Source organism: Dipodomys spectabilis, unplaced genomic scaffold, assembly GCF_019054845.1.
Source record: "Dipodomys spectabilis isolate Male_0828 unplaced genomic scaffold, ASM1905484v1 ptg000032l, whole genome shotgun sequence".
Classification (NCBI taxonomy): Eukaryota; Metazoa; Chordata; class Mammalia; order Rodentia; family Heteromyidae; genus Dipodomys; species Dipodomys spectabilis.
In genome coordinates this window covers 33,761,379-33,905,557 of record NW_024870709.1, presented here as the reverse complement: position 1 = coordinate 33,905,557, position 144,179 = coordinate 33,761,379, and the positions used below count along the sequence as shown (strand labels likewise).

Below are 144,179 nucleotides of genomic sequence, written 5' to 3'. Positions count from 1 at the left end.
GTGCCTGGTGCTAAACACCATCCAAGAAGTCATAGTCTTCCTCCAGAAACTTGTAGTCTACATGGAGGAAGAATTTGGTATAGAGTGCTGAGCTGCTTGTTGTCTATGTTGAAGAGGATTTGTAGTATTTGGGAGCTGCAAATTTTCCAAGTTGAGACATCATTTAAAAAAAAACAGAGAGGCTGTTAAAGGTAGCTAGCTCTCTGAGGGATGAGAAAGATAAGAATAAGCAAAGGCCATGTGAAAAATTACAAATGATTCCATCTGGCAGCAAAAAGAGGCCCTAGGCCCTAGACATGGGATAGGAAAGGAAGGAGCTTTGTTTCTGAAGGCTTCTTGCAGCTCTGCTTAGGTGACAATTGGCTTGATGGTGTGTGCACTTGTCACACAGCACATCTAGATCTTGCAGCCCTGGCCCTCACTTATGTGATGACTTCTTTCTCAGCTGCACTGCATTTCAACAAACACAGGCTTCCATTTGAATTAGTCTCTTCTTTGAGTGGGAGGGAATGGCTAGTTGGATGGATCTGGAGTCAAAGAATGGTTAACATTTAAGCAGTTCAGAGACGTTGGGTCAGAAACCAAAGGAGGTCAGGCAAAGAGATTTGTTTTTGTGAATGCTTAGGTCAGAACTAAATGGGGAGGCAGAAGGGTTCACCAAGAACTGGTTGTTTCCTGCAGATTCAAACTCCCAGGTCTGTGGTCTGATTATGTGATATCTGCTGACATTAGAAAAATGAAAAAGCTTAATTTGAATCAATACACAGAGAGCAGAGAGGGGATGACAGGCAATTAACTTGATTCCTATTTTTCTACCTAATTGTCTACTCATCAGCTGAGGAAGGGAGCGAGTTTCCATGACTACCTCCTGACACAAAGACTCAGTGCAGGTGATGCCAGTGTCAGCTCTGCTCCACAGCACACGCCACCAGCAGAGGCAAAGAATGAAAGTCCCAACCAAGCATGAGACCTGGGAACATTGATGCCACCACCCTCACCTCAGTCCACCACCTCAACTCCATCATCCTGCATTGAGTCCTGCTTTACTTAGAATCTTTTAACTATTGGGAAGAAAGGCTATAGATTTCTGAGGTTAGATGTGCCCCAGAGAAGAAGCTGGAATGAACCTAAGGTGGCTGTGACCCCTTTGTGGGAAAGTCAATGGTCAGGAAAGCAACCTTGATCAAGCAGTTTAACTTCTCTAAGCCTCCGTTTTCTTCATCTGGAAGATGAGGACCGGATGGCCTAGAGGTTTTTTTTTATTATTATTAAGTAAAAATCACACATTAGAAGTCTTTATCTGTTCCTGTGGGGTAACAAAATAGCTTATAAATAACAAAAATATCTCGCAGTTATGAAGGCTGGAGTCTGTCACTGAGGCAGCAGCCGCAGGTGTGCTATGTGGCAAGGGGCTGGCACTGCTTGGAAAATGCTATGGGTTACTGCATCCTTCAGATGGCACAGCTGCTTTGTCCTCACCAGGAAGAAGGGCAAAAGGAGAGCAAAGGTCTAGCAAGTTCGAAGGTCACTAATTCCCATACATAAAGGTCAAGCCCTTACGGCATGAGAATTAACTCCTAAAGACCTCAACTTTTAATGCTACTGATAGAGATTAAGTTTCAACATGAACTTTGCCAGGCACACAAATATTCAAACCATAGCAGAAGGGCTTTCTCAAATATAAAACCCCAGCAAACACAAGAGATCCCTCTTACCATTGGTCCTGTTTTTCCCTCCCACCTCTAGCTCCAAAGTAGCTGTTACTGTCATGCCTATCTGGTTCACAGCCCACCCAGAACCCTCTTTGTCATGTCCCTTGGGCACAGTCTTTTCAGCCTCCCTCAGGAAATCTGATTTTGTGTGTGTGTATGTCTTTTATTCCGTACAATGTACCTAGGATACTTGGCTGACTCTGTCATCTTCTTGTAATGTAAATGAATGACGCCAAATGAGACATCCTTTCCTGCTTCAACACCTATGGGTCCAAGTTAGCTATGATTTAACATCCAGGTTACACTTGCTAGCTGGTGTCTTATATTCTTCTCCAGGTCAATTAAGTGAATAGTATAAAATATCTATTTAAAAGGACCTGTTTTGTTCTTCATGACAAATACCCTTTCATTCCACCTCCTTCTGCCTAGAAGTACCTTAAACATGATGCACTAGTTTCCTAGGGCACCATAACAAGGTGCCACAGACTGAGAACTATGCTTTTTCTATCAAAGGGTCTTTTCTTGCTTCTTCCTCATTTCTGGTGGTTGTGGGCAATCCTCTGTGTTCCATAGCTTGTGGTAAGGGCACTGAAAATCTGCTGCCTCCATCTTTAAATGGCAGGCATGGTGTCTAAGTCCAAATTTTCTTCTTAGGAATCAGGGGTAGGGCCTTCCTTCTTCACATATAAGCTGAAGTTGATTCCATCTGGAAAGACTATCAACAGGATCACACTTGCTTGATCCAGGATTTAGGTCTTTATCTCTTTGAGAAACATAATTCAGCGCATAAAATATGGTGAGCGTGGTCTGGAAGACAAGACAATCTGGAATGTGAATGACTTGGAGGAAATACACAAAAGTTATATCATTCAGTATATAAGAGGTCAGATTCTAGCTTTGGTATAGAAAACCTTTTGGAACTCAACTTTATTATCAATAAAAGTGTCAAGTCTGGATTCCTAAGGCTATGATAAGGCAGGCTGGAATTAATTCTAGGATGTAAATTCTCTTCAAAGCCCTTAAAACCTGTAAATATGCTTTGTGATGAAGTCAAAAGTGTTCAAAAACAACCATTTGCTTCTCTGTATCTTAAAAAAAAATCAACAGAAAACTCATTGGGGTTGGGGGAAGGTAAGTGGAAGCACTATATATTTTTTCCTCTTTCATGCCATAAAACTCCAGACTGACTAATGGTGGAGGATGATGCTTTTCCCTTTAAGAAAAGTTGAATCTTATATTAGGTTTGAGCAGATTCCACATTAGAGACCCTTAAAAGCTTGTGATTTATCATAACCTATAATCATAGGATTTGAGAGTTGAAAAAGGGCTTTAGCTCAATCCTTCGGTCAAGGGAGAAATTCTCTCTTGAACATGTCTGCTTTGTGATCATCTAAGCACTTCCCAAGACATGTGACAAGTTGTTCTTTAGAAAATGTCTATCGCCATATGAGCCAAAATCTGTCTCCTCATAAAATTCACCTTTTAGTTTCTATTCTTCCCTTCCGTATAGAAACCTCTATTCCATCTTCCCCTTGACAGCTTTTATGGGATTAAGAAAGTTTTCGGTGTTTCAATTCCTTTATCTGGAGTCCAAGGAACATTTTCTTACACTGTCCTCTCTTGCTTGCTTTACTCTGACTGTAGCCATTTTATTGGTTTCTCTAAGACCTCAAACAGAACATAATCCTCTAAATGTTGCTTAATCAGTTCAGGGTGCCATAGATTCATTATTCCTCATGATTAGAAGACTCAACTTTTAATGACCCAACTCAAATTGCATTGACTTTTTAGGGCTCACATGGAAAACCTGCAAAAGAGATTTGCATACAGAATGGAGAGGTTTAATGGGCTGTGACTTAGGGATCAATACCTTTAGGAGAGTGGAGGAAGTACGAGTTCGAAAAAGTTGAACTGTGATTAAGTCATACAAGTTAGTTCTGGATGTGGGGGTGGGGCATTTACATCCTCAGCTAGTGACTGAATGAGTTATCTCTGGGGAGAAGGCAGGCTTTAGGCAAACAGGCTCTTCATTGTCAATGCTCTCACAACCGTGGGAACAAATTCCTCAATGAGATTGGGTGGAACGTCACAGTATCCACTATAGTTGACTTACCATGCCACTTGACTCTACTTTCTTCCTACAATAAATTCCAGAAACAGCTTCCTCAGGAATCTAGTTGTTCTCAGTTCCTGCAGAAGGCTAGTGAGATGGATGGTCTCCAGTCTCTGCCACCGTAGCTAATCTCAAAGTAATTCTTATATTTTCAGTAAAAAAAAAAAAAGTAATGAAATACTGATACATGCTACAATGTGGATGAACTTAAACATATTGAGCAATGAAAGCACTCAGATACACAAAGTCATATCTTGTTTGATTTAATTTATATGAAATATCCAGACTAGGTAAATCCATGAGGAGAAGATCTGGGTAGTTTCCATGGGTGTGAAGAAAGGAGGTTGGAGAGTAATTGTCAAAGCAATCCTAAGCCAAAAATAGTAATAATAATACAATGCTGAAGGTAACACAATATCTGACTTCAAACTATACTACAGAGTCATAGTAACAAAAACAGCGACATGGAGATCAACAGAATAGAAAACCCACAGAAAGATCCATATGGTTATAAGTAGCTGATTTTTGACAAGAGTTCCAAAAATATATCTTGAAGAAAAGAAAGCCAGCTGCTTGAATAAATAGTACTGGAAAAACTGGATATCTACATTTAAAAGATTGGAACTGGCCCCTGCCCTTGTACTAGAATCAATTCCAAGTGGATCAAAGACCTCAGTGTAAGATCTCAAACTTTGAAACTATCACAGGAAAGCTTAGGGAAAACCCTGGAAAATAGGCATAGGCCATAACTTCTTGAGTAGAACTCTAGAAAATCAAATCCGAACAAAGATTGACCAATGAAATTGCATCAAACTAAAATGGTCTGTACAGCAAAGAAAACAGTCACTAGAGTGAAAACGCAGCCCACAGGGTGGGAGGTGATCCTTGCCCACTTTACATCTGACAAGGGATTAATAACCAGAATATATAAGAAACCAAAGAAAACAAGACGTCAAAAGAACTACTAACCCAATTAATAAATGGGCAAATACATTAAACAATCCTTGAAGGAATTATAAGTATTAAATAACTATGGAAAGGAATGCTCAACATCCCAGGCCATAAAGGAAATGCAATATTTTCTTTCCCTCCTGTCAGAATGGCTGTCGTCAAAAACACGAACAACAAATGCTGACAAGGAAGCAGGGGAAAAGGAACCCGTAGGAATTCGTGGGAATGTAAATTAGACAATTACTCTGGAAAGACATCTAGATAAATGTACCTCAAAAAGTGATAAATAGAACTACCGGATGATCCACTGATACTACTGTGGGACACTTATCCAAATCAGGATGTATTAGTGGCATCTGTGTTCCATGTTCACTGCAGCACTATTCACAATAGCCAGGCTATGCAAACAGCCAAGATGAAAGGATAAAGACAACTTGGTACATCTATACAGTGGCGTATTATTCAGCCCTAAAGAATAATGAAATCACATCATTTGTAGGAAAATGGGTGGTACTGGAGATCATCATGTTAAGTGAAGTAATCCAGGTTCATAAGGCTTCATTTTCTCCAGAATGTGAAATGTCCCTCTCAAATTCTTTTCTTTCTTTCTTTTTTTCTGTTTGGATACTTGCCCTTGTAACTTTGAATGTCTTTATCATGATTGTGGCTTTTAATTTGGTCTGCAGTTCCTTAAAGATATTAGATATACTGTAGAACTAAGACTTTCAAAATTGCTTCCAGACATGTTCATTATCATAGGCCCCACACTCTGTTTTCTGATCTTTTCGAATATTTTCCAATCGTTCCTGTTACACCATATAGATATGAAGTTGTATTTAGACAGCTAAATATGGCTTCCAATACTGCCTCAAATTTTCTAAAACTCCAGGAGGAATGCAGACGTCTGGGGCTGTAAGGGAACACCTGCTGGTCCTGTTCTCATGAGCCCGCTTCCCTTCCCAACTCGGTCCTTCACTTTGAGAAGCACAGTCCAGCACACTGCAGTCCATCAGACCTCTGAAAAGGTCACTGAAGTGGTAAATCTCCAAATCTTCAGTGTCTGTTATCTCCTGTCCTTAATATGTGCGTCTAGGGAAGACCTCCAATACATTTTTTTTCTTGTTTATTTGGTCCAGTTAACACACATGATAGACATAAGGAGCCAATGAGAAATCCTGCAGATTCTATATTATGTGCACAGATGGGAGAAGATAGCCTTGAGGAAGATTGTAAATGTAAAACTTCTAGTTTTCCCAAGTGAGTGTGTTTCTGAACTTCCTAGTAAGGATGGAAACACAACAAACAAATGGTCCTCAGGCTGCATTCTTGAGGCTCTAGGAAAGACATTGTACCTGCCACAGCAGCTGCAATGAGGACTACTTCTTAATTGGCTAGGCAGCCATTCACTGTTGCCCCTGGGGACAAGGGAGGTTGTAGGGCCTGAATGCTGGCTGTATAGAGACCATCACCTCTGCATTGTTTAGATCATCAAGGGTCACTATAAACTCTGTCATCTCTCCATCTCCACCACTCCTGATTTTTTATTTATTTTCTTGGCTTGAGAATTTTTGGACGCTCCCACATGGCCTTCCCTACTATACTAGTTCTTGATTGGCAGATCAAGCAAGGAGCTATTGACATATGTTAGTAGAATTATTTTTGAGCAGTGAGGAAGTGGAGGAGAGCTGCAAATTACCAAATTCCAGGTTTTATCTCTCCCAGTATGGGCTCCCCACCACTTTTCCCTTAAATTTGCATAGGAATTCCTAAATCTTCTCCAATCTTTGATACTCAGACTGTCAGGACCATCTATCTCCTCTCTAATTGGGATAATATCAATAAACACCTTGTACACTAAGACACCCTCTAAGAGAAATACGATTTTCTCCATCTTGTTAAAACTACTTTTTGCACATTGGTGAAGACACAGTATTAATCATTGAAAAGGCAAGAACTACTTAACCTCTGTGAATGTGACACTTCTTACTCAAGAGCAAGTTGCTTCAAGGGAAGGTGGCTCAGTGGTAGAGTGCTTGCCTTGCATGCATGAGGCCCTGGGTTCGATTCCTCAGCACCACATAAGCAAAAAGAAAAAAGCCGGAAGTGGCACTGTGGCTCAAGTGGTAGCATGCTAGCCTTGAGCTGAAGAGCTGAGGGACAGCGCCCAGGCCCAGAGGGACAGCGCCCAGGCCCAGAGTTCAGGCCCCACGACCGGACCCAAAAAAAAAAAAAGTTTATGCTTCTTATTCTAAGTAAGGGAGTCTTTAGCACTTTTGGTAAAGCTCCATGAATTCCTGACTTTATCTTCTATTCAGTTCCTGAAGGTTCATACTAGTCTTTTGTGTTCAAGCTTATCTGTAATCCCCTCCTTCTACCTTTTGTTTTGGGCCTTTTCAAAACATGAGCTCTGCTGAGAACAACCTGTTCAACCCTTACAGTCTTTATCTTCCCCTTTTATCACTGGCATTATTCCCTCTTATATGATAACCAGGATTTTATTGTTTAAATCTCCTACTTCTCCCAAGTCCTATTCTTTTCTAAAGTCTCACATCACAGAATCACACCTGTGGTAAATATGCTTTTGAAGCGAACAGTTAATTTGTAATGCAAATAATTACTTCTTTATTTATCTCATTTTCGAGTAGGATTTTTCACATATCAAATTTTCATAAAGATAAATTGGGGGCAAATTATTTCACACCTTTCCCTGCTCTGTCACTCTCCTTCTCCCACTTTCTTCGGTTCTTTGTCACCTCTGTTGTCTCCTGCCTCCTTCAAAGATTGATACAAACCCCTTGAGTTTCTCTCCCCAAAATTTACTGAACTGAAATCTTTTCTGTCCATGTTGGGGAGAATCTTTGTTGTACCAAGCAAACCTATGTACCACCTGCCTCCAAAGAAATCCTTGACAGGACCAACTGAAGGAAGTCTTCTACAGAGGATGGGCTAATGGCTTGGAATTTCCAGTTCTTAACTGTCCTATTTCTTTCAGTTTTGATTAACATCACCATACATACATATATATATATATATATATATATATATATATATCTTTTTTATTGTGAAAATACTGTACAGAGGGGTTACAATTACATGGGCAAGGTAATGAGTACATTTCTTATCAAGCATTGTAGCCTCCTCTTTTGTTTCCCCTTCCCATCCCTTCATATCCTTCCCCGCCCCCTCATCCCCCCCCCCCAACCAAAGTTGTAAAGTTCGTTTTTCGACATAACAACTTGTACATCACATTGTTGCAATGGGTACTCCTGGTATCCCTGTTTTAACAATTTGTTTTTTCCCTTCCCCTCCACATATACCAACATCATATATAGTGAAAGCAAAGGTTATACCATGGGGGAGGACATACAAAGCAACAAAGACAAAATCTTATAAATATGTTAGAAATAATCGCATGAAAGATCTCTCTTTTTTTTTTTGTCAGTCGTGGAGCTTGAGCTCTAGGCCTGGGAGCTGTCCCTGAGCAATTCAGCTCAAGGCTCATGCTCTACCACTTGAGCCATAGTGCCACTTCTAGTTTTCTGGTGGGTTTTTTTTTTTTTTTGTGATTAAGTGATTACATAATTTCCCAAAGTTCACAGTATTGTGGGATAGTGATGCTCATTTAAAGTCACAAACTCATTCTAACTTTGCTGGAGCAAATTGTCTATCACGGTCTATAACATATAACGGTGTACACATATACACCATACATGTGATCAGCAGCATGGGGTTATTTAGTAGTGGTTTGACCAGATAACATCACCTTTTGTAGTTGACAAACTCTGAAGAGTAAATCTGCTTTTTCCTTAGTGTTCTCAGGAATAAATGAGGACAATGATTGCCTGTCCTATTGTACAAAATATTTGGGGGAAAATGTGTGAAATAATAGAAATTGGGAAGCATGATTCACATATACAAGGAGATATATATATATATGCTTAATCATAGATATGCTACCTGGAAATGTCAAGGGTAGCATTTTTGGTCATAAAGCTAGGCAGAAATGAATTGTACTTAGTGAGGATTTGGGGCCAGAATACTGATGCTTTTTTAAAAAATCAGGAATTGCTCTATCCTTCCCCATATCAGAAGAAAGAAAAGGTCGAGGAAGTGAGAATGTTTCAGGTGATGGCAAGGGTACTGTTCTCTCAATTAACTTATTTCACTTCTGAAAAGGTTGTAAAGACAAAAACTGTCTAGAAGACTGCAATGGAGGGAAGTAGACATAAGAGTAGGGCAGGCTCAGGGTTTACAAAGGAAGTTAAACTGAGGGAGTAAAGGTTCCATAAGGGAAGTTGTTTTACATGGACTGTAAATAGAAAGTAGAAAATGTTTTATTAAAATAAGTTAGCCAGGCACTAGTGGCTCACACCTGTAGTCCTAGATACTCAGGAAGCTGTGATCTAAGAATCACAGTTCAAAGCCAGCCCAAACAGACCTAAGACACACTTATCTCTAAATTAGCTAGCAAGAAAACCAGAAGTGGATCTGTGGTTCAAGTGATAGAGGGCCCTAACTTTGCATTAAAAAGGCCAAGGGAGAGTGAGAGACCCTGAGTTCAAGCCCCAGTACTTGCACAAAACTAATTAATTAGTCAATTAATTAATTAAAAATTATGCCTTCTAGGGATGTGGCTTAGTGGTAGAGTGCTTGCTTAGCATGCATGAAGCCTTGGGTTCGATTCCTCAGTACCACATATACAAAAAGCCAGAAGTAGCACTAGGGCTCAAGTGGTAGATTGCTAGCCTTGAGCAAAAGAAGCTCAGGGACACTGCCCAGGCCCTGAGTTCAAGTCCCAGGACTGGGAAAAACAAAACAAAAACTATGCCTTCTAAAAGAGAAAGATCCATTACAATATACTTGATACTGAAAAGAATTTAAGTACTTAGAATCTTGAATCCATCAAGAGAACAAAGGTTCCTAGTAATGCCATAATACCCTATATTTCACTTGCACCATCATTGCCACCTTCACTAGTTGATCAGGTTTAACCCCAAGGAATTGTCAGAGGCATTTCAAAGTTCTTCAATTATTTGTTAATTGATGAGCAATATCATAGAGATAGAAAATAGGACATGAGTTCTAATTTCTGTCAAAAAATAAATAGAAGAATTAAACACAGGAATTGGTTTTAATTGAGCTGCCCTACTGATTATATTATAATAATATAATATTATATTAACTCCTACACAGGAGATAGAGAATTAAGAGAGTGAGAACTTCATCCAACCAGCAGAAACACTAGGGTCTGCCCTCTGAGTGTGGACCATACAATTTTTTTAAGATGACTTCAATACTATTTATACTATTCAAAAATAGTATAAAATAGATCAAACACTCGTAATATTTTGAAGAATAATACCTGTACCTCACAGTTTTATCAAACATTACATTTTGTCATATTCATTTCAGATCAATTGGAAGGAAGGATACATTACCAATATATTTAAATTACCCCTCCCTATCATTTTTCTTCTTCCATGCTCCCAAGGAATCACTGACATGAAATGTTCCATAGTTTCATAATATTGTATGCTTTATTCATATGTAAGTCCCCATTGTAAGGTCTGCCCTGAGCCGTGTCGGCCCTGGCCGCTCCACCTCTTGTATAAGTCTTCGCCCTGTACCTGCATTACCTAGGTAACTGGTACACCTGGAAGCAGTCACCTCCCTCTCCTGCTGGGCCACATCCTGGGCTGCCCTTGGTTATGCCTCTCATCTGACTGTAGGAGGGTACTAGGTCCTGATGTCATATCAGATCCAGTGTGGCCACACCTCTTCCTGTCCCTGGCCCAGATAAGTCCTTTGACCATGCACTTCTCCACCATGCACAGCAGGGCAGCAGTTCAGTAAAACCAACTTCTCTTCCTGCCTAAATACTACTTTGTATTCTTTTATTAGCTACCTAATTAAATCTATTTAATTTACCTTAGACCCATATAACATTGAGTTTTAGGTTTTCAAAATGTATATTAAACACTATTTATTTTTTATTTTTGCCAGTCCTGGGACTTGAACTCAGGGCCTGAGCACTGTCCCTGAGCCTCCTTGTGCTCAATGCTAGCACTCTACCACTTGAGCCACAACTCCACTTCCAGCATTTTTGAGTAGTTTATTGTAGATAAGAATCTCAAGGGGACTTTTCTGCCTAGGCTGGCTTCAAGCCTCAATTATCAGATCTTAGCCTCCTGAATATCTAGGATTACAAGCTTAAACCACCAGCACCCAGCTGCTAAACACTATTTTTTTTTAACTTCCTTTTCCTTCCACCTAAATTGGTTCACATAGAAGACATACAAGAGAAATTACTGGGAAATGTTTATTCATCATTTTTTTTGGTAGATATTATCAAATTGTTCTCCACAGCATTTATACTTGCTTTGCCATCCTACTATTAAAAAGTCCCCATTTATCTGCACTCTTTCCAGTCTTTTAAGTTGTTAAGTACAGTTTCCAATGTATGATTATTCTACTTCCCTGCTTATGATGGCCATTCTTGTCAGCTTCATGGTGATGCATGGATTTAGTAGAAATAGTACTTTGGATTTGGATTTTTTATCTTTTCTAGTACTGGCAATGTGAAATACGCAATACAATACTCTCTTGAGATGAGGGGCAGCAGCTGTGAACTGCCTGTTCAGGCAGTTGTGCAATCCTGAGGATAAAAAAACAATTTCTACAGTGCATTGTGCCACTAAGCTAGGATGTTTGGTAAGCTAGGTGTACTGAATGCATTTTCAACTTAGAATATTTTCAACTCACATCTGTTGGAATATAGCCCATTGTAAATTGAGAAGCATCTGTACTTAATCTGGTGATCTATGGGCATGACTTATTTCTAGATATTTTATTCTTTGTATTGTCATTGTTGATATAAATGTCCTTTCTAATTGCCTATTACTGGTTTCCAAAAACTGATTAGCTTGCATCCAGCCATCTCCAATGACTCTTACTAACCTTGCACTTTGTAGATTCTCTTAGCTTTCCCACCATCTAGTCAAATGTGTTGGCTACTGGTAAAATATTTTGGAACTTGTTTGTAAATTTTGTTTGTTCTATTTTTTTTTTTTTTTGGGTCCGGTTGTGGGGCCTGAACTCTGGGCCTGGGCGCTGTCCCTCAGCTCTTCAGCTCAAGGCTAGTGCTCTACCACTTGAGCCACAGCGCCACTTCCGGCCCTTTTCTTATGTGGTGCTGAGGAATCGAACCCAGGGCCTTGAGCATGCAAGGCAAGTGCTCCACCACTGAGCCACCTTCCCAGCCCCTGTTTGTTCTATTCTTGTTCTTGCTTTATTGTATTGTCTAGGACATCCTGTAGTATGGAAGTGGCAATAAGAGCTTAGTAAAGTTTCATCATTGATTTACTTTTGGGAGGTTAAGAGTATTTCCTTTATTCCATGGGTTCTAAGAGCTTGTTTCTTTATGAATTAAAAGCCACTATACACATTCCTACCTCAAAATTTATATTCCCTACCAATATTCCATTAAATATCAGCATGGCTGGCTTCCTCACCTCCCTTCTTTGTTCTACTCAAATGTTACCTTCAAAAGGCAGACTTTAAAGTATCAACTCTCAATTCCTAATACTCTTCGAATATTTATCTTTAAATGAATATAATACATGAATGTTTATTAAGAGTGCTCTTTTTCTGTATCTAAATTAATCACATTTTCCCTTTCAATTCACTATTTTAATTAGTAGACTTTTGTTTCATAGAGTCAATTCATCTTAGCCAGAAATGAAGAGGGGAGGATGGGAGAGAGATAGAATTTTACTTAAGACGGTTAAATCTATGGTTTTGTTATCAAGGATATAGAAGCCCTAGTTCGATTCCTCAGTATCACATAAATAGAAAAGGCCAGAAGTGTTGCCATGGCTCAAGGGGTAGACTGCTAGCCTTAAGCTGAAGAGCTAAGGGACAGCACCCAGGCCCAGAGTTCAAGCACCACAGTTGGCAAACAAAGAAAAAAGTTAGGGATTATCTGCTTATTTAAGTACTTGGTAAAAACTAGGAATTGTAAGCATACCGCAGAAATTACTCAAATGCATGGAAATTGAACAGCACACTTCCTAAGTAATGCCTGGGTAGTGGAAGAGATCAAAGAAGAAATTAAAAATTCTTACAACTCAATGATAATGAAAACACATCACAAAGAAACTTGTGGGACACAGCAAAAGCAGTCCTGAGGGGCAAATTTATTGCCCTCAGTGCCCACATCAAGAAAATAGAGACAGACCAAGTAAATAATCTCATGTTGCAATTAAAACAGCTAGAAAAACATGAAAAAATGGAACCTAAACTTACTAGATGGAGCCAGACAACCAAACTAAGAGCAGAGATTAATGAAATAGAGAATTGGAGAATCATAGCCAAAATTAATCAAACAAAAAAGCTGGTTCTTTGAAAAAATAAACAAAATTAATGGACCATTGGCAAGATTAATTAAAAAAAGAAGAGAGGAAACCCATACTAACAGGATTAGGGATGCCACAGGAAAAATTACAACACAAACTCAAGATATCCAAACAATTTTAATGGACTACTTTCAAAAGTTATACTCTCTAAAGAAAGAAAACCTGGCAGAAATGGGTGAATTTTAGAGAAATACAAGTTGCCCAAACTGAGCAAAGAAGTAAATCAATTAAATAAGCCAATATCCTACAATGAGATACAGGAAGCAATCAGAAGTCTTCCAACAAAGAAAAGCCCAGGACCAGATGGATTCACAACAGAATTCTATAAGACCTTTAAAGAAGAACTAATACCCATACTCCTCCTCAAGCTCTTCAGAGAAACAGAGAAGGAGGGAGCTATCCTAAACTCATTCTACGATGCCAATATCACACTCCTCCCCAAATCAGGCAAAGACCCAACCAAAAAAAGAGAATTACAGGCCAATTTCCTTGATGAACACAGATGCAAAGATCCTTAACAGAATTCTAGCTAACAGAATCCAGAAACACATTAAAAAAAAATCATTTACTACGACCAGGTTGGCTTCATCCCAGAGATTCAGGGATGGTTTAACATATGTAAGTCAATAAATGTAATCCAACACATCAACAGAGCCAAGGTCAAGAATCACATGATTATCTCCAAAGATACAGAAAAGGCCTTTGATAAAATTCAACATTCATTCATGCTAAAAGCTCTGGAGAAAATAGGAATAGAGGAGCATTTCTTAAAACAATAAAAGCCATTTACGACAGACCAATAGCCAATCTTAGACTTAATGGGGAAAAGCCACAACCAATTCTCCTAAAATCAGGAACAAGGCAAGATGCCCACTGTCTCCACTCCTCTTCAACATAGTCCTAGAACCCTTAGCCAGGGCAATAAGGCAAGAAAAAGACATTAAAGGGATCCGCATAGGGAAAGAAGTTAAACTATATCTTTTTGCAGATGACGTGATACTATACCTTCACAATCCCAAAAACTCCATCCCCAAACTCTTAGAAATCATAAATCACCTTGGCAAAGTAGCAGGATACAAAATCAACCCACAAAAATCAGTCACCTTCCTGTACACTGACAATGTACAAGCAGAGAGGGAAATAAAGGAAGCAACCCCACTCACAATAACCTCCTAAAAAATAAAATATTTAGGAATTAACCTAACCAAAGATGTAAAAGAGCTATTTACTGAAAACTATAAAAAGTTAAAGAAAGAAATTACAGAAGACACCAGGAAATGGAAAGACCTGCCAAAAGTAATATACAAATTCAATGCAATTCCTATTAAAATCCCAATGATGTACATCTCTGAAATACAGAAAACAGTCCAAAAATTCATATGGAACAACAAAAGACCTAGAATAGCCAAAACAATTTTTGGGAATAAAGACAACATGGAAGGGATATCCATGCCGAACTTCAAACTCTACTATAGAGCCATGATAACAAAGACAGCATGGTACTGGCACAAAAACAGACCTGAAGACCAATGGAATAGAATAGAAGATCCAGAAATAAATCCACAGGCCTACAGTCAGCTGATATTTGACAAAGGAGCCAAAGACATACAATGGAAGAAACACAGCCTCTTCAACCACTGGTGCTGGGAAAACTGGGCAGCCACATGCAGAAAACTAAAAGTGGATCCCAGCCTATCACCATGCACCAACGTCAACTCAAAATGGATTAAAGACCTTAACATTAGACCTGAATCTCTGAAACTACTGCAGGACAGAGTAGGAGAGACACTTGAACTAATAGGCACAGGAAGGAACTTCCTGAACAGAGTCCCAGGGTCACAACAAATTGGAGAGAAACTCGACAAATGGGACTACCTTAAAATAAAAAGCTTCTGCACAGCTAAAGCTATCGCAACCAAGCTAGAAAGACAACCAACTAATTGGGAAAAAATATTTATCAGCAATATATCAGACAAGGGGTTAATATCCAGTATATACAGGGAACTCAAGAAACTAATCCCTCCCAAACCTAACAAACCAATTACTAAATGGGCAAGGGAACTAAAGACTCTCAGATGAAGAGATAAAAATGGCAAAGAAACACATGAGGAAATGTTCACCATACCTGGTTGTGAAGGAAATGCAAATAAAGACAACCCTGAGATACCACCTTACCCCAGTCAGAATGTCCCACATCCTCAAGTCAGCCAATGACAAATGCTGGAGGGGATGTGGAGAAAGAGGAACCCTATTACACTGCTGGTGGGAATGTACACTTATACAACCACTTTGGAAAGCAGTCTGGAGGATCCTCAGAAAGCTAAATATTGACCTTCCTTATGACCCAGTCATACCACTTCTAGGCATCTATCCTGAACAACAGGAACCAGTATACACCTCCATGTTTATTGCAGCACTGTTCACAATAGCCAGGATATGGAAACAACTCAGATGTCCCACCACAGATGAGTGGATCCAAATATTGTGGTATCTATACACAATGGAATATTACACAGCCATTAGAAATGACAAAATAATGGCATTTGCAGGGAAATGGATGGAGCTAGAAGAAATCATGTTGAGTGAGGTAAGCCAAGAGCAAAGACACAAACAGTACATCGTCTCCTTGACAAGTGGATGTTAAATCCAAAATGTTAGGTGATACGACAAAATTAACAGGACTTAAGAAACAAAGGACTTCCATTCATCTGGTTGAGCCACTACTAAATAACCCCATGCTGCTGATCACATGTATGGTATATATGTGTACACCGGAGGGGAACCAGGAAGACGACACAGAACTAGAGGGAATCAGGGAAAACATACAACAGCGGGACCCATTTGCTGCACTGGACATTGATCAAAATGAACTAAGCAACTCAATGGCAGCGATGGGAGGGAGGGAACGAATGGGAAAGAGGGAACAGCTGATGCTATGCAAAACAAAAGAAATGTACATATTACTTGATGTGGAAGAAATAACTATCACAAAGCTCATGGAACTCATAAATGTTATGGACTGTGATAGACAATTTGCTCCAGGAAAGTTAGAATGTGTTTGTGACTTTAACTGAGCATCACTATCCCACAATAGTGTGAAATCTGGGAAACTATGTAACCACTTAATCACAATAAAAAATTTGAAAAAAAAAAAAAAAGATGGGTAAACTTCACTAAACAGGTGTAGATGGTAGGAAAGCTAATTTAGGAAATTCTGTATTACAAGAGGGATACTCTAAATTCACAAACTATAAGTCAGAGTGGTCTGAAATAGTGTCTAGATGAAATTAGAAAGCCCTTTTCACTCTTCAAGGAATGGAATGTACAGGAAGGTTGTGTCTTTCCTTTGCCCTGGCATATGAGACTTGTGCTCACGAAGAATTCATAGGTCAGGTACTTGGTAATAAGGAATTCACTAACATTTATTTCAAGGGAATAAAATATTATGAAAACAAAACAAAATAAAAACTAGGAATTGTGTCTTAAGATAAAGGAGAATAGAAAAAGTGGTAAGGGTTGAGCATTTTATTCTAAAGGGACTTTAGCCTTTAACTAAGCAAAGAATGGCCTGCGTAAGGACTTGAAGAGATTTCTCCTGTGCAGAACTTGTCAGAGTTTCCAGAAAGGCTGATAAGTCAAGTATTTAAAGCTAGGCCTAACGAAACAAATTGTAAAGTTCATTTGGGGGGGGCAGAGGGGGAGCGGGGAGGATTGGGTGGGGGAGCAGGGCGAGGCTGGGAAGGGATGGGAAGGGGAAACAAAGGAGGAGGCAACAATGCTTGATAAGAAATGTACTCATTATCTTGCCCATGTAATTGTAACCCCTCTGTACAGTATTTTCACAATAAAATAAATAAATAAATAAAAAGCTAGGCATATTGTCTCATTATAAAGAATCAAAGTTCTGCTATTAAATATGGAAGCAAAGAAACACAGGTTGAATAAGCATCTAGCAATGTTCCTATAGTATTAGATATGCTTGAATGTTTGAATACTTCAAACTATCTTTCATGTCTCTTAACTGAAATTAATATACACATGTTTTGTGAATATACATATATTTTTCTAGGTTATATTTTGCATGAATTCCACAATATTGTCTTCAATTTAGTAGTCAGTCCTTAATTTTATGTAGCTTTGTGTTTTTTTATTGTTATGAGTTAAAGTGTGTATGTGTATATGTGTTTATGTGTATAAAATCATTAACCTCTATTATTTCAAAAAGCTATCTATTAGGAGATAGTATCTTTCAGAGATAATCAAGTCATTGAAGTAGAGTAATCTGAGCTGGCACCCTTACAAAAAGGGAAAAGCTGGAGACAGACAAAAACATAGAAAATGAGGATGAAAGCCAGATGCTGGTGGCTCACGCCTGTAATCCTAGCTACTCAGGATCATGGTTCAAAGCTAGCCTGGGGAAGGAAAGTCCAAGATACTCTTATCTCCAATAAACTATTCAGAAAACCAGAAGTGGCAGAGTGCTCACCTTGAGCTGAAGAGCTGACGGACAGCACCCAGGCCCAGAGTTCAAGCCCCATGACCGACAAAAATTAAAATAAATTAAAAAAGAAAATGCAGATGAAGACAGGCACTGGTGGCTCACACCTGTAATACTAGCTTCTCCGGAGGGTGAGATCTGAGGGTCACAGTTTGAAGCCAGTCCTGGTAGGAAAGTCTTTGAGACTCTAACCTTCAATTAACTACCTCCCCCCCCCCAACACACACACACACACACACACACACACACAAACAGAAGTAGAGCTATGGCTCAAGTGGTAGAGTGTTTGCCTTGATCAAAAAAGCTCAGGGACAGTACCCAGGCCCTAAGTTCAAGCTCCAAGATTGACATAAAAAGAATGAAAGAAGAAAGAAAGAAGAGAAAGAAAAAGGGAGAGAGGAAAGGAGGGAGGAAAGAAAGAAAGAAAGAAAGGAAGAAAGAAAGAAAGAAAGAAAGAAAGAAAGAAAGAAAGAAAGAAAGAAAGAAAGAAAGAAAGAAAGAAAGAAAGAAAGAAAGAAAGAAAGGTGAAAGAAGAAAGAAAGAAAGAAAGGTGAAAGAGAAGAAAGAAAGAAAGAAAGGTGAAAGAAAGAAAGAAAGATCAATGATGTGTCTACAAATAAAGGAACATCAAAGATTTTTAGCAAATCACCAGAAGCTAGGGGAGAGGCATGGAATACATTCCTTCTAACACCTTAATTGGAAATTAAGATTATTTTTTCCTCTTATTGTTTGGGCAACAGCTATTTATAGTTGGAACCTAGGATGAGGCCAGTAAACATTATTTATTAAGAGATAAATAATAAAATACTTCCAGTTTGCCAGCTCATGATCTTTTGTAAGTACTAAATTCTACTCTAATAGTATAAAAGCAGCCATACATGATATAAAAAGGAATGAATGTAGCTAGTCACACTGAAAGACTGAGATTTAATCAGAACATTACAGAAAACTTCCCCTCATACATTAAATCACCACATAAACAGGGCTCCAGTAAAATTATTGAGGATTATAGCTTAAAGGTTCAGTCTCCATTTAAGAAGGAATTCATGGGCTGGGAATGTGGCTTAGTGGTAGAGTACTTGCCTAGCATTCATGAAACCCTGGGTTTGATTCCTCAGTTCCACATAAACAAAAAAAGCTGGAAGTGGCACTGTGGCTCAAGTGGTAGAGTGCTAGCCTTGAGCAAAAGAAACTCAGGGACAGTGCCCAGGCCCTGCATTCAAGGCCCAGGATTGGCTTAAAAAAAAAAAAAGGAATTCAAAAGAAAACCAAAAGCAAAAGTGGGAAGAGGACACAATAAAGACCCAAGAGAAATTTGAAACCATCATCAGCTAATACTATAACAAATACTAAACAGCCCAGTGCCTGGCCAAATTAACATAAAACTTCACATTTAATGCCTACTTACCAGAGTTCTTCTTTACCAGATGATCATGTCCAACCTTTAACTAAAAGTTACAAAGCATTCATAAATGCCAGAAAACAAAACAAAACAGTAGTATCCATAGAGACAAAGTAAGTACTAGAACCAGACTTGATATATGACAGTTTGCAATTATCTAAGTTTACCATATGATAGGCTTGAATCGGGAAAGCGCCATGATATGCACGAATGGATAAATGTAATGTGACCCAAGATGGAAATTACAAGAAAGGATCTAAAAGGAAAGCTAGAATGTTCACAATAAAAAAAAAATAAAGAAAAGAAAAGCTAGAAACAAAAGCATCAAGAAATAGGTTTATCAGCAGGCTGGATAAGGCTAGGGAAAGAATAAGAAAAGTTGAACATATGTCAGTAGAAATTAACCAGACTATAATGCAAAAGGAAGAAGCTTTGAGAGAGAGAGCGAGAGCGAGAGCAAGCCAGGGCATCAGTAGCGCACACCTGTAAATCCTAGCTACTCAGGAGGCTGAGACCTAAGGATCATGGTTCAAAATCAGACCGGGCATGAAAGCCCATGAGACTTTTATCTTCAATTAACCACCAGAGGGAAAAAAAAAACTGGAAGTAGGTCTGTGACTGAAGTAGTCAAAAAGAGAGAGTGGGGGGAGGGAGAAAGAAAGGGAGAGGGAGAGGGGGAGAAAGGGACAAAATAATTAAGAACTTTGGTATATTTTTTTGGTCAGTCGTGGGGCTTGAACTCTGGGCCTGGGCACTGTTCCTCAGCTCTTCAGTTCAAGGTTAGCCCTCTACCACTTGAGCCACAGAGCCACTTCCAGCTGAGTCGAACCCAGGGCCTCTTGCATGTGAGGCAAGCACTCTACCACTGAGCCACCTTCCCAACCCAAAAACTTTCATATTCTTTTCAATAGATGTAACTAAGAGTAACAGAAATATTTGAAGGAAAAAAGAAAATAAAGCCAAAATGTTTGAAGCAACAATGGTCAAGAAATTTTAAAAATTAATGACAGAAACGAAGCTAGCAATCCAGAAAGTTCAGAGACCTCCAAGCAATATAAATATCTTTATTCATAGATATACAGATGTCTATGTTATATTTTATAAAATAAAATATAAAAACTATATCCAGGCATATATTCAAACTAAAGAAAAACAAAGATAAACAAAACGGAAACAAATCTCAAAAGACATCAGGACACACATATACACAGAAGCAAGGATGAGAATTACAGCAAACATCTCTTTAGAAGTCATGTAAACAAGAAGAGAATAAAATGAAGTTTTTAAAATGTTGAAATCAAACCATTCACCCTTATCTGAATTACATGTTCATGATAATATGCAACTTTTGAAATAAAAAGCAAAATAAATGAATCTGCGAATAGAGCTGATGGCTTAATCACACAGAGAGAAATAATTATCTCAAGTGATATTAAAAGCACAATAATTTGGCTGTGCATTCTAAGACATGCACACCTCTAACGATGAAGAATTAAAAAGAACCTGTAATCTGTTCTGAGACATTGTGTTGTAACTCATAATATTGGCCTTGTTTTCTGAACACTATTGTATATGTATCTCTGTGTATGGACAAAAAAATAGTAATTATGCTGATGTCACTAGGAACTAAAGTTTTCAGTTTTTAAAAAAGATACAAATTTAAAATTATAAAAATCATGTTAACCGGGTGCTGGTGGCTCATGCCTATAATCCTAGCTACTCAGGAGGCTGAGATCTAAGGATCACGGTTCAAAGCCAGTCAGGGGTAGGAAAGTCCATGAGACTATTATCACCAATTAACCACCAGAAAACCAGAAGTGGCACCATGGCTCAAGTGGTAGAGCACTAGCCTTGAGCTGAAGAGCTGAGGGACAACACCCAGACCCAGAGTTTGAGACCCACAACCAACAACAACAACAAAAAAATCATGTAAAAACCCTCAATTTAAATTTTATTTTGCCTTAAAATTGGTTAACTACATGTAGAAAACTAAAGCTAGATCCTTATATATCACCCTGCACCAGAATCAACTCCAAATGGATCAAAGACCTTGAACTCAAAGCAGACACTCTGAAAACATTACAGGATGGAATAGGAGAAACCCTAGGTCTCCTTGGCTCAGGACGAAATTTTCTGAATAGAGACCCGGAAACACAACACATCAAAGAAAGGTTGGACAAATGGGATTGCATAAGGTTGCAGAGCTTCTGCAGGGCAAATGACATAGCTAGCAAGATCAATAGAAAGCCCACGGATTGGGAGAAGATCTTTACTAGCCATACAACGGACAAGGGTCTCATATCTAAAATATACTTGGAACTCAAAAAATTAAACCACCCAACAACAAATCCTCAAAGAAACAACTGCCCAATAAGTAAGTGGGCGAAAGACTTAAAGAGAAGCTTCTCTGAAGAAGAAAGAAGGATGGCTAATAGACACATGAAGAAATGTTCAACATCCCTAGCCATGAAAGAAATGCAAATCAAAACAACATTGAGATATCACCTCACTCCAGTTAGAACAGCAAAAATCAAGAACTCTAACAACAACAGATGCTGGAGGGGATGTGGACAGAAAGGAACCTTACTTCATTGTTGGTGGGAATGTAAACTTGTTCAACCACTTTGGAAAGCAGTATGGAGGTTCCTCAAAAGACTTCACATAGAACTCCCCTATGACCCAGCAATCCCACTTTTGGGCATTTACCCTAATGTTTACAAAAAAGACCACACTAAAGCTACCAGCACAACTATGTTTATTGCAGCATTATTTACCATAGCTAAGATATGGAACCAACCCAGATGCCCCTCAGTAGATGAATGGATCAAGAAAATGTAGTATATATACACAATGGAATTCTATGCCTCCATCAGAAAGAATGACATTTCCCCATTTGTTAGGAAATGGAAAGGCTTGGAAAAAATTATATTAAGTGAAGTAAGCCAGGCCCAAAGAAACATAGGTCCCATGGTTTCCCTTATTTGCAATATCTAGTATAGGTATGAGTCAAGTGGAAAAAGTCAGATAATGTGATGTTAGGAAAATGAACCCTCAAATATGTATTTTAATGTTTTTGTTTCTTTCATGCATGTGTTTCTAACGCATTTATAAGATTATTTCTTTGTTGCTTTGTATGTCCCTCCCCCACAGTGTAACCCCCGCTTTCACTATATTTGATGTCAGTATAACATGTGGAGGAGATTGGGACAAACAAGTCGTTTAAGGATTCAGGTGGACCTGTTGCAACAATGAGAAGTACAAAATGTCATGTCAAAACCAGCTTTACAATGTCGGTGGGGGGGGGGAAGGATTGGGTGGGGGGGGGATGGGGGAGGCTGGGAAGGGATGTGAAGGGTAAACAAAGGAGGAGGCTGCAATGCTTGGTAAGAAATGTATGCATTATCCTGCCCATGTAATTGTAACCCCTCTGTACAGTATGTTCTCAAATAAAATAAAATAAAATTTAAAAAAAAATTTATTTTGCCTTCACAATACATTTCTTTTGTACAAGGGCATCTAGTTCTTAGCTCTTTCCACAGAAGCCTGAATCACTGACTCTATCCTCGAACTGAGACTATGAAAGCTACAATGCATTTCTCAAGAAGATTCAGAGTTTCTTGGAAAAAAAATAGTTGATTACAAACTGGAGCAGAAAATAAGACACTGAATATCTTTTTATTCCAGAAAGAAATCAACATCAACAACAAATAACATTAGGATTGTAATAAAAGGAATCCAAAGTCAATAAGCTGATTCTCTCATATTGGCCAAAGTTGAGATAATTTGAGGATTGAAAAGGAGAACTAGAATAGTTTTAAAAATACCAAACAAGGGGCACAGAAATGGAGTGACACAGGGTGAGTAAATGCAGCAGTGGTACTCACTAGACTCTAGGTTGAAAATGTACTATATAACTTGTTGATGAGAATGGGGGGGGGGGGGGGAACTGGGAGAAAGTGAGGGAAGGGATGACATTGTCCAAAAAGAAATATGACCATTACCTGACTTATGTAACTGTAACATCACCCTTATAGTAACAATAAAAAAACTAAACTAAAAAATACTAAACAAACTGGTGACTTGTGCCTATAAGCTACTCAGGAGGCTGAGATCTGAGGATCATAGTTCAAAGCCAGCCCAGCAAAGAAATCTGTGAGACTCTTATCTCAAATTAACTAGCAGAAAAGCCAGAAGTGGAGCTGTGGCTGAAGTAGTAGTTTTAGTCTTGAGAAAAAAAAACCTAGGGACAGTGCCCAGGCCAATTCAAGCAAGGCCCAAATCCAGCACACACACATAGACACACACACACACATATACCCAATCTACCAAATAGTGTAAAGCCCGGAAAATGGAGAGGACAGTGGTAGTGAAAGATCACAAGTTTAAGAGCAGCCTGGGCAGTTAGCAATACCCTAGCTGAAAAATAATAAAAACATAAGATCTTGGTGGTGGTGGTTGTGGTGGGAGGGGGAGGAGGAAATGGAAGGGGGCATGGCTCAAGCAGTATAGTACTTAACTAGATGCATGAAGCCATAGTTCAATCTTGAGTATCACATACTGTAAAATAAAATATCAACCCATATTAAATGCATTACAATACTTAAAACACCATTTTTTAAGCCAGCACTGGTGGCTCATGCTATAATCTTAGCTACTTAGAAGGCTAAGATCATAGGATTGAGTTTCAAAGCCAGCAAAAAAATCTTGAGACTCCATCTCCAATTAGCTAGCAAAATGCTAGACAGAAGGCATGGCTCAAGTGGTAGAGCACCAGCTTAGTAAGTTGATCACTTGAGACTGAGAGTTCTTTTGAAAGTCACTAACTACAATAAAAGAAGGCTTGTCCTATTCAGTTTAAACCTCAGTATAAACAAATGATTAAAGAAGTAATTTTTTTCTTCACAAAACTATCTCTGCTAATAAATTCAGAAAGAATAACATATCATATGGAACCCTATGGTAGACATTTCAGGCTACAATAATAGAATACCAAAGATTTAAGGCCTTAAATATTTATGTAAGTTCTAGAGGATTCCAGCAAGATCAAGAAGCCCCTAACTGTGCTTAGTGAAAGGCCCTCTTGCAGACATGCAGACAACTTCTTCCTGGCTTCATCTTCTCCTAGCAGAGATCAGAGATCATGCCCTCTTATTATAAAGCACTAATCCCATTGTGAGAGATCACCCTCCTGACCTCATCTAAAATCTGATCACTTTCTCAAATCTCCTCTTAATGCGGAGCTCCGTGGGAGCAATGCTGTAACGGAGACAAGATCGTGGAACTGAGGCTTGGGGCACTGGGGGACTTACAGCCTTCTGCTGGCAACAGATCCCAAGGCTCCATTCACCAAGGTTTTTAGTGATCTTGTGCAAAGAAATAAGGTACAAACATATTTTGTATACAAGTGGTAGATGACCTTCTTATTTGGGAAAGGAGAGCTAAACGTAAACTGCTTACAATTTGTATAAACCTAGGTCTGTCCTCAGGCCCTCACACAGTTTAGGGTGGAGTTAGCTCCCACCCAAGATAGAAGTGTGAGTTCCCTGTAAGCCAAGACTGATGTACCTTTCCCGGAAACTCTCAGTGTTCTTGTGAGTGCATTGGAAGAAGGTATTTCAAACTCCCAATCTTTTCCGGGCATGGGGGGGGGGGGGGGTAGGGGGTGTGTGTGTGTGTGTGTGTCTCACAGTTTGGATTTTCAGGCTCTCACAATTACGAAGAAAGATGGGTGATAAGTCATTTAATTGTGCATGAAGGTGGCATGAGGAATCTCAGTGAAGGCTGCTGGTCAAAAGGTGCTAGACGGACAAAGAAAAAGAAAGCAAGAGAGAAGATTATTCTGATCGAAGTATAATAAGGACATATCTGAAATACCATGGCGAAATCCCCTTTTTATATATATATATATAACTTATATGTAACTATATATAATTATAAAGTTGATAACTATACATATAATTAGATAAATAGACAGACAGACAGACAGACAGACAGACAGACAGACAGACAGAAAAATAGATAGATAGATAGATAGATAGATAGATAGATAGATAGATAGATAGATAGATAGATAGATAGATAGATAGATAGATAGATAGATAGATAGATAGATAGATAGATAGATAGAACGATAGAACAGGGCTTGCAGAAGGCGGCAGCGGCAGCTGGGAGCAGAGGCCAGGGCTGGGCATGGTGGTGCCCTCTGCACGGTGAGAGTCCAGCGGCCCGGACAAGGCGCCAGGGGCTCCAAAGCTCCCGGCCTTAGGCCCTTCACTTGGTGCGGCGGATGCCATGCTGTGCCACCCTTTGTATTCTCGCACGTGGTTCCACGGTCTACGCTGAAGATGGAGCACTGGTTCATGAGTTCTATGAGGAGACAATCATCACCGAGCATGGGCAGGAGTGGGTCAAGGGACATAAGAATCTGATTCCTCGGGTTGTCCTCCCTGGATCCTCCCCGCATCAGGTGGATTTTCCTGTGATCCCCTGTGAGGTGGGAGCCTGGGGGTGGCCCCAGCAAGTAACTCAAATGTGACTTCCAGCGAGGAATCCAGGCTGTGGCCCCAACCCTGAATAGACTCCAGTGGCCCCGAACCTTCAGCTGTGAGCAAGGCAAGTCCTTTGGTGTTAATCGGGCAATGGTTTGTTTGTGGGCAGGAGGTGGTCGGTGGCTTGTGAAGCTAATGGCAAAGTTTCCAGTCCACCCTCCCCCACTACCCCAACAAGAAGCATGGCCGTATGCAAGTCAATAATGCCTGGCTTGGACCTGGGAAGGTGGTTTAGTGGGAGAGTACTTGCCTTGCATGCATGAGGCCCTAGGTTCGATTCCTCAGCATCACATAAGCAGAAACAGCTGGAAGTGGTGCTGTGGCTCAAGTGGTAGAACACTAGCCTTGAGCTGAAGAGCTGAGGGACAGCACCCAGGCCCAGAGTTCAGGCCCCATGACCGACAGGGAAAAAAAGAAAAAAATATTTGTAGATCCTGAAAAAACAAAACAAAGCAAAACAAAAACAAAACCAGTAAAGCAGAACAGACTCTTGAGGGTAGGTATTAGTAGTAAGGGAGATAGTAAACAAAGAAGGCAAACGAAAATGATTATGGTTGAAGTAGTTTATTCTCATGTATGAAAATTATTCTCATGTGTGAAAATAGGACATTGAAATCTGTTGAAATTGTTTTAAGAAGGAACAAGGAGTGGTAAGTGGTAAGAAGGGGATAAGTTTGATTGAGATACATTGTATGCATGTATGGATAGAACGCCACGGTGAAACCCTCCCTTCACCAATTAATAAATGCTAAATTTTAAAGTAAAAACTAATATATGACAATTGTTTTATTTTAATATATTTAGCTTGCTATATAAAAATCATTGAAATTATTACTGAACTGGGAAGTTGAAGTAAAAATAATTGTTTTTCCTATTCTCTATTAGTGAGAATAGGAATATTCTACCTTACATTGTCAACATATCACAATTTAGACTAGCCACATTTCAAGTACTTGGTAGCTAAATACACAATATTCAAATAAGCCAATAGAAAAATTTATGAGTCTATATATACACAGACGTAGATGTACATGCATACACATACATTTATACACATATATGTATATGTACATATATAGATACATACATACACACATATATGCATATGTATATGTACATCAACTATATATGCATATATACATGTATACATATACATATATATAGGTGTTCACATGTATACACAGACCATGTTTAGGTATTGAAGTTCTTAAAGAAAGACCCTGGGCTTGAAGGTGTGGCTCAAGTGGTAGCTTGCCGCCTTGAGTAGAAAAACAAAGGCCTTATCTTTCAGAGATGCATACTGAAATACGTATGAGTGAAAGTATAAAATGTCTGAAATTTGTTTGAAAATAATCCAATAGTGGCAGTAGGAGGCTAGATAAGAATGTAGAAGACAGGAGATTGGCCATGAGCTGATTGGTTGGCACCAAGAAAATGGCATCACCTTACTGCTTAATGTTTCTGTCAAAGAACAGAGAGGGTTTTGTGCACTCAACCCACTGCAAATGACATAATGGAATTAGGATTAGCTGTTATTACTGTCAGTCACCTTTGGCCCCAAGAGAGGTTGTAACAATGGCCTGAATGTCTCCCCTGGCTTTGAAGCAGACACCCAACAGCGGGCACTATCTTTGCCATTCTGCATTACTCTTGCAGCTGAAAAAAATAAAATAAAATAGATCTAAATCTTCTCAATTTTGTGAGAAAAAGAAAGAAAAAGAAATCTTATCAGCTGTCAGGGAAGGCAACCACCCAAATGGAACAGGAATGTTCTGGAAGAGAAGTATGATGGTGATAACAGTAATCAAAATATGGCACTTTTAAAGCAAGGGTAAAACCCAGAGAGAAAAAGTAGAGCTACTATGGTCAGCGAACCATCCAGTAGGAAATATTTGTTTCCTCTTTGGGTAAATTTGGGAGCCTGGGTGTTATTTCATCAAAGGGACATTGCTCTCGTAGCCAGCACATTTTGAGTAACAGAATGAATGACAGAAGGATACTGGGAGACAACATGGCATTGTGGAAAGAAAACAGTCAAATCGGAGAGGAATTCTCAGGCCATTTTATTAGTGTCCTAAAATATATTCCTTCCTTGGTAAAACTGCACATCGTTTTTTTAAAACTACCAACTGATTATCCATATAACTATCATGGTACTTTGTAGTCCTACTAACAAAATCATTGCTGTGTTGTTTGTAATGAAATATTCATTTCCTCCACTGAGCGATGACTTCAGAATCAAAAACCCTGCCGTCTTCACCTGTGTCTCCACCATCAAGAAAGTGGGTCCTAATATGAGGCAATGTGTGTTTATAGAAAGAAGTCACTCACTCAACCAAGGTAACTGAGATGAACAGTGTCAAATGGCAACTTTTAAAACCTTTTTTATTATTATTTTTCTTCTTTGGCTGTAGTTGGCTTTGCTAGGCAAATAGTCTAGAATAGAGCCACAGCTCTAGCTTTTTTCGTTGTGATTGCACTGGTTATTTTGAGAGCGTGTCTTGCTTTTTACCCTGGCCCATACAAAAAGCCTATTTTATGCTTCTCACTGTAGCTAGGGAGACAAGTACATCGAGCCACCATACTCAGCTTCTGCTGAGGGGAGGTGGAGACCCTTGAACTTTTCTTGCCCAGACTAGCCATGAACTGTATTCCTTATGCTTTTGGATTCCTAAGTACTAGGATAACAAGCATGAGCTACCATGCCTGGCTTAAAATTTTTTTCACTTCCAAACGTGACGTGACTACTTAGCTAATATTTCGTTTTACTGACTTCAAAAATCACACCAAAAAACAAACAAAAATAACCCCAAAGAACCCAATAAGTTATTTTACATGCACTCTAACCCGCATACCTCTACCTTTGAAAACCATTTATTTACTCCATGTTATTTAACTCGACCATACCTTAGGATATATGGCTTTATGTTTGCTTTTCTTGGTTTTGTTTGGTGCTTGGCATTAAACTAAGGACCTTTCATATGCTACATGTATTCCACCACTGAGCCCAAGACATGGATTTAAGTGACTTTTTCTTACTTTCTAAAATATAGAGTGCACGTCCAATTCTATCCTATTAATAGTCAACTTAATGGGCTGCTCTTGAATTCCTTTCTTGAACTTTACTTCTAAATGTTGCTCCAAAAAGTATTGTAAAAAAGGTCTCTACTCTCATAACTATGTTTTAGACAACAGGATTAAATCATCTTTTTTAAAAAATGTTACAAGCTGAATGTGCTGGTGAAAGCGACAAGGGAGAAGAGGGCCAAGAGGAGCATGAGTTTGAGTCCAGCCTGAAGTATATAGCAAAAGACAAAAGCCCAACCTCCTCCAAAACAAAATTACATTAAAAGAACCACTGCATTGAGTCTGAAAACACACACGAGTAGGCTGGTAACGTTGGTTTTATATCCATCAGTGCATTACCCAGGCCCACAAGTACCAGTAAAGGAGAGGCAGATGAGGGTAGAAAAAAATAATCACACAGCCTGGGAGCTGGATATTCCTGAAACCAAAGGAATTACAAACAGGTATTTGCCTATTCTAGCCTTGCTACCTCAAATATAAAATAGAACTATTTATACTTTTGCAGGGAGGGGCTATAGATTTGGTAGAAACCTTAGAAGGAAGAAGAATGCTTATGGAGTTGTAGCACCAGGGGCAGAGTGCTTGGCAAGCATGAACAGGCCTGGGCTCAATCACTAGGACCAAAAAGAAAAAAAGAAAGAAAAAATCTCATATGAAATGAAGACTACGCAAACAGAATTAGTATGAGCTCATCCAGGTACCAGCTCAGAAGCAATGAGGACTGTAGTTCCATTCCTTAATAATGAATTGATAGTTAATGAACAATAAAAAACGATTCTTGTTTCTACAGATAGTGGCATCTGGTGACTTTTCTACTTCCTTCTATCTCTTAGGACAGCTCTTTTTTTTTTGGTTAGTCATGGGCTATACTGAGACCTGAGCCCTGTCCCCAAGCTCTTTAGCTAAGGTTAGCACTCTGCCACTTAGAGCTACATCTCCACTTTTAGTTTTCTGGTGGTTAATTAGAAATAAAAGTGTTATAGACTTTCCTTCCCAGGATGGCTTTGAATCAGAATCTTCAGATCTCAGCCTCCTGTGTAGTTAGGGTTACAGGTATGAACCACCAGCCCCCAGCAGGACAGCTCTTTTGTGATTGGGATATGATTTGACAGACTATATGAGCAAACTTAATGTAGAACATACATAATTTTAGATTCCAACTGTATGTAGAATATATGTAGTTTTAGAATGTGCAGCTGGTCTGTAAATTCCAAAGCAAGTATGCTCCATAAGGTATTTGTTATTCAATCCTAAGTATCTAGGGAATGCTTGACAGTCATAAGTGGGTACATTTTTCTTAACTAGATAAATAAATGAACATTAAGATGAAAAAGATGTATACAACTGAGCAACATCTTCTATGTCAAGATATTGGTAAATTCCTGATCAAGATGTTGATTTTTACATGTTGATTCACTGGAATAAATTCAAAGACTATATAAAAAAAGATACGATCCTAGAAGATGATCTTACTAAAGATCACTCCCATCTCCCAATAAAAATCTGACGACTCATAAAAATTATGAAGATATAATAATTGGAAGGGTAAAGTTAGGGAGAAGTTTATAAATAGCATAAAGTATTGGAAAGGACTTTGGGCTATAATATGCTTTTTCTGAGATGTACTGGAGACATCTTTTGCCAAATCCCATAATATCCAGACATAATAATGAGACCAATGAAAGGTTTGAAAATGTTTCTATGTCTGAAAATCACTTTTACCCCAGAAGATGGAAAGGCTTAGTGTCTGCCCAACTGTAACAGGTACATTAAAAGATGCTTTTGCTAAAAAAGCACTGACTCCTTACTTGGGTCCACAAATTAAGTGAAGGCAGGATTTTATCTTGCTTGGAATACCTACCTCCACTTTGAGTCTGTGTTCTTTGCACGGAGCCATTCTCTCGTCAAGTTAGCTTTATATCCAGGAAAGACAAGGCTGAAACTACCTCCGAGGAAAGGATCAACAGAGCCTCTCCAGACAGATCACCTCCCAAATGAGGACATTTGTTTTAATTCAACACTCTAAAGCAGGAACAGAATCTCCTGGGAATCAGATTACTCCCTGCAAATGATGAGGAAAGCAATAATGACAGTGATGTCTTCGCTGTCATTTCGCAAAACCAAAACTGAGATCATGAACAACCTGACCACACCTCGCATTAGGGCTGTTTAATAATTATGTATACTTTTCTCCCTCTAACCTTGCCTGCCTGCCTGCCTGCCTGCCTGCCTGCCTTCCTTCCTTCCTTCCTTCCTTCCTTCCTTCCTTCCTTCCTTCCTTCCTACCCTCCTTCCTTCCTTCCTTCCTTCCCTCCCACATTAGTTGTACTTGTGACATTTCCATATATGTACACAATATATTCCAACCAATATTTTCCCATCCCTCACTCTCCCTTACTAACCAACCCTTTCCCAACACAACTTCTACCAGCATCTATTTTCACAAGCTACCATATTTATATTTAACCATATTTATTCTTTACTCCCCATGTGAGCCTAACCCCATCCCACTGGTACTTCCCCTTATTCCTCTTTTCCTAAACTCCCAACTTCCTGTTGATCTGAAGCTCTCCTTGAAATCCTTTATGTCACATTCATATATTACAATGTGTTGCAAAATGATTCACATTCCAAGGCTTTATTTAAACCTAAAATTCATGTTTATGTTCTGAAGATGGACTAAAGTGCATATTCTGCCTCTTCCTAAAGTACACCCAGGCCACGTTATAAATCTTTCTCTATCCATCACTATTACTTTTTTTTTTTAATTTGGCATGTTGGGACAAATGGCTGAACCTAACATAGAACCTTGGAGTTGGGCTTGTGGCCTAAGACTAGTTTCAAAAGTGGAAACAATAATGCTTGGAAGGAATCTAATGTGTTAGGTTCAGCAGCTCCTTTAAAGTACCTGAGTTGTGTAGAAGCAAAAGAAGAGATAGGGATGTGCGTAAGGGCTGAGGCAGAGAAAGGCAACCTAGGCTCTCTAGCCTTGCCTGTCATTTCCAGGCAGACCTTGGGGATTAAGTCATACTATGGCTTTTGCCGTAGGAAAAGACACAGTTGGTCAGACGATCTGTAATACTCCTTCTGCCTGTAAAATCATATCCGACGTGTCACCAAAGAAGCCTCTTTCTGACAAGAAGGAAGACAAAGTTATTTTTTCCCCTGTCTAAAATTTAAATGTCCCTTTGTTTTGATTTTTATGTAAATGTATGAGTCTTTGACCAAAACAATATTAGCATCTCTAGGTCATTCCTAAACCCTTCTCCTCATTAAAATGCAGTGCTTGCCCATTTCTGGGTCTGAAAAGGGAAAGGAAACAGTAATTCACCAGTGCTACACCACCAGTCAGCACAGGGGCAGCTGTCAAGGAGCCTAGAGCTCACCCTTAGACAAGGATAAGGGAGCTCACAAGGAAGAATGGCTGAGCAGAGGCCTCTACCCACTCACTACTGGCCTTTATTTTCAAGAGCAGCAGATGCTCTGCATGAGAAAAACACAATTTAGGGAAGTCAGGGGAAAGTCTAGCTTCTGAGTCATGGCACTGAATTCAAATCTTGACTTCCTGCTTTGCATCCTTGAACAAGCCACTCAACCTCTGTGAGTCTTAGTTTCTCCTCTATAAACTGGAGAAGATATGAACCTCAGAGACTTGCCATGAACAAACAATAAAGTATATAATGTGTTCAAACACAGAAAGTATTTTTTAAAATGCCTCAAATGAAAAGAGAAATGGGACGAGCCATGTGTTGAAGTCTGAGTAGCGAAGGCATACTCCAGGCATCTGGAGAGAACACTGGTTACACATGCCCCTTTAAATATTTCAGAGGACAAGTATGCCGCAGGCTGGAAGAATCTTAGAGTTGAAGAGCTGAGAAATGTGTGTGAGAGAGTGCAAACACAAAGAATGTTGAGAAAATTTCCTTTCCAAAGAACAGAAGTCAGCTTGGAGGCACACAGAAATTAAGCCCTGGTTTCTAATACCGTGGTGTGTGTGTATGTGTGGAGGGCGGGTACTGGGGCTTGAACTCAGGGTCTGGGAACTGTCCCTTAGTTATTCACTTAAGGCTACCACTGTACCACTTGATCTATAGCTCCAGCTCCAGCTTTTCGGTGGTTAATTGAAGATAAGAGTCTTACAGACCTTCATACTAGATGGCTTCAAACGGTAAGCCTCAGATATCAGCCTCCTGAGTAGCTTGGATTACAGGCAGAACTACAAGCATCTGTCTGTTAATGTCTTTTTGAATAAAGAAAGCCTTCTTTTTCTAATCTGGAAAAAAAATCAGCCTCCTTGAAAAACAAGTTTTTATGTTTCTGTCTTAAGACAGGTCTTGCTATATATTCCAGGATGGCCTTAAACTCACAATCCTCCTGCCTCTACTTTATAAGTGTGGGAATTAGAGGCATGTACCACCACACTCAGCTAAAAAGCAAGTGTTTATGGAAGATTTGGTTGAGTTGGACACTAAAGAATGAGTAGGATTATGGTATGACCATTGGGGGGAAAATGAGTAAGCTTATGGCAATTAGTTGGTGTCAGATTGTGATAGGCCTAGAAATTCAAGTTTCCATGGTTTGGGGGAACCATTGGTGATTTAGAGTAAGGGAGTATCTTAATGGAGTTATTTATGAACACTTAGCTTTGCAGCCATGACTAGTAAAACAAGAGGAAGAGAATGGAGTTGGAAAGTTCAGGAAGGAAGGAAGAGCAGGGTAATAACTTTAGAGTCATTTCTTAATGGTATCTACTAAGTTAATTACCAAAATCTTATTGATTCTTACATTACCTTCAACCTATCTCTTCTGTGTATTACATTACTCATCCAGGGAACAATTTTTTTCCGGGCAGATTTGACTGGAAAACAGATGTCATTGACATGGACAAAGAAGTTGGAGAATGAGTTTGCTTATTTTTTTTGACATATTGGAATTGTGGTAATAGCAGAATGTTCTAGTAGAAAAGTAAAGTGGAGCTGGTTTATTTCAACATGACTGGAAGAGAATTTCTACAGAACAGTGTGGATTTGGAGAATCTAACCAAAATCAGATAAAGCACAGAAAAAAAATGGAATGTATTTTCTCACTCTCTTTTGATGTCTAATTACTATGTGGGAGCTGAGTATATTTGCATCATTTGTATTTCCTTCAGCTGGCAATATGAGGAACAATAAATGGTATTGTGATGGAAATGTTATTTAAGTTTGTTAAACTAAAATAAAAATAAATGAGTAGGGAGTGAAAAATGCTGGAAAACGTGGGTAAATATTTTAGCTTTGGGAGGATGTGATTTGAAAAACTTGTATCTATCATGTAATTGGATTTGGTGAAAGGATTTATGGCCAATATAAATGATGCTGGGAAAGTTCTAAGAAAATAGTTTTACTATTTGGAAGGGAAACAGGCCTTCAAAGGGGAGACCACCTTCTCATCCACCCATAAAATCTGGAAGACTCCACCCGACCACCGAGGTTGCAGACTAACCCTTGCCTGAGTTTCTTTGGAAAAGTGACCTGAAAATACTGGCCCTGTTTCTCCATTACTGGAGTACCCCTCTCCCCCTCACCTTTTGGGTTCTCTCCCTTGACTTTTATCTCTTCCTCTTATGCCTTTTTGATAGCAACTATAAAGCAATGGTTATGAAATGCCTATAAAACTTTTATTTGAAGCAGAGATGATTATGTGGTTTGGGAGGGAAGGAGAAAAGGACTAAATAAAAGGAAGTGACTCTAAGCTGTTAAAAGAAAGAGAAGATTGTTAATAGCAACATCTTGATTTTGTTAAAGAGACAAGCTAAAGCCATCCCAAGCAGGCAGGGAAGAAGGTGATAATAGGAGAATGTGTTTCATGGACAAAGGAGAGACAGCAGGGGACAGGAGCTCAAGGGGAGAGGCAAACATTAGGAAGAGGGTACAGAGAGACCACTAATCCCTCTGAATCACCAGTGGGCACATAGGGCCACGTGAACTCCTTGGCAACTTCAAGCTGGTCTCAAAGTGGATCAAGAGGAATGAGAACAAAAGAAAAGTTCACTCTGAGTTCCTTTTGTCAGAGCAAGGGAAATTGCTTTGAGGTCAGGACTAAAAGGTGGTAATGGCAGAAAGTAGAACCGACTTAAAGGGGAAAAAATAATAAATATAATAATGTCAGGTCACTGGGAGCTTGAGTAGCATAAAGTGAGGTAAAACCACCATTGTCAAGACAATCTGCATAGGTCCTGCCAAGTACTGCGGTGTAAATCACTTCAAAGCAGTACTCGGCTAGCTAAATTCCAAGGATAATGCTTTGACTAGTGTAAGAATATTTGCTCATTTAATAAATAGTAATTGGGGTCTCACTGTGCCTGCCAGGACTTAAAAGTCTTTAGTTTTCTCACTCAAGGCTGGCTGCAGTTGTACCACTTGAGCCATACCTCCACTTCTGGTTTTTTATTGGTTACTTGGAAATAAGGGTCTCATGGACTTTTCTGCATTGGCTGGCTTTGAACCATGATCCTCAGATCTCAGCTTCCTGAGTAGCTAGGATTACAGATGTGAGCCACTGGAACCTAATTCCAATCTATGGTATTTTAAGAAATGATTTTATATTAGCATACAACAGTTGTACAAGGGAGTTTTCAATACAAGATTCCATATATGCATATAATGTACCCTTCCATCTCACTCCATCTCTCCTTTATCCCCTTCCCCCCTTTTTCAAACAATTTCAGTTGGTTTCATTGTTCTATTTTCATACATGCATAGGAAGTGTTTCCATTATATTCACCCTCATTCACCCTCTCCATTTACTCTCTCACTCCCACTAATCACCCATGTGGTTTGTGAGAATCCTGATTTTCAGCTTCTCTTGAAAATACTGGAATAGTTAACAGCCTGGACCCACAAGAACTAATAAAAGTGGATAGTAGTTTTCCCATTTAGATGGAGCACTTGTTTTCCAGTGTGATGACCTCAACAGCTTACATTAGGGTGATCGCATAACTTGTCCAAAGGAAGGCCCACTTAAGAGGAAAATATGTGTGTATGGGTGGGGGGAGCATTAGTAATTATACCACAAGTATTAACCAGGATTGTTTTGAGCAATGAGGATATATAATTATCGTATCACACTGGACACTCAGCCCTAACTCCAGAAATGCTATGAAGAAAGAAAATGTGTACAATGTGGAAGAGGCATAAAGGTTGTAGGAAAGCAGACACTTAAAGAAGATCCAAGTGAATGCCAATGATACCAAACCTTAAGTTGAAAGCAGGGACTCACTAGGGGATGGTTCAGCATAGATGTCTGAACTTCTAGGCTCCCTGCCCTACACAGCACTGTCAGTTTTAATAAGCTGTAAGCCCTTAGCTACAAGCAAGACTAATCAAGCTTCAGAGCAGCCTGGTCCTAATCAGGAAGGCAGAGATAATCATTTAACAGTGAGGTCCACGTTGCCTCTACAGAAAAAGAATTCCCCTGACAGCTATTTTGCATTCTAGCCTAGTCCCTTTGATGGTTTTTGTTTGAATTTTTATTAAAATATTTTAATTATCCAGGTATTTGGTTTATAATTTGTGTGTGTGTATGTGTGTTTCTGTCCTGGTACTTGTACTCAAGGCTTATGTTCAAGGCTAGTGCTCTTGAGCCATAGCTCCACTTCTGGCTTTTTTGGTAGTTTGGAGAAAAGAGTCTCATAGACTTTCCTGTCAGTTCCAAGCAGGGATTCTCAATTCTCAGCCTCCCAAGTAGCTAGGATTACTGGCATGAGTTATTGGTACCTGGATGAGGCTTACAATTTTTTAAATTTGATAAGAGCCACATGCTTGCTAGGCAGGTACTTTCTACTGAGCCATGCTCCCAGTTAAAGTGTTTTAGAAAGACATTTTCTAAATGACATTTTGTTTTATGCCAGGGAATAAATCTATCTATCTCAAAACATATAGGAAACCTCAGACTCATTAATTACCTTAGTTCAAATTGAGTGAAGCCCTCAAGTTCTTTTAATATTTTAATACTATTCAAGGTGTGGTTAAGCTCAAATTAGGACAGGGAAGAGCAATGAGGGGGCATGAAATGGTAACTAAAGTTAGCCAGCAGGTTACTATGGGCTACACTGCCAGCACCAGCTATTCCTAATAGAATATTTTCCTCATTTCTGTCCTTGAGTCTCCCAGGCTCTTCAACATAGAAGTAAAAATAAGTAAGATTTTGGTTGTGTTTGAAGTTTTTATATATATGATATACACACACACACATATATTCCATGCTAGCTTCAAACTTACCAGCCTCAGTTTCCTGAGACCTAGGATTACAGATATGTATTCCCACACTTGGCCATAAGAATCTATTTAGTGTAATAATGTTTAATCATTGAGTTTTATTCAGATAAAGCTAGAATCTAGAGATGGACCCATAGAGAAACTACTCAACTTGTCTGAAATTTCTGGTAGAATCTCAAGCAACCAAAATCAATCTTCCTGAAACTTAGCTCACAAGGTAAGAGTAACATCAACATCTCACAGTCCTGCCGTATAGGTTATGAAGCTATGTATGCAAAGCACTTACTAAGTAATCAGCACTTTAGAAACATTCCAGAGTGTGGTTATTATTTTTATTCTGTACTAACAGGACCTTATGCCCATTAAACATAACTTAAAGAAACAGGTAATGTGACAAAAACCATTGAATAACATCACAACATAATGTAAGTAAATTAAAAATATTACTGAGTATCTTTAATTCTGCACTTAACATGAAAGATGTTTAAATGAGGAACACAGATGGAATATAGAAAAATTTTTTTTTCTTTTTTGTTGGTCATGGGGCTTGAACTCTGGGCCTGGGCTCTATCCCTCAGCTCTTCAGCTCAAGGTGAGTGCTCTACCACTTGAGCCACAGTGCCACTTCCAGAAAATTTTCCCAAGACAAATCTCTAGAATATTATTAAAACTATGGAAATTTAATATTTTGTTTAATAGGCTTATTGCCATTTACAGAAAGCAAGACACAATGAGTTCTTTTTAACTTAAAATGTTTATTGACTATTGTCTTTAATAGGTTTTCTGTGTTAAGAAAGAGAAAACTTTTTTCAAATGTGCTAATAAGAAAAAGATCAAGGAAACTGAACAATGCTGAACAGAATCTCTAGTGCCTTGGACATAAATAAAAGATAAGTTTTATAGAAATTCATAGATATTGCCTAGTACTTCACATCAATGGGCTGGCAATGAAGAATAGTAACATATGAACAAGTACAAAAACAATTCATTTCAAGACAGATCCATGAGAACAGAAATTCTACCTTCCACAAGTATCCTTTGCCACTCATGGAGAAGCTATACAACTGACAACATAGTTTTTCACATAATGGCTAGACACAATGTTCAGTAACACCCACTAAAATTTGAAAAACAGCAAAATATAAAACAGTATGAAAGAAATATATTTCCTATCTTTGTAAAAAGATACCTTGATTTTTGCTTTTAATTAAATAAAAGCTATATATATATATATAAATATACACGTGATCCTTATAAAAACTGACAAATACAGAAAGCACAAAGAAAATAAAAATTCCCTATATAACATCAAGAAAAATAGTATAACAAAAATCATAAAATCAGAGTGGACCCTAGAAGGATGCCCCTTGCCTTGGGATCTTCTGATGCCAATTTACCAACCATTTCTAAAACCAGTCTAACCTGCTTAGTTTTAGATATATCTACTGGTGCCTGTCTCCTGGTGCTACTGCATTATTATGATTAATTCAGGCCAGTAGTGTTAAAAAAAAAAAACAAACAAGAGTGACAAGTATGACTAAGATTCTAATCTACACTTTTTGGTTTTCAAGCAACTATAAGAATCTTAGAGGTTGATTTCATCCTAACTACAATACCTGTCCCATTTAGGAAGAAATCAGAATGAAGAGGTCACATAATTTACCCAGGCATCGAAGCTGATAAAAGTGACTAGAAGGACTGAAACTGATCTTGTAATTTCTTTCAGAGGTCTATCCAAGAAAACACTTGTGAATGAATCTCCACAAGTAATAGGGCTACAGTCATCATGTGGTTAGACTACAGTATTTATGAATGTGGAGGGCAGACCACATTGGATCCGAACAACCAGATAAAACAGCAAGACTAACTCTTGGTTTCCAACACTACTCTAGGAAGAAATGTCACAAACAGATCAAGCAGCCAAATGAAGCAGTGTGACCTCTGATACCTGATCACAGGAGTATGTTTGAGCCCTACCTACCAGAGAGGGGTATGTAAGGTTAAGTCACAGAAGTCCTTTCTGAGTGACGGCCCTGTCAGGGCAGCATGGAGGGTAAAAGGATCCACAAGAGCCTCCTGAGCATGAGGATTAAAACAAAGCAAACTTACAAATCAGTCAGATTCCTCCTCCAGTCAGTAGGAGTGTTGTCTACAAAGGTTATACTACTACACAATCATCTCCTTTGCTCCCATCTCAATGGTCTTGATTTAAAACATCATCATCCCTTTCAAGGGTGTGTCCGCACATCTAAAGCTTTTATTTTTGACTAAATGAATCTCTATCAACTAGAGAGAGCACCTAGAAATTTTCAAGGTTCATGATTCAATTCATTTTGACCAATATAGGCCATTTAAGTCTTTAGAAGACATCTCTTCACGCTCATGTCAGCAATTTGAAAATGTTCTTTAGTCCAGCTGATTTCATTCCCAAGTATAAATGGTTAAGATGAACACCATTTCTTCTTCATTTCTTCTGATGTTAATGGTACGAGCTCCGTGGGAGATTCGTATTTGCCAGATCTCAAGACGCTTGCCTATAGATGAGCTCTTTCAACTGTGCCAGGTTACCACTTGTTAGTGCTTCTCGGATAGAGCAGAAAAATGCAAAGTAGTGTTCAAAGTTGTGCATCATAAGCAGGACCCCTGCCAGGAGCTCATTGGTCACCAGCAGATGATGGATGTATGCACGAGTGTAATTCTTACAGCAGTAGCAAGAACACCCTCTTACCACTGAGTTGAAGTCTTCTTGATACCTGAGAAAGGAAACCACAATGGCAGTCCAAAAAGTAAAGGATATGTAAAATACACAGCCTGGACTACCTACTGTGCTGACAGATGTGCCAGGATATTATTAACTAGTGATTAATAATGTCCCTGGCAAACTTTCAGTGCTAGGCATCTATTGAAGATGGCAGTGTGGACAGACATTAACAAAGAACACAGTGGGTCAGGGAAACCGAGGAGTTATCCTCTGATGGATATATCTCCAAGCCTAGGAATCAGGAAATTCACTGGATCACTCATTCATATAGCATTATTAGACACAGTGCAAAGGCACATGTTGTTAGGAAATGCTGTTTTGACAAAGGATAGTTCTCTTTCACTACTATCAGAAGCAGCTCAACCTTTTATTTCCATAGATGTTGAAGGCTACAAGGTATTTTAACTTGTCTTAATCTCTGTATCGACTCTTAGAGACAGACATTTTTATTGTTATTTTACTGGTAAAGATTGCTGTGGGGATCTGGAGTCACTCAGCTTGGATTTGAGCCCTGACTCTGAACCCACATGGGCAAGTCACGTAACACCCACCTGCGCTTTAGTTTCTCCTCCATCAGCTAAAAGTACTAAGAGCTGACCTCACAGGGTTATTGTATGGATTCAATGGATAATATAGCAAAAGAGCTAGAACACTGGTGGGACATATATTCAATGCTATATTAGTGCCACCTTCCATCAGCTATTAAAAAGTGACTTCCTGGAGGCTGGTGGCTCACACCTGTAATCTTAGCTACTCATAAGGCTAAGATCTGAAGATGGCAGTTTGAAACCAGCCCCAGCAATAAGTACATGAGACTCTTATTCCAATTAACCAACAAAGTTCCAGAAATGAAGTGTGGCTCAAATGATAGAGTGCTAGCCTTGAGCAAAAAAGCTCAGGAACAAATACCAAGGACATAAATTGAAGCCCAGGACTAGCACCAAAAAAAAAAAAAAAAAGTCAATTTTCCACAATCACACTGTCAAAATTCAAATCGAGTCAAAATTCAAATCCAGAAAGTATATTTTTGTAGTAACCATTTATATTACTCTACCATTTTAAAAGCAGACAAGAATCTCCTTGGCTATTCCTCAAGAAGTTAAAAGTAGGCTGGGAATGTGGCTTAGTGGTAGAGTGCTTGCCTAGCATTTGTGAAGCCTTGGGTTCGATTCCTCAGTACCACATACACAGAAAAAACCAGAAGTAATGCTGTGGCCCAAATGGTAGAGTGCTGGTCTTGAGCAAAAGAAGGTCCTGAATTCAAGCCCTGGGCCCTGAATTCAAGTCCCAGGACTGGCACAAAAGGAAAAAAAAAAAGAAGTTAAAAGTAGAATATTATTTCAGACCTTCAGTCAAAAAGCCCCAAAGGAATATAAAAAGGAATTATTCTCAAGTCTGTACTTGATAACAACTAAACAGACATGAATAAGTGAGAACTTTGATATAAACCAACAAACACCAAACTCACTAGTACTGGGATTAGCACTTTTGATGAAAGATATCTTAGTTCATTTATTATGGAGGCAAGTACTTTTATTTAAGATTTAAAATGGACTGGACACTATGTTGAAAATTAACTATACAACTTATAGGTAAGATTGGGAGGGAAGCCGGGCGCTGGTGGCTCACGCCTGTAATCCTAGATACTCAGGAGGCTAAGATCTGAGGATCGAGGTTCAAAGCCAGCCCGGGCAGGAGAGACCGTGAGACTCTTATCTCCAATAAACCACCAGAAAACCGGAAGTGGCGCTGTAGCTCAAGTGGTAGAGCGCTCGCCTTGAGCTGAAGAGCTGAGGGACAGCGCCCAGGCCCAGAGTTCAAGCACCACGACCGACAAAAAAAAAAAAAAAAGATTGGGAGGGAAAAACTGGGAGAGAGCAAAGGAAGGGGTGATATTATCCAAAAGAAATGTACTCTTTACTTGATTTATATAACTTTTCTTGATTTATCTAACTCTGTACAACACGTTTATAATAACAAACACATTTGTAAAGAAAAATTTAAAATTGGCATATAATTAAAATTACTTAAGTTTCTTTCAATTTACAATCTTTGTTGTGCTTTCTTTATTGTGGTCTTTATTTTACTCTGTTATTGAAGTAATAAGAAGGAAGCTGGGCATGATGATACATATCTGTATCCCAGCTCCTTGGAGACTGGAGATTGGGAGAGTCACAGTTTGAAGTAAGCCTGAACAAAGTTAGCAAAACCCCATCTCAACAAAGAAGTTAGGCACTATGGTTCCTACCTGTGATACTATGGGTACAGGAGGCATGGGTAGGAGGATTTTGGTCAGAAGCCAAGTTGGCTTCTGCAAGAAACTATTGAAAAGAAACAAGTAAAGGCAAAAAGGGATGGGAGGATGGCTGAAGTGGTAGAGTACCTGTCTAGCTTAAAACCATAGTACTATCAAAAAATAAAAGAAATAATATAAATAATAATAAATAGTAAATAAAATAAAATAAATGAGTGTCTGGCCTTTGTTTTCTGACAGAACAAAATGCACAAATTCATCTGCAGGAAAAAATTTTCTAGAACCAAATACGAACAGACCTAAGTAATATCAAACTAAATATTTTATGAAGTCATAAACTGAGAAAGGAACAGTTACATAAACTTTTTAAAAACAGACTGAAATTAAAAAGTCAGAAATCAAAATCTGAACTTCATCAACTTTCTTACTTTTTTTCCTTCAGATTAATTTCAAATGATGTCATTTCTTGGTTGCAACCAGTTGTTTTAGCTTTCTTTACTTGATCCATGCACTTTATTTCTTCTTGTATCCCATTTTGTTGTAATACTGAAGGGAAAAAAAACAAAAAAAGTCTCTGAATGAAGGTCAGATAAGGAGTGGCCACTTTGACTCTATATTATTATTTCATGCCCTTTGACTATAATTCTACTCTTGAGAATTATTCTAAGAAAATCATACAAGAAAGAAAAAAAATGACAATATTCTTCTAGAAGGCCATAGACCTATCCATAACATCAAAGCAATTTGATATTCACCAACATCTCAGCTAATATGGTTACAAGTATATAACATATAATCTTACCATCAAAGAATGATTTTTTAAATCTAGTTTTGTTGGAAGTTATTCTTTTTCCTTATGACAATTCCTATTCCTTTACATGCAAGTCAATCTGAGGTTTGAAAAAGCCTATATTTCAAATAGACTGGAGTAGAACATGGTTTTAATTTATGCATTCTGTGGGGAGACTCTGGCCCTGAACAAAGCAGATTATGCAGAATTAAATGGGAAGCTGAGTTCTTGGAACTCTTGTTTTAAGGAGAAATATTCCTGCAACAGCAAACATCAGATAGTCCATAAAAAGCCACCTGCTTTGAACAGGGGCAAATAGAGAAGAGGTATTTTGGCCTAATAACAATAAGACAAATTGTTCTCAAAAGACAATTTTGTCAAGGCCAAAGGAAGAAGAGAACAGACATGAGCAATGAAGATAGAGATACTACAATTTGGTGCTATTTAGGACAATTGTTGGTAACTTATTTCTTTAACAATTCACTTATATAATTGGCAAAGGTCCTTAATTTACATTATATACACAGTATGATTAATAATACTTTGATTCAAATGTTCAAGCTATTTCAGTTTTCTTTTCTTTTCTGTCAGTCATGGGGCTTGAACTCGGCCTGGTCACTGTCCCTCAGTGCTTCAGCTCAAGGCTAGCACTCTATCACTTGACCCACAAAGCCACTTTGGGTTTTCTGGACTATCATGGAGTTTCATGGACTTTCCTGCCCAGACTGGTTTTGAACAGCAATCCTCAGATCTCAGCCTCCTGAGTAGTTAGGATTACAGGCGTAAGCCACCGGCGACTGGCTCAGTTTTCTTAATCACGAAGAAAGTTGGTTTTCTAGCCAGGATGGAACTTGTTCATTCCAGAGAACTCAGTATCAGGTTCTTTTTAGAGCTTTGCATATTCATGGTACTGAATGACTAAGTTACCTCTGTCCTGATAGAAATAATTTAGTTTGTAAATGAAGTCATGAAAATTTATAAAGCTTTAATGGGATGCCTATCCACACACATTATGTTCTGGTCTATCTAAAAGGACAAGAAAATTGACCTCCTAAATATAAGAACTTTGATCAGCCTGATTTATTTTGTTTCCGAGATAATCCAACTTAGATTAGTGGTTAAGTTGCTTTGTAAAAGTATGACATCTTCTGAATAAAATTTTAATCATTTGGGAATAAAAGAAACCTTTTAGGAAGTCTCAGGACTTCTTAACTTGAAGGTTGGCAACAGGCAGGGAAGAGTTGGATGAAAAGCAGGAAAAGAAAAAGTCAGAGGGGCCAGTGGGTCGGCGACACTCCCCTGAAGAACTCTTCAAGGGATTAAGACACTGCCAAGTGGGTGTTAGAATCCAAAACTGCATGTCTTGATTTAGGAATAACTAAACAATGTAAGAAAATGGCAGTGCTTCAAAGCAGTATTAGCAGAACAAAGTAGCTTTCACATCTCAGTGTGCAAAAAAAAAAAAAAGCAAAAAGCAACACAAGCATCAGAAGATGGTGAATCTCCCTATAATTTAATTGCATGGAGTTTGTAAAAAGCAGACAAGAATGCTTTTGTGAAAAAACAAATTAACTTTTACCAGGCAGTTCAAAGGTTTTTTCTCTCTCAGATTTCATATCAATTTACTCTGTAATATTCTTTTTCCAGGTTAACAGCTGAGGCCTTGTTTTTCCTCACTACAAAATCTCATCCTAGTATTGATGGTCTAAACATATAGTATCAAGTATCTAATTTGGGATATCAACATACCAGGAACTAGAGATAAGAAATAATAGAGTTTTAGAAAAGACTGTCTTTCATATTTCTCTCTTGTGACTTGGGCCAAAAATTAGTACAAAATGGAAGCAACTTAAGGATAAGACAGGTTAATTTCAAAAGACCTACTTGTCTCCTCAGGATTCAGCTGGTAATCAAAGCTGAAAGTCAAGGCACACCCTCTCTCCGTTACTTGATAAGGGAAAAAACTCTCAAATAAGTCCACTCCTCTTTCAATACACTCCAGCACCTCATCTGGCTGGCTAACCCCACAGATGAGTCTATAAAATAACAATAAAAACAGTGACATGAGACAATTCCAGCAATGAAATTAGAGCCTTTCCAGTCAAAAGGATATTTAGAAACAACAGTAATGAAAAACACCCAGGGCTGGGAATGTGGCTTAGTGGTAGAGTGCTTGCCTAGCATGCATGAAGCCCTGGGCTCAATTCCTCACTACCACATAAACAGAAAAAGCCAGAAGTGGCACTGTGGCTCAAGTGGGAGAGTGCTAATCTTGAGCAACAGAAGCTCGGGGACATTGCCTAGACCCTAATTTAAAGCCCCAGGCCTGGCAAAAAATAAACAACAACAACAAAAAACCACCAATCAACATTAGTAAGCAGCAAATAGTAAGTATGAGAGAACAAGGCTGATTCCTAGATCTACCATTTGTTTAATTGCTGTGCCACTCCAGGCAGGTTTCTTAAATTTGAATTATTGTTTCTCATTTGAAAAACAAGATCAATAATGCATACCTCCCCAAGAACCATTGTGAGGTGTTTTGTGGTAGGGAGAGGAAGTAAGATTGTTGTAGTTGGGACTGAACCAGGCATCATGTCTGCTAGGTGAACTGTTCTACCACTCAACCAACAATTCCAGCCCTGCTATTTTTATTTCACCTTTGAGATAGGGTGTCACTAGCTTTTTGTTACCCTCTAACTTGGCAATCTTATGCCTCCACCTCTGAGAAACTGGGATTATAGGAATATGTCACCATTCCTGGCTCACTGAGCACTGATGAGATTTTTAAGAAAGCACATAGTATAGCTGTGGACTCCAGAAAGAAGCTCAATAGGGTTGTTTACTTCTCGTTCTAACTAATTCTTTCCAAACACCTTTCCAGTCTTAGGATGAACTTTTAGCCTAATCTCTATACTACAATAAGTCTGTTTTTTGTTTTTTGGGGTTTTTTTTTTTTTAAATCAGTCATGGGGTTTGAACTCTGGGCCTTGGCGTTGTTCCTCAGATCTTCAGCTCAAGGCCAGTGCTCTACCACTTGAGCCACAGTGCCACTTCCGGTTTTATGGTGGTTTATTGGAGATAAGAGTCTCACGGACTTTCCTTGCGTAGGCTGGCTTTGAACCGCTATCCTCAGATCTCAGCCTCCTAAGTAGCTAGGACTACAGGCATGAGCCACCAACGCCCGGCTCAATAAGTCTGTTTTATTCAAATATTTATTACATGTTGTTTTGATCAAGCAGCCTGGTGATTAAATATAAAGATATATATATATATATATATATATCAATACATATATATATACACATTTTTTTTAATCAAAAGAAATTTCTAAAGCAAAACATTTAAATTCTTGTATTCACATTATATGGTTTAGCTGATGCAGAAAAGCTCTCAACCAAGTTTTGCTGCTAAAGCAAGATGTGAGAATGTAGTTGATGGAGGCTGGCTACTTGGCTGGAACTAGTTTTATTGTTTATTTTCTACCCATAGTCCCTTCTCATGATCTGGAAGAAAACTTACGTACTTTCTGATTTCTAAAATAAGTTACAAAAATAAAAAGCTTATATAATACTAAATAAGCAGAACCCTTAAATATATGCCAATTCTCCTGACTACAGTTTCAAGTCTTATAATGTTTTAGGACTTGTCTCCAACTGAAGCTGGCATTTCTTACACACTTACACAGAGAAAAACAACCCCAGCTTTCAAATTCAGTAACAGACATCTGTGAACACTGAGTGCAAAAAAAAAGTCCAGAAATGTCTAGAAAGCTCGTGCTGAGCTGTTCTCTGCATCAGAGTGAAATGAGCACAGGAGGAAAGGCAATGAGCACAAAATTAAAACTGGGGGAAGGGAAAGGCTAACTGTGATGGCAGAAATACCCTGATCTGGGGTCAGGGGAAGTGTGTACACAAGTGTGTCACACCTGTGTGTTACAATCACTGAGATGTTTCTGAGATTACATATACAATATACTGCCCTGTAGCCCTCAAGGAATACAAAGCAGTATCCCATAATCAAATGTTTCTGCAGGAAAAAGAAAACAAAAAAAGCACAAAAAGCACATTAAGTGGAATTCAAGACTATGAAAGGATGATGCACACCTATAATCTCAGCAGGTGGGAGGCTGAGGAAAGAGGATCACAAGTTTGAGGCAAGTCTGGTCTTCACATTGAGACCCTGTCTCAAAAATCAAACAAAAATACTACAGAATAATATATATATTTTAAAGAAATGATAAGCATCTTGGTGCTAGTAGCTAACATTTATAATCCTAGCCATTCAGGAGGCTGAGATCTGAGGATTAAGATTTGAACCTAAGCTGGGTGCCAGTAGCTCATGCTTGTAATCCTAGCTACTCAGGAGGCTGAGATCTGAAGCTCACAGTTCAAAGCCAGCCTGGGCAGGAAAGTCCATGAGACTCTTATCTCCAATAAACCACTAGAAAACTGGAAATGGTACCGTGGTTCGGTAGAGCACTGGCCTTGAGCTGAAGAGCTGAGGGACAGCACCCAGGACCACAGTTCAAGCCCCACGACCACCACCACCACCAACAACAACAAAAAAAGAAGATGTGAAGCTAGCTGAGGCTAGAATGAGAGGAAATAGTTTAACATTTGTCCTTATTTATGAGGATTATTCACATGGCAGTTACTCTAAGCTCTACATTCTGAAACAGGGGTAGGGAAGCCTTGACCGAAGTTTCCCTCATAAAAAAATTGGAAGAAAGTGAGGAAAGAGGTAACACTGTTCAAAAAGAAATGTACTTTTCACTTGACTTACATAACTGCCACCCCTCTGTACATTATCTTTACAATAAAAATGTTAAATAATCAAGAAATTTTTTAAAGAAATTTCCCTCATAGTCTGTAGTGACAGACAAAAAGGACATAATCAGAACATGAGAAGGCATGCCCGTTTCAACTCTCATCCTACAGTCGGCCAGCCAGCACTCCGTGCGGGGCCTATGAAGCTGCCCTACACTCTGATGGAACACTAGCCTGGGTTTGTCCTCTGGCAGCTCGGCAGTGACAGATGACAGCATGTGCAGTCTGGTCTCCAAGGTTCTTAGATTCCCTTGAAAGCCATCTAGAAGGAAACCTCCTACAGGGCGCTTGGCGGTCTCTCGTGCTGACCTCAGCCTCTCCTCCATCACATCTCCTCCTTCAATGACTCCAATGATCACACTTTTCTGAAGGACCTGAGGTTAAAAGAAAAAAAAAAAAAAGAACTGAAAGGTTCTTAAACCATTTTAAGTATCAAAGACCTTTGTTTGTAAGACCCTTACATGGAATTCCAATGGATGGAATAGATCTCAATGAAGTTGCTGATGAAGAAACATTCAAGGGGAGTAATACGGTTCCAAGGAACCACCAAACATGTAAGAAAAGAGTGAGGAAACATAGAGGCAATCAACATATGTTGACATATTCTAGATTAAGATTAGATAAATGTACTCTGTGGAAGAACAGAAAGAAAGGGACAAAGGAAGAGCCTTAGTCATTTTAGATGACTATTGAGAGCCATTTTTAGCTATCAGCAAATCTTTCAGCCACAGATAATTTTAGGAACTTATGAAACTTTATGGAACATTTTTCCATTTGGGAAAAAATATTATGCAATGACTAGAGCACATCTTCCTCAGAAGCAAACTCGATGGAACAAATAGCTAAACTTAAAAATATAAATACCAAGAATTTACTGGCACCAGTGGCTCACACTTGTAATCCTACCTTCGCAGGAGGTCGGGAGTCTAAGAATTGCAGTTCAAAGCCAGTTCGAGGTCAGCCAGAACAGGAAATTCCATGAGACTCTTATCTCCAATTAGCCACCAAAAAAACAAGAAGTGAAGCTGTAGCACAAATGGTAGAGCTCCAGCTTTGAGCCAAAAAAACTAAGGAATAGCCCACAGAGCCTAAATTCAAGCTCCAGTACTAATACAATATATATGTATGCATCTATCTATCTACAGAGATTGAGAGAGAGAAGCTCAAGTTTTAGAAGAATGTACTGAATATTTTTATCATCTTGGGGGTAAAGAAGGCTTTTCTAAGTAAGCTAAAGCCTATAGGAAATAACTGACATGTTTATGTATAAAACATTAAGCCTGTCTAGTTAAACATACAATAGTGAGGAATAGTTACCTATTCCTCCTATTTTGAGGAATAGGTAACTATCTATACCACAGAGTCAACAAATTCTCTAAGGAAACAATAGCCCCATAGAAAATAAAATTCAGAAAGATAAACGTAATCCCCTACATATATAGAACTAATTAGAAACAATAAGAAGTAATTTTTTCCCATGGCAATAACACAAAAATGTAGACAACACAGTGTAAGGGAAAGAATAAAAAAATAGTCATTATATACTCTGATAACCAGAAAGAATAAAAACCAGTTCAGCTTCTCAGAAGGGCAAGTAGGTAATACCAAAATATCAATGCTTTTATCTTTGAGTTCTAAAATTCCACTTCTAACAATCTCTCTTGTAAATATATTTTTTCACATGCATCAAGACATATTTACAAAAGTATGGAGAATAATGGGAACCAGAAACAATCACCAGTCAATAGAGTAAGACTTACATAATTTATGATACATTCATAATACGGTTCACTATACAGCTGTTTTAAAAAGGATGCAGCAGATATACTAATATATACACTGACAGAAAGTTTCAGGAGATTGTTAACAAAAAATAAGCAAATTGCTGAACATATGAACAGATTGGTGAATTATGGCATGCATATGTCTATGTATTAATTAGATGTAAGGAACTGCATAAAATAAGGTTTTCAAAGACAGGAACAAATCAAAAGTGGCTCTTGGGGAAACAGGGAGAGGTCTGGAGAAGAAATCTGGAATACTATGCAAAGGGAGTTTTGCAACTTAATTTGAGCAGGAGGACAGAATCAGACTATTCCACTAGAAAATACATTCTTACTGTGATGTGGATAAATTAAGGGCTAGTAGGGTTACGAATGGGATGAGAAAGAACTTTACCAATCCAGGTGAAAGAGGAGATGACCTGTTCAGCAGGCAGAAGTAACACAATTTGACCATTAAATTCCTGGGTAGAGAAAGAAGTTAATTCTAGGATGATTTCTGGTTCCTGTTTTGGAAGCCTAGGCAGATAGTGATAAGAATAAAGATGAAATAATCCTAGAAGAACAGTGGCAATAAGACAAGATGATTATTTTGTTGGGTACATTATTCTGAGGTATCAGTGGATGTACAAATGGTTATTTTAACTCAACCACTGAACAGATGAAACTTAAGTTATGAATATGTTTCACAGACTGTGCGGGGTAGAAGGGTAGATGCTTGCTTGGCAGGATGCCACCCCTTCCCTTTCCTGCTTCCACAGTAGACATGGCTAACAGATAACTCTCTTCCTGAGGTACCATGCATGGCTCCAAAAACCTTATATGAACCCATTTGCCCTTCCTGACCTAGGAAATATATACAGAAGAAAATGAATGCCAAACCCAGAACCTTGGGGAGCTTGAAGTGTATTCAAAATTTTTAAAAATCCAGGTCCTTTTCAGCAAAAGGCAAAGATGTATGTATGTAAAGCAAGTATTTACTAATGACCAATACAGCCCTCCTTGGGAAACTCCCTTCCATGAATATAAGGAGTCTGATCATACACACTACTGTCTAAAATGGAACAATGAGGAATAAAGGGGACACTAATAATAACCATAGCAAGACAGTAGTGTAAGCATAACCAATACAGAAAAGAATCCTAACATTTGAATAATACACAGAAGTAATCTGAAATAGTAAGATTGATGATAATATAAATAGGAAACTCTGGCCTTTCTAATAATCATCTTTGTCACATCTTCTATACTGAGTACTATTTATCCAAATACTACAAGTACTACAAAGATAATTACTGACTAAAAGCAACATACTACCTTGGTCCAGTCTTCAGGCTAGACTTCTAAGGAGTCTAACTGAGTTAGTCATAACTGAGTTCTATTTAGAATAACAACTTTCCTTTCAGTATTTCTTGGACATTAACTTTACCAGTCAAACCATGCTTTTATTGTAAAATAAAAACAGACTTCAAATGTAATGTGCTTTGCCATGATCAAAGCACACGATCACTGCTAGGGATCTGATCACTGCTCAGGATTGTTCACATAAATAATCTCAAATACTGAAATCCTCCCTTCTGATCCCTTGTTACTCCCTTACCTCCTCTGCTTTCTCCCAGTAAATGCCTCCTTTTCCAACTTCATTAACTCTGTTTTCAGGCTCCTTATTTACTGCTATAGTTATTCACTGGAGACTTACTATGTGTCAAGCCTTCTGCTATATATGGTAAGATACATACATGTAAAAATAGAGTTTAAGGAGACCATATTTTAACAGATAAATACATAAATTACTGCAATCTCACATGACTGTGGTTACAGTATAGCTTCATATAAATTAAAGGGATAACAAAGGATGAACACAACTTCCTGGAAGTGTTAGGGACCAGTTTCATACTTTGATGAATGAATTAAATGAACCTAATGAAAGGAAGATGGACAGAGAAAAAAAGAGGAATAGCTGTGAGGAATACCTATATAGAGGTGCCTCAGAATGGAACAGGCTAAGGTCTCAGAAACTACAGATAAAAGTCTAGAGTGTATGCCATAGGAAAAAGTAACCTACAAAGAGCTGAATAAATTGCTGGAGCCCAGTCCCACTCTAGGGATAAAGTGGAGAGTTATTAACTTCTCTCAGAAAAGTGGTAACAGGCTGACATCTGAGTTATACAACAATCTCTTGGAAAGCAGGTGTTAAGATGAATAGAAATGAGAATAGAGATCAATTCAAAGGTAGCAAAGATCAATCCAGAAATGATGAGGTCACGGCTTGGGTAGGGGGACTAAGAATGATAGGAGGAGGTTATTTTTGACATTCTTAGGATAAATGGATATTAAATGTACATAAGCAAACAGTCTTGAAAAGCTCAAATTCTTCAGCTAAGCAACCTGGTTGATGCTATGAACTGATCTAAACAAAGTACAGAAAAACAAAAGGAAGATAGGTCAAAGGAAAGAAGACAAAAGTCCAGTGATATAATCTAAAGTCCAAGAGTTAAGTAGGATGACATTGATTTTATGTATATATATGGATATATACATATATGTATATATATATGCGTGTGAGAATTATTTAGCAGTAAAAACTAAGGCGAGGCTACGTAAAGATTGTAATGAAAAGAGAGTCTAAGACAGCATCCTGGAGAAGAACAGTTCCTAGGGAATGCAAGAATAACTGGAGCATGAAGTAAGGAACAGAGAAGTAGGAGTGACAGAAAATGCAAATCATATATCTTGACCATGTAATTGTAACTCCTCTGTATAGTATTTCCACAATAAAAAAAATAATAATAAAATGCAAATCACAGACTGGAAGCGGGGTAAATTTCAAAAGAAAGGAGTGGTTGGGGGAGGGGAGTCAGCCTCACCTCTGACTCTTCCTGTAGCCGCAGACAGTTGTCCAGAAATAAAAGGGACCGGTCCACAGCTTTTCTAGCCCTTTTTATGGAAGCTGATTTTTCACAAGATGCCTCTCCATCTGAGAGGCACTGGAACCAGTCGGGTTGCAGGGCCTGCTGAATTTCCATAAACTTGGAAGCGGTCATTTCCACTCGTCCTCCGACACCCCAGACAGACACTGACTGCCATGGAGTGGGATGATGAGGAATCAGCAAGAGTAAAATGCAAATTTTTTTAAAAAAGGAATATAACAATAAAGTAATAATTCTTTATAACTGGAGAGATAGCATCAATTTCAATTCAATCTCTTAGAGTGTGAATAAAGTGTTAGACTGTATTTTGAATACTCTAGGGCCTAGGAGTCCATAGAGTCAATGATCATTTAGTCAACTTATGAATTAGCCTCCAAAGGATTCTATGTTAAGTTTTCTAGCACAACCTTCCCTTGTTCCCTAATCCATCTCCTCTAGCCCCAGGCCTATGCTTGCTGTTATGCCCATTCTCTTTCTTTGCTTGGCAAAATACTAGGCATTCTAAGTTTAAAATCTTCTCCAGACTTTACTGGACATAATCGACAGTTCTCTTTGCTAAGCTTAGGGTAGTTCATACTTCTGGCTTTAATAGCAAAGATAGCACTTATCATACTTGGTATATTTGTATAGCTAGAGCATCCCAATTAATGTCTACATCGCCAAAGCAGCTACTGCTCCATACTGCTACTGCATTTAATAAGTGGTTACTAAGTTGAAGTAGATACAAAATTATGAGCAAAGACATTGATCCAGTAGCTCATAAGGATGTCCATACTTAATATTGGATCGTTATTAGTCTTCCTCTATACCATCTCTGTTCTTAGAGATCACTAAGTATATAGATGGAGGGGAAATATACAGTCTTCCTTGTCTGTAAAGCATAAGAATACTGTTTAAATGAAAGGAATCTTTTCCTTCTTACAAATAGAGTAGATAACTGGGACCTAAATACTTTTGGGGGGATTCAATTCACAAATAAAAAGAAAAATAACTGAAAATAACATATGTAGGTAATTAATAAATATGTAGACATCAATAAATTGAGCGCAGAAGATGTGACTGCATTCATCAAGCATCAACATCTTCTGTATCGGGCTGGGAAGGTGGCTCAGTGGTAGAGCGCTTGCCTTGCATGCATGAGGCCATGGGTTCGATTCCTCAGCACCACATAAGCTGGAAGTGGCGCTGTGGCTCAAGTGGTAGAGTGCTAGCCTTGAGCTGAAGAGCTGAGGGACAGTGCCCAAGCCCAGAGTTCAGGCCCCACAACCGGACCCACCCCCCAAAAAAAATAAAAAAAGAAACAACATCTCCTGTATCTGACACCGTCCTCAGGGACCGTAGCTACAGGGCTACCTCTCAGATGAAAACTCAATGACATCTTTTGGACATCTTCCTTTACTAGCTAAAACCTCTGGCTGCAGATAGTTTGTTTCAAATTCTATTCTACCCAGCAAGCAGTATTCTCTTTAGGTTCTACTATATATAGTCGTACATGTGATAACCTTCATCAGCAACTTTCTCCATGGACCTTGAAATTGTTCAAACTGCAAATAAAGCACCGCACCCAAAGACAATTGTTTTCTCCCCTCGTAGCAATTTCTTTTCTTGGTATGTATGTGACCCTTCAGAGTGTTTTTGCAGCAATAAAAATGTTGAGGGTATACTCCTCATCTCAGCTCACCTTTGAGCAGCCCTGCTCCCTTGTCCCATAGTACCCTACCAAGATAACAGCAACAACAATAATAATAGAAGGTATAAAGAAATCATCCCAGACAGAGGAAAGGTAGCATTTGAGGCACAGTAAACTAAACTCCTAGGACAAAAACTGCAGTATTGGAGGACCTTATTGGAACTCAAGAACACACCTTGTTTGTCACATAACCAGATGGGCAGGGGCTGACTGGATCGTGCAGAGAGCAGTATAAAAGCGACTCTGGCATGCCTGTATAAACACAAAGGAGATCTTGAAAGTGCTTCCATCAATTACATTTGTTTTAACATGGAACAACTTTATAGTGTCTACATGAAAAAAAAGCCAGGCTATTGGCTACAGTAAGAAATTGCTACCTGATTTTGGATATATAGGAGGTCAATGAAGAAGTACGAAAGACTACTATGAAAGCTATTAATTTAAAAGAGCTAAGTAGTAGGAAGATGAAATGATAAGAGTCAACTAAGTAATTCCAGTAACACTAAATCTCATTAATAATATTCTTGTGTCCCTAGGTGCAGAATTATAGGGAAACTGTACACTACTGCAAATGGGTCTCGTTCTTAGTATGTTCCATTAACTCAAAATGATAGTTTCTTATGTTCTTTAGTGAAAAAGACAATGGCTTTATTTTTAAAAATCCACAGAAATGATTAGCAAAGCATTAAGGGTTTAAGTCATATGATACTCCACATTTTTCATAAAAAACAAATCAAGTTAAAAACCTCTGCAGTTCTCCATCTTATTTTTCACCATTTCAATTATGGCAATTATCTCTAAAAAAACCTCTCTTAGCTATGTTCACTTATGTATATGCTTGTATAAAGTTTGTGAAAGACAAAACAGGGCTGGAAAGGTGGCTCAGTGGTAGTGTGCTTGCCTTGCATGCATGAGGCCGTGGGTTCGATTCCTCAGCACAACATAAGCAGAAAAGACTGGAAGTGGTGCTGTGGCTCTAGTGGTAGAGCGCTAGCCCTGAGCTGAAGAGCTGAGGGATAGTGCTCAGGCCCAGACAACCAACCAAAAAAAAAGAAAAAACACAAATTCCTGCATTGAACCAACAAGTCATCATGTGGCTTCCTCCAGAAGCACAAGGGTGAAAAACAAAGGAAAATAGGATCTTCATTTACTTGCATGAGATCTAAATATTATAGTAAAGCTCTAGGAGAAAGTGGTTCACAGAAGAACTGGCCCACTAGCCCTTACTCAGATTTACCTTGAAAGAAATGGCACATACATCTATATAAACAATCTACTGCCATAACAAAAGATAAAACATATCAAAATGGCTGCATATAAAACCTTCTTTAAACATAGGTCCCATGGTTTCCCTTATTTGCAATATCTAGTATAGGTATGAGTCAAGCGGAAAAAGTCAGATAATGTGATGTTAGGAAAACGAACCCTCAAATATGTATTTTAATGTTTTTGTTTCTTTCATGCATGTGTTTCTAACGCATTTATAAGATTATTTCTTTGTTGCTTTGTATGTCCCTCCCCCACAGTGTAACCCCCGCTTTCACTATATTTGATGTCAGTATAACATGTGGAGGAGACGGGGACAAACAAGTCGTTTAAGGATTCAGGTGGACCTGTTGCAACAATGAGAAGTACAAAATGTCATGTCAAAACCAGCTTTACAATGTTGGTGTGTGGGGGGGGTATGAATGGGTGGGGGGGAGGCTGGGAAGGGAGGTGAAGGGTAAACAAAGGAGGAGGCTGCAATGCTTGGTAAGAAATGTATGCATTATCCTGCCCATGTAATTGTAACCCCTCTGTACAGTATGTTCTCAAATAAAATAAAATAAAATTAAAAAAAAAAAATAAAACCTTCTTTAAATTGAAGACTGAATGAGATGAGACACTCCAGATCTGATATATGTCCATGGCAAGATCTCCTATCAGGTCTGTTTTCAGTGACTGGAGTATCTGCCCACATTTGTTTACCAATACTCTGCTCCTACTCTTGACCTGGTCAACACCTGATCTTCCTTGACCCAGCTAATATGTTCATAAATCCTTTCTTTATCCTGACCCCCTCCCACATATACTCAGAGAGGTTATGTGCTCCTCTCCATGGACTACCATGATTCACATACACATCTCTAATCCTGCAAAGTAGTCTCCACATTCTCACTAGATTGCCTGTCCGTCTTTATCCCAGCTGGGCTCTAGATCCACAAGAACTGCAACTGTTTACTATTCAACTTTCAGCCCCCAACATCTGGTTCTTAGATGTACAAAAGATATTCATTAAAACACCAAACAAATGTGTGACATTGATAAATCAGCAGCATTCTTAAACTCTACATTATCAAATCATAAGGTACAAACAAATCATTTTTACCTATAAAGTTTCCAACTCCTTTCTTATATTCTGCCAAGACTTCATAATGTTCTGCTCTGTAAGTGAAAACAGGAAAAAACACAACATAACAACAAATCTTTCCTTAAGATACTATGAAAAACATCTAAAGCCCTGTGCTACTCATCCACGACAGTAACTGTAAATTTGACCAATAAACTACATTATTCAACAGTTCCAATGAACTAGTCTAAGTTAGTCAAAATTCAGCTCTTTGGTTTGCAAAAGGAGTTTCTTTAAGAAGAGAATATAGTAAGGATTGACTGCTTCAGAATATTTGGATTCTCTTCTCTTGCCCCTTTAAAAACCAGTTATCAACACAGTAGAGTTATCTGATCAAACACCAGGCTCTTCAATTCATATAAAGTCAGTTATGTATTACACAAAATGACTTCACTCTATTCATTCTACTTCTGTAGAGCAATACTAGTAAGGGCAGAGGCAGGAAAAAAAAATGCTTTGAGGATGGTATGTAAGGATAGTCCTTACCAAGCATTCCCTGCCCCCAGGGAATGGTAGCAACCAAGACAGTATGGGAGGAAGAGTAAAATAACACTAACATATAGGTCTGACCCATGGTTCTAGGTTAAGAACCAAATGGTATGCAATATCTTATATCTCTCTTCTGATTTTGGCCTGAAATTGACAAATTGTGAACAAAGAATTCTTTCTCATTGTTGCACCCAACATCAATGCCAACGTCAGCACTTGCATACTGGGTTCCACACTTACAGAGATGACAGTGTGAGCTGAGCCATGGCCGGAACCCCATGGATATTGTTCAGTGTATGATGTGTCAGGTGCGGGGCAGAGCCAGTCCTGGTATACAAAAGGCATCCTGGAATGTCCACGCTGCAGTTGCCTGCTTTGCCCAGGTTTTGAATTTTCCCAAGACGACACCCATTAACGACCTTGGTAAGATTCAGCTTCATACTTAGGGAATCTTCTAGGTTCTGATAAGAAGAATAAAATTTAGTCATGAGATTTTTGTCTGAAGTAAATGGAAGTAAATGGAAGGATGGTAGTGGAATGACGAATCATGAAAGGAATTCCAGAAAGCCACGGTCACTCTAAACTTTGACATAGTATAAAGGGTCACAGTGAGTGCTTAAACCATACTAATTACTGATTTGAACCATTTTTTAGTTTTTCCATTTTGAGAAAATATTAAGCAACCTAGCATTTTTTCCTAATTGTTCAGTAAAGAAAACAGACTCTGCTGAGCACAGGTGGCTTTTACCTATAATCCTAGCTACTCAGGAGGCTGAGACACAGAGGATAGCAGTTAAAAGTTTAGCTCAGGAAAAAATGGTCCATGAAACTCAATTTCCAATTAACCAGTAAAATGCCAGGATAGAGGCATGGTTCCAGAGAAAACATCAGGTGTGAGTAAGCAAAGTACATGAAGGTTTGGGGCACTGAGATCAAGCCCTGGATCAGCAAAAACCAGGAAAGTCCCTAAAACAATATTCTGGTTCATATTAAAGTTTATAAACATAAGGACTGACTGTGGTAGTTTATACCTGTCTCCCAGCTATTTAGGAGGTGGAGATAAGGAGGAACATGGTTTGAGAGCAGTCTGGGCAAAAAAGTTGGCAAGACCCCCCACTTCAAACAACAATTTGGGGATGGTGGTATATGCCTATGATCTCAGCACCCAAGGCTGCATAAGTAGGATAATCACAATGACTCTGGACGCCAGCAAAAATTTGAGACCTGGGGCTGGGAAGGTGGCTCAGTGGTAAGAGTGCTTGCCTTGCATGCATTAGGCTCTGGGTTTGATTCCTTAGCACCACATAAGCAGAAAAAGCCGGAAGTGGTGCTGTGGCTCAAATGACAGAGTACTAGCCTTGAGCTGAAGAGCTGAGGGACAGTGCCCAGGCCCAGAGTTCAGGCCCCAAGACCGGCAAAAAAAAAAAAAAAAAAAATCGAGACCTTACCAGAAAAGTAACTAAAGCTCATGCCTATAAATCTAGCTACTCAAGCGGTGGAGATCTGGAGGATATTGGTACAAAGCCTGTAAGAAAAGTTGCAAGACTCCATATCCAAAATGATAATCAAAAGCAGGTCTGTAGACGACATAAAGTGTCAGCTAAGCAAGCAAAAGGCTGACTTCAAACCCTAGTACTGTGTTACCCCCACAAACACCTCCCACCTCCCCTCTGCAAGAGTAAAAAGGGCATGGCTAGCAAGGACATGAGGCTCTGAGTTCAAATCCCACATCAAATAAAACACTATAAACTATAGGAATATACATTAAAGAGTATTTTTAAATCATAAGCAGAAATTATCTACAAGGTTGAATAATACTCCAACTTATTTTCACATGATGTCTACGTGGAACATACATAATTTTTCACTACCTTTGTAATTGGGAAAGCCAAGTCTCTATTTTAAAGAGGGCAAAACGTACTCTAACTTTCGTAGATAAAAAAGTCGGGTAGGAAACTCAGAAACGATGATCAGTTATTTGGATGAGAGGCTGCTAAATAATTAGATCCCGGGTTACACCTATAAGATGCATTATAGAACTTGACAAGCAATCGTGATAAATCTTTCAAAATGTCACTGGAGACACCAACATTTTAGAAATACTTTCTAGTTCCCTAAGCAAGGACTATACTGTCTGGAATTCCTGTCAATTGGGTCAGACTATAATTATTACAGCTTATCGGAGACAGTCCATCTTTGGATCTCGTCCTCTTTATGCATTACTTTGGATTTATCTTTGCTCCTTGAGCCATTCTCCCGAGCCTTGGACTTTGGTAAGAGCCGCTCTCAGAGATTCGAGATGGGCCCACCTTCTCCATTACCCTGGGTCGCTCAGAAAAAACTTGTACATGAACTTGGGACTTTGAAAAAAGGTGGCCCTCTTCACTCAGAAGTGTCGCCAATGCTCACACGATGCGGAAGAAGTTGGACTCACACGCCAGGAAACCCCCCAAAGGCAAGAAGAGACGGAGAGCAAAACAGTGCAACACAATCGGGAGCAGTGGGTGCGATGCCACTCGCCCATCCCTAGGAGCTCCACACCAGAGGGGGAGAAAGGAGGGGACTTACCCGCCAACTTCCCAATTCTTTTGGCTTTTCCGAACCCCAAAACAACTCCTCACAGTCCACTAACACGTGTCAGGTCAGCGGAATTGTCGCCCAGCTAAACCACCGCCTCCGGGACAGAACCAATTAGGGAGTACTACGTCATCACTAGGCGCTAGAAAGAATCCAAGGTCCTATCCGGGCAAGACTAAGGAGGGCCGCTGTTGCCGTGGTAACTGGGAGAACGCGCGCCGCCTGCGCAAAGCCTCTTGGGAGATGTGGTTCGGTGGCGTCAGACACCTGCCGTCTCTGTAGGTTGAAGAACTACAACTCCCAGTGCTCCTGCAAAGAACTCCGGCCGAGGAGCCGCGGTGGTGGCAAGTTCCGCCGAGATCCGGGCCTGAACCTAGAAAATGCTGTTGGCGCCCCAGGAAAGGTACACCTCAAAGAAGAAGATGGAGCTGAGTCGCTGGAAGCGGCTCACAAGGCCTTTCAATCCCAAGGTGATCCCAGATCGGAGCTTTGGGGGGCAGAGACTGGCACCCGACGCTGCCCAGCCCGAAGCCAGCCGCGGGCCCTCCGGTGCTTCCTCCCTCTTCCCCCAGGGGCATCCTTACCTGGCCTTGACTGCCCCAATTCTACATTGCTTCCAGGAAAGTGATGTCAGGACTTCTATTGTAAGAGCCGGGTACCCCGCGGCTTTGGTGGGCAGCGTTATGGAAGAATGGCTTATCTTTTCAAACCAAGAGGTGTGCAGTGCCCATCAGCACCAATGTTAGGAAACTTCTCCCATATCTATTTGCCTGCCTGTCTGCCTAATTTGTCCGATCTGTCTGTCTCTGTCTCTGTCTCTCTCGTAAATCTGAGATCACTAATATTTAGAGTGAGATAAGTGCATTGAATGTTCTACCTATATCCCAACTCCATCACTTTACATATTTACATATTTTAAGTACTTACATATTTAATATGAACTCATGGATCCCCGTGGATATTGAATATATCACTGCTTGATTCCTATGGGAATGTTTAAATTCTACCAACATTCAAAAATAGATCCCCTTTCTATCTGTTACCTCTTTGGTTACACTTAACTCCTGAAGACAAAAAAGAAAAAGCCACTAATAACCCAATTTTAACTGAAGCATACGTAAGTGACATGCAGAATCACAGTCACATGGTGTGAGTACCTTTTTACAAGTAAAAATGAATGAGAGTACTAAAATGGGAGAGGCTTCTTTGTTTTGTTTTCCCCTCCTCTTTCATTTCCAGTGCAGTTTCACCACCTGTTAACACCCTTCAGTTACACTTTCCTAAAACAACAAAAATTTTATAGGTTTGTGGCCCTTTGTGAGGACCTCAGGCAAGTATGCTTGTGGCTTGTCCTAAATATAGCAACTAAGTGCACAGAACTTATTCCACTTAGTGAATACCTTGTCCCAGATACTAGAGGGTACAGACTAGAACATTGTGGAGACTTGGAAACTGCGGAAGTTTCTACCAAAGTATCAATTACATAACAGATGGGATCCAAATATCTTTGAATATAGATTTGATGATAAAATGTTTTTTTTGGGGGGGGTCCGGTCGTGGGGCTTGAACTCTGGGCCTGGGTGCTGTCCCTTAGCTCTTCAGCTCAAGCAAGGCTAGCGCTCTACCACTTGAGCCACAGCACCACTTCCGGCTTTTTTTCTTTTTGCTTATGTGGTTCTGGGGAATCGAACCCGGGGCCTCATGCATGCAAGGCAAGCATTCTTCCACTGAGCCACCTTCCCAGCCCAGATAAAATATTTTTTAATGTTGGATAATTTCTTAGGATTCCAAAAAGAGTGAGCTTTTTTTTCTTTTTGTAAATAGTGCTAATTGTTATCTTTAGAAGTTTTTTTTTAGAAAGCAAAACCAGATAGCTCCTTAAAGGTCAGTAGTGTTTTAAAAGGATCAGTTCACTCTTTGTTGCAGTGTCAAACTATTCATTGGTACAGCTGTACTAATCAGTAGGGTCCTTTGAGGCTGAAGTGTTAGGAAAGTGAAAGAGTATTATTTTTTTTCCCATCTCTATGTGTCAGTATACAAATTTAGATCTCTCCTGATTTAAAAACCCATCTCAATATTTAGCAAAGCAAATACCTCCATTTGTTAAGTGATTAAGTAGAGAGAATTTCTGCAAGCTTTTGAGAGTTTTAGAGGGTAGAAAAAAAAGTCATCCTAATTGTCTGATTTTTTTAGTTCAATTAATAGCTGACTGATCTGGGTGGAAATTAATTTGTTTTCTACCTCATTTTCTTTTGGTACTGTCCCAATATTTGGTTCTTGTGCACCAAACCATATCTACAATATGGCTAAAACAGGAAAGCCTGTGGCTATAGTCTAATCCTGAAAAGAGGGAAAAGAGGAATACACCTTTCTCTATGCAGGAAATTACCGGATAGCATGGCTTGTTTGGGATTCTTTTTTTTTTCCCCCCCAATCATCGGGCTTGAACTCTGGGCCTGGGCACTGTCCCCTAGCTCTTCGGCCAAGGCAAGTGCTCTACCACTTGATCCATAGCACCACTTCTGGTTTTCTGAGTAGTTTATTGGAGATAAACTACTTTTCTTGCTGGGGCTGGCTTTGACCCTTGATCCTCAGATCTCACTCTCCTAAGTAGTTAGGATTACAAGTGTGAGCCTTCAGTGCCCGGCTTTTGGGTTTTTATGAAGAGTTTTCTGTCTAGCATTTTAAAAACTTTTTATTTATTTATTTATTTGGTTGGTCATGGGGCCTGAACTCTGGGTTTGGGCACTGTCCCTCAGCTCTTCAGCTCAAGTTAGCACCCTACCAGTTGAGCCACAGTGCCACTTCTGGCTTTTTCTGCTTATGTGATACTGAGGAATCGAACCCAGGGCCTCATGCAAGGCAAGCACTCTACCACTGAGGCACCTTCCCAGCCCTCTAGCACTTTTAAATCGTGAGCTTTAAATAAAACACTGATGCCTGGGCCCTACTCCAGATCAATTAAAGTACAATTTCAGGTAAGCTTAGACATAAAATAGAAACAATGTCCAAGAGAAAGCTTTGTTTCTTCCTATACTGTGATTTCTGTGTTCTTTTATTGCAAATCAGTGCTGAACTTCCTTATGAAATGGTCTTAGGACAGAATAAAGAATAATTTTCCCCTGCATGCATTAATCAGAAGGATAGATTAAATGGCAAAGTTTAGGAAGATGATGCTATATATTAATATTGTGTATATATTTTCTGCAGCCTGCTTTTGACCCTGACAATGTGGAACACTGGATGAAGGTAAGGGTATTTCAAAATTAAGATAGAAAGGAAAATCAGAGTCAGGCTGATGGATGAAAAAGAAGTGCTGGCAGCTCTCCAATACACTTTGCAGTTTTTATCGCCATGAGATTATGTATGTTGCCTCAATGTTACACTTGTTAATATTTTTTCATTGTTTTGTTGGTTTTCCTCAAATCATTTAATATGAATGAAGAAAAAAACAAGTGTGTAGATCCATTATTTTCAATGCTATGAGTCTTACATGAGGAGCATTAAAGTATCAGGGAAGCAGTCAGTGGATAAAAGAGTGGTGGTCTTCTTCAGATGCTAGAAAGACTGTACTATACTTACTCTGATACAAAGACCAGTGAGAAAAAGATATATGTGCATCACAAGAATTGTCTAATGTCTACAGAAATCCAAAACTGGAGTGAGCATTTTCTGTCACTGGCAGTATTCAAATGGACTATTAAACACCTTTTAGCACTAAGCTAATAATATATTTGAGCATTCCAGAGGTGTTTGGGCTAGGTAAACTCTGAGATCTCTTTCAGTCCTGAAATGTATATTTTTCAGTCCAGATATGTTAAAAGTGCCTTTAAACCTCTTCTAGAGCATGCTCTTGGGTGTCAATTTTGTAACCTGTTATAGTCAGTTCATTCATTGCATAGTTCCAAGTCATGCAACATTTTCCTAAGAAAATATCCTTCTACCTAAGGAAAGATATATTATTATTACTTATCTAAATTGGCAAGCATTATAATTACTGTAAAAGCTAGGTCTAATATAGTAATTTTTAGACAATTATTCATTTGTATGGCGTGTGTGTGTGTGTGTGTGTATGTGTGTGTGTGTATGTGTGTGTGTGTGTGTGTTTGTGTGTGCTTGAACTCATGGTGAACTCATGGGCCTGGGCACTGTCTCTGAGATTTATTTTGCTCAAGACTAGTGCTCTACCACTTGAGCCATAGCTCCATTTTCGTGGTGTGTGTGTGTGTGTGTGTGTGTGTGTGTGTGTGTGTGTGTGTGTGTATGTTTGGTGGGTTTCTTTTTTTTAAGTGGTTGATTTGAGATAAGTGTCTCAGAGACTTTCTTGCCCAGGCTGGCTTTGAACCTCAAATCTCAGCTTCCTAAGCACATATGAGCCCCCAGCACCTGGCTCCATTTGTCTGTTATTTATTAAGTGTGTACTAAGTACTAGCACGCTAATATTTAGGACACTAGAGATAAAAGCAGGACACAGGGAGAGTACAGTCCTCTCCCTTCAAGAGTTTATAGTTTATAGTTCAGTGGGGCATAAATAATTTATTGAAAGCTGATAAAATTAAAGATAGAATGGAAGCATGTGTAGGCAACATTAATGTAGACAAGGCCAAAGAAGGCCTCTAGGATAGTACAGAAGGCCTGACTCAGAAGACAACCAAAATAGATCCACATGACATACGCTGGTCTTGAGAAGAGTACTCAATATGCAGTAATTCCAGGTTGGTCAGTACTGTTAAGTATCATACTGGGGCCCTGTGGAGCTATAGTAACTAGCAGTGGGCTAAGTTACTATAGATTTGAAGAGTTCACAGAAACAGGAAGATAAAATTCTGCTCTGTCTTGTCTATACTACTTTCTTCTAGCTACTTGACTCAGACATTTATCATTCCTTTTTTAAAAATTTTTCTAAAGCTCCTTCAGTGGCTTTATCTTCATTACGCTCTCAAATCTCCCATCTTGAAAAAAATCAATTAGTTCTGATTTGACCCTGATGTTCTTTCTAATTGCTGAATGATTTTATTTTCTTATCTAATGTCTTCAGACATGTAATCTGGACCTTACTATTCTCTGTTGCCTACAATTATTTTTCTTCAGTTTTTATTTAGTTCATTCAACCCCCAGTACCACCCCCACAAAGCATCTATTACCTTTCGGTTTCCGTTCCATAGAAACTGTTGTTTTAAATGACTCCCTGACTGAATCTTTTTCTTCTATAAACCTTCTCCATTTTCTTTTTTTGCGGCTCTGTTTTCGCGGCTCTGCTTCGCCTACTATCTCTCTGTTCTCTTCTCCATCTTCTTTCAGGATTTTGTTTCCTAATATATCCCAACTCTGGGTGTACTCTAAACAATGAGAACCTTGGGCCAGATCCCTTCAAGTCCACTCAGCTATTCTTTGAAAAAAGGCTAAGAGGATGGTGCATGGAAAGGAAAATTGAGAAGGGCTGTCTTCAATAAAGGACCTAGCTGAAGTAGGTAATCATCATTTTTCATGGTACCAAAAATTGCTCATTTAGATTGATTCAGGCTTGAGGTTTTTATTTTGAAAGGAACAGGAATTTGAGAATGATGTAAGATAGCAGCTAGACATCCACACTGAGTGGGAACAGAGGGGAGTCCTCTACAAGATTCATAGATTCAGAAGACAAAATAGCGCATAGTGACTGTAAGACTTTGTTAAGTCCAACATTAGTGATGCAGAGTAAGGATTGAAACAAGGAGATGGATACAAAGTGGATGTTGGAATGGGAGCAATAGAGTTTAAATTGAGGGATGAAAAACGTCTGCCATATCATCCAGGTGACTTGTCAGTGGATTCCTAAAGTGAAATTGAAGGGAAGGCTGTTGGATTAGGATTAAGGAAACTGAGGCTGAGACCTTACAGAATCATCCTCAGGGATGTTGAAATCCCTTAGAATCAGGCACATGCTTGGCTGGTACTGATCACAACAGTTCATGATGTAAATTTGCTTCATCTTGATTTGAGAGACCAATTCATCTTGTTCCTGCATAGTCTGCTTCTTGATTAAACTTTGTAAACATTCTGTCAACTCTATACTCTATACATGAGCTTAGGGTGATTCTGTGTATCATTAGATGAAACTAAATTCCAGATGGGCATTTAAGGTCTTCCATTAGTCAACCTATATGAAATAGTATTAATGCCCTGTGTGACTCCTCCTCCCAGGCCAATCTCCTCTATCAAATAGATGCTTCCTTTCTTTGTATACATGCTGATTTCTCAGTCTAGAGAACCTGTCTTTTCCTAGAGGGAAGTTCTCATCCTTCCCTACAGCTCAGCTTGAGATCCCTTTCATTGAACGATCCTCCTTACCTACCTTAACCACTTAATCCCGTCCTATTTCCCTTGGAGTTCTTTGGCATCTGTATATACATTTATTCATGAAGCATTAAGCACTTGGTTTTTTTAACTTATGTGAATATATTCACCTGAGAGTATGAGAAGAAATATTTTGTATCTCTTGGTCTTGAGGAAATGGTCACTTTTGTGGCCTCTGTTTCTGCTGTCTGTGGTGATATGAGCAGCACATATCAGATCATAAGGATTGCACAATAGTTCCTTTACAAATTAGATTCTTGTATGTAATATTGTTACTGAATAATGAACTTTGGAAAGTGATTGGTTCTTTCTAAGTCAGTCTCACTTGCCTTAGAACTAATTGTACTTGAGTTGCTTATAGCTCACATGGCAATAAGCAACTAAAAACACATTCTGTGTGTGTGTGTGTGTGTGTGTGTGTGTGTGTGTGTGTGTGTGTGTCCCAGTCCATCTTGGGGCTTGAACTCGGGGCCTGGGCACTATCCTGGGATATTTTTGCCTTGAGCAAAGCCACAGTTCTACTTTTAGCTTTTTCTTCTACCTGGGCTGGCTTCAAACCACGATCCTCAGATCTCATCCTCTTGAGTAGCTAGGATTACAGGTGTGAGTCACCAGTGCCAGGCTAAAATACACTTTTTAAGAACAAATTTTCAGTCCTGTTGGGGAAGTAGGAATAGGCGAGCAGAGACTCCTGGGTGCTGGGCAGGTAGTGGTGATGCTGAACGGAGGCCCTGCCTGGATTTTACTCCACTGAGCTCATGGAAGACTCACACTATTTGCAGAGCCAGCTTGTGTGCTCTGACTGCGGCTGCATGGTCACCGAGGGGACCCTAACCACTACCTATACCGATAAGTGCAACCTCCGAGAAATAACATATTCTCAAAGCACCAGGAAAAATGAGCAAATTAGTCTCAGCCAACAACAAGGTCTTCGCCGAGTGAGAGACCTTTGTCCAGTCCTTTAGATACCACCAACGTTTGAGGACACAGCAACTGCCTATTACCAAAAGGCATACAGGCACTCTGGCATCTGTGCTGCTGGGCTGCAGAAAAAGGAAGTGTTGGTGGGCTGCTGTGTTTTAATCACCTCCTGGCAGCATGACTGGCCCCTTACCATGAGAACCATTTGCACCCTGATATATGCAGACCTGAATATGTTTTCTGGCACCTACATGCAGATAGTGGAGCTTCTGAGGTTAAATGTGCCATCTCTGTGCTTGGCAGACTTGGTGAAGACGTACTGCAGCAGCTTCATCTATGCCAGCCAAGTATGTGGAAGACAAAGACAAGATGCTGCCTCGAACACTGCAGCTGGGAGAGCTGGCCAATGAAACATGGCTGGTGACCGGTTGGCATCCTTTGCCTGTCATCACTGCAGCTGCTTTTCTAGCATGGCAGTCTCTGCAGCCTTCACATCGGCTAACGTGTTCCCTTGCCCCATTTTGTAAACTGGCAAATGTGGGCCTGCCCTACCCTGCTGCCTCCCGCTTGCAGGAACTGCTGGCCGTGCTGCTGCAGATGGCTGAGCAGCTGGCCTGGTTGCAGATTCTGAAACTTGACAAGCAATCTGTGGTTAAGCACATTGATGACCTTCTCCAACACCCGCACCTGCTAATCCGCATGGCCTTTCGAGATGGGACAGCAGAAGTGGAGTCCCAGGAGGAGCTTCAGGGACAAGGGCAAGAACAGGAAGAAGTGGGGGACAATTCCTTAGATGTGCCCAAAGGGAAGCAACCCGCCAGTCCTGCCCTTCTCCTCCCACCCTGCATGTTGAAGCCCCCAAAACGGATCCATAGCACATCCACTGTCTCCACAGTGACTGGAGATGAAAACATTTCTGATAGTGAGATAGAACAATACTTGCAGACCCCTCAGGAAGTAAGGGACTTTCAGAGAGCTCAAGCTGCTAGCTAGGCTGCCATGGGTATCCTTCACACTCCTTGATGCTCTCCAGTTGGGGGTACTTTGTCTTGTTCTGAGCAGCATGATAATAGGCCTGTCATGGCACAGGAAGTAAGTGTATGTGGCCTTGAATATTGTCTTGTTTGAAGGAACCAAGGGGGTCCAGTCAGCTGGTCCTGAGGTCCTGGAGTAGGAGCTAGGAGGAGCAAGTTACAAATGTTTCCCATTCTGTGGGGTGGCTTTTCCCCTAAAACTCTTACGGAAAATGCCAGACTCTCTCCTACCTCAGTTTGAATTCTTCACTGATCTTGTGCAACAGCTGGTATTCCCAGTGGTACCAACCTTCAGAGAAGTAGTAGCTGGGGAAATCTTGACTCTGTGTCCATACTAGGCACCACATGTGTAGTGTTAAAAGATCCTCTATCTCATTAAGAAATGACTGTGGGGGCTGGGAAGTTGGCTCAGTGGTAGAGCGCTTGCCTTGCTTGCCTGAGGCCCTGGGTTCGATTCCTTAGCACCACATAGCAAAAAGAAAAAACCTGGAAGTGGCGCTGTGACTCAAGTGGTAAAGCGCTAGCCTTGAGCTGAAGAGCTGAGGGACAGCGCCCAGGCCCAGAGTTCAGGACCCACGACCAGACCCCCCGCCCCCAAAAAAAAAATGACACTGGGTGGATTGCAGCTATAACTCAAAGAGAGCTTTGCAAAACTTTATTAAAAGAAGAGGCATCTTCTAGAAAACATTCTATTGTATAAAACACAAGCTTAAAAAAAAAAAAGAACAAATTTTACTTTCCCTTTTCCCTTAATGACCATGACCAGGCTGGAACTGGCCTTCAATTAGGACTTGATGAAAGAATAAAATGTTGACACAGTTACTGTAATACATTTTGAAAGTAGAGTCAGCAGATTTCCTAACATGTGGAAGAAGGGAAGATGGGAGAAAGGGAGAAAGAAGAAAGGGGGAAAGAAAGAGAACAACTTACGATTGAGAAAAAAGACCACAGGTTTCCTTCTGAAGGATTAAAACAAAGGCACTACCTAATTTGCAGGACTAGGGGCTCTGATCATATGAGAAAACAAGTTTATGGGGAGGAAGAATGCCAGAGGCTTAGTTGTAGTTAAGTGTTTTCTGTATTAAGCTGATAAATCAAAATTCCAAGATCATTTCCCCCACCTTCACAATTCCCTTTTCCTATCTTGTGGATTTGGTTATGTTATTTCTAAATTCTCGTGGTTGCATGAGGACATTCTGAATGACTACTTGGACAGTGATTGCTTATTTAAATTATTATTGAAACTGTACTTAGCTAATATATGATGGGAGGTTCCTCTTAGGAGTAGTAATTTGAGAAATTGTTATTCACTCTCTGATTCATTAAGTTATCTAAAACTTAAATAACTTAATCATAAACATTGTGAAAAACATGTTATAACTTAGTGAAATATCATAATTAATTTGGTACTACCTGTGAAAGTAAAAAATAATTTGGTGTTGAGTTCCCTCAAAACATGAGAAAAATGAAAAGAAAATGAAAGAAGCTTAGTAGTTGGTCAAAAGTCAGATTATTGAGGGCTGGGAAGGTAGCTCAGCGGTAGAGTTGCATGCCTTGCAAGCATGAGGCCCTGGGTTCGATTCCTCAGCACCACATAAACAGAAAAAAAGCCAGAAGTGGCGCTGTGGCTCCAGTGGTAGAGCGCTAGCCTTGAGCTGAAGAGCTGAGGGACAGCACCCAGGCCCAGAGTTCAGGCCCCATGACCGGACCCAAAAAAAAAAAAAAAAAAAGTCAGATTATTGAATAGGAAAACACCCTGTAATCCTCACCAAGGTTGTTTTTTTTTTTTTTTTTTATCATCTTAATGATTTTTTTCTCTCCTACTAAAGAGAGTGAAGAAAGCCTCAGAGTTTGCAATTTCAAATGCATTTTGTGCCAGAAATTCTGATTTACCAGGAAGGTTTTGGAGCCAAATGATGGATTTGGAAACATCTGAGCAAATAAAGGAGTATGATGAAGTCTATACAGAAGGTAAGGGGATTTTTTCCTGTGATGTTAGCTGTTCTTAAGGCATAGTTCATAGTGCATTTCAGAGTATAGAATAGAAACTTTTCTTATTTTTCTTGTTTTTAATTTTTGCCACTTTCTACATTTCCTGAACCTAAAGACCTACCTACATCTAGAGGCTGTAGTAGTAGTTAACTGATAGAGGTTGTATGATATATGTCTTTAGCACATGTGGTGGCATGTTAATTTGATCTGATATTATGCTGATAATGTGACCTTTTATTTGTTAGGAAGAGACTCCAAAACTAGATTATTTCTACCTCACCCACAAACCTCTAGTTCATTGCTTTAGAATTCAGTATTTTAGTTACTGGTTATCTGAGGAACTATACCATTTAGAGAGTCAAAGGATCTAGAAGAACCAGCCAAGAAGACGATGAAGGAGAAAGTACTGAGGGAATCACAGTAGGATATTCTGCAAGCCAGCTCCTATTTGGATTATTTACATTGCTGACAATTTTGTTTGTTTCGTCATTTATTCAACACATTTTTACTTAGTTCTTACTGTATACTATTTACTATTTTATGAACTGGAGGTACTGGATATGCACAGCAGTCAAGGCCCTTTCATGGAATATGCATTCTAGGTGGAGTATAAAGAAAATGAAAAACAAATAGTCGCGAATCATTCAAGTTTAGATCTGAATAGCAAGAATTCGGCTGAGCAGTGATTGAGGAAAGAGCTCTCAGGGGGAAAGGGGACATCAGACCTTATGTATGGAAAAACTTGCTCTCCGTGAAGAACCGAAGGAAGATCCTGGAGGCTGCCACTTCACAGCAGACATAAGCTGGAGGGAGTCAACAGGAGATGTATCACATAGGGTATTATAAGAATCAGAATATAGATTTTAGAAGTACAACAGGACATTAAAAACTATATATGTATATATACATATATATATGTATATATGAAGATTGGCTTATGGGGAGAAAATAAGAGGAAAAAGGAACCAATTGGAGGCTATTGCAGTGGTCTAGATGAGCAGTGCTGGCACTTGGTCTCAGGTAGTTAGTTAGGTGGTGGTGGTCCTGGAGATAAACAAAGGGCATTAATGCCCTGAATATAAATATTTCCCATTTTCCTCCCTGCCAACAGGATGTGTATCCCTAGAAGTTCAAAAGGTGTTGTTTTTTTTTTTAATGTTTACTTACCCCCATTTCTTAGGCTTTCTGGATCATGAACCTCTCTATCCTGAAATAACCTATTTCAAGATACATCCTGAAAAACTAGTGACCCACACAGGATGTACTATATGGACAGTTTATGGTTTTCATTCACTTTTTCTGCTCTCATCAACTACGTTAATACTCTGCCATAACTTATGAGGAACATTCTTTGATGTACGTCATGTAGCCTGTACATCTGTTCTCTGACCCATCTGAAAGGGTTATTATAGTTTAACCTCCAAAAGAAATTTCCTTTCTTTGTTCTTTTTTTTTAAATTTAATTTAATTTTATTTGTGAACATACTGTACAGAGGGGTTACAATTACATGGGCAGGCCAGGCGCTGGTGGCTCACGCCTGTAATCCTAGCTACTCAGGAGGCTGAGATCTGAGGATCTGGGTTCAAAGCCAGCCCGGGCAGGAGAGACCATGAGACTCCTATCTCAAATAAACCACCAGAAAACCGGAAGTGGCGCTGTAGCTCAAGTGGTAGAGCGCTCGCCTTGAGCTGAAGAGCTGAGGGACAGTGCCCAGGCCCAGAGTTCAAGCCCCACGACCGACCAAAAAAAAAAACAATTACATGGGCAGGATAATGCATACATTTCTTACCAAGCATTGCAGCCTCCTCCTTTGTTTACCCTTCACCTCCCTTCCCAACCTCCCCCCTCCCAATCCCAATCCCAATCCCAATCCTTCCCCCCAATCTCAATCCCCCCCCCCCCCAACCGACGTTGTAAAGTTCGTTTTGGACATGACAACTTGTACTTCTCATTGTTGCAACAGGTCCACCTGTATCCTTAAACGACTTGTTTTTATAGTCAGACTACTTCATAGTAAAACCTTACTTATTAGTGAATGACAATTACTAACCAAAGTATTTTATTATACACCTAAATGTTTTAATTACTGTATATAAGATTTGTTAAATAATTAACTTCCCCCTTTCTCTACCTTCCTCTGCAAGCCAGTAGTATTTGTTGCTAGGGTATTTGTAGTACTTAGTTCTCCTACAGTAGTCATCCCTTATTCCTAGGAGATATTTTCAAAGACAAACCCTCCAGTAGGTGCCTGAAACCATAGATCGTATAAAACCCTATATAGACTTTTTCATACTTACATACCTATGATTAAGTTTAATTTATAAATGTGGCACAATCTAAGTGATTAACATTTAAAAAATAGAACAGTTATACCTATATTCTATAATAAAAATGTATGTGCATGTGGTCTCTTTCTCTGAAAATGTTTTACAGTACTATACTCATCTTCTTTTAATAATGTGGGATGATACAGTGCCCACATGAGATTGGAAGCAAGATGAACAACAGCATTAGGCTGCATTACCTAAGGGCCACTTGCACACAAGCACTGCAACATCATGATGGTCCATCTGATAAATAAGATGACAACTGGTGACTCACAGGCAGGTAGTGTGTCCAGTGAGGATACACTGAGATACAAAGGGATCATTCACATCCTAAGTGAGATGGAGCAGAAAAGCATAGGATTTTGTCATGCTGCTCAGAAGAGTGTACAATTTAAAACATGGGTTACTTTTGGAAATTTCCATTTAAGATATTTGGACCTCAGTTGACCACTGTAACAAATCACAGATGGGGGCAACTGTGACACTCTAATTTTGTTTTTCTTCTATTTTGACTATATTAAATGCTTTGTGGCATCAGTTAATATATAGAAAAACCCCATGCTCTAAGAGCTGCAATATAATGACATCAATAGTGATGAAGATAATTCTAAAATAGATATATCTCTTCTTTAAAATTACCATGCCCTACACATAAGAGCTATTTGGTAATGATAAAAAGAAAGATAATCCTCCATTTCAACTCTTACTATACTCTCCCTCCCTCATTCCTTTCCAGACACCTTGGCTTCATTGATATTATTCTAACAATCTAGTATTTGGAAACAATTTGCAGCCTTTGCATCTAGTTTCCCAGTTCGTGGCATAATATTTCTTGCTGTATTCAGATGGCTCTTTTTTTTTTTTTTTTTTTACCTTTTTTACTCTTTTGCTCAAAATTCTCAGGCTTCTTTGACCATCCAACTCAAAACACTCAGCCAGACATCAATGACTCACACCTATAATCCTAGCTAATCAGGAGGCTGAGATCTGAGGATTGCAGTAAGAAGCCAGCTGGGACAGGAAAGCCCATCAAACTCTTATCTCCAATTAATCACAGAAAAAGCCACAGAAATGGTGGTGTGGCTCAAGTGGTAGAGAGCTAGCCTTGAGTAAAAGGAGCTCAGGGACAGTGCCCAGGCCCAGAGTTCAAGCCCCAGGACTGGCAAAACAAAAAACAAAACAAAAAACCTACAACTCCAGCCACAATTTCCTGTGCTCCCTTTCTTTTTCTCTTCTTGGTTTTTCTTTTATTTATTTATTACCTGTCATCCCCAATAAGAACATAAGTATCACAGTGGTAAGGTTTACTTTTCTCATTTTGTTCACTGCTATTTTACTAGCATCTACAACAGTAGTTGACATGATAGATGCCCAAGTAGTATTGAATGAATGAAAGCTGTGAATAAAGAAAGGCTCTGAAATATTTGAAAGATTTTTTTTGTTTTATTGATAGCTCAGGAGATGGTCAGTAACTGGTTAGATACCAAACTTAAGCAAGAATTAGCAAGCGACGGAGAAGGAGATGCGGCACACACAATGTCCAGTATCACTCCTACGCCCGAAGCCAATGCCTATTTGAAATATGACAAGTTTGATGGTAAGACCCCATCTGATTTTTGTAAGTTTAAACATTTAATGAATATGCCTCAGAAGACTTTTAAATTGTTTTGAGTAGTAAATAATCATTGGACTTTGTTTTGCTTTATTAATGGCTTTAGTTTTCCTTTATGCTACATCCTCAGTAAATTCCTGATGTTTTATAATATTAAAGTATTCTACTATTGGTAACTTTTACTTCAATAATAGCAATTAAAAATACCTCTTGTCCAAATACCATTGGATGACCACTTTGGTAGAGACTACATTTAAGCATTCATAAATCATTTAAAAATTACAAAATGCTTTTTGTATCTTTATTAGTTTTCCCTTATAATGGAGGTAATTAGTTTTCTAAGTTTTTCCATTTTATGAAATCTGAATAGTTGAATAAGAGTCCCTCCAGTGCACTCCAGAGTCCGAAGTTTTTGTTTTCTGAATATAGGATGCAGCTTCACATGCATGAGTCAGATACCTTAGTGAGTCAATCTAATAGCAGTATTTCCCTTATTTTGGGACACTGCAGAATCTCCAGCTAAGGTAATCATGAAGTCATGAGCTCTGAAAGAAGAACCCCTTATTATCACCTGGTGTGATGTTCCCCTCTCACTCACCAAGGTAGAAATCTTTAATATGTAATTGGATCTCCGTCTGACACCTCCCAGGATAAGAGAGCCTGTGTTCTGGGAGGGCCCATGGAGCCATTGCAAGGCTCAAAGCTTTATAGAATTCCCTCATAGGAAAATTAGATTATTCCCCCTCATTACTGAGGGAAACTATTTGAAACTATTGTCTTTTTCTTTCAAAAGCAATCTTTATATTTTGTGTGAATGATAATCATATGTCTAAATGCTCATGTATTTCATGTTTCTAGACCAAATAGCATCAGTACTCTCAAGAATTCTTTATACCATATGGTTTCTGGATCTTATCCTGGTTTCTGCCTTCTGGATATTTTCTAATTTTTTAATATCATTATTAAAGTGGGGTATTTCAGTATTTTTATATTTGTCTAAAGTAACTTTATAGTGGGCTGGGAAGGTGGCTCAGTGGTAGAGAGTGCTTGCCTTGCATGCATGAGGCCCTGGGTTCGATTCCTCAGCACCACATAAGAAAAAAGAAAAAAGCCGGAAGTGGTGCTATGGCTCAATTGGTAGAGTGCTAGCCTTGAGCTGAAGAGCTGAGTGAGCTCAAGAGCTGAGGGACAGCGCCCAGGCCTAGAGTTGAGACCCCACAACCGGACCCCCCCTAAAGTAACTTTATAGAATATAATGAGCTACTACTTTCTCCCTATTCCCTTTTTAGAATATACTTTATATATGTATGTATGCATATGTACATACACACTTTGTACATATATACATATATGTGTATATGTTATATTATTTTATTTTGAGATAGAATCTCACTATGTACCCCAAGGTGGGTTCAAATTTAGTATCCTACTGCCTTGGTCCCTGAGTGCTAGGATTACAAGTATTTGGATACAATTCCCAATTTGTTATTCCTTTGATATTATGCGATTAGATCTACTTATATTCTTTTACTTAGATTGCCCATGTTCCTCTAATGTCATACCAAGCTTCAGTCACCTTATTCTGATAGAGATATTTATCTTAATGGTTAGAATGTCAAACACAGTATTATGGAACATTAAAAAAGATGTTTACATGGGGCTGGGAAGGTGGCTCAGTGGTAGAGTGCTTGCCTTGCATGCCTGAGGCCCTGGGTTTGATTCCTCAGCACCACATAAGCAAAAAGAAAAAAGCCAGAAGTGGCGCTGTGGCTCAAGTGATAGAGCACTAGCCTTGAGATGAAGAGCTGAGGGACAGTGCTCAGGCCCAGAGTTCAGTCTAGCAAAGGTGAGACTGAGTTCAAACCCTAGTTCTATCAAAAGAAATAAAAATTAACATGTAATTATATCAATAGACACAGAAGAAGCAAGACAAAGTCTAACAACTTGATAAAATCTCTCAGCAAACTAATAATGGTAAGAAAGGAAAATTCTTCCATTTGATAAAGCACACTCACATAAAACATAAAGAAAACAAATACCAAAATGATAATTTAAACCCATTTTGTCAAAAATTGATTAAGCATTAATAGATATAAGTGCTCTGTTTCAAACACACAGATTATGCAGAATGGATTAAAATATAATTATTATATATAGCATATGTATTTACTATTATAAATATTATTATAGTAAATATAATAGTCCACGCTATTTAAAAAAGCCATTAATTAGACCTAAGACATCATCTGAAAGCAAAACCATGGGAAAAAAAGATACACTGTAAGAATAGTAACCAAAAGAGCTAGAGAGGCTATACTGATACAGGAAAAAAATAGACGTTAAGGTAAGTAATTGTGTTCAGAGACAAATAGTAAAGTTTAAAATGATAATTTAAAAAACACCTTAAATCCATGAAGGAACATAACAAGTAAAGGAGTCCAAAATAGATGAATTTAAAGCTGACAAAATTGAGGGACAAAATAGGCAATCAGCAATAACAGGTAGAGACTTCAATACCCTACTACCATAATGTATAGAATAACAACAACAGAAGAAGGATGATATTCAGTACTAATCATTAGAGAAATTCAAATTAAAAAGATAGTAAGTTACCACCAAATATCCATTAAAATGGCTTAAATTTGAAAAACAAATTATGCCGTTCCTTGGTGAAGATGTGGAGGAACTGGAACACTTCCACATTGTTAATGGTAATGAAAAATTATACAGCTGTGACCAAAAGTTTGATAGATTCCTAATAAACATATATATTGCATTTAGTTTGCAAGCATTTTTCAAGCAGAAGAAAACTTATGTTCATACAAAGGCTTGTACATCAATGTTCATAACAGCTTTACTTTTAATAACCCAAATCTGGAAACACTCAAATATCCATGGACAAATTAATTATCAAATTGTGATATATCTATATAGTGGAATACCGTATTACTTAGCAGTAAAAAACAGTATACTATCAACATGTATAAAATTAGATAAATCTCCAAACTAGTTATGCTGAATAAAAGAAGCCAGATACTACCCCCTACAAAGAGCACATAATGTATGATTTGATCTAGACACTGCAAACTATAGTGACAGAAGCAAGTCTCTGCTTACTTGGAACAGTGCAGAGGGCCTGAAAGAGGAAGAGATTACAGCTTAGCATGGGAACACTTGGAGAATTGACAGATATAGGCTCATTATCTTGATTAGGGTGATGGTTTTATGGCATCCATATTTTAAATATATGTAATTTGTCATGTGTCAATTATACAGTTACACCACTATAAACATACTTTTAGCAGTAGAATTCTCAAGGTTGTAAAATCTTCTAGATTTGACTGTGGACTAGTCTTTCTCTTGGGTGAGAACAGTTCCTGATGAGTGGAGTTTTTTCCTCTTATTTGAAGATAGAGATGGCTACACTCATTCAATTGGCTTCCTTCAATATTGATCTCTTCATTGAACATACACAGCTTTTTATTTTCCTGATTTCTTATATAAATATGAAAATTATACTAAAATTAGCCTGGTTTTGTTTTTAATTCCCTTTCTTGTTGTTCTGTTACCTCCAGATCTATATGGCTATTTGGAGGAAGAAGAGGAAAGTACTACTGTTCAAAAATTTATAGACCATCTGCTCCATAAAGAAGTGGTGGATTCTGGGACACTGGAAGATCTTGGAATGAAGGAAAACCAAGACAAGAAGCAGCAGAAGGATCCTCGTCTTACCATGGAGATGAGACATAAGCAGGTGGGAGGGAAAAACAAAATTAAAATGGATAACAGGAAGCAGTCTTTGTGTAACACATTTAATAAGCTTAAATAAAGACTTAGGCTTTATTATGAAAAAGGATGCCATCTGTGGTTTGGTTAGGAAGAATAAAAATAAAATATAAGAACTTCAGAAGAAAAAAATAATTCCCATAAACTGAGGGTAGGAAACAATTTAAGAAATAAACAAAATTAGAATAATTGATTTTGACCAATAGAGCACTGAACTAAACTTTATTAGTTTCAGTGTGGCACTTCCTGTTATAAATACGCAGATTGCGTTTGCTTGAATTTGGTTTTTGAATTTGTGACATTAATATATTATCATGAATATTCTGGTGAATATTATAAGGATAATTCTTTTCTAGACAACTGAAATTCTCTCATTTTGCGATTATAATTTGAAAAGGAGGACAGATCTGAATTAAATCTAGTTCAGCTGTTTGAATTAGAAAGCCATGTGGGAACTTTCCTTTCTCCAAAGGGAATAGTAGGTAATAGGAGAAAAGAATATTTCAATCTTTTGTAAAGAAGCTTTAGGACTCAGAATGACAGTCTTTGCCATGTGTCCAGAACCTAAGACTGAACTAAAATATTAATATCTACACATGTGTATACTGTCTTTTTAGAATACTGAATTTCTTAGTGCCAAATTTGAAAAATTGTTAAACTAGTAGGTATGCCTTAGCAGCGCTGGGTATGTTAGAGAAATCAAAGTATTATCCTGGCTTGGTATTATATGAGGGAAGAAAGAGGTTCATTCAGATATATGGTAATTTTCTAATCACAGCTAGAGAGTAAGGTGAAAGTTAAATAGGGCTAAGTAGAAAGGAAAAGACTGTTTCTTAATTCATAGTTAGTCAAGCCCCTAAGGTATTACTGGGTTTGAAAAAAAAGTAAATGTGATATTCAGAAATACTGGCCCAGTTCATGTTTTTGGTTTTGAAATATAGTCTAGAAACACTGGCATATCGCACAGTAATAGAAATTAATAGAGCTGTGTTATTCCTTTAGGCAGTAAATCACTGTCTAGCCTTTACAATTTAGCCTACAAAAAATCTCTAATCCTTTCTTAAATTATAATTAGAGTGCAGAACCTAAATAAAGCAAGCAACCATGTACATATTGTACCATCTTATGGGTAGGAAATCATTTCTATATAAGAATATAGAAGTTGAGATCTGGCCCACCAGAGTCAGCTTTCCCATGATGAATATCACCAGACCGTTACACATCTTCAGCTTACTTTCTTTCTTTTTTTGGTGGGGTGCAGGGGGAGGGAGTCTGGTCATGGGGCCTGAACTCAGCCTGAGCACTGTCTGTCCCTCAGCTCTTCAGCTCAAGGCTAGCACTCTACCACTTGAGCCACAGCACCACTTCCGGCTTTTTTCTTTTTCACTTTTTAAAAAACAATTTTTAATTGTGAAAATACTGTACAGAGGGGGTTACAATTACATGGGCAAGATAATGAGTACATTTCTTATCAAGCATTGTAGCCTCCTCCTTTGTTTCCCCTTCCTATCCCGTCCTCTCCCTACCCCCCCACCCAGCCCTCCTCCCCCCCCCCACCAAAGTTGTAAAGTTCGTTTTCAACATAACGACTTGTTCTTCTCGTTGTTGAAATGGGTCCACCTGTATCCCTATTTAAATGATTTGTTTTTTCCCTTCCCCTCCACAAATTATAACAACATCAAATATAGTGAAAGCAGGGGTTATACTGTGGGGGAGGGACATACAAAGCAACAAAGAAATAATCTTATAAATGTGTTAGAAACAATCTCATGAAAGAAAAAAACCCAGATGCCCCTCTGTAGATGAATGGATCAAGAAAATGTGGTATGTATACACAATGAAATTCTATGCCGCCATCAGAAAGAATGACATTGCCCCATTTGTTAGGAAATGGAAAGACTTGGAAAAAATTATATTAAGTGAAGTAAACCAGGCCCAAAGAAACATAGGTCCCATGGTTTCCCTTATTTGCAATAACTAGTATATGTCTGAGTCAAGCAGAAAAGGTCAGATAAGTTGATGTTAGAGAAATGAACCCTAAGATATGTATTCAAATGGTTTTTTTCTTTCCGGCTTTTTTCCTTTTTGCTTATGTGGTGCTGAGGAATCGAACTCAGGGCCTCGTGCATGCAAGGCAAGCGCTCTACCACTGAGCCACCTTCCCAGCCCCAGCTTACTTTCTGAGAAGCTTTCTATTGGCCTGTACCTAGTAAACAAATGAATCATCTCCATTCTACCAAAAAAAGTATGGTTTCTGGCCATAATATTTCAAACTATTGTAAGCATTGTAAATTTCAAAATGTGTTCTAAGGTTTTGCATGTCCTTTCTGCTTGAAAGGTTGCATTTCATCCTTACTATATTCTAAGGTCAAAGAAAATCGTTTGAGACGTGAAAAGGAACTGGAGCGCCTAAGAACTGAAAGAGCCCTGAAAAAATCTGCTTTCTTGGAGGCTCAGTGTCTGGTGCAAGAAGAGAAGAGAAGGAAAGCTCTGAAGGCCAAGAAAGAGAAGGAGGAGATTCAAAAGGAGATGGTCAAGCTGCGGAGGGAGATACTTGACAGGAGACGCACTGTGGAAGAGGCATGGAAAATGTAAGCGAGCATGACGGTGGTGTAGAGTTTTGCCTGTTTAAGTAGTCATTTTGGAAATGCTGCAAAGTTTGTCAACTGCACAGACTTTGCAAGTAACAAAACATAAAAGAGAAACCACCCACTATTCTACCATCTTATTTTATTTTTCCATGTTTTCTCCTGGTCTTGGTCCCCTTACACACTTAATTAAAGCCATAATGTATATTTAATTTGTTATTCTTCTATAATTTATACACTCCTGAGGTCTGTATATTACAATAGTGAGTTGCTAAACAATAATTTATATAATGACTTCCTTCCCATACTGTTAAGAATTTAGGCCATGTTAGATTTTTTTTTTTAACCAACATAGTATTGCAATGAGTGTTCTTAAGCTTAGAGTTCTTTTATTTTTTTGTATTGTACTTTTAGGATAAATTGCTAGGAGTACAATTCTGAGTTAAATTGTATAGATTTTTTTTTTTGTCAGTCATGGGGCTTGAACTCAGAGCTTGGGTGATGTCCCAGAGCTTCTTTTGTGCTCAAGGTTTTAGCACACTACCACTTTGAGCTACAGCACCACTTCCTGTATAAATTTTTTTTAATTTTTTATTTATTTTTTGGTCAGTCGGGGGCTTGAACTCTGGGCTTGGGTGCTGTCCCTTAGCTCTTCAGCTCAAGGCTAGTGCTCTACTACTTGAGCCACGGCGCCACTTCATGCTTTTTTTGTTTATGGTGCTGAGGAATTGAACCCAGGGCCTCGTGCATAGGAAGCAAGCACTCTACCACTGAGCCACCTTCCCAGTTTTTAATATAACTCTTGAAATATTGCCAAATTGCTTTCAAAATGGTTGGTATCCTTGACAGCAGGCCAGCTTATCACACTCTTCTCAGTATCATTGAGTATCATCACTTTCAATATATTTAGTTTTTATAAGCACTGTATTGATTAGTTTCCATTTCTTTGCTGAACATGTTTTCTCATGCCTTCTGCATAGTTGGCAATTGTCTCTTGTCCTGTTGCTGCCTTATTTTCTGATCATCATATAGCAAGTTAACGTTGCCTTACTACCACTGATAAAAAGAATAGCTCATGTAAGAGGAAAACAAGTCATCCCCACCGTATTGTTCTCCCTCCTCATGTAGAAAATGAGCTTCATAAGTGAAATAACTAGTGTATTTATTCTGAGAAATAGCACTGATTCATGAATTGCCAAAGTCTTCGAACAAAGTGAGTAGAATGTCTGAATATTCAAACTGAGAGGCCAAAAAGACCCATAAGATAATCCTCCCACCCCTATCAGCCTACACAGCTTCTCCCCCCTGTGTTCTTGATTGCTCTCATTGTACCCAATTTAAAACAGCTCAGCAGTGGACGTGTGCTTCACTACTTCAAGTGCCAGACTCACGCCTCTTCCAGATGCCATTCCTTTCAAAAAGCAATCACCAATGTTTCAGTGAGTTCTTTCTAAGGTCAATCTTGCTCTTGCTTTTCAGATTGCTCCCCAGACCTGGAAAAACTAGGCTGACCTAAAATAAATTGTGAAAGCAAGTAACATTGGATGGTAGCAGGATGCTCTGTTCACTGCACTCAACAAATGTTCACTGACCAGTCGTTTCTTATAAAAGTTAAAATTTTACCCATGATTACAGTAAGACAGATAATATCTTCTATTTCCAGGAAGTTGAAATGACTTAAACTTTCCAAAAACAATTTGAAAATAAACAAGAGCCATAAAATTTTTTTTATCTTTTGACTAAGGGAATTCTGTCCTAGGAAAATTTCCCTGCCAAAAAATGATCAGCAATCCAGAGATTTGTACATAAAGATAATTAAATAATGTGTTAATAATATTAGGAAATCATTAACTAATGGTTATACAATTAAACAGAAGTGGCATGGTTATCAGATTTATTTCTGGGCGTACATGTACTGCCTTAGTTATGAACAACTATTACCTTCCTAAAAATATATCTTTTGTGATTTAAAAAAGTCAGCTCCATAATATTAGGACCATTTTTCTTTAATATACACTGTCAACTGCCTGTAGTCATACAATATTCTTATGGAAATAAGTAGTTTGGAAAAAGTTGGTAAAATTTGATGGTTGGTAGAGCTTTTTAACTTATTAGTAAGTTATCTTAAATCTACTTCACTGCATAGTTTTCAAGTATTTTCAAGATAAAGGAAAAAGAAAAGCTTTAAACTAGAGAATCCACCTTAACTGAATAAAACAGATTAACATCACCAATAGGAAGATGTAATTTGTATACTCCTGTATGAAAGATGAGAATGAATGAAACAATATCTGTTTTCTTATAGCCTCTCAGTTTTAATTTCCACCACTGCAAAAAGAGTAGGTGACTTGCCCAGGTTTTCCTAACTGGTTTGTGGCCAGAGCCTATATCTTGGCTCCCAACTAAATGCCATATTTTTACCACACCATTCATAGTGTGTACTTGACACACATAGCTCTGTAATTAACTGCACTCTTATAAGAAGACGGCAGCTCTAGGCTTCCTTGAATTGGTGAGGGGAGGAGAGATGTCCAACATGAGGAAGATTGGATAGCTGGGTAAGGCAGGATGACCAGAGAGATAGATGAGCAAGGAAATTATCAGGAGACTTTGATTATAGGACTAAAGGCTTTTTCTTTGTTGTCGCTGAATTCTACTTACTTTTCCTTTTCAGCTATTTTAGAATCATTCTGTGTTCTTTTTTCTTCTTACACAATAACACTTGATTCTTCTGATTTTTTTTGGTTCTATATACCTTATAAATGCCTTGTAAAAAATCCCATACTTTTTTTGTCCTTAAGGACCCCTTTTTCCCTTCTTTCCTAATAAAAACTTTATATTATGTCATTAAAGAAAACAATATTTAACTCTCAAATTTTGATCAGAATGTGGTTCAATATTAAACTTAATAAAAATCATTTTCTAAAATATGTAGGATGTTTTGTTTGTCAGAGTACTTAATAAAAATTGATTTCCTTTAATCTGTATTTTTTTTTTTTTGGTTGGTCGTGGGGCTTGAACTCTGGGCCTGGGCGCTGTCCCTCAGCTCTTCAGCTCAAGGCAAGTGCTCTACCACTTGAGTTACAGCACCACTTCCGGTTTTCTGTTGGTTTATTGGAGATAAAAGTTTCACGGACTTTCCTGCCCGGGCTAGCTTTGAGCCACGATCCTCAGATCTCAGCCTCCTAAGTAGCTAGGATTACAGGTGTGAGCCACCAGCGCCCAGCTTAATCTGTATTTTATAGAGTAATAAACTATGACTCCAAGAAAATAATCACTCTTCTGTGTAGTTTTAGAATCATATCTAAAAATGTGTGTTCTTTTTGAAATTTCAGTATATATTCCACTATAATAAGTTGTAATTACTCCTTGTTAAATCTATTATAACTATTTTTAAATTATTATTAATAGAGAGAAGAAAAATCAAGAAGAAAATTCTCCAGAAACAAGCATGTTTCAAAGTGTTCATGTAATTCTGGATAAAGAAGAAGTGGCAAAAGAAAGAAAAAGGAAACTGAAAGAACTGTTAATCCAAACATACAAGGAAAATCACCAGGTGGAGTAATAACATTTCTTTCTTTCAGCTTTCTTAAATGACAAGAAATGCCATCAGCCGTAGGCCAAAGTATACACTTGTTCTAAATTCAAAAGTTCCTCGTCCATAAGGGGAGAGAGAAAAAGAAAGAGGGTACATAATTGTGAAATAGAGTAGCAACTATGTATGAAGACAACATAGGAAATCCCAGTGATAGCGATTGATCAATTGGGAAATAGGGAGAGAGAATACAATAGAGAAGGTTATTCTGAGCAAAATATAATCTATGCATGTATGAAATACTATGGAGAAACCCCTTAGTGCAGTTAGTAGCAGGCACTGTTAGGAGAGTGGGAGTCAACAGGAGGAGTTGGATTAATAAGAAGGGTGAGGCCAGGCACTGATGGCTCAGGCCTAGCTACTCTGAAGATTGCAGTTCAAAGCCAGCCCGGGCAGGAAAGTGCAGGAGACTCTTTATCCAATTAACCACTGGAAAATGAGAAGTGGTGCTGTGGCTCTGAGTGGTAGAGCATTAGCCATAAGCAAAAGAGCTCAAGGACAGTGCTCAGGCCCTGAATTCAAGCCCCACGACTGACAAAAATAAAAAGGGGTGATAGAACAGTGAAAAATGTTGAGATTGTTTGAAGAGTGAGATGGGGGTAAGAAAGAGTGATAGAAGGAATGAAGTTGACCGAGATACATGTGTGCAAATGTCATCCTTATCTGACCCATCCCACAGAGCCTTGAGTCCCTTGTTCTGAGACTGTTCTCAAACAGTAGAAATCCTAAGTGAACTCCTGGGAAATTGGGGCATCAAGTTAGGACTCCTTTCTAAATTATCCTGTTAAGAATTGCATCTAACAACTAGGTAACTGGCAGTTTTTGAACACTTAGTTCTGCTTTGATAATCTGAAAGACAGTTGTGTCTGGGTTATTCAGCAGGTACATGTACTAGTTATTGGTGTGTTGGTGATAAATGAAACACTTAAGTCTGTACAGTTCTTTCTAGTGTCTGCCTTTAATTTACCCTTTATTCCTTTCACTTTTTAATGAAAATGACCATTGTTTTACCTTTATCTTTTTTATTGTACATTTTATTGTAAAAGTGATGTACAGAGGGGTTACAGCTATATAAGTCAGGTAATAAATACATTTTTTTTAAACAGGGTCATCCCCCTCCCTCATTTCTCTTACTTTTCCCCTCCCAACCTCCTTTTCCCCCCAGGTTGTAAACTTCATTTCCAACATAGTATCTAGTGAGTATCACCTGGCTATTTTTTTAATTGACAAATGACCATCCTCCTTGGGCTGTTTAAACAGTTTTCCAACAAAGGGCAACTGATAAAGTATTAATTTGGGCTTGTAACATTTCATATAAAATGAGTTACTTGACAGATTTGTAAATCAGATGTTTAGGTAAGAAAAAGTAAATAAGTGTATTTTCTGTCTCCCAGAACTACCTACCTCAGGATCTTAGGCATTACAGAAATTAGGTGAAGATTAGTAGAATAATATATGAAAGGATTTACATAGTGAGAGAAAAGACAATGCTAAGCAGGTATTGAAGGAGCTCCATAAGTTAGGGATAAACTTATAAAGGTCTTGGAAATCAATAACAGGAATTTGAATGTGATATGAATAACTAATATATGGTAGGAAAATAAAGTAGTTAAAGTGCTTTTTAAAAAGATAGAGAGCTGGAAGTGGCACTGTGGCTCAAGTGGTAGAGCACTAGCCTTGAGCTGAAGAGCTGAGGGACAGCGCCCAGGCCCAGAGTTCAGGCCCCATGACCAGACCAAAAAAAAAAAACAATAAAAAGATAGAGGAAGAAATGTAGTAAGAGGAAATGTTAAGAGATGGTATTAATGGTGACATTGATCAAGATGAACAAACTAACATGTTGTATTGAAACCCCTTTGTAAAAATACTAAAAGATAATAAAAAATAACAGAGCTGATATTAATATTTTGAGAAAGACTAGCAAAGACTCTTAATTTCTGCATCTTTCATGAGGTAAATGGAATTAGTGCATCCTCCTATAATAACTACAAAGATTTCTAAAAGAAATGGGTTTCTAGGGGACATCTTGAGATGGCAAAAGGAAAAATGCCATTATTTGTTGCTGAACCAATGAGAAATGAGTAAGACATGTGTTCCCTGAAGAATTCATCTGTATGATAAGAAACCATATATATTTTAGATAGAACTACTGGATATATATGTTGGACACATTCTGAACACATTACTTGTTTTTAAAAGAATGTGTCTGTATTTAAAAAAGAAAAATGACAGATTTTGAATAGATTATCTATACTTTGACACAGATTCTGCTTGATTTATAACTATACATTATTATTTTAAGCCTTTATTTTGAGATAATTTTTGGCATACTGAAAAGCTGCAAAAGTAGAGCAGAGAGTCCTTGAATATCCTTTCAGCATCTTTTTCCAATGTGAAAATCTTACATAAACATAGTATAATTATCAAAACTAGAAAATTACCATTAGTACAGTACTATTAGATACCATTAATTAAATTATAGGCCCTTTTAGAATAGCACCAGTTTTTTCCACTGATATTCTCTTTGTTTCAGGATTCAATTCATAATTCTATATTGCATTTCAACATTATGTTTCCTGAATCTCCTCCAGTATGTCACAGTTCCTCCATCTTCCCTTATCTTTTATCCCTTTAACAAGCTCTTGCTTGGTATTTTTTTTTTTAATTGTGAAAATACTGTACAGAGGGGTTACAATTACATGGGCAAGATGAGTACATTTCTTATCAAGCATTGTAGCCTCCTCCTTTGTTTCCCCTTCCCATCCCTTCCCATCCTCCCTCCGCCCTCCCCAATCCTCCTGCCTTCCTCCCCCTCCCCACCCCCCAGCTTGATATTTTCAAAGGAGAACTAGTTATATATTTTGTGGAATGTCCTTCATTTTTTTTTTTTTTTTACCATTGTCCCCTGCTTTGAATTTTTGCTGTTTTGAGTTTTTTGGGCCAGTCCTGGAGCTTGAATTCAGGGCCTGGGCACTGTGCTTAAGCCTCTTTTCTCAAGGCTAGCACTCTCCCACTGGAGCCACAGCACCACTTCCAGGTTTTTCTGTATATGTGGTACTGAGGGATTGAATCCAGGGCTTCACGCCTGCTAGGCAAGCCCTCTACCGCTAAGACACATTCCCAGCCCTGCCTTGAATTTTTATGGTATGAATACCTTAAGAAATGATACTGTGCCTTTCTGTATGTATTATATCAAGTAATGGCTAATCAAGTAATGGTTAAGATTGTGTCTGCTAGGTTTCTGTGTTCTAAGAATGATATTTTCCTTGTCTTGTGGGAGATACTATGAAACTTTGTAAATATTCATTTCTCCTTAGAAGCTCTTACACATTAGTTTCAGCATCCAGTGTGGGTTATGTCTACAGTTATTAACCTGGTATTTGTCTAATGTTTGTCTAATTTGATATTTACTTCATTTTTTTTCTAGATTTGCTCATTTAAATTCTTGTAGAAGAAAGAACGGTCTGTTCTACATACATTTGTTGTTATAATTATGTATTCATATGAGCTCACTGATATTTATTTTATCCTGCGGTTTATTATCTCATATTGTTGTTTACTTTGTTATTCAAATTGTTCAGCTTTGGCTATTGGGAAATATCGTCATCTGTTTTTGCTCTTTTAATGTGCTTCCATCCTTTTTTCAGCTTTCCCCTTCTTTGTGGCACCACAGAATACTCTAGGCTCATCTTGTATTTTCCCTGCTGTAGTCCTGAATCAGCCAATTCTACATCATGGTTCCTTTTATTAAGAAAGCACCTTGGAAAGCAAGATTAGTATGCTCACTGCTTCTGGGGTGTCATTATTTTAGTCTTTGCAGAAGACAGAGTTAGGAAATATATGTATGTCTACTAACCCAGGCATGCATACACATTCTGTTTTTCTATATGTATACATTACATACTTATTAAAATCCACGAGTTCCTGATCATACTTATAAGGTCAGTACAACATAGGACTGGGGGCACGTTACTCTCCCTTTCCTTATTTGGAACTTATCTTTGGAACCATCAGAATATATACTAAGCAACTGTGAATTCATAATGACGCATGCAGTGCTAACCCAGCACCACATGTTTCGGTTTAGCGCTTCCTTCTTGCCCAGCTACAACTTCTTTCTCTGATAAAGAGAAGCCTGGCTCTCAGGATCTACACTCTATTTACTTGTTAGTGAGTCCTAGCATACTATAAAAGGAGTTTCAAAACAACTAGTGCCTATTACTAGGGAAGCAGATACATTAACTACAACACCAATATTTGTATAATTATTTTTTGTTTTAGCTGAAACATTATTTTCCTGTTACTTTTTGTTTTAGCCAAATATTGTTAGTTCCTTTCTTTCCTTCCCTTTTCTGTGTGATAATGTTTTTCATTTGTATTATGGGTAATATATCTCTAATTCTGAGTTTGTACTTGGTTATAACTGAGACATGGTAAACATCCACCTACCAGGCTCCTCACACTTTTTCATAGACTTGGCTGAAGATAGGACAGTCCTCTGGCAAATCCCAGTATAGTAGGCAGGCCCATCTGGGCTCATTATGTTGGTCCCAGTGCACATTGCCATCCTGGTTCTAAAGACGTCTGAAGCTACCCTTGGGTAATGAAATCTGGATAGTCAGCATCCTGCATATGGCTGCAGGATGAAAGTGACTTGCTCTGAGTGGCTAGACAACTGGGAACTCTGTCTGCACCCTCAAAATGCTCCACTGGCCCAAGTCCAATGGAAATAAGCTGTGTTTGCAAGAATGTGTTTCTAGCTGTTCAGATTCCTTTAGTTCCTTATAATTCATTGTGATTTAATTCTGGATTTTATTTGTCCCACCAAACTCTTAGTGTCATTTGCACCATATAATTTAATAGGGGTCTTCCTGAGAGAAATGATATACACTCTTTCCAACACTCAAGTTCCGGTACAGCACAGTTAATGCCTCCTTCCTCCCCATTTCATCGGTAGGACTGTTCGTTATGTTTTGTTTTTGTGCAGAAACTTTCCACTTCCAGCCTATCCTATTTTCTCTTTGATCTTGCCATGAAATCTCTTGGGAAGATTCAGCCATCCATGTGTCATTGCTAATTAGCAGAAACAACAAGGGATTAACTATGAAATTCTTACGCTGTTTGGAAAGTGGCCTTCTTAATTCTCACTCTCTTCTGCAACACTTTTTTAAAAATATGATTAAAAACCCTATGATCTTTTCTGCTTGTGAAAGTCAGAGAGAACAGTGAACGATGGGATGACACTAACCTAAATCTTAATTCTCTGGGGAAATTTTAATCTGATATTTGGTTAGGTTTCCCTGTTGGAGCATAAGATAATAAAGGCCCATAGGAATCATCACTAATATTACACTTATGGCATAATATCTTCCAAAAATCCACCCCAAACTAAACCAACGAAACATGATGATGTGTGCAATTTTTCTGACAGGATGATGGAAACTATAGTTAAGTATCTCATTTATATATCATAGTTCTTTTCCAAGGACTTAGTGTTATCAGATCTGCCTACACAACACTGGAGCAAAACCATTTCTGAACTGACACATAGCAACCATCTTCTCAGCCGTGTCTTACTTATATTTGAGAAGAAAATGAAGGAAAAACCTTCAAATAAGACTTTATGCAAATAAACTGCAGAGAAAGAAATGCCAGGGGACATAATAATGAATATAGGAACTCTGCCCTCTAGATCTATTGCCACAGGCAATGTGTAGTATATATTTGAGGAAGTTTGAAGCATTGTTATAGATTACTTTCACATAGCCAACCCTGCTGAAATTTTCCAACTAAAATTTGCCTTTTATGAAAAATGTAGTACTGAGAATTGAGCCCAGAGCCTTCATTTGCTAAGCAAGTACTTGACCACTTGAACTCTGCATCTGGGCAATGTGTCCATATTGACAAGGAGGTTGTTTGTTTATTTTATTGCTCTTCCCTCCATTACCCTGTAAGCATCCTCACAGAGGAGCAGTAGAAACCAATTTACCAGAATCTCAGATAAAGTTTTTCTTTTCAGCGTGTTATAAGGCTTTTCTGATTCCAGGGGCTCCTATTCTTTAATATATATATTTAAATAGTGCTTAGATTGAACCTAAGACCATGTGCATATTCAGTAAACAGTCTACCACTGACCAAATGTGTGATTTTTTTTTTCAATCTTAAAAATAGGTACTGATAGCTGGGTGCCAGTTGCTCACTTAGGAGGCTGAGATCTGAGAATCATGGTTCAAAGCCACGGGAGAGAAAAATCCCCATGAGACTTTAAAAAAAAAATTTATTGTAAAGATACTGTACAGAGGGGTTATAGCAATATGAGTAAGGTAATGAGTACACTTCCTATTGCCCATGAGACTTTTTAGTTGCCACTTAACCACTCAAAAACTGGAAGTGCGGCTGTTGCTCAGAGTGGTAGAGTGCTAGCCTTGGGCACAAAGAGCTCAGGGACAGTGCCCAGGCTCCAAGTTCAAGCCCCACAATTGACAAAAAAAAAGGTACCAATTACATTTTGCTTTAGAGAGTTAAGAAAAGAGCCTTTGGCATAAATGAAATCCATTCTTTTAATTTTTACAAGTAAAATATCTTTTCCCCTAATGCTAGATAGGTGACTCAAGATAAATATTCTGAGATAAACTGTGTTCTTGGTAATCTGTGTGTCAGTGTATGAGTGGAGGGTGAAAAATCATGGGCAGCAAGTAGGAATTGGTGGAGAGTTACAAAACTGTCAAAGGGAAAGTAAAGCAAAGGGAGCAGTAGAGTAGGCCTGTGTTCTCTAAAGAACATGATGGCCTCCTCTCAATTGGTCCAGAATGTGTTTCATACGGTACTCTATTCTAACAGTAATCAAGTGATAAGCTGTATTAAGGCCATTCTTCTTTAAAAGAAGAAGCACAGACTTCAGCTGAGTAAGATTTTACATACAGCAAGACTAAGCAGTTCCTTCCTGAAAATCTGTTACTCTTAGAGTAAAGGAAAACAGCTATTAAATAAATACAACAGCATTGTTGTTTGAAACTTTTTAGCAGAATTAAGTAGAATTTACAAAACATAGTATGTTGCTGGTACATATGGACACATTTATGGGTAAAATGATACAGTGTCTGGAACTCATTTTAAAATACAACAGAAAGGAAAAAACAGTGCTGGGAGGAAGAATAGGACTGGCAAAATGCTGATAAGTTTTGAAGGAGGAAAATTTTAAATACAGAAGTTTCATCTAGTAGTGGTTATTACATTTTCAGCTTCTATCTAGGTTTATCCACGGGATCTAACAGCACATCTGGGTCTAGTGTAATCAGTTAGGGAGTATATTTGATTGGGGGTGGAGAGGTGCCATGATTTCTTCTCCCTCTTTGTCAGGGAAGGCATACTAGTAAAATAACAGGTGGAGGATGGATCATAGGATAGTTTCTTTCCATTGCAAAATTCAGGATTGATTGTTCCCACTGGGGACTGATCACTGTGGTAAAGATCATTCTCTTCCCAGGCACCAGGCTCTTTGTAACATCTGTGAAGTATTTTCTCTAGCTATAATAGTCTCCAAAAGGAAAAAAAAAATGAGATTGTAGACTGCTTCCTTTCCTAACAATGAGTTAGTTATCTGTCCTTTTTGAAACAGGAGCAATAGGAGTTTACTTGTGTGTGTGTGGAGGGGGGGGTGAGGGGCGTACATATGGGGAGTATAGTTTTTTCTTCCTGACATTTGAACCTTGGCCACCTCCCCTGGACCACTGGTTACACCACAGTTAGTTCCATTCAGCAAAAAATAAATCGTAAACTTGTTGACACTTTTGTCCTCTTTACAATCCATTGTTTATTTTTCCATGACAGAGAATTTTGATGCAATTATCACTGAGCTTTCTGACAAAAAGGAAATCGCTGAGGAATCTTGATGAGTTACCCACTTCATTAATCAGAACAAGCATCTCTAGTGACAGGGTTAGAATTACAATGAAGATTAGATAGCAAATTGCTGTTCCACCTAACGTCAATCATTTGCAGTGACAGCAATGTGATTACACTTCAGGGAAGAGCTTTTCTTGCCAACAGAACCAGGGCAACTCCAGTGCAGGTAATAAATTTAGCAGGGTGAGCTGTCATTTCTTCTCTTGCCTGGAATCCTTAAAAGCAAAATGATGTCTTTTGGAAGATTTTTGTGGGGAGGAAAGCATTCACTTTAAAACTTTTAAATTTTACATAGTAGTATTTTTTATTGTAGTTATATACTTAGGAGCAGTTCCCCTCCACAATGATTCCTTCTACTTCATTTACCTGTATCAAGCTCTAATTATCACTATAACTATGATAAAGACAGTAGAAGTTAGCAAAAGAATATGTGACTGAATTTGAAAATGTGTGAGGGGTAAAAACCTGATACAGAAACAGACGAAGTGGGAAAGAAATGGAAAGAGGTCAGATACCTGGCTAGTTAAAAACTTTTTAAGTTCTCCCAGCTTAAACATGGGGCATTACTCTTCCCTTCTAGTTATATGCTTTCTTTCCTTAAAAAAAATCATTTTAAGTGGTTGTATAATGGGGTTTCAATTCAACATTTCATAAGTGCATAAGCCCCCAGTTATGTTTGTAAACTTTTGTTTCAGAGAGGAATGAGTAAAGCATTATTCTAGTTCTAGAATGAGGCAGTGATCAGAAGAAACAGGCCTAGGAACATCAGGTAGCTGGGGGAGGGGAGAAGATAAAGAATAAATAGATCTTGTCATCTGTTCTAAATAAAAACAGAACTAGGACTCAAAGAATATTCCTTTCCAAAGCATTTACTTCCATTCACATTTATCAGGGATTCATGAGAACAGTGTTTGTTATAAATCAAGAATAACTATGCAGCTCTCCTTGAATCATACTTTATATTTTTATTTAAATTTTAATGAGACTACCTTTTTGAGCAGCAGAGAAAATTCAGTAGCCAATCAATCTCAAGAAGGCAGTTGCTCCATGAATCTCACTTTTCTGAGGTTAACGTCTGTGTAGCAAAACTAAATTATATATCTTTAAATCCAAAATCTGATTTTGGTCTCAAAACCTCGTTTGTTTTGTTTTATTTTCTTTTCCTCTCACCCTCCTCTCTTTTCTTCCTCCCTCCCTCCCTCCCTTTTTCCCTCCCTCCCTCCCTCCCTCTCTCTCTCCATCCCTCCCTCTCTCCTTTCCTTCCTTCCTTCCTTCCTTCCTTCCTTCCTTCCTTCCTTCCTTCCTTCCTTCCTTCCTTCCTTCCTTCCTTCCTTCCTTCCTTCCTTCCTTCCTTCCTTCCTCCTTTCCTTCCTTAATGGTACCAGCGATTTAACTCTGGATCTTACACATTATTCTACCAATTGACCAATGCCCTTAGCCTTTTTATTTTTTTATTTTTTTTTCTGTTTCTGAGATAGGGACAGGTGTAAGTCCAGGCTAATGCAATGGGGGAAATTGAGAACCTATCTCAAAAACAACCAGAGTAAAACAGAGCTGGAGATGTGGCTTTGGCAGTAAGCAGGGTGCCCTGCCTTGCAAGCTCAAATCTCTAAGTTCATAACTCAGTACTGGGGAGAGGGAGCAGGAAAGGGAAAAGAAAAGAAAAGACAAAGAGAAGAAAAGAAATTAAACAGCACATAGAAGTTGCTTTAAATTTTACAGATTTTGGAAATCCAAGGATATTACTGTATTATTGTCGAGTTCAATTAGTACAATTTCATCATTAGAATAACCTAGGAGTGAAAATTAAAGATAGCTATGTATAGACTATTTCACCAAATCAAGAAGTCTTTGTTAATGTATCTGGTAAATAGACTTAGGGAATTTTCTTCTCATACACGTTTATATAATTTTTAAAATGCAATGTAAAATAGATAAATAATAATATAAAAGTTATGTTCCTTTACTCTGACAGTTGTGTTTTTTGTTTGTTTGTTTGTTTTGTCAGTCATGGGGCTTGAACTCGGCCTGGGCGCTGTCCCTCAGCTCTTCAGCTCAAGGCGAGCACTCTACCACTTGAGCTACAGCGCCACTTCTGGTTTTCTAGTGGTTTACTGGAGTTAGGAGTTTCACGGTCTTTCCTGCCCGGGCTGGCTTTGAACCTCGATCCTTAGATCTCAGCCTCCTGAGTAGCTAGGATTACAGGCGTGAGCCACTGACACCCAGCAGCTGTGTGTTTTTTTGTGTGACTGAAGTCATATCCTCTATTCAGCATATCCTTCATCCTTCCCTTTCTTCCTCCCTCCTCCTCTTTTTTTCCCTTCCCTTTCTCTTCTTCCAGGGAATCTTAAGGTAAAGGTCTGCAAAATGTGCCTTCCTCAGAAATAACAGACAAGGAACAAGAATTAAAAAAAAAAACAAAAAAACTTTACCCTGGTTTTTCCCGATGAGAATTATAACAGTGTAGTTTCTCTAAACATGAAAGTAATAATTCTGGCCAAACAGTATATTTCTAAGAATTCTAGTATGTACTTCTTTATCTTAATGATCATTTTATTTCTTTATTCTCTAAAAAGTAGAGATTATATCTTAAAAATATTACTCAGAGGTTCTAAACTCAAGCACAGGGATGGATGTTTACTAAGTGTTGAAATAATGACAAATGTGTTTACAATGAAGGAAGCCACAAATAGGGCTGAGCCTGCCAAAGTCTTTGAAGTCACTTCTTGTGAGGTTATTCTCTATTTTAGTCTCCTCACACTCAGAATGATTCTTGGATTTGCCATTCTGCAGTCTTGTGGAAATGAGGAAGCCTGTGATTATAACATAATGTGAAGAATGCTTTTTTGACTAAAGAAAGCATGCGCTGCTCTGAGAATACACTTGAGTAGACACTTACATTTGGGAAGAAGGTTGGTGATAGGAATTCTTTTTGAGAGAGATGACTCTTGAAGTATTCAGAAAAGAAAGAGAAATGACAATAAAGACAGGAAAGTATGAAATAATGTGGTTGGCGTCAAGGCCAAGAGCTAAAAGTAAGTTAGTAGAAGAAAGCAATGTTCTGTAGAGACAGAAGATGTAAACAAGGACTAGGTTGCATTGATTTTTCTTGGTCTAGATACTACTCTAGGGATTCCCTCATGGTATAGATGTTGCTTAATTTGCATCTGCATGTGTTAGATAATTACAGGCCACCTGAGCATCTTGTGTCTAAACCTGCTGACATACTCTAATTGTTCTTTTAGGCTGCCTTCTCTGACTTAAGAACTCCCTGTTCTATCCTCCTGGGATCTCCAGGGATCACTCTTACAGGACATCAGTAGTATGAGTAACAGGAATTAATTAAATGGTTGCTATTTCAAGCTCCAAGACAACCTGGTAGGATAGGTCATGGTGGATGCAGGTCTTTGAAGTTTCTCAAGCCCCTTAATTCATATCTCACACCTTCCGGTAGGACTCATACCTCCAAATCAGAATTATGGATTTTAAGTTGTGAGTCTGAGAATGCCTCACTTGAATGACTTGACTTATCACCATCAGCGTAAAGGAATTGTGCTTTGTTCTCTCCCAGAGAGACCACACTTTCCAGACTTGTCATATCAAGTGTAAAGGGGGAATCAGAAAAGAAGACTCTTGATATTAGACATTAGAAACATGGGCTGTGATTAGTAGTGATTTTTCCAAATGTTTCCATTACAGTGTCAAAAACGATATTTCTCTGCCTGGCACAAGCTGATTCTTGATCATAGGATTCAGCTGGGGAAAGCGGGGACCCTATCTGACTGGAGGCTTCAACTGAGGGTGCTGCGAGCCTGGAGAGACCATACGAGGTCCCGAAAGTTGGATCGGGAGACACAAGCCTTGGAAAACCATCTTAGGGAAGAAAACAGGTACTGTTACTTATACCATAAAATTCTTCTAGAGTGTTTATCTAAGGCATCTTCCTCCAGACAGGCCCAGAAATAAACTCATCTTACCCACTATAAGATATGGTAATTACAGGTATTCTATGTTACATCTCAACTAGAAAATTTATATGAAAATGATCATTGAAAATTATAAGCAAACCAACATTTGGTTGAACTATACTAAAACACCTGATTTTCTTTCTTTAGAGGAAACAAACAGTAGGCTTCTTTAGTGTGTCATCATTACCCCGTGAACCATCTATCAATTCACAAGTGTGTTTGCTTTAGATGTCAGTAATTCTCATTGATAGAAATCATTGTCTTTACATAGAACGTTAATGAAGGAACAAAGGGAACGTCCATCCGGAAGGGCCAACCTGCCAGGAGTGATTCCTCCCATTCCCGTCTTCAGTTCCACACCTTATTTAGAAGTTTAGCCGGGCGCTGGTGGCTCACGCCTGTAATCCTAGCTACTCAGGAGGCTGAGATCTGAGGATCGAGGTTCAAAGCCAGCCCGGGCAGGAGAGACCGTGAGACTCCTATCTCCAATAAACCACCAGAAAACCGGAAGTGGCACTGTAGCTCAAGTGGTAGAGCGCTCGCCTTGAGCTGAAGAGCTGAGGGACAGCGCCCAGGCCCAGAGTTCAAGCCCCACAACCGCCAAAAAAAAAAGAAGTTTATGACACTTTTCTATCAATTCCCTCTTCTGTTTGTACTGTGTCAAGCCTAAGACAGAATTTGTCTTCAAATGAAACTGCGTTTCATCATCTTAAAATTAAATACTTTTTTTCTTCTCATTTCCAAGTTTATTTTTGTATTTTTCTTTCATTTTTGTTGCTTGTTTGTTTATTTTTGGTGGTGTTGGGGATTTAGTTCAGGGCCTCATATGTGCTAAGCACCTGTTTTATCACTAGGTTATACCTCCCCACCCCCCCCACCCCCTAGCCCTGGGCCATCAACTTTTGAATTCCAGAATCAATTTCTGATATAGAAAGAACTGTTTCTTTTTTGGTGGAGTGAGAATGGAATTCCTGCTTTGATGTGTAACTATTTCTCTACTGGCAATTCTGCCGTTTATTCCAAATGAAACATTGAATGAATGGTATGTGGAAGAGCCTGGTATCCCTTAGCAGTTTGCAGCCCTCTGACAGCATCAGGCACTGGAAAAGTTTCATAGGAGGGCACATGGCCCCTAGTCCTCACAGAACTCACAGTTGTTTGCAGAAAGCAAGATCTAGTAACAGTACAGGTATTGAGCAGTGTTATAAACTAAGGAATATCTTCCCTTTTGTTGCTGAGAAAATGACAGAATTAAGTGTGGCTGTAGAGTCTCTTTGAGTGTGAAAAGACTTCTTCATGAATATATCTTAAAAAATAATTAATTTACATAAAAATAAGTGAATCATGCCGGGTGCTGGTGGCTCATACCTGTAATCCTAGCTAATCAGGAGGCTCTGAGGATTGCGGTTCAAAGCCAACCCGGGCAGGAAAGACTGTGAGACTCTTATCTCCAATAAACCACTCAGAAAGTGATACTGTGGCTCAAGTGGTAGAGCGCTAGCCTTGAACTGAATTGCTCAGGGACAGTGCCCAGGCCCAGAGTTCAAGCCCCATGACCAAAAAAAAAAAGTGAATGAAAAGCAGATAAATTGGGAGTGTGTGTGTGTGTGTGTGGTTTGGTTTTTTGTTTTGTTTTGTTTTTCTGTCGGTCATGGGGCTTGAACTCTGGGCCTAGACGCTGTCCCTGAACTCTTCAGCTCAAAGCCAGCACTCTACCACTTGAGCCACAGCGCCACTTCCAGGTTTTTCTGCTTATGTGGTGCTAAGGAATTGAACCCAGGGCCTCATGCATGTAAGGCAAGCACTCTACCACTGAGCCACCTTCCCAGCCCTGTGTGTGTTTTTTTTTAAAGATGGATATCGGCTGGATACATAGCTCAAGTGGTAGAGTACCTGTCTAACAAGTGGGAGGTAGGGCCTTAATTCAAACCTCAATACCACCTAAAAAGAAAAGAAAGGAAGAAGCAAAGGGAAGGAAAGAGAGAGAAGGTAGGGAAGAAGGAAGGAAAGGAGGGAAGAAGGAAGGAAGAAGAGAAGGAAGGGAAGAAAGGAGGGACAAAAAATGGGTCTTGATCATAGAAAGATGGGTCTTGATCATCTCCAAGTAGAGATGGGGAGACTGCAGTAATGGCATAAAGTTAGCCATGTGAATTGCCTAGAGAACATCAAGCATGTGGTTATCAACTTCTGAAAGGTTTTAAATGTCAGGATAAGTAGTCTAGATATTCTTTGGTGATAAGTGAATACTTGAAGTTTTTTAAGCACAAATATGATCTAGTCAATTTAATTTTTTCAATGTCTCAGAACCTAGTTTTAAGCAAAACAAAAAACTGGGATGGTAGTTTACTGAGAATGAATGATGGGGAAGGTTGATTGGATGTAGAAGGTAAAATGGAGATGTTGTAAGGTGAGAGCATTGTGGGAAAGGGCACAAAGTAAGTAGAATTTGACATGTTAAAATTAAAAGTGGCCTGTGAGATTTACATGCTTGAAGAAGCTTGTAGAAGAAAAATCTGGAGACTAAATACTGAATGGGGACTTCACCATAACATGATATGCCAATTTTTTTAAGATCTCAGAACTTTCCATCTAGTATCTGTGAATTATTGCCAGGTGTCTGTTTTTAAATGTTCAGAATGGGTCCTAAGATGTTTAACTGCCATAGTTAGGAAATACTTAGCTGACAGTAACTTTTGCTACAAAGCTATAGGACAAAAAATATTATAAGGCAAGACATATCAAGGATCACCTGATCTAGCTCTTGATTTTACAACTGGTCAAAGGAAAGCCCAGAGGGAATAAGTGACTGCTAATCATAAAGTTTGAGCACCTAATCCAAACCAACTAGAGCGTTGTCTTTTTGATTCTGAGTCTGATGCTTTTTCCTTTACCACACTGTTCCTCTGATAAACAAATAGCATCTAGGTTGTGGTACCCAAGACACTCATATTTTTTAACTATATTGTAATGGATGAAAAATACGAACTGCAACATAGTTCCTCATCTGAGGAACTATGACATAAAGGAGCTACTCCACATAGACTTTCATTTGTGCTACTTTTCTCCACATCTTTAGCTCTCTGCACATTACACCTGATGCTATCAATTGTTTTGGGAAATTAATTTGGATGATTTTGTTCACAGACATTTGGAATATTAAACGTGGAGGCAAAAGTTCAGACTACCACAAGCAAAAACCAAGAAATGTCATAGGATTGAGTATCAGCAAGGCAGGGCCTTCTTTACTGTTCTGATCTGGGTGAATTTCAGTTCCTCCATAGGTACCAAATGTATGTCTGTTGATTAATGAATGAGCCAGAGAATGACTGATGAGCCCAGTTACTATTTTTCTTGTTATTTAACTTGACAGTTTTCAAGCATTCTACCTAGCGTGAACAGGGATTATAACAAATTATGAGTTGTAGAAATGTAGCTTTTACCAGCGTGACAAAACATGTGGTGATTCCATGGCCCATTGTCCATGTTGTTGAAATCATTTAACATTATGCCCATAGAGAAAAGTCTAATGTCTGCTTAAAAACTCTTAACAGGGTAGTTCTAATGTTAATATTCTTACTGTCATAAAATAACACAATAGCTGGGAAGGTGGCTCAGTGGTAGAGCGCTTGCCTTGCATGCCTGAGGCCCTGGGTTCGATTCCTCAGCACCACATAAGCAAAAAAGAAAAAAGCCGGAAGTGGCGCTGTGGCTCAAGTGATAGAGCGCTAGCCTTGAGCTGAAGAACTGAGGGACAGCACCCAGGCCCAGAGTTCAGGCCCCACGACCGGACCCTCTCCCCCCCCCCCCAAAAAAAGAATAAAATAATACAATAAAAATATTTAAAAGAAGGAAGAACTTATTATGTCTGCTATGCATATGTCAACCAAATCTTCATCCTTCAGCACTATACTTTCTTGATTTTTTTTTTTCCTCTAAGGTGCACTCTCTCTAATCCTTCCTCGTGCCCACTTTAGAGGGATTTGTTTTTCTATTCTTCCATGCTTCCTCTGAAAATGCAACAAATATATCTCTTATTATTATTCATAATTTAATACCATCTTTTTTTCATTGAGCTTGCTTATGGGCTCATCTCTACTCTAAGAGTTCATCCATTTTTTTCTTTAAAAAGTGTATCTTGCTTTCCCTAGTAGGAATTGTGGTCATTCTATTTTTACTCATCTCTTCTCTAAAAGTAGTTTTTATAACTAATGGGGCTGTTATAAAATTTCAATATAATAACAATATAATATCTTTTCTTTTCTTTTGGAGGGGTGGTTAGGATTGAACTCCTTAGAACCTTATTCTTCTTAAGCAAGTCTTCTACCATTTGAACCACATCCCCAGATCTTTTACTTTCAGTTTATTTTTTAGATAGGATCTCACATCAAGTTGAATCTACCTCTTGAGTAGCTGGGACTACAGGCATTTACCAACACACTGAATCATAATGCAGTTTCAACATTAGTGAAGATTTCTAAACCCTGAGTATTTATTTACTTAGATATGCAACAAAATTCTAGCACTGCACCTTTTGACATGGTAATATCACAGTGTTAACATTATCAAGTTTCTTTGACATGTTCAGTTTTGCAAGTTGACTTTAGATCTTTCTTTTCCTACTAGGGTTTGAGCTTCAGGGCTTTGTGTGCTTGGCAGGCAGGTACTCTGGCATTTGAGCCATACCTCCAGGCCCTGGTTCTAGATCTTCCATTCCTTCTTTCTGTCATTCTTTCTCTTTGAATTTATACCTGCCCTAGACAAACCTGGGAAGAAGCAGGGTTTGTTTTCAACATATTCTTTCAAACTTTCTTGAACCCTGCTTCCCTCATTTTCCAGTTCTTTCCTAGGAAGCACCTCCTCTCCTGAATGAAAATCTTGACCTTTCTTGCCTGGAACATGCTTTTGTTTTTTTCTCTCAAGCCTCTCACTCTCTAGTCCTATAATCCTCAGTTGTCAGGTAGTCTTCATTTCTAGCACTCCTGATTTTAGCTTTCTATGAGGCAATCATTTCTGGAGTGCCTCTGTTCATCATGTTCAATTGTCTTTCCCTCTGTGTTTACCTGGATACCCAGGTGAGTGGCCAGGAGCCACATGGCATCTGTAGCCTGACAGATTTATCAGAGAGGCAGGAGATCAGACTGGCCTCCCCTAGCTCACTTTAAAAATTCTTTAAGACAGAACTGTCTCCCTCTTTTCCCAGGAGACTACCTAGTGCACTATTGAATGCATTAGCTTACTCATTCCTATGCCTGCCAAACCTGCTCACCCCACATGCAGCTGTTCCTGTCACTGCAGATTTTATGTTTTACATCAGATCTCCGTGCTCAGTCAGATCACTGGTTATGTGGTTATTTATCATTTCCCGTTCCCTTTTTTAAAAAATTCAAGACATGTTTTAGGTATCTAGTAGTCATGTTGTGAGATAGAATTATTACTTTCTATTTGAATTTTGTTCTGTATTTCAGATTTTTTAAATTAGATTCAAAAAAATTTTGTAGGCTAGGTTTCTCATCGCCTTTTTTGTTTTGTTTTGTTTTTGCTTTATTTATTTATTTTGTTGTTTGTTTTTTTGGTAGTGGGGCTTGAAATCAGGGCCTGGGCGCTGTCCCTGGGCTCTTTTGCTCAAGGCTAGCACTCTACCACTTTGCACCACAGCACCACTTCCAGCTTTTGAGTAGCTAATTGGAGATAAGAGTTTCACAGGGATTTTTCCTCCTGGGCTGGCTTTGAACTGCAATCCTCAGATCTCAGTCTTCTGAGTAGCTAGAATTACAGGCATGAGCCACCAGTGCTAGGCTCTCATCACCATTTTTGAGGATGAATCTGCAGCTCAGAAACATTCAGCCACTCATCTAGTGTCCCAGACCTGGTTCATATTCCAACTTCTCAGATCTAGACTGTGCATCTCTCATTAAAGTGTCATTTGAAGTATTGATCCTGGACAGCAGAATTCATGCTTACATTCCTATGGAAACCTTTTAAGTCTGCAGAGACAGTCTTTTTGTACATGCAGTTATATAATTGTGATGATCCATTTATATACTTTTGCTGTTCTGATCTTTGCTTGTCAACATATTGGGATAGGATGTTTTCCATAAGGAAATTCTGCTCTTAATGTTATAGTAACTGGGTCTGAAGCTCCTTCTTTAGGCAAATTTATCCAAGTGAATTGTGTTTTAGTACATTTAGATTAGATTGCCCTCTTCACAAATATTTATGTTTTGTGTCATCTTTTTAAAAGTAAGAAGGAGGCATATATAAGAGACTGTCACTGCTAAAGCAAATCCCAACAGCGCAGGACGGGGCCAGCTTTATTTCTGGATCCTCAGCTTCTTTCTCCTACCCTTCCACCTCAGCCCACAAATAAGGATATATTCCCTACATTTCCAAACCTCCTGTATAAACTGTTTCGTAGAAGGTTCTAAGCACTGTAGTGAACATGCCTGCTTTATTCATTTCTTCCAACTTTCACTCTTGTTGTAGGTATAGAAATGTTTTTCTTTTTGGCGTTTTATAGAGTCCAAATAATCTCTCTGTAACTCAGAACTCCAGTGCTGCTTTTGGCTGTTCATGCTATAAAAACATGACATTAAAACACATCAGGTAAATTTGGTACTGCTCCTTCTTGAGCTGATAGATGAAAATGGAATTTCATGCTAATCAAACAGAGCAGCACACTAATTTACAAATTTACTTACTTGAGAAAAGTATCATAGTTTTTTTCATTTCTTTATTTCTAAACAGAACTTTTAAAATTTGGTCTTTCCTATCCTGCTACCTAATTTATTTTTATTCCTTCTAGAATTTTTATTTCAAGATGTCTCAGATACTTAATTTATTCTCACTAAATTAAAATATATGAGCATTTATTTTATTACAAAAACTTTTATTATGAAGACTATCAATCACAAAGTATTTATTGAGTTCAATGCATTAAGATCAATTAAATATAATGAAATATTTGAATAGCAGATGCCTTAACCTGTTTTCTCCTGTCCCATAATTCTGTGACTGGCTAATTTATAAACAATAGAAGTTGATTTGGTTCATGGTTCTGAAGGCTGGAAAGTCTAAGAACACAGTACCTGCATGTGCCGAGGGCCACTGTGCTATGCCATAATGTTGACAAATGGGCAACAAGCATACACAGACAGAACTGGGAAATCAGGGCAAACTTACCATTTTTATTGGGAATCACTCCCAAGATAACAGCATTAATCTATCTATTCATGAAAGGAGAGCCCTCTTGACCTAATTACTTTTTTTTTACATACTAGGCAAGCTAGAGCACACAGCTTCAGTTTCAGCTCCCTACTTACCTTTTACTTACTAATATTACAGTAGGGCTGAAATTTCGGTATTTATTTTGGAGGGTACTATTTATTTGGTGGCTATTTCTCAAGGAATTCAGACTAGATTGGAATGGAGATATCAGCATACATCTCTGATATTAAGGGTAAAAACTTGTAAAACTTATTTCAGCTATATGTATTTCTTGTTTCATCCCACATTAACTCACATCAAAGTCACAGTGTAACTTTGAAATGTGAATGGCAGTCAAAACAATTATGTAAGCATTAAGACCTTAATACTTCTGACTCACTGATCCAAGAATGTCAAGATTTTCTCAACCTGACCTCAATGATGCCCTGAGGAGAATGAGGCATTATATGTTTAACAGAAATGGATATTCAAATAGTGTTACAGAGAAAATGTGCCAGTCTCCTTCACAAGACACAGTCACAAGGGCAACTAATCCACAGTAGATTTAAAACCCCACACTGATCACCGGTACCACATAATACATTTCAAGCTGGAGGGGCTAATAACCATCCACAGGTAGGTAGATCTCTATGCTTGAATTCTCAACTGGCTGCCACAAGTCATCTGATGAAGATTCATGCTGGGAATGCAGCAATACCACTTCCCAGCCCACTCAGTTCAATCTCCTCATGTTTGTGAATTTTGCAGTAGTTAAAAAAAAAAAAAAGTAGATGATGATTGCATTCCATGAGAGCAAGGTCTCTTCAGACATTTATTCAGTTCATTTATTCAGGTTTGGTATATGATGCCTATTTAGTGATTCTTCCCTTGAACAAGTCTTTTTTTTTTTTTTTATAAGTTTTTTATTGTGAAAATACTGTACAAAGGGGTTACAGTTACATGAGCAGGGCAAGCATTGTTGCCTCCTCCTTTGTTTTTCCCCTACCATCCCTTCCCTCCCACTTCCACAACTATACTCCCCCCACCCACTACCCACCCTCCCGCCCCCCCCCCCCCCGCCTAAATTGTAAAGTTCGTTGTTCAACAGTGTCTTGTACATCTCTTTATTACAATGGGTCAACCTGTATCCCTATCTAAATATTTTGTTTTTTCCCTTCCCCTCCCCAAATTAAACCAACATCAAATACAGTGAAAACAGGGGTTATGCCATGGGGGAGGAACACACAAAGCAACAAAAAAATCACATGGTAACTTATAAATACGTTAGAAACAATAGCAAGAAAGAAAAAACCACTTGTGTTCCTATCTTGGGGTTCATTTTGCTTAACATCATCTTATAATCTGGTCATATGTACAAGCTACCAGCACAACTATGTTTATTGCAGCATTTTTTTTACCATAGCTAAGATATGGAACCAACCCAGATGCCCCTCAGTAGATGAATGGATCAAGAAAATGTGATATAATATATATATATGAATAGGAAATGGAAAGACTTGGAAAAAATTATATTAAGTGAAGTAAACCAGGCCCAGAAAAACATAGGTCCCATGGTTTCTCTTATTTGCAATAGCTAGTATATGTCTGGGACAAGCAGAAAAAGGTTTTGGGTGTTTTTCTTTTCCACAAGATCTACCCTCGGGATTTTTTTTCTTTGGAGCGGTCTTGGGGTTTTGAATACAGGGCCACTTCCAGTTTTCCAGTGGTGTATTGGAGATAAGAGTCTCACAGACTTTCCTGCCGGGGCTGGCTTTAAACCCCAGTCCTCAGATCTTAGCCTCCTGAGTAGCTAGGATGACAGGCGTGAGCCACCAGTGCCTGGCTAAACTTTTATTTCTTAGACATACTATATGAACATTTCTTTCCTCTGTTCATTTGTCTTTAAATAGTCATATAACTACTTTTTTTTCCCTACAAAAGCTCCAGAAACTATTTTATAGTAATAAAAAAACATTTCCTATGTCTTTGTGACATGATAGAACAGAACAGAGCAGTCACTCTTCTTAAAGGTAATGTCTGGACATACTGATGTTTTCTGTGAAGAGACTGTTTGCACTAGAATGTTTAAAGTGATTCCATTTAGTTGAGTATAAAAGGTAAGCGAAGTAGGAATGGATGGCTCACACCTGCAATCCTAGTTACTAAGGAAGCTAGATCTTAGGATCATGGTTTAAAGCCACTGGGGACGGATAGTGTATGAGAACCTTAAAAAGCCAAAAGTAGAGATGTGGCTGAAGTAGCAAGAAAGCTAAGGGATAGGGCCCAGGCCCTGAGTTCAAGTCCCAGTAGCAGAACAAAAAGAAAAGATAATCTGGAGTTAAGATGGAGCATTTCTGGAAAGACTTGAAAAAAATCATATTAAGTGAAGTTACCCAGTCCCAAAGAAATTTAGGTCCCATGGTTTCCCTTATTTTCAATAATTAGCATCCATATAGGATGAGCTGAAAGGCTCAAAATCCATGTACAAATGACCATTTAAGTTGATGCTAAGTGAAATGAACCCCAAGATATGGACACGAGAGGTCTGTCTTTATTGTTAGTGTTTTAAGTGTACCAGATGATTTTATTATTTTTGTTGTTGTTGTTGTTTCATTTGTATGTTCTTTCCCCTATGGCATATCCCCTGTTGTCACTGTACTGGATTTCGATATCCTGCATCTTGTATATACATATGTCTAATCTGGGGAGAGGAAGGGGAAAAAACAAAACTCTGAAACAAGGACACAGGATGACCCATTGCAACAGAGATACCTACTGGACAGTATATTGGAAATGAACTGTAAAACTTTGGGCAGCGAGGGGGGAGGAGGGATAGGACTGTGGGAGCTGGGGGAGGGAAGTGGACAACAAGGAAGGGAAGGGGTGAGGATCATCATTGCCTTACTCGTGTAACTGTAACCCCTCTATACAACATCTTAACAGTAAAATAAAAATTAAAAAATAAAATAAAAAAGGATGGAGCATTTCAAATATTCCTTGGTCTTGTGGCTCATTTATATTGCTTCTTTATTTTAATGGAATATTGCTTCTTTATTTTAATGAAAGAATCTTGTCGCTTAGAAAACAACAACTGGCCACTGAGTATAACCGGAAACAGGTTCTTCGACACTGCTTCGCAGAATGGCAGCACTGGCATGGTGCCCAGGTGGTGAAGAGGGAGTTGGCTCTTGCAAAGGAGGAAACTAGGAAAAAAATGGATGAGCTGCTGAAGGCAGCATCTCTAGGAAAACTCAGTACCAATGGGTTACCGGACATCCATCCACAGGAAGACGCAACAGCCATGGTGGGCTTGCAAGTAGGAAGTGGAGAGGTATATTGTTTTCCTTTTTTAGTTTTCCTGTACTTTCTAACCTGATATATGACAGCTGTGGTCAAATGGTTAGCTTTCAAGACAGTGTTTGTTTGTTTTTCAACTGAATCTTCTGTTTATAATCACATATCCACCTGAAATAGTTTGATATGAAGAGGGAATTTAAAACTACTAATAAAAGACTACTGTAGAAAGAGATACATAAAGCACTGTTTTTTTTTTTCAGAAATAGGAAACTTCCAAAACTTTTAATAATTCATGTATCAGCAAAGTTTGAGCAGTATATCTTGGGAGACAAAGCCTTATTACGAATATTCGTAAGAATTATTACCAAGTTCGATGAAAGAATGCTATCCTTTACCCTACCAATATGTGTATAGCATTGTATCTGGGCTTGAGTACTTTCCTAAAATAAGGTATTCTAATGAAATGCAAAAACACATAAAGTACTGTTTGTAGCTGATGAAGTCTTCATGTTTGATGTCCACATATTTCTAAATTAGTTTATGACTTATGATGGCAATTTGATTTTTTTATTTTCCTAGTCAAAAAAGTCATATGTACTAACTGTTGCAATTTGATAGAAGAAAATCACAGAGGAGAAAGAAAAATAATCCATAATTTCATCATCTGGAGTTAACCACTAATATCATGGAAGTATAACAAATCTAGTCTTTCTCTATGTTATGGTACTAGGGGGTTGAAGTCAGGGCCTTGAACTTGCCAGGAAAGTACTCTTAACTGTTAAGCCAAAACTCCAGCCTTTTTTTGTACTTTTTTTTTTTTTCCCAGGATAGGGTCTTTCTTTCTGCACATGTACACACATAGGCTGTGATCTTGTGATCCACCTCTTTTAGACCTCTTGTCATAGCTAGGATACTAGGAAAACAGCACCATGTCTAGCTCTCCATTGAGAAAGGATCTCTTCTACTTATTTTTGCCTGGAATGGTCTTAGCCATGATCACCCCAATCTCTGCCTCTAAAGTAGCTAGAATTACAGGTGTGAGCCATGGTGTCTCCCTTGTTTTTTATTTCTTAATATGGAAGTAATTATTTTTCTAATTAAAAAAATTAAATATGAGAATCTTCATGTTATTAAACTATACTTTAGCCATAGTAGTTCTCCACTGAACATGTAACTCAGAATTAGGCCTACAAAATAGGAATTTCTAGGTATGGGGGCACCTGAATTTTTAAATTTCTACAGTTGAACCTGAGTGCTACCTTCATGGACTACCATCTGTGTCATCATTTTGTAATGACTAGTGATATTTTATAATAAACTCTAAGCAAGAATTGGTTTAACTCACTTACTGCTAGAATTTAAGGTATTTCTTTTTTGTTATTCTTTTCAACAGTATTTCAGTAGGAGTAGCTAAAGTGTGTATCCATGATGCTTTTATTTAGGATGCTTTTAAAAATAGAATGCATGTTCAATTTTCTTCTTAATCTTGCTTCATTATTTGCATTTCCTTTATTACTAATGAAATTAAACATTTTTATATTTGATGTTTAAACATATGGATACATGTCATATAGAAAGATATAGAAATATACTAACTTGTCTAATCACATCCTTTGTACATTTTCCTTTTGGATTCATGTTCTTTTCTTATTCATAGGAGCTTTTTATATTTTAAGACTATTAATGCTTTAATTATTATATATACTGCAATCCTTTTATTTCCCTTTTGTCCCTTTTTTGGTTATGGCATTTGATATTGGGCATAGTTGTTAATTTTTATAACATTATACCGTGAGCTTTTTCCTTCCTGATGTTCTTTCCTTGTTTACAAAGACAGTAATTTGCCTTTCTAAACAAGATAAGTTGGAGACAACCTTATACACTCTGTTAAGTACTTAACTCAAATGTGCATTGGACACTAGAGGGTCCCAGCCTAGCTTTTTACCCTCATACTGCAAGCATGGGAACTGCTTTTAATTTAAGCTTAGTCTCTCAGTAAAGGGAGATCACAAGGATGCTATTGGGACTTAGGTAATGACATCTCAGTCTCTTCCCTTAGGCATTTTATGTACCTTTATGTCAGCCAGACAATTTTGACCCCATTAAGTCCTAGGATAGATTTTTATCTTAGAAATAACAGAATGGTACCTTTTCTGTATAAAGTTCCACTATTATTATTTTTAAGTGAAAAAGTCAGCAGAAAATATTTCTTACTGTGAAAAACAGAAAAAAGTACTGTGTGTATATTTAGACTAAAGGGGAAAAAATAAGCTTCCAAATATCAAATCAAAAACAAAAAAGAGTTTATCAAGAAAAGATAACATTGTAAAAAAAATTAAAATAGAGGCTACATAGGTTCCTAAGTAAATGGAATCTTTTTTTCAGAATGTGAACTATGAAAATTAATAGCTTTAGTTAGATGCTTATTAATTTTGCCTTATAGGAATTCATATACTAAAAACACACATGCCATAAAATGTTTGAAAATTACCAGTTAGCCCATACGTGATTTTCTCTAATTAGGCCAGGCTGTTCACTCCATTTCGATTGAGTACAATCTGTGCCATTAAGCTTTTCTTTCATTCTCTTATTTTTACTTTAGAAAGTTACCGTGATCCAAGAGAAACCTTGTTGCTGTACTCAAGGCTTTTTACATAGTCTTGCTGGGTTAATAACATGTCATTATGGTAAAGTTTAAAAGAGCCTAAAACATCTGCCCTGCTTGATGCTCTATTTCATAAGTGGGTGTTCCCCTGAATAAATGTCCACTGACATTTCTGAAATAAAAGGTTATTTTTAAAAGTCTTTTCCATTTCAGAGTTTCCACATGTCAAATCTCTCAACTAAGTTTATGGAAATTATGAGAAATAGTTTTTAGTACCTGCATATGACACCTTGTTCAAGCTAAAGCTTCTGATACTAAATAGCACCTAGTATTTTCCCTAGTATTCTGATACTAAATAGTTCCTAGTACTTTTCTCTTACTGCTAGCGCAGGTAGTAGAAATAGCAGCTAGTCAGTCCTTAAGTCATGAAATTAAATCATTCTAGAGGAGATTTTCGGTTTTTTATTGGTCATGTCCCTCAGCTCTTCAGCTCAAGGCTAGCGCTCTACCACTTGAGCCACAGTGCCACTTCTGGCTTTTTCTGCTTATGTGGTGCTGAGGAACCGAACTCAGGGCCTCATGCATGCAAGGCAAGCACTCTACCACTGAGCTACCTTTCCCAGCCCAGGAGATATTTTTTGACATCATGTTGGCCAGGATAAGTTTTGCCAATTACACTGCTATTTCCTTCCTTGCTGAATCAAGCTTGTAATCAGATTTGATACCTCAGTCTATTCAATGAAATTTTACACAATGAAGCTTCATTAAAAGTATTAAGCTATATGCTTTGCAAAATATTTACAGGTATTTGCCTCATAATCCTTCCTCACACTTCCTACATATAGTTCAAGAATTGCTAGTAACTAGATTTAAGCCAGGCTTTGATGCTGAAATGAATAATCTGCTGTACAGTATCAGAAGGCTTTAAAGAACAGAGCTTCTGGTGCTGGAGGCAAGACTCAGTTGGTAAAGCACTTGACTTTAAAGCACAGGACTTGAACTCATACCTGCCACTTTCATTCATCAATGTTCAAGTCCTGGTTTCAAGCCTTTAAAAAAAAACAACAACAGAGCTTCTGTTGATTTGTGTTTCAAGCATACTTCAGAAAGAATAAATCCTTTGGTACAAAAATTTCAAATTTTTTCAAAATTCAATCAATTCTTGCATATTAAAATATCTATAATATGTATCTGAAGTAATATGACCTAATTCATAAATTAACTGTCCAGACTAGATAGTCATAAGAGAACCTTTGATCAATGGTAGGCGTCTTGGCCCAAGACAGTTATTCTCACAGCTATAGCCATTTTTACACCCACTGCTAATGAGCATTCTAGGGGTGACTCACAGAGCCACAGCCAGCGGCCTCTGAGATATCCAATCCGGTAGCACAGTGCAACTAGCTGGGGTGCAGACAGTTATGCCATTGAACCAAACAAAGCTGACTAGACAAATGTCTAGTCAGTCTTCTTAATTACTTGAGTTATAAAGTGTTCTTTCTCTCTCAGGTCATTGCTGGATCCCCTTTGTGGGAAAAGCCACCTTGGGGAACCAGTGGATCTGTGTTGCACCCTCCCTTAGGAAGAACCACAAAGGATAATTTGCAGGATCCCTTTCAGAATGTCCCTGAGAATACCCTGGATATTCAGCAGCACAAGACCCGGGATGTTGAGATCCCTCAGTATCCTGGTGGTGGTGAGAAGCTTGGAACCAGCAGTAAGGGAGGAGAACCTGTTTGCGTGGAGCATTTCCGCAGCCGCCATGTCTACCAGCAGCAGCTGATTGAGAAACAAAAGAAGAAACTTCAGGAGCAGCAGAAAACCATTCTGGAGCTGAAGGAAAGCCAGCGGCTGGCAGAGGCTCGGTGGGCAGCTGAGCGAGGCGCAGCAGTCACGGATGCACAGAGCCGCCTTCTGTCAAATCCCAGAGTAGCAGAGGCACCCAAGGGAACCTGCCAAAAGCTTTTGAAGTATGTCTGTTGTGGCAAGTCACTCTTTGGGTATATTTTGTGGGCTTCTTTCCTTGGAAATAAAGAGGCTCCTGAACTTCTTTGCCCTGCTTCCTAACTCTATGATCTGAAACTAAGAAGCCTCAGAAGTTATGATTTGTTTATAACAAGGGTAAATAGATATGGGAAGCAAGTGACTGCCTGTAAAGAGCCAGTTACACAATTGGCATTTGGGTTGCATCTATTTGAGCTGTAACTATCCAGTAGAAGATGAAAAAAAAAAAAACTCTGCTTTCATTAGATTTCTGATTATTTTCAGTGCAGAGAAGCCAAGAAAGCCAACTCCCGGTCCACATGGAGTAGCCTCTGACATGGTTCATCTAGCCTGAGATTTTAGTTTATTTGAATAAGCCTAAACTTTTTTTTTGATTCTGCAATGAGTCCAAATTTCTGAAAAGTTATTTAAGATGGTTTCAGGGGTGCTTGAGATGAACACACAAAATAGGACAAGTGGTGGGATAAGAAATGGTTATACCTTTGATTAGAAACACTAGGACACTAGAGCACCTGATGTCCATTGTAGAATGAAGCATCATATGACCTTTCCATACTTCATTACACCAGTGTATAACTCAGGTATAATAATACATAGTTATCTCAGCAAGGAAGGATTAACAAACGCTCTTAAATGCTTGAATTCCTCAGGTAAAGGCTTTGAAAGATAATAATTGTTCATCTAAATTTTTTTCTCCCCCTTCTTTTCTTCCAGTTCATCTGTTACCTCTTCTAGGACTGAAGATTCTAGAAATGATTTACGAAATTCTCTTTCTGGACCTCCAAAAACCACAAAGCAGGCAATAGCACCCCATCCTATACTAAAAGGCACGACTTTCTTGATGGTAGTTTTGAATGGTGGTTGTCTTCTCTCCTAGCATAGAATACATCTGGGACTGAATCCTGGCAGTTTGTAGGTTTTTGATATTTAGCAGAACTTGATCAGGCTCTAAGATGAATAGACATGGGAGAAACAGAATGGCCAGAGAGCTCTGCTAAAAAAGAATACACAAACAATACAAATGAGCACACAGAATAGTTAAAGCTAAACACTGGTAAAGATCACCCATCAATATTCTTTTTTGTTAATGTTTAAATGTTGATCAGCTCAAATCAATCCAGGTTACTTTATCATTTTTATATTTTTAATATAAAATTTTATATTTTTAATATAAAATATTTAAGGGGGTGGGGTTATTGTTACATCTCCAGACATGTTTACACTCTTCCAATTAGTCTCCCCCCTCTATCACACTCCCTGCCCCTTCCTCCAAAAGATAGCATCTCCAAGTTTCCTTGTTCTGTCTTTATAGTACTGCAAATGATTCGTTTTGACAGTACTCAACCTTCTTTATGCTTGCTGCTAGCCCCCGCTCCCACTAGTACCTACATTATTTCCTTTTACAATGAGCTATACCTACATAGTAGGATTTTAATAATGAAATCTACAAGTGAGATATTTTCATTTGGTAACATGTTAATGCACATAGAAACCATGATTTTTAACCTGGAACAATCTATGTTAGGGGCATTCCTTAGAGCCTACCCAGTGAGTCTGTTAATACTTAGTGCAAGTCACGGTGCATGTTTGCAAATGGTGGCGGCACTTTGTACTGTGGTTTGTAAATTGGACTGTCTGCCTGTGGTAAGATTACTGACCTCACAAGAAGTAAGGACATCCTAAGAACACTGAGCCTGCAATCTGCTCTTGTCCACGAAGAGAACGGCGGTTTGCATCCACTCCGCTCGGGCAGCAGCTTATCTGCCTTTGCCTACTGCTAGTGCTGACCAGGAAATGCCCAGTTTGGTGCAATAAGTTTTTTAAAATTATTGTTTGACCTAGGAGTTAGCTCGTTTAGAATCCCGGTCTTATTTTTCAAGTAGCTTTTAATGATTTTTATCTAGAAAAGATGGAGAAAGGGCATCTTGCTGAGGCGCTGCTTCTCTGGGCTCTCATACTTTAATCCTCTAGTCTATTTCGGCCTCCTTAAGGACAGTCTCACTCTCACCATCTGTGGCACCACCACAGGCACTTAATATCTGTGAGAAATAGCACAGTGAGGCTTTTGTTTTTTAATTCTTAAAACTTAGGCTTAAAATCTCTTCTCTGCAACATGGCCCAAGGAACTGAAAGAAACTCTTGGCTGGCTTAGGTGAGCAGAACTTGATCCTTTTCCTACCCATGCCCCTCCTTTCTATAAAAGCTCTGACTGATTACAGAGTCATATTATCAGACCATCTTGCGCATTTGTTTCATTTGGATCGATATTTAATAGACTGTCAAGAACAGGAGTCTGACACTCAAATTTGTTCCAATGCCAGTTCTCAAATGCCTGGTAGACTTCCATTTCCTGCCCATCTGGATAGCCAGGTCTTAAAGCTCGATTAAAATGTATTCATCATGACCCCAAACTTTAGTTTGTTCTTGCATATACAGATGCATAGACAGTAACTTGAGAAAAAACAATGGGCTCATTTAAAATGGGATTTAAGGAAAATTTTGATTCTCAAAATCTCTTTTACAAGTGACTAAATTTTTTACCAGGGGTATAATTAAATTACAGTTTTAGTTTCTGAGTTTTATTCACTTCAAGGCCTATCACTTAGGCACATTATCTTATTTAAACCATTATTTACATTATTCTAAAGTAAATGCAAATAAACAAAAACATAATCTATAACTTGCTCATCATTGCTGAGGATGGCGAAATAGCTTGGATGAGGTCACAGGTCTTAACCTGCAGAGTGTATATAAGTTCCATATATTTAATTTCCTTCTGAGATAGTGAACACTCAATTTACAAGAAAACTCAAATGCTACCCCTAAATGCTACTGTGACATGGAAAGTTTCTCTTGCAATGTTCCTCATATTTTTGTCTATTAAAATTATGTTACTATTTTCTAGCCATGGAAGAGAGAGCAGTTCAACGTGCTGAACGTAGGAGGATCTTGGCAGAAAGGAAGAAAAAACAAGATGAAGAGAAATTGGTAATAAAATTCAAAATGCAAACTGAGGCAAGAAAAATGCATTGTCTGGAACTTAAAAAATGAAGCTTAGCTTGTTCAACCTCTTGTGGCAACAGAGTTAAACCAACTTTGAAGTAACTTTTGGCCTATTTACCTGAATTGTGTGTCAGTTTGAGGAAAATAGGGATCATTAGCATTGCGGAAAGGAAACGGGAAGATTCACACATGACTAAGGATACTGTTGTTGGTAGATGTTTATTTTACTTTTTGCCATTACTCATTCAACTTACTTGCTCATAGCTCTCTACCACCTCAGCCATGCCTCCAGCCTGGCTTTTAGCTGGAGCCAGCTTTTGTACCAGCCATTAAGTAAACAAGCCAAGCAAAATGCAAGGCTCTGCGTTCAAACCCTACTACTGGCACAAATAATTTTGCAGTGAGAGATTACTGGTCTTCATTCACAGACTCACCTCAAATAGAAAAAAAATTACATTTTCTTTAAGTAGTGTACAAAAGGGTTACCATTCAACAAATCACTTTATAAGTATAATGCATCAAATTTATGTCATCCCTTTGGGAGAATTTAAGTTACACAATTGCCATTGGTTGGGTTTTCTACTTTTAACCACAAAGTATAGGTTTATTCCAGAGACAAAGCAGGTGATTTGGTTGGTGCTTGACCTGCCTTAACACAGAAGATCTTTTTCCTATGAAAATGGAGGGTTCTGATTTTTCTGCATTACTGTCTCTGATCAGGCGCAGTTAAAGGCCCAAGAGGAAGAACGCCAGAAGAGGGAGGCAGAAGAGAAAGAAGCTCAGCTTGAGAGAAAACGAGAAGAGAAGAGACTAATGAAAAGGGTCAGTAGTCTTCAGCCAGTCACCTGTCTGTGAGGTCTGTGGCCCCATCCTCACCAGACAATGGTCGAGCCCTCCATATGTAAGCCTGTAAGGGACATTTCAGATTCAAATCATAACAAGTGCTGTAGTCGCTTTGGAATTTATTTTGCATATGGCATGAGGTATATGAAATTCATTTTTTTGTGTAGACAGCTAATATTCTTTAAAAATGACTTTTCTGTATTGAATTATTTTTACATACTTCTCACATATAGGTAGTCAAGGAGTTAGGGTTTAGCATGAACTTTGGGGAAACACATTTAGCTGTAATAGTACAAGAGTTTTACCTCAGCTGCCTTCAAGATTTTCTCTGGTTTTCAGTTTTTGAATATTGTCTACCTAGGTGTGGTTTGTAGGTTCATTGGCTTGTTTACCTTGTATAATAGACTGAACTTTCTTGGAGATGCAGTAATTTTGCCTTATTATTATTATTATTATTATTATTATTTTGTCAGTTGTGGGGCTTGAACTCTGGGCTTGGGCGCTATCCCTTCGCTCTTCAGGTCAAGGTGAGCTCTTTACCGCTTGAGCCACAGTGCCACTTCGGGTTTTCTAGTGGTTTTTATTGGAGATAAGAGTCTCACAGACTTTCCTGCCCGGGAAGGCTTTAAACTGCCATCCTCAGATCTCAGCCTCCTGAGTAGCTAGGATTACAGGCGTGAACCACTGGCGCCCGGCAAATTTGCCTTACTCACAGATTGACTGCATGTGGTTTTGACCAAGCAGAGTTAAAAAAATAAATGTAAAAAAGAAATTTCAAAGGCAAACCTTTTTAATTCCCAGGTGCAGATTCCACAGCTCAGTGGATGTGTAAAAGCGTTGTCAGTCCCACATTATCTTCAGCTGTGTTTAAACTCATTCAAAGCTTTTTCCTCAGTAGTGACCTACTTGGAACCATATATACACACTGAGGATACCAAGGGTCGACTTATGGCTATGTGTTTTGTTACTCATTTTGAAATATCTTTACCTACTATTTGTTCAAATATTTTCACCTGTCATTCACATTCTCTTGAGTTTCCAGTCATGCTGGTGTTAAATTATTTCCTACTGCTCCCCTAAATCTCAGATAGACTGTTGTGTTTCTTTCATTTCTTTTACTTTGAAACTAACATAATGTCCATTGTACTACTTCCAGGTTACTTTATTCTTTCTTTTGCTGCTTCATCTAGTGATAAGTACAATAAAAACCCTCTTCATTTTTATTAATATGTGCTTTTGATTTCTAGCCCTTTTTTTCTGTTGGTCATGGAGCTTGAACTCAGGGCTTGGGTGCTGTCCATGAACTTTTGTGCTGGAAGCTAGTGCTCTACCATTTTGAGCCACAGCTCCACTTCCAATTTGGTAGTGGTTAATTGGATATAAGAGTTTCATGAACTTTCCTGCCCAGGCTTGGCTTCGAACCACAATCCTCAGATCTGAACCTCCTGAATAGGTAGGATTACAGGTGTGAGCCACCAGTGCCTGGCTGGTTTCTAGCATTTTTATTTTTAATCTTATGAGTTTTTCTGTCTCTGCTAAAAAATTACATATTTGATGCTGAATGCTAGAGCCTGTGACATTATTGTCATACATTATGTAAAATTCTCTGATAGTTCCAACAACTCTATGTCATGTTCTGATGTCTTGTTCTCTGTCACATTCTGATGATTGCTTATCTTTTCAGAGTGTTTATTTCTTGTCTTTTGGTAGGTTATATCTGTTTTTTGTTGAAAGCCATTTTGCTTAGGACAGTTAGAAACTACAGTAAGTAGACCATTGGTGTGGAAATTTGTGTCAATCTAGCCAGGAACTTGGCTTTGTTTAGAGCTTATTGTTGCTATAGTTACTACTATTGAGGTCTGTTATTGCTATGAACACCAGAGACTTCACTTTCTTCTAGGTAACTTTGTTTCTATCTCCTTTTCGTTTTGGGTTTTCCCTTAATGCTGTTCCCCAGAGAGATTCTGTCTCTTACAATTCTGACACTGTAATCCACAGTTGTTGCTGGGGTTCATACAAGTGTGGTGATGGGTTCTAGATGAGGGAAGCATTCTGTGGTCTGATTACATTTCATTTTTTGCAGGGTATAGCAGTGGCCACTCAGCAGAATTTCTGTTCCTATACTCTGAGCAGAACTTTTTTTTTTTTTTTCCTATATTCTGATTTTTTTTTCTTTCAGCTGCAGTGAGTACCACCACTGTTTGATGTTTAAAAAAAACAAACCTCAACCCTTAGGTGAAATATGGGGGCTCTTAACTGGCAGAGTTCCCTATGTGTCCTCCCCCTCCCGGCCCAGTTTCAGGGTGGTAACCCCAGTGCAGACAGAGCCTTCCGTCTCTTAAGGGAGAATGATCTAGCAGTTGCTGCTATTCCTCTCACCGAGCCAGAAGATTCTAGAAAATTCCTCTCAATTCTCCTTGTTGTTTTTTGTGGGGGTCAGGTAGGGTTCCTGTAGGAAAAGCATGCAAGAGTGGGAACCACCTCCGTGACTGATCCTTCAGAGCCTCTCCCTGCTAGTAAGAGCCTCCTCAAAACAGCCTCACATCTCATCCTCGCAGCAAACTGGGGGTTGCAACTACTACTGTAAACATTTTATGGACAAGAAAACAGAAAATATGGTGACACTAATGAAATTCAACCAATTAAGGAATCCTGAACTGAGGAAAGAAATACATATTTGAAGAAACTACTGTGTTCAGAATACAAAATTCTGACTCAAGCAGAACTCTTGATTTTCTATTTTTCCAAAGAAGTAGAGTTTTTAGAAGTATTTTCCTTCACAATCCTTCCAAAATTGGTTTTCCTTTCAGAGCCTGGAACACTCACCATAGGTACTAAATTCTGGGAGGATAGTTACACGTAACCTAAGTGTGCATGAGATCAAGTTCTTATCCAAAAGGATAAAACTTTGGTTATCTAACCCTTTGGTCAGGGTTTGATTTTCGTTGGTAAGTTCATTCATATTTCAGTGGATACAGAAATTGTTCATTTCTTTCTTTGCTTTTCTCATTTAGCGATCACCTTCTTCCTACTCCTTGAGGTGTTTTCTTTTTCTTTTTTTCTATTCACCCAATCAACAAGTTTCTTGGGTGCATAGATGAAGATTACAAAGATAATTTTGGCTTCATGTTTAGAGAATGCAGATGTTTCATTTTCAAGAACTTGTATAGAAATAAGTACTTGGCATTGGAAAATGAATTATTTTCCCTGTGTTTTCTCTTTCCCATGAGTTCTCTTACATTCTTTTTTTTTTTTTTTTTGCCAGTCCTGGGGCTTAATCTCAGGGCCTTTTTCTGTTTATGTGGTATTGAAGAATCCAACCCAGGCCTTCATGCATGCTAGGGAAGCACTCTACCACTAAGCCACATTCCCAGCCCTCTCTCATTCTTTCTTGCAGAAGTTTTAAGCATTCTAGCTAGCTTGTCAAAACCAGCCAATTCACTACTGTTCTTTTCTTATTTATTTCTTGCCTCTGAACTTACTGTTCCTGTTCATTAAAGGCTACAGTATTGAGGATATTCATATAGACATTTAATGATGTTCACAGAGAGAAAAGAGAGAGCTAGCTAGCTTGATGATAGGTAGTTAGATAGGTAGGTAGGTAGGTAGACAGACAGACACAGACAGACAGACAGACAGACAGATAGATAGCTGTATTTCTAGGTTTTCTATAATAATGAAGAAAAATTCCTGATTGTTGTCTTCACTAGATATTTTACTTTTTAGTCAATTAAGAAATATATCATTTCTATGACCAGTACTGAGTAAACCCAAGGATTTACATACACATGATTCTTTTGTTAATGGCATTAACTTATATTGAAAAATGTCACATTTGTGCATTCAAATAGTAGGACAAACAGGAAAGGCAAATCAGAGCATTATGTTGACCAATTTGATGTTATTAAATTGATCATACAAAAAGGTTTTGAAAGGCTATATGAGGATGAAAATCTGGGGACACCTGTAAATCGGAACTTGTGTCCAGATACAATGGTTTCTCAAGGCATCTTGGAACTTTCTTGAGCTTCATCTCCGCAGAGGATTCAGACACCAAAGGTCTAGTAAATGCTGTTCCAAGATTCTGAAGGGACTTTCTACTGTCCAAAGTGGGAAGTGGAGCCCTCAGCGCATCTCTCTTTTCCACCTAAGACATTTGTAGTTCATCTCCTCATGAGCTTTCCATCTGGTTCAATTATGTTTCTTATTAATCTTTGAAATTTTACTCAGCTTTATACTACTTACAGGAAAGCTTTTCTTTTTCAGAGCCTCTTCTAGTCACCAGTCTGAGCCCTAATGTTCTGGTAATCTTGAGATTAGACCTGATTCTTATAGGGCTCAAAACCAGCCTTTCTTGATCTTCTTAGAAGAATCCATGTTCTAATGTTCCTGAGTGAGCTCTTTAAACATGGTTTCATAGTTACATGTTCAAATGAAATTCATTAGCTTTTTTGATCATGACATTTTTGCTTGATTATTTTTCCAGAAAGAACTAGAGAAACAGAAGAGAATTAAGAGGAATCAAGAATTGGAAGCAGTGGCTAAAGAACATTATAAAATAGTTTTGCTAAGAAATAAAGGTCTAGAGCCTTGGAAGAGATTGAGAATGCGAAGCCAGCAAAACCTTCAGGTGCACTCTTGTACTGTTCTCCCCTTCCCAATTTAGAAAATGGATTTTTCTCAGCAATATGAACTCCTAATCAGGCTTTGGGGACAAGGAGTTTGGTGATTTAAAACCTAGAAAGATAAATGTTTTGAGTATATGAATATTTCTTTGTTTTGGATAAGAATTTATTTTTTGTCTTCAAAAGACTTTTGTAAAACCTAAATTTGTTATTACTAGGAGGTCTTTTTAGGTAAGGTGAATAGAGCAATAGAATTTTAAATGTTTTGAGACACAGAAAACACTATAAAGCCTAGTAGTCAGGTTTCTGTTGAAATGAAGTTGCATAACAGACAATCTCCAAATACCAAGTTCAAGTATTTATTTCACACTCACATGTCTAGTCCAGTTATAAACTGGGTTTATATTGTCGTATTCTAGTTCCAGCAGCTACTCAGAGCTAACTCACCTAACAGTTGTTAAATGGACAAAAGATTTTAGAAACCCATATGAATCTTCCACAATGCAAATCACTGGACCAAGCTCAGAGCACTGAGGTAGGAAAGAGGTTCCATCTTCTACTCCATTGAGAGGTGCTGCAAAAGTGCATTGCAAAGAACATAAATATATAATTACGTTGAAGCGAACAGCAATCCACTCTACTACACAGAGATGAAAACAAATACTTAACAAAATACTTATCCAGCACACAGACCAGGACTTCAAGTAAATGATGAAGAAGTTCAAAGTGGATGAATGTGTTTTGGTTTCCTGATTGGGTATGCCACAGAATACCCCCATGGTGGTCATGTTGGCAGATAATTATGACGATCAAGAGATTTTTCTTGAATCCTGCACATTCACAGTCCTAGATGACTAGATAAGTCTTAGGAAAATAGGTGGGTGCCTGGAAAGTAGTAAATGAAGAGGGTTTTCCCCTGATTCTTGAAAAAAGTGTTACTTTAAAAAAGTAGCATAGATCTGTAAAGTCTGAGTTGTGTATTTATTTTGATAGCATTCTACTGAGCCTTTTTAAGTTGTCGGGACAGTAAATTATTCATGTTATTTTCTATCAGTGGTTTGTGGTTTATTGATAAAATCTAAATTTCAATGATGGTGACAGTTCTTTCTACAAACCCAATTGAAAATATTGGCATTTCCTCAATTAAACAGTGGTTAAGTACATAATAAAGAGAAGTCTGTTATGGAGTTACTGTCCAGTTTCCAAGAGAGCAAACCAAGAATGTTGCCAGCTACTCACTCCAAAACTCGGAGGAAGGGAGTGATGGCTTTGGAGGTTGTTTATTCCATTTCCATTACAAGCCAGTCGCTGCGGTCTTCAGGCAGTCAGCCTTGAAAGGTGTGTGGTGATGTGAGTCTGTAACTCTCCAGAGCATTGGGTCCTTAGCCAAAACTTTAGGACATAGATTGTATCTACCTTAGGACTATTCTTGTCTAGTAATTACCTAATTGTAGACGAGTGTCATTTGCCAAACGCATGCATAATTCCTTCAGTGATTTCATATATAATAAATAAACTGCTCTTTTGGAAAAAAAACATGTCCAGGTGGCAGAAGAACATCACTGTTTGGCTCTGCAGAGGAAATGCCTACTGACCTGGTTCTGGTATAGTCAGGAAAGCCAGGCGAAGAAGATAACCCAGGCTGACGAGTTTTATTTCCAGCTGTTGCTCAGGAGAGTCATCAGGAGCTGGCTACAGGTATGGCCACAGAGCAGAGCCCTTAACATACACTCCCCTGCTCAGTCTTCCAGAAGAAAACTGAATGGGCTCATGAATTCGTGGTCATTATGCTTTTTGAATTCAAATGAAGTCAAATGGATTTAAATGTGTCAAATCCATTTCTGTTAGCAAAAAAGTGCACGTCTCTTTCACATCAAGTGTATGTATACAAACTATAATGTGCCCTTACATCAAGTTGTTTTTATAACGACTTCTTATGTTTCATAGTACTCATGTGATTAGAAACCTACCCCTTCAGTCTTATTCCTGGTCTCTTCCTCTGGCTCTGTTATTTTTCTCATACATTACACAGAATGTTATGTTGGCTACCGTGTTGGCTTCTTTGTGTCTCTGGTGTTCTTCATTCCTTTCTTTTGTGTGTTTCTGTTTTAGTCTTCTCTTATTTGGGCTGTTTATTTTCTCTAACCTTTTGTCTTCTAATAGTATTTGTCTCATTTATATTCTGGTCCTTATCCCCAGTATGTCACTGAACTGGAGGACGAAATAAGAAAACTTAGTGTGAATTTCCTCCTGAGGAAGATTTTCAGGTCCTGGTTTACGATGGTGAGGGAAGCGAAGATCGATTCCCAGAACAAGCATGAGACTGCAGTAGCGCATTATGACAGGTAAGGTTCTGTTCTCGAAGGAAACACACAGACTTCCCAAATGCTCTGCAATATATTCTCCTTTTGGGATGTGTCTACAAAGATGAGGTCAGGCTTGGAGAGCAGGGCCTCACAAGGCAGGGCAGGAGTGCAGCGTCCCCACCCACCACTTGGCTGAGAGCAACAAAGAAAACACCCTGGGACTCCAGGGTCCCATTTGCAAATTGATGAGGAAGAAGCCTTGCTTCTCCATTTCACAGGGACTGTGGCAAGAGCGTGGAACTCATGAGCAAGAGTGCTATAGTCTTCACTATCATGCAGTTCCGTTTTAACATTATTGCGAAACATAATGCAAATACCGAAAAGCACATTGCCATTATATAAATATAGTTAAGTGAATTCCTATGAAGAAGACACTCTTATCACCATACCTGAGGTCATGGGGTAGAATTTGACTGACCCCAACTTCCAACCCCAAGTTCCTCCTCCAGGTAAACTGCTCCCGACTTGTACCTTGAACATTGCTTTGCCTTTCTTTTCACTTTTCCTTCCTATGCATGCAGCCTTCAGTGCTGACATTTAGTTTGGCCATGTTTTGAATATGATTTGTACTGAAACATACTGTATATTAATATTATATCTTATTTAACCCAAGCTCTTTGGGATATAAGTTGTCCACATAAACAAGGATATTTGTTTCTTTTTTCTTTTTGGCAATGTGGCATTGTTTCTTATTCACTCCCACAAGTTAATTTGGGTGTCATTAGCGATACATTCAGGTTCTGAGATGTCAGCACTATTGTGCTGTGTAGAAGCACCCCTTTTCTCGTTCCCTTTACATTCATTTTAATTGCTTTGTTTCCATTTCTGTGTGTGCTATGTGTATGCGTTTGCATATATATGCATTTTTGGTCTTTGAAATAATTTTCTTACTTTGTTACCTTAGGATGCTCACTCCTAACAAAAACTGCTCATCCTTGTTTAATTTTCAAGTACTGGAAATCAATGGGCTGAGAACAGATAAACAAGTTGATTATAATTTTGTTGGAATTAAAATAAATATTCAGTAAGTGAGGACTTGCCACTGAATAAAATGCTCAATATCCACATGACCCTGAACAAATCATCATTTTGAAACCTCTCTGTTCTTCTCCTAAAGAGTGAAGATAACAGTGGAACCTGTCTTTGGGGTTGTTGTGGAACATGACCAAAGTGAATGAATGAACTGTGTGGCCCATCAGAATAGCTACCACATTTTGAATTTAGTCACTGTGAATGTATCATTGTTAAGCATCCTTCTTACCTGTTTTTGTTTTGTGTCTCTGCCATTGTACCCAGGCTGAGATTCACTTGGGGCTTTCACACAAACCATGTCATCTGACCACAGTCACCAGGGATGGGGCAGATGCCATGATTTCTATTTTCAGGGAAAGAAACAAGATGTAGGCAGGTAGGCAAATTACCTCGTGTACAGGTAACTCATGCCAACTCCCTGGACTCCATCCCAGGTTTTCTCACTCCAAATCATCCTCCTCTTCATATATCAGTTAATTTTCCTAATTCACCATCTTTTATAATCTATTATAACCTAGTAGCGAGATAATAGAATCACTAAGAAATAAAGTCTCAGCCAGGATCTACTTTATAAAAAACATTTCTATGAGTTTATCTCTTCTCACTCAGTCGCTTGCTCATGTATTCCTGCCCTTAGGCCGCCTATTCTGTTCCTCAGACACTCAAAGCTCCTTTCAGCTTCAGGTATTTGCATGGCCTGATCCTTTACCTTCCAATTCTATTATATGTCACCTCCTACCTGACCAGCCCACTTCTATCACAGTCTACCCCTCCACTTTTCCTATTTCAGTAGAATAGAAGGGCCTAAAAGTAGAAGCTGGAAGAATGGAATGTGACTAGCAGAAAGAAGATATGACTAGCAGGCAAGAATTTAACAGGGGCAAGCACTGGGCATGAGCCCTTGAGAGTAAAACTAGAGGTTGCAAATGGTAGATTGATGGATAAAAATTGAAAGCAATGAAGCAGTTCTGTTCCTTGGAGGCTCTTACTAAAAGTAGTGTTCCCATCCACAGAAATCAACAGTATACAAAACATTAACTAAGGGCTGGGAAGGTGGCTCAGTGGTAGAGCGCTTGCCTTGCATGCCTGAGGCCCTGGGTTCGATTCCTCAGCACCACATAAGCAAAAAGAAAAAAGCTGGAAGTGGCGCTGTGGCTCAAGTGGTATAGTGCTAGCCTTGAGCTGAAGAGCTGAGAGATAGCGCCCAGGCCCAGAGTTCAGGCCCCACAACTGGATCCCCCCCGCAAAAAATAAAACATTAACTAATCAACAACCACAAAAATGGAGCACTGAAATATATTCCAGTGCTTTGTTAGCTAGTTAAGAGGCCATAACAATCCCATGTGAAAATAGATTTAACTACTTGGTGCTATTTGTTTTCTTTTTGTGGGAGACAGAATGCTGAGGTTTGAATTCAAGATTTTGTGCTTTGCTAGTGGGCTACGCTCCTGCTGAGACACACCTCCATCCCTTTTTTGCGTTGGATGTTTTTGAGAGAAGAGTCTTACCACAGTCCCCCCATTTATGTGTCTAAGGAAGTACATGATAATGACATACTTCCATATCCAGTTATTGGTCAAGAAGGGAGTCTCACAAACTTTTTCTCCTAGGCTAGCCTCAAACTCTGGTTCTCTTTATCTCAGCCCCCCCAAAAGGCTGTGATTACAGGGGTGAGCCATTAACGTCCAACTTTTCTTTCAACAACTTAATTCTGCTTATGTTCTCTCTCTCTCTCTCTCTCTCTCTCACACACACACACACACAGTGTACTACTTTGCCTACTCAAGATGTGCTCTCTTCTGGGAAAGTCTATCCTTTGTGTGACTGAAATATTTCATATCCTCCAAAAGCCCAGGACACTTCTCACTTTCAGCCCAGGGTGCACTTGTGTTTCTCTCCTCTGCTGTCCCTCCTCCCTGTACTGGAGCCCTTGTTCAGTTGAACTGCCTCCTTGAGAGACCACATGGCTCATCTCAACATCCCTAGTGTCCATGGAAGTGGGCACTTTGCTAAAGGCCATGGGGGCTTCCCTGAGACAGTAGAGCCCCCGACTTCCACAGGGTCCTCTCTAACGCCATGTTAGGGAATTTTTTTCTCCCTTGCAATTCCAGACCGGTTGTTGTTGTTGGAGTTTACAGCCAGCTTTTAAAATAGATCTAAGCCCTGGAGCCTCAATGCCTCCAACAGTCATGCTCAACTTGTGATTTTCCAGCATCTTTCCCTGGGGGCGGTGGCTGCCTCCATCCTTGAAAGAACCACGGGTTCTGATTTTAGGTATTGTTTGGAGCCCATGATCAGATCCACAGTGGAGTGTCTCACAGCTTGCATTATTATCTGCAGAGGGTATACTGCTCCAGTGTCACCGCCTCACCGAAGCCTTCCCTGACCACCCAGTCACAAGTATAAATAGCCTCCTCCTCTGTCATCCCCTTCCAGAACTTGGAATTCTGCATCCCATCTCTCACTGTCTGAATGTCTTGTGACTTCAAGACTTTGTACATTTTTTATTCACCTAAGAATTATTTTCAAAAAGTTTTAAATGTCTTCTAGCTGGGAAGTCAGCTCTTCCTTAGTACTTTACTTTTTCTCACCCAAACCCCCGTCCCTTTATTTTTAAAGGAACATTCTCAACAACACATTTCAGAAATGGAAAGAGTTCAGAAAATTTATGAAGGAGGAAAGAGTTAAAGAAGAAAGACGAACGCAGCTCCGCAGGAAGGTTGCTGAAATCCTTCCCGATTTCCAGATGCTGGCACCATCATAACAGGAGCTCGCACCAGCAGTCCAGTGCTCGGCCCTTGAATCAGATGGTTTTGGTGAGCCTTTAAATGGACCCTATTGCTCAGAATGGACGATCTTGATTGGTCCAGAATGAGCACCAATTGTTGTCTCCGTCCACATACCCACCTTCATACCTATATCTAGTCCTTTTTCTGAGGCACTTCTTGGACCAGAAGGTATATTGACAATTTATACTCCCTTCTCTGATTTCTCATAGCTTTCTAGTCATTCACTATATAGCATTTAGCACAGTGGGATCATGCAAAGGAATGTTCTAGAGCACTGCTGTTCAAATATGTCCTATATATTTTTAGTGAAGTAAACTTTAAAAAAGGACAAGTTTTGGGTCTTGCTTTGTGAAGGAAAGTATATCCTTATGGCTTCATGTGAATTCTGGGGAAGTGTAATTTTAAGTAGAATTAGCAGTGAGTACTAGTGCTGGTGGTCCATGTTCTCAAACCTCAATGGCAGTAACAAACACTGCCGGGCCATTCCTTTTGACCAGCTCTGATGGCAAAACACCTATCAAAAGCTACTCTAGACACTCTACTCAGGGCCAGCAGCTTGATTTCAGAGAAACTAGGGCACCAAAGACACTGTACCTTGCTAAGCATGGAGGAAATTCTGCAAGCTAATAATAACTCTTATCAAAGACAACTCAGCAACTCATTAAAATGTCCCTGTTCCCAACGACAACTTTTAAATAATCCACTTGATTTGTCTTGGAGTTCCCAACTCAGGTTGATCTAGATATTGAAATACTGACCTTGAATTCAAAGAGGTTTTTTTTATCCTTAAAATGCTAAAGACATTGTTACCTGCTAGGAAAATCATTTTTATTACAAAATGCAACAATTCAAATAGTCCACACACACATTGTATAAGAAACACCCTTTCTGCGCTGAGATAACTGCTTTTAAGTTGATAGAGGAAATTTGACTGGCAAAATTAAAATTCTGTGGTTCTTGAAGTGAATGTGCTTGATCCTGACTCGTACTTCCTAGAAGGGATTTTCCTTAGGTAAATACATCAGGGACCTAAATAAATGCCAGAAACTTTACATTTTCTTTCTTTGTTTCCCTTCAAGCATCAAACTAGAAATTGAATCTTGCACAGTCCATATTTCGAATGGGCCATCAAGGCAGCCAGTTTTTACCTACAAACGTGATAAAAGGAAATAATTTTGAAGCTCCCTCTCTCACTGAACTGGTGTGAAGCCATGGTGTGAAATGTGACTGCTGTCATAATGCTGGGAGAGGCAGAATCCTGATCTACAAAACCAGGAAAATAGCCACTAGGTGTAAGGCCAGGACCAGCTACACAGCCAAGCACGTCAGGGCAGGTAGGGGGCAGCACTGCTCTCAGGCGGCGTTTTCTTACAGCAAGAGATTTTAGAAGTGGCAACAAGAAACAATGCTTTTCCTTAAATAAAGCACTTTATTTTCCATTTAAACGGTTCAGTCACAGTACATTATTTTACACAAATGGCAGTAATTGGTAAAATCTCCATTTAAAAGGCCTTGTGTCTGAGGTGGTTAAGAGGCTGTGAATACAAGTATAAAAACAGTGCAAAATGTCTAGCCCACAGCCTCCAGCTTGGCTTCCGACACTGTCTGTAATGTTGCTGGGCCAGTTCAAATATTAAATGTGATATTAGGTAAACATTCCTGTGTTTCCTTTAATCCAACATCAGATCCAGAAATGGAATCAAATGAAGGGATACCACACCCCAACAACTTAACCATCAAATCACCTAAACCACGCAGATCACTAGCTGACCTCACCATAGTCTGACATGGAATCTTGCTAGCGGCCTCACCTGAAGAAATAACAGATTCAAGTCAAAACTAGCTCTCATTCTGCAGCTTTCCAACAGACTGGCTCTGATTTTAAAGCTTTGTCTTTTAAATATGAAAGTGTCTTTAAGGAGGCTAAGTCACAAGCCTTAACTTAGAGATGGTCAAAGCCTAGAAGAAACTGGTCTCTTGGAGCCATCCGGGTTTGGGCCTGCTGCTGCTCCTACAAGAAAACACTTTGTGCTAGCTTAAGTCTAGATAACTGTTAGCAAGGATTAAATTTAGCTTATGCTGAACAAAAAAAAACGTTTACTTCGATCACAGGCAACAATCCACAAGAACATACTGAATTTTTTTCGGTATGAAGTTCCACACAGCATTTGCTCTCCCCTGCACTGCCTTCACAGTGTTTAATGTAAGACGGCACACTTGTCAAGCTGCTGCTGAGAAGCCAGATGCCAGACAGGTGCCTCCCGCAGAAGTGTCTTATCATCCATTGCTTGTTTGAGAAAATTCTCCTCTTCAAAATGCAGGGTACCAAAATATGGCTCCAAGGAAGTTAAGTCATACAAACCTACTCAACCAGTTTGAAAGGACTCAAGTTTCACAGATACTAAACAGGTTGGAACAGTGCTTCTCGATGGTATATTTTTGCTTCCGTTAGTTGAGCTTCATAATGTCTTAACCAAAGGAAGGAAGTCTGTTAAGCATATGATCGGTATTATGTAGAATCTTACTGGCATTGTGTTCTCTGGCAGTAGAAGAGAAAATTGTCTCTTACTAAAAATATTAGCAGTACCAAGGACCATTGCATAAGAGAACGTGTACAACAGTCTTTCTTCTAGGCAGGAAGTACAATGGAAGACAACAAGAAAACCCTAGTTACCAAAGAAGAGCTAAGAGTTAAACACAAATGTGTATCTGAAGTGAAACAAGCAGCATGTTGTCACAGAAACACATAAAAAGGCTTCGCTTTGGCAGCAGAGTAACCTACCAGTGGTGTGGTCAAGTCTGCTCATGTCAGGAGCGCCCAGCTAGGACCACAGAGAGCTTCAAAAGTATCCTCAGAAAAGTCCCCGATATTGAAATATGTTTCCCTTTCATGTAATCCTGATCCTTACATTTGTCTCCTTGTACTTGCCCAGCAAAATAAAACAATGGGTCGTCATAATGTAAATGGTCAGGACATAATGGGGTCAATCGTTAAGCTCCATTTCCAGTGTGCTTCTCAATGGAGGCTGAAAATGTGGGGTGAGGCAGGGATCTGCTTGTTTGGAATCAATGGGGAGGGAGGGTGTCTTGCTCCCATGACCCAGAGACTGGTTTACGAACCTCAGAGCAATTTCCACTTCTACCACCCATGTTTCTCAGGGACAACCCATTCACAGAGGCCTGGTTCCTTCAATGTCTCCCAAGTCATGTCTTCTGCCCTCTGGAGAACCGAGGCCTATAACAAAATCTCTCAAGTAATTTCAGATCATAAAAAGTCGAGGAGGGTACACCCAGGATGCCTTCCAGGAACACTGCTCAAAGACAGCCTTGCCTCGTGTCTGCTGCTCCCTTAGGTGCAAACACTTCAGAAGGCTGGTATCCCCACAACACCAAACACTCTTTGTTACAGGTTTGAGCTTCCTTCTGTAAAGTGACAATCAAGGTCTCAATTACCATTGGACTATATGTCCCTCCTCAAGTGAGGAAAACTTGAATTGCCTCATCCAAGTGACTGCGGAATTGTCTGGTGATCGTTCCAAGTGCTCACCAGTGACTATAGGCTTCCTGTACTATGCATCTTCGCCACATCACACTTGGATTGTTAAAGATTTGACAAGCTGTAATTACAGACTACACTAGTGTTTCTATGAGTTTTATTATCAATTGCTAGATAAGAGTTGGTTCTATAGCTGGCATTCTAGAGACATGAACACTACCAATTTCTGCCCACATACACTATCCTTGATATTATTACTATCATTCTTATCTAAAGCCTACAGCAGCCGAGATTAGTTATAGCAGAGCCAACTTTAATTCTAATGACTATCTGACTTTGGTCCAGGGAGAAAGGGCATCACTGCAGAAACCACAGCGTCTGTCGACATCCAGGCTTGTTCTTGGGTTCATCCCAGTAGAATATGAAGCCTATCATTTATTAAACAATCCCCCTCTGAAGAGAGCAATGACAAGCTCAATGAAAACATGACAACTGTCTTGAGGACAGACAGGATTAATGGCGCCTGCAAGTGACGGTAGCTGCCAAAGGTAGAAATGAAGGAAGTAGTAGTATTTCTACAACATTTGTAAATATATTGCTAAAGCAACAAGCACAGAATGATGGAAAAGCTACCAATATTTCCCCTATATTAAGATACATTTAAGGACTCATGAATTATCTTTGGAATATCAAGGCAGTATGTGTATAACACCAAACATTTCAAGATGATGTTTTCCCCATCTGAACCACCTCCATCATGGTTCTATGGTAGAATGACACATTCTATTGAAGTATTTAGTCTTTCATATTGTTCGGTTTTGATATGTGTTTGAAGGAGCAACATTGTATTTGGGGAAGAGCAAAAGGAGAACAATAATTACTAGGAATGATATATATCCTGTTTTTTTGTTCTGCTCTAGTGAGATACATGTAATGTCGGAAGGGTGAATGAGAAGAAATGTGCAAGATAGTGGGGAGGAATCAGCCAGTTCCTCACAGAAACTTCATGCCAGAATCATGTGAATTGCACAGACTGAGTTCTGCAAAGCTGACATAATTTGAAATACTTATAGGAACAATTGAAAAATCAAGCCCTTGATATTAATCAACCTCCCTAACCAGGAAAGAGAGTTAAAGTGTCCTCATACGAAATGTCTGTTCCTCTTCCAGACACTGCCACAAGTGTGCTAGCACCTTACCAGGTGAAACATGGAAAGAAATGAAAAAAAAAACAACAACAAAAAAAACCCCAGTGACTACTGTAGTTAGGCACAGAAAAAACAAAAACACAAAAAAAGTAATAGAATTCATTAAACTCACAATCACTATGTATTACACTGATAATTTTATCATTACTATCAATTGTCTTCTGAAGATCAGATGATTAGCATCAATCCATCTAGTTGTCATCCCCCCCCCCCCGTGTAAGTAGTTAATGAAGAAATTCCCATAACTGTACAACATGGCATAGGCTGAACATCGATTATCATAATGATATGGGCTAGAATATCCTGACCTACAACATTTTTCTTCAGTCTTAGGATTTTCCTAAGAATACTTTATACCTCTGGATACTTTGTTTGCTTTGTGGTACTTCCCACATCCTTCATTTGACCATCATGCAACCCTTCCCGGGGCTCTGTGAGGTCGCCAGGGAAGGCAGCAGTACCCACATAACAGAGGAACCTGAGACTCAGGAAAGTGACTCCACCAAGGGGTCACATGGCTATTAAGAATTGAAAGAGGGACTAGAAACTATCCTAATCCAAAACTCTTTCCCCCATATGAATGGGCAGGAATTGCTTCTATCAATTCGTGCATTAGCAATCCACATCCTTTTCAACTTCCCATGGCTGAGAGTCAATAAAAGTGCCTAGAGAAGGAATGGCTCTAATTTTACTGCTTCAATATAAAAATCTTGTGGAAGTTACAAAGTCAGAAAAATTGAACTTCTCTCCAGTCTGGTCTCCAAACCTGAGCATGGCCCAATAATGCCTGTACGAAATGGGGGGTGTGGAGGAGGGGAAGGAACACAGGCCCTGCATAGACACAAGTATACAATGGATAGGAACAGAGGGAAGAGCTATCCCTCAGAGCCACAGAAGGCACTTCAGACAATGTCCTCAGCAGGGTGGGGGAACGAGTGTGTGCCCAGGGTGGAGAACTGGTGCCAGTTCCGCAGGAAGCCCCTGTTGTACTGGCCTGTGTCCACAATGAGCCCACAGAGACGGCGGCGCCCAGTCTTCTGCCGGAGGGCCTGCTGGACTTCCCTCTCGGTCACATTGTAGCTGATGTTGATCAGCTGGATCAGGAAGATGTAGGCCATGCCTGCTGTGATGATCACACAGTACCACACACAGGTGAAGGACAGAGCTGAACTGGAAGGAAAGAAGGGCCAGTCAGGAATGCTGCCATCTGTGTCACGTGCAGAAATCACTGCGCATTGTATGTTGTTGTTTTAACTTATTAAGGACTTGGGCACCTTTGACCTTCCCAACTGGAAGATATCTTACTCTCTTTGGAATGCCAGTAACCAGCTTAACTTACTAGAACTTGTTCTATTTTATTTTTATTGATCCATTTTTTATATTATGTCACAGAATGGTACTTATTTTATATACATATATATATGTATACACACACACACACACACACACATATATATATATATATATATATATATATATATATATATATATGCAATTTTTTATCTACTATACCACCCTACAGTCCTGGCATAATGATGCTCAACATCTGTTTTTGAATGAATAAGTAATTCCTAAATTATATCTAATGTATGAGAAAATGAAGGTGCCAAGAGATTGCTATAAATGTCTTCTCAGAAGCTGCAGATGGGAACCCAAGAACAAGGCTTAAAGTTATTCATCTCTTTTCTTTCTCAGCCTAATGCTGAATGAGCACAAGGAAGAAAACTGCCAATAATCCTAACCCTGAAAGAGCTACAGGAGCCATAACATTTCACACTTGGCTTCCTGTAAAGACAAATGGAATCATTGAGGGTAAGAAAGCTCCTTTTCAGGCTCATCATAATGAGACAAAGGAGAGGCTGCAGATCAATCAGTGCACGTGGACTGTGTTCAAGTTAGCTGGAAATAAATTTGCACAGAGCCTGTAAAGCTGAAAGGACCTTAGAGATGATTAAATCCCAAGTCCTCACCATAAAGATGAAGTGACATGAATCACACCCCCTGAAGAACACAGACACCTCTGCTTTTAGGACACTGTCACCCACAGTGTTGATCAAGAGTTTCACAACTAATGCTCTCCACAGGTCTAGAAAGGAAAATCACCTGAGGGGGACTAAGCTATTTTAATCATGCCCATAAATGATTCAAACTATGGCAATATGGAAGTCTGCTCCTAGACTAATAAAAACAAATGTCACACCTAGGTAGTAGGTAGAGAGAGCAGTAATGGTTCTGAAAATGAAGAGTGAACAGAGGAACAGCACTGAACCGCACATAGCACAAAGCTCATCAGAGGAGAGGGAATGGGGCACAGCCTGGAGGCACCCATAGCACCCAGGGGTGGGGTGATGGGGCCATCCTGAAGAATCTGTTTCTGTCACTACATGAAAATCTCCTCTATGGAAATGATCCCCATCTAATAATGCCTAAGGAAGCTTTGCCCTCTGTAGACAGTGCAGTAATTACTAATAAACCTTTTTTTGGGGGGGGGAGGGTGGAGAGAGGTCGTGGGGCCTGAACTTTGGGCCTGGGCGCTGTCCCTCAGCTCTTCTACCACTTGAGCCACAGCGCCCCTTCTGGCTTTTTCTTTTTTTGCTTATGTGGTGCTGAGGAATCAAACCCAGGGCCTCATGCATGCGAAGCAAGTGCTCTAGCACTGAGCCACCTTCCTGACATCATGACCCTCTTGAGAGGTTACTGAAAACAAAGTTTATATAGATGGTAAACCATTCTTGAAAAGGACCTGTTGCTTCCTGGGTAGGAAAGTGATCACTTGACTCTAGAAGTCCCTAAGCCTTACCTGATTGTAAAACACTGGTTTCATACGTGTATGCGTGCACGTGCGTGCGTGTGCATGCACACATGTGTGCATATTGGTCCTGGGGCTTGAATTCAGGGGCTGGGAGCCGCCCCTATCACTCAACACTAACGCTATACCACTTAAGCCACAACTCCACTTCCAGCTTTTCAATAGTTAAATGGAGATAAGACTCTTGTGGCTTCAAACCTCGCTGCTCAGAGCTCAGCTTTACGGGTACTAGGATTACAGTTACGAACCACCAGTGCTCGGCTTGTTCCTCACTTTCTAAGGGCCAGTTTTCTTTTGACACGCCCCTAGAAAAATACACATGACCACTGCACAATTTTGTTGGCATTTTGGGGGATATCCAGCAATTCTCATTCCATGTTCTATGTTTTGACTGAGAACTCCCAACCTTGCCTCAAATAACAACCTGGTAATGGCAGCATTAGTAACCACTTTGCCAAGCCTCTGGACTATGGATCCACATCTCACCTGTAATTTGTGTAAACTCCAGGACAATAGAAGAGAGCTATAAAGACACTTCTATCTCTACAAATGGTGTCCAAGGTCAGCATTATCCCGTATACCGAAGTGAGCAAGAAGATCAAAAGGGCAAGTATAAATGCTTGATGATTCGATTCTCCAACGCAGCTATTTATCCTCAAAACAGCACAAAGGAAAGAAAAACAAGCATTTTACAAAGTTCTTTATATAATTCACAAAATAAACAAGGAGGCTTTAAAACAGGGATAGTGTGAATTTTAGTTACTAAAAATGTTCTACTTTAGGGAATTAAAGGCTTTTCTACTGAGACATACTTCTCAAATACTTCTCAGAATATATCTCTGCTCTTCTCAAAGTGGGGATCATTACCATTTAGTTTAAGGACACACTAGGTAAAAAGCAGAACTTTGCTAAAAAATCAGATTAGATAGACAGAAAAATCATGGTTGGTTTTTTTTTTTGCTCTGTGTGTGTGTGTGTGTGTGTGTGTGTGTGTGTGTGTGTGTGTGTGTGTGTGTGTGTGTGTGTGTGTGTGTGTGTGTGTGTGTGTTAAGCATTGAACCCAGGGGCTTGCAAGTGTTAGGCAAGAACTCTATGAGCTCTAACACTGATCGTCCCTGATACCTCTTTTTCTTTTAGGCAAGAACTCTATGAGCTCTAACACTGATCATCCCTGATACCTCTTTTTCTTTTGGCTGAAATTAGGACTCAAAATTTGGTAGCTAACTCTTTTACTCATTGGCTGACACTCAACCAACTGAGCCACGCCTCTAACCCAAGAAGGGTTAGTTCTTCTCATTTTTCTACTTCTGAGAACCCTCTTCCTATACATTAATCAAGTCTACTACTAGGTGCAGAAGGGAGTTATCACGGTCATCACCATGCTAAAGAAATACATCAGAGTTGTGAAAACTTTTGAAAGCCAAGAAGTATTGTTACAGGAAAAATCACAGTAACTATATGAGAGCAATAAAAAAGATTCAAAGCTATTAGAAAACAACATGATATACGTGTTATTTGTCAGGCAAATATAGTTCTGTGACATCGACATGTGTACAGCAGGACATACGTAGGCTGTGTCTCTTTGCTCCCTGTGCACTCAGGATGCTCTGTTGGCCAAAGGCTCCATTGAGGAGGCTGTTAAGCCTTGTGCAAACCAAGGTTTGGAAATGGACCAACTGTCATCTACATGTACACATATGCCATAGATATAAGTGATGAAGACAAAGAAGTAAAATATTTGAAAATGAAAACACCCGTTTATTCAGTAAAGCTGAGTAACATCTCTCAACATTGTACCTTGTATCTTATGGATCATAGGTGTCTTCATTTGGCCACCTGGAAGGTACAAAAGAAGCCCATCTCTCTGCCAACAACCAATTAACGGGTTATCTGGTAGTAGCTCAATTCCATCATGTTGAGCGGAAAACACTTATAGTATCAAAAATAATTAATGAAATATACCTATAATGACAAATTAGGTTTAGAATTTGTTGTTGTTGTGCTGTCTTGGGTCTTGAACAAAGGATCCGAGTGCTGTCCCTGAGCTTATTTTGCTCAAGGCTAGTGCTCTAACCCTTGAAAAATAGCTCTATTTCTGGCTTTTTGGTGGTGCATTGGAGATAAGAATCTTAGGGACTTTCCTGGGCAAGCTTCAGATCTCAGCTCCTAAGTACTTAGGATTATGGCTGTGAACAGGCACCCAACTAGAGTTTGTTGTTGTTGGTTTTTTTTAACCAACTCTATTACAAAGGATACTATATAATAAATACAATGTATTTTGACCAATGTTACCTCTTCCATCGTCCTACCCCATCTCTCTAAAGGTTTAGTCCAGGCTGGTCTTGAATTCCTGATTCCCCTGCTCATTCTCCTCCTTGCCACCACAGATTATACTCATAAATTGACATGTTGAATTGAAATCCATTTTTTCTTTTTTTAAAATCAGTCATGGAGATTGAACTCTGGGCCTGGGTGCTGTCCCTCAGCTCTTCAGCTCAAGGTAAGTACTCTACTACTTGAGCCATAGCGCCGCTTCTGGTTTTCTGAGTGGTTTATTGGAAATAAGAGTCTCACAGACTTTCCTGCCTGGGCTAGCTTTGAACCGAGATCCTCAGATCTCCGCCTCCTGAGTAGCTAGGATTACAGGCATGAGCCACTGGCATCCAGCTTTTGTACAACTTCTTAAAGATCATTTTTTTAAAAATTAAAGGATACAGAAACAATGGGACAAAGAGTGAACTAATTCAGCAGTGATACTCACTAGACACTAAGTTGGAAATGAACTATAGAACTTGGGGGGAGAGGGGCTGGGAAGGTGGCTCAGTGGTAGAGGCTTGCCTTGCATGCATGAGGCTCTGGGTTCGATTCCTCAGCACCACATAAGCAAAAAGAAAAAAGCCGGAAGTGGCACTGTGGCTCAAGTGGTAGAGTGCTAGTCTTGAGCTGAAGAGCTGAGGGACAGCGCCCAGGCCCAGAGTTCAGGCTCCACGACTGGACCCAAAAACAAAAATTAAAAAAAAAAAAAAAAAAAAAGAACTTGGGGGGAGAGAGGTTAAGGAGGGAAAAAAATGAGAAGGGGCTAATACTGTTCAAAAAGAAATGTACTCATTTTGTAACTGTAAACCCTCTGTGTATCACCTTTACAATAAACATTTTTTTTAAGTTAAAGATAAAACAATAGCTCAAAAGAAAATTGGAAAAAAAAAACAATAACAAACAGAACCCACCCAAGCATTTTTGCTTTTCTCCTTCAGGAAATGACTAAAGGAAGTAAACTTGTGAAATTCAAAAAACTCATGACTAAGTGAGAATATCCTGGCAGCCTCCAAATATCTACAAGGTGTAAATGTGGGAAGAAGAGAAACGTTAGTATAGCACCAAGGAAGATCAAATATGGCTCCAAAGCTGTATGTGAATTTACACTTTCCGGGGCCTCTAAATTTTTTCCAACATACCAGACACAGTGATGATCCATCCTCCTCACACAGATGCCACAAATGCGGCAATGCCAGGCCCGGGCCGGTCTCACCAGCTGACACTTGGCACACCAGTCCTCTTTTACCTTGGTGGGACTTCCAGCCACCATGCGGGAGGAGACCTTAAGGTCATCCTTCAGCGTGCGATTGTTGAGACTACTAGACGCATCTGCTCCGGGGAACCCTTTGGTCTTCTCCTGCCCTTTTTTGTTCAGGCATTCAATTTGGCTACTGCTTAGGGATTTGTCATTGCTTGCTGGATTGTTGAGGTAGCCTGGATTCTTCTTGGCTCTGTACAAGGCTAAGAGTATCAGGAATAACCCGCAGGTAAGAACAGCCAGCTGAGTGGACCCTACGTGCCCTTTGGGGACCACCTCCCTCAGAAACACATAGTACATGTAGCCCAGTGAGAACAGTCCAAGGCTCAGGAAAAACAGAGTCTGTTCTTTCCTTCTGTGAGTGAGGTAGTAATACCACAGTGCCAGCACAGGAAGGGAGGTCAACACCAGTACTCCCAGCAGGAAATGCCAGGAAGCCACGTGAAGGAAGACAGGCAGAAGGACGAGCGGAGGAATGATGCTAATGTTAACTTTTTTGGCTCCTCTAAGCCAAGGAATTCGGAGGCGATCGGAAATTGTATCCATGATTCTTTCACAAGTCTCTGGCTGCACTGACTTACAAGTAAGCCACCTATTCAAAAAGAGCACAAAGAAAAAGCACTTCATATGGATTTGTTGAATTAAAACCTATAGAACACTGAACACCAAACAGCAGGATAAATAATAAAAGGAACCAAAGGCCAAGCATTTATTTCAATGCTACTAAACATGAGCTTTTCAGATTCATGTATCATTTTGAAGAATAGAGACAAGAAGATAATGTTTAGAAAGTTAACAGTCATGATTAGTCCTTAAACAAATGCATAAACATGTAATAGGTATACAAATATACTCCATACAAATAATGTCTTGATCCGAATGTGTATATGGTCCAAATAATCAAGAAAATCACAATCTAGTCCTGTGACAACATGGGAATTCAGAACATTTTAGGTAAATAAATGACAAAGCAACAAAAAAAAAAGCACTTTTTTTTTTTCTTTCTTTTTTTTTGTGCCAGTCCTGGGGCTTGAATTGAGGGCTTGGGTGCTGTCCCTGAGCTTTTTTGCACAATGTTAGTGCTCTACCATTTGAGACAAATCTCCACTTCTGGCTTTTTGGTGGCTAATTGGAGGTAAGAGACTCACAGACTTTCTTGCCTGGCTGGCTTTGAACCACCATCCTCAGATCTCAGACTCCTGAGTAACTAGGATAACAGGCATGAGCCACTGGTGCCCAGCTTAACTAATTCTTATGCTCAAATGTTATGAAAACTCAGAAGAGGGGGACCACTTCTGGGTGAAGTCATTGGGAATTTAGTGGAAAAGTGATATCTGAGTTTTACCATGGTGGTTAGTTAGCATTTATTTCCATAAGAAGAGAGGAAGGGAGAAAGGTGTTAACAGTGAGGGGAAATTAATGCAAGTCTGTTTTGTGTCCAGGAAATAACTAGTCTATATGCACATGAGTCTGCATAAAAAGGAGAGCAGCCAGGCACCAGTGGTTTACTCCTGGAATCCTAGCTACTCAGGAGGCTGAGATCTAAGAATCACAGTTAGAAGTCGAAGCCAGTCTAGGCAGGATAGTCTGTGAGACTCCTGTCTCTACTAAACTACAAAAAGAAACCAGAATTGGAGCTGTGGCTCAAGTGGTAGAGCGCTAGCCTTGAGCAAAAAGGTCAAGGACACTGCCCAGGCCTAGAGTTCAAGATCCATGACTGGCAAAAAAAAAAAAAAAAGACCAAACTAGAATGAATCCAATGACAAATATAGTAAACAGATGATGTTTTCTATTTTTTTTTTTTTTGCAAACCTAGATTATGTTGGAATCAATGCTTGTTTCCTCCAAAGCTCCGGTGCAAACCAAACCCCCAACACATGGAGAGATGGGGTTATCATGCATAGTGGTATACCCTTGTAATCCTAGCTATTTTGTAGGCTGAAGCAAATGGATTCCTTGAGCCCAGCAGTTTCAAAACCAAACAGTGCAACATAGTAAAACCCTATGAAAGAGAAGAGACAGACAGAATTACAGAACCTTTAGGAAGTTATCTGCATGAGAGCAGAATCATGAATGAGACACCCTATGAGTTCACTCTTCCCACCATGGAAGAATGCAGTAAGAAAGTACTAACTATGAAGCATACGGCTCAGCTGTGTTCATGTCTCAGTGTTTTGTAGAAAGTAGAACTCAAGAGCAATAGGACTATATATTTAATGGAAGAAATCCCTAAACGAAGTGTCTGCTCTACCAAATGACTTCTCTTGAATACTTATGGTAAAATGTGAGGAGAGAAATGGCTTTAAAGATAGAATATAGAGCCAGGTGCCAGTGGCTCCTGCTTATCATCCTAGCTACTCAGGAGGCTGAGATCTGAGAATGGTGGTGTGAAGCCAGCCTGGGGCAGGAAAATGTGAGACTCTCATCTCCAATTAGCCACCAAAAAGCCAGAAGTGGTAAAGAGCTAGCCTTGAGCACAAAAGCTCAAGGACAGCACTCAGGTCCTGAGTTCAAACTACAGGACTGGCGCGCGCGCGCGCGCACACACACACACACACACACACACACTCACAAAAGGAAGTAGAACTTAAATATTTGGAATGTTCTCGACCTGTCTAGAATAACAAATGAGAAGGTGTGTTTGAGAGAGAATATTAAGGCATGAATGAGATCAGTAAGGAAATGGGCCCTGTGCTATTCATGTAGACAATGGAAGGTAGGCTTGAAGGCACTTCGAACATTAGGGCTCTATTCCCATCATAAGCAGAAACATCAGGGCCTTGATGGCAAATGCTTTGATAGAAAAGGCCTATCCGCACCTATGAGACTTCAAGACTCTCCCTAGCGCCACCTCAAGTCTGTGCCCCATGTTCTGGGTCAGTCTTTATTGACAGTAACTGTAGGTGTGGCTCCAGTAGCCCAGGTGCAATGAAGGTTGAAGGAGCCTTTGGCCACTCCTCCAAAGGAAATGAGTAGAAAGCTTTGATAGCATCCATACAGTAGGCATGCAGCAGGCAGAGCTTCGGGGACAGAGCTGCCTCCATCTAACTCTCCAAGGATGTCCCAGAGAACCACAGGCTGAGGTGAAGAACGTCCAGAGGCAAAGCCACTACAGAGAGCCCTCACTAGAGCATTGCCTGGTGGAGCCACAGGGTCGGGGACTATGCAGAGAACCCCCACCAGACTGTGTAGCAGAGCCAAGGGGACACAAGGACTCCAGACTGGTAGAGCCACCAACACATATATGGAACCAGGGATAGCAGAAGAGATGGAGTATGCACCATGGCCTGGCCAAGTTGTGGGGACTGGAACACTCAGAGCATTAAGGAGTCCAACCTTCTGTGTCTGGAAGGTCAGTCAAATATTATCCTCTACCTTCAAAACTTAAGTGTCATTTGCCCTGCTGACAGCAGTCACTCCTTTCTCCTTTGCTATGTTTCACTTTGGGAATGGAACATCAATTCTATGCATAGCCCACCACTGTATTTTAGAAGCATGCAGCTTGTTATTCAGATTCACAGCTGGGAGAGAACTTGCCTCATAAGTACTTGCCTCGAGTACCTTCTAAGTGGTACTTGAGTCTTATCTATATCTGATTTAGATCTGATTTTAAGTCCACACCATGGACTTAAAATTTTTGTGTTCACGCTGGAACAAGTAAAAGATGATAGGTTGGAATAAATGTATTTTGTAATATAAGTAAATGAATAGGGGAGGGAAAGGTATGGGTGGAATATTATGGCCTGAACATTTGTGTCCCACCGAGATAGATGTTGAAATCTAATCCTCAATGCAAGAAGGGATTTTAGGAGCTGATTCTGGTCAGGAGGATGCTACTTGTATCCTCATAAAAGCAGCCCAAAGGAGGGCATCATCCCTTCTGCAGCAGGGGATATGGAGCAAGAAGGTGCTATCTTTGAGGAAAAGGCCCCCACCATATAGTGAATCTGCCAGCAATTTGATCATGAATTTATCTACTTCCAGAACTGTGAGGAATACATTTATATAATTATAAATTCTCCACTCTAACATATTTGGTTATAGCATCCTGAATGAATTGAGTTAGACTAGTGAGGAAAATTATAAGAAAAATAACTTTGATTTTGGATAATTTTTTTTTTTTTTTGTCGGTCGTGGGGTTTGAACTCTAGGCCTGGGTGCTGTCCCTCAGCTCTTCAGCTCAAGGTGAGTGCTCTACCACCTGAGCCACAGTGCCACTTCTGGTTTTCTGGTGGATTATTGGAGATTAGAGTCTCAGGGATTTTCCTGCCTGGGCTGGCTTTGAAGAGCTATCCTCAGATCTCAGCCTCCTAAGTGGCTAGGATTACAGGTGTGAGCCTGTAATTATCCAGCACCTGGCTGTATAATTTCTTAAAATAGGTCTAGAACTTGAAAGTGAACGGGAGATGACCCTACCCAGCAGCTGGGGCAGTTAAATAGTGGAAGCCTATCTCCAGAGGGACAGGTATAGAGAAAGCAGAGTAGAACTCAATGGACAGACCAGAGCTGAAGGGCTAAGACAGAGAACAGAATTAATGAAAAAGCCACAGTCATGATACAAACAGCATCCTTTCTTCCTCCAGTCATTAGCACAAAGTGCTCCATTTTCCCAGAACGGATTTTAGACTAGGTCTAAACACCTATATTTACAGCTACCTGTTTCAAAAAAAAGACTATAGGTATTGTCACTGAAGAAATTACAAAGGGTCACAATCTTTAGAAGTCAAGACTACAGTGGCCCCCAAGGAATGTTTTCATGGCTAGATTAATGTACCCGGCTTTAAATCAATGATCTGCAATTGCTATAATGACTTTTAGGAGAAAAAAAAAAAAAGAAGAAAAAAACCGAAGTAATTGTTAGGGGAGAAGCAGGTTTCCTATATCCTTATTCTTCCTACATTTGCTTTCTGTAAGACAATTCTTTAGTATATAATTATTGAGAAAATAGCTAAAAACAGCTATTACTGCTTGATGAACATTTTTTCATTGATGTTAAACAATTTTTTTCTGAGGAGAAATTTCCATCAAGGAGATGGGAAAAGTAAAGACCAAATACAATGTGCTGGAACACAACCATGCTTCTGCTCACACTAAAAGCAGTTGATAACGAGGAGGTGCATGCCTCTATCTGGATGTCCCCATCAGAAACCAGGGGTGAACCAGGAAAGGAAAACCATCTTCACTCATCGGCCCCAAACCTAGGTTCTCTGTCAACCGGGCCCAAGTACTAAGATTCTAATGAGAGACCAATAAGCATGCAGGAACTTTTGGAACTAGTAAATTCATTTTAAATGCGCAGATTCTAATTGCTTCTTTAAAAAAATATGTCTGACTCACCTCCTATCCCCTTATGTGTTTTCACCATCCCTTTCTCTTTTTAAACGAAAGATGATAATATTCAAGTAAACTGAGCTAGACAGACATTTGTGTATTACTGCGTAATTCTTTATAGAATCCTCACATTTGGCATTAAGAGAAAAAAAAAAAACACCTCAATTTTAGATCCTTGGAAATGGAACCCAGAGTCAATGCTCTGATTCTGCCGCGTTCTGAATGGCAAAGCTGAAAGTATGACATGGTAGTTGACAAAAGGACCCACGGAGGCTGGCCTCCTCAGTACACACGGCGTCCTTACCTATCACACCCTTCGTCAAGATCTTGGCAATCACACAAACAAGCAGCCACGTGGTTCTTTTCCCCATTTCGATCTATGTATTCGCAGCAGCACAGGGGCTCCAATTCCGGCTCTTCAGTTTTCTTCTTCTTCACTGGCTTCATACCTGACCTTCCGTGTCTTGACTTGCACCTGTCACCATGAGGTGGAAGTAGCCCTCAAGTAGGTAAGGGTGGCGAGAACCAGCTCACATCTTGCAAACACACCACGCTTCCGATGAACGCCAACGCCTTAGCTAGCAAAAATGAGAAGAAAGGGGGGAGGGGAAAAAGGGGTCCCGTTTTCATCAGGCTTTTTCATGGTCAGATTTGGGGGGGGCACCCTCTGGAGCCCCCTCCAGGATGCCGGTCCTCACCCCTATCCATCCAGGGCAGATGCCGTCTGGGCACCAGCCGTTCCCATGGAGACAGCCGCACGCGGTCCAGGACAGCGGGGAGCGGGCGGTGGCGTTCACCTGCGGCTAATGCTGGGCCGAGCTGTCCCCGCTCCGGGGCCGGGCGCTATGGAAACTCGCCCTCGGGGTGCGGGGAGAGGGGAAGCGTGGGCTGCGCTGGCACCGCACCGGAGGACGCGCCCAGCGGGCCCGGGGTGCTGGGGGGCCGGGGAGGGGATGCCTGCAGCTCCCGGGCCGCCCCGAGGTCGCCGTCCCGCCGGCGGCCCCGGCTCCGCGTGGGGCGCGCCCGTCCCGCCCCCACCGATCCGGAGGGTGTGGGCGGGCCGCCAGCGCCACCGCACCCCGAGAATGACCTTGGAAGTTACCTGCTCTCCCGACGGAGGCGCGGCCATGGAGTCGGGAGGGACGGCTCCTCCCGAGGCGCAGAAACGTTCTCCGATCTCCGCTGGAGTCTCGGGGACCCCCCTCTCCCACCCCGTCTTCCCTCGATCGGTGTGGCCACGCCCTCGCCACGGCCGCCCACCTGTGACCACGGCGGGCCGAGCGCCGCGCGCGCCTCCCGGTGCGCTCCCCACCCCGGGCTCGGCGTGGCAGGTCCGCGCGCGCTTCCGGGTGCCCCGCCCCCGGCGCCGGGGATTCCCGCGTCCGCCCCGCCGCCCGCACGTGCGTCGCCCTCCGCCCGGCCCAGCCCGCCGGCCAGGCCCCGCCCTCCCTCCGGTTCCGCCGTCCGTCTGTCCGTCCGTCCGGGGCGGTGGGGCGCGCGCCGCACCTCTGCCAGCGCGGTGACCACCCCCCACCCCCGTCTTCACTACCCGGCCGGGGCCTGTGGCCGGCGCGTCGGGGGAGCAGCCACAGACGCCTTTGGGGTACCCGAGGTGCAGCTGCGGAGCCCGAAACACAGGGAGCCCAGAGACTCCCGACTCGGGGAGGCCGTGGGCCGGCCAGCCTAGTCCACACCAGCAACAGGCTCTGCGGGATGGGGTGGGCGGCGGTCTGCCCCGGTGACCAGCCTCCCCCGGCTGGCGCTGAGCTTCCCTTCGCCTCCCTGCACCCCGATCTGTGGATGCACCCAACTTGCTCATTCCCGTGAATTCTGTGAGTTCCACGCTGGCCCCACCAGTGCTGCTTTTCCAGTACTCTTTGGGTGCTGAAACGAAATTGCCCTCCGTCTGATTCGGATTTTATTTTACAGATTGTAGGCCCACATCAACATTTTTACGGCCTTAGGCATTTTAGTTGGCTTTTTGTTTGTGTGAGTGTTAATAGAAAGGTGGTGTGCTGAGGTGTTGGGTTTTTAAGCAGGAGAAAAAGGGAAATTATAACTCAGACATGTTGGTTTTTATTGACATAGTTTACATAACAGGTTCAAATTTTGTTAATTGCTTTCTACTCCTGTATTTATTTTTTTTAATTTCTAAAGCAAGTTGGGTCTGTTTGAGGTCTGACACAAAGTACACATTTTTTAGAGCAACCACAAAAATAATTATTTTTGTGAATTTAACCAAGTTTCTAGTTTATAATTCAGTCACTCTTGCTCACAGCCTCTGTTTCATAAAATTGCCAATGTCCCCAAGCCATCCAAACTTCAGGGAGATGAAATCGAATCCTTAGTTGAGAATTCACCCGGAGAGACCCATTTACCTTCTAACAAAGTCAATATTTCATTCCAAACAGACATCTCAAAAATGACTTCCGTGATGTCAGGGCTTTGGTGATCGGGGT

General features: G+C 39.4%; 3 protein-coding genes and 1 pseudogene across 6 annotated transcripts; 2 read left to right on the top strand and 2 right to left on the bottom strand.

Moving 5' to 3' along the window:
- Positions 1 to 37,718: 37,718 nt before the first annotated feature.
- On the bottom strand, positions 37,719 to 59,566 carry Qtrt2 (queuine tRNA-ribosyltransferase accessory subunit 2). 3 transcript variants are annotated; one of them, XM_042676713.1, is made up of 9 exons: positions 59,462 to 59,566; positions 57,134 to 57,354; positions 56,384 to 56,439; positions 54,191 to 54,267; positions 52,263 to 52,475; positions 47,789 to 47,988; positions 44,673 to 44,824; positions 42,427 to 42,544; positions 37,719 to 39,736 (listed from the first exon to the last, which is right to left on the bottom strand). In XM_042676713.1, exons 2-9 carry the CDS (start codon positions 57,331 to 57,333, stop codon positions 39,505 to 39,507), a joined length of 1,248 nt encoding a protein of 415 aa, XP_042532647.1. In that variant the 5' UTR covers positions 57,334 to 57,354; positions 59,462 to 59,566; the 3' UTR covers positions 37,719 to 39,504. The 3 variants fall into 3 exon arrangements, with proteins under 3 accessions (XP_042532647.1, XP_042532648.1, XP_042532649.1); XM_042676714.1 differs by having other exon boundaries at positions 47,924 to 47,988; XM_042676715.1 differs by lacking the exon at positions 52,263 to 52,475.
- Positions 59,567 to 59,810: 244 nt separating this feature from the next.
- On the top strand, positions 59,811 to 129,920 carry Ccdc191 (coiled-coil domain containing 191). 2 transcript variants are annotated; one of them, XR_006147045.1, is made up of 18 exons: positions 59,811 to 59,940; positions 62,681 to 62,719; positions 69,591 to 69,732; positions 73,535 to 73,678; positions 77,269 to 77,447; positions 79,847 to 80,070; positions 83,479 to 83,623; positions 95,267 to 95,457; positions 105,820 to 106,069; positions 110,150 to 110,610; positions 111,359 to 111,471; positions 113,550 to 113,632; positions 114,368 to 114,469; positions 118,977 to 119,120; positions 120,661 to 120,813; positions 121,315 to 121,460; positions 125,133 to 125,329; positions 126,382 to 129,920. XR_006147045.1 is itself a non-coding variant. In XM_042676711.1 (17 exons), the coding sequence occupies exons 1-17, from the start codon at positions 59,851 to 59,853 to the stop codon at positions 125,275 to 125,277; spliced, it is 2,751 nt and encodes a 916-aa protein (XP_042532645.1). In that variant the 5' UTR covers positions 59,811 to 59,850; the 3' UTR covers positions 125,278 to 129,920. The 2 variants fall into 2 exon arrangements, 1 of the variants encoding a protein (XP_042532645.1); XM_042676711.1 differs by having other exon boundaries at positions 125,133 to 129,920.
- Positions 65,239 to 67,968, top strand: LOC122105637 (annotated as a pseudogene).
- Positions 126,740 to 142,908, bottom strand: Zdhhc23 (zinc finger DHHC-type palmitoyltransferase 23). The gene is made up of 5 exons (XM_042676712.1): positions 142,823 to 142,908; positions 142,025 to 142,298; positions 136,271 to 136,981; positions 133,302 to 133,469; positions 126,740 to 131,176 (listed from the first exon to the last, which is right to left on the bottom strand). Exons 2-5 carry the CDS (start codon positions 142,165 to 142,167, stop codon positions 130,909 to 130,911), a joined length of 1,290 nt encoding a protein of 429 aa, XP_042532646.1. The 5' UTR covers positions 142,168 to 142,298; positions 142,823 to 142,908; the 3' UTR covers positions 126,740 to 130,908.
- Positions 142,909 to 144,179: the final 1,271 nt, after the last annotated feature.

Excerpts from the sequence above, each read along its gene's own strand:
- Qtrt2 (XM_042676713.1), bottom strand. The coding sequence starts at position 57,333 with ATGAAGCTGAATCTTACCAAGGTCGTTAATGGGTGTCGTCTTGGGAAA. Across the intron at positions 52,476-54,190 it reads CTGGTTATGTGACAAACAAG|TCAGTGTCTGTCTGGGGTGT; the intron begins GTGTGTTCTTGA and ends ACTCCATGGCAG. Across the intron at positions 39,737-42,426 it reads ATTAATCTGAAGGAAAAAAA|GTATCAAGAAGACTTCAACT; the intron begins GTAAGAAAGTTG and ends TTCCTTTCTCAG.
- Ccdc191 (XM_042676711.1), top strand. The coding sequence starts at position 59,851 with ATGCTGTTGGCGCCCCAGGAAAGGTACACCTCAAAGAAGAAGATGGAG. Across the intron at positions 80,071-83,478 it reads GTGGAAGAGGCATGGAAAAT|AGAGAAGAAAAATCAAGAAG; the intron begins GTAAGCGAGCAT and ends TATTATTAATAG. Across the intron at positions 121,461-125,132 it reads GCAGTAGCGCATTATGACAG|GAACATTCTCAACAACACAT; the intron begins GTAAGGTTCTGT and ends TTATTTTTAAAG.
- Zdhhc23 (XM_042676712.1), bottom strand. The coding sequence starts at position 142,167 with ATGAAGCCAGTGAAGAAGAAGAAAACTGAAGAGCCGGAATTGGAGCCC. Across the intron at positions 133,470-136,270 it reads ATGGATCATCACTGTGTCTG|GATAAATAGCTGCGTTGGAG; the intron begins GTATGTTGGAAA and ends TGCTGTTTTGAG. Across the intron at positions 131,177-133,301 it reads GGAGTTTACACAAATTACAG|TTCAGCTCTGTCCTTCACCT; the intron begins GTGAGATGTGGA and ends CTTTCCTTCCAG.